The sequence below is a fragment of the Heterocephalus glaber genome, unplaced genomic scaffold (genome assembly GCF_053883595.1).
Source record: "Heterocephalus glaber isolate CG9 unplaced genomic scaffold, H.glaber_assembly_v1.0 deba00000546, whole genome shotgun sequence".
Classification (NCBI taxonomy): Eukaryota; Metazoa; Chordata; class Mammalia; order Rodentia; family Bathyergidae; genus Heterocephalus; species Heterocephalus glaber.
Window position 1 is genome coordinate 286022 of NW_028258147.1, and position 113409 is coordinate 399430.

The 113409-nt window shown below is 50.0% G+C and overlaps 2 protein-coding genes and 1 long non-coding RNA gene across 7 annotated transcripts; all 3 read left to right on the top strand.

Annotated features, from left to right (window-relative positions):
• Positions 1-7382: 7382 nt before the first annotated feature.
• On the top strand, positions 7383-20072 carry Aqp1 (aquaporin 1 (Colton blood group)). Of its 2 annotated transcripts, XM_013076532.3 has the most exons (5): positions 7383-7954; positions 16784-16948; positions 17220-17300; positions 18047-18145; positions 19439-20072. In XM_013076532.3, exons 1-5 carry the CDS (start codon positions 7571-7573, stop codon positions 19469-19471), a joined length of 762 nt encoding a protein of 253 aa, XP_012931986.1. In that variant the 5' UTR covers positions 7383-7570; the 3' UTR covers positions 19472-20072. The 2 variants fall into 2 exon arrangements, with proteins under 2 accessions (XP_012931986.1, XP_004856345.1); XM_004856288.4 differs by having other exon boundaries at positions 18047-20072.
• A 6505-nt stretch (positions 20073-26577) lies between these two features.
• On the top strand, positions 26578-42843 carry LOC147829591 (uncharacterized). The gene is made up of 3 exons (XR_015448672.1): positions 26578-26712; positions 33307-33457; positions 42520-42843. It is a non-coding gene; the product is annotated as an uncharacterized LOC147829591 (long non-coding RNA).
• Positions 42844-43700: 857 nt separating this feature from the next.
• On the top strand, positions 43701-57228 carry Ghrhr (growth hormone releasing hormone receptor). Of its 4 annotated transcripts, none has more exons than XM_021237629.2 (14): positions 43701-44055; positions 44291-44359; positions 47443-47545; positions 47688-47795; positions 48464-48561; positions 49776-49873; positions 50584-50713; positions 51785-51938; positions 52186-52246; positions 52736-52805; positions 53565-53656; positions 54191-54320; positions 54793-54856; positions 56557-57228. In XM_021237629.2, exons 1-14 carry the CDS (start codon positions 43999-44001, stop codon positions 56565-56567), a joined length of 1245 nt encoding a protein of 414 aa, XP_021093288.1. In that variant the 5' UTR covers positions 43701-43998; the 3' UTR covers positions 56568-57228. The 4 variants fall into 4 exon arrangements, with proteins under 4 accessions (XP_021093288.1, XP_021093287.1, XP_021093286.1 ...); XM_021237627.2 differs by having other exon boundaries at positions 43709-44055; positions 54815-54856; XM_021237628.2 differs by lacking the exon at positions 54793-54856 and having other exon boundaries at positions 43705-44055.
• Positions 57229-113409: the final 56181 nt, after the last annotated feature.

Below are 113409 nucleotides of genomic sequence, written 5' to 3' on the forward strand. Positions count from 1 at the left end.
CATTCCCAGAACTTCTTGCTCTTGGGCCTGGAGAAGACCCCTTACCTGGTCCAGGCTGCCACTGGTGCCATAGTTGTTCTCCTTCGTGGGCCTGCACCACTGGGTACCTGGGCTTCCCGATTTCCAGACTCAGTGGCCCCTATTCTGTCAGTCTGGCTCTCTAAAGCTCAGTGATGTCAACCCATAGTGCGGTGTGCAGGGAGAGAAGGGGAGCAAGCATTGCCAGGCTTGTGTGGCAGGTCCTTCCTGGAATGCCCTGTGCCACGCTGGGTCCCACTTTACTTGGTGTGGTGGGGGAACTTAAGAAGTTGAGACCGACTCATTGTGTACAAGGTTGAGGAGGTCACTTCAGCTGGTGGCCTCAGTTCACCTTGGTGCAGTGAGGTCTTAACGACCTGAAGACCCTGCTGTGCTAGTGTTCTAATAGCCTAGGAGTTCAAAGGTCCTCAACACAGAGGACAGGAGGCCTTAGAGGGGACAGCAAGGGTCTCTGGAAGGTGACCTCAGGGACCTGTGGACAGAGCTGTAGAATGATACCACAAAGCAGAAGGTGTACATGCTGGGGTGAGGCTGTTGGTGCTGGAGGCTGGGGACCCAGGGCCTGGCTGGGCCTGGAGGCCATAGCAGGGAGCCATGTCATCATTTTCTCATTAGGCAAGACAGTGATCTGCCTGTGTGCGATGATCTTGCTGGCCCTGTGGGCTCCAGGAATGTTGGCTTCACATGAACAGAATTCCCAGATGGACACCAAGGGAGGGGTCTCTTAGTGGGTGAGGGCGGGGTGGGCCTGGCTCCCCTGCCTGCCTTCCTCAGTGTGCCTTCTCACCTGCCCTGCCCACAGCATGGTGACCCTGAGATGAAGGGGTGAACAAGGCTGGTCTCATAGGTGGCCGAACCCTGGCACTTGTTGCCTGTTGGGCTGGCACATGGCTGCTTCCATTTGGCTTTGGCCATTCTCCTGAGCTGCCTGTACCCTGAGCCTGCTCCCCACTGGACTGGACCCTGTCCCTATTCCATACCCTGGGTGTGAGGCACTGTCTGGAGGTGAGGAAAAACTAGCACACCCATAGCAAAGTAGAGTGTCCCCAAGAAAGTGACCATAGAGCAATGTGCTCTGAGAAGTGCCACTGCTGCATTCCTCTTGCTCATGGCTCCTCCCCTCCACTGTATCCTATAAGTCCTGGTCCGAAGTAAGGAGATGAGATGAGGGAGGTCCCTGAACGGTGAGCAGCACAAGAGACAATAGAGGGATAAGGAGACAGGGGAGAAGTCCCAGGGACTAAGGAATAGGCAGCAGAGGCCACAATGTATATAGCAGAGGGCTTCTAAGCGGGAAGAAGTTAGGGGATAGCAGGAGGGCTGCATGTGTGTGCAGATATGTGAATGTATGAGTGTGCTTATGCATACCACATGAATTTGCATGTGTACACACATGATGCACACACTCATACACCAGGTGGGAATTTTATGCATGCATGAGTGTTTGCACACATGTGGTCTCATACATATGTACATGCATGTGAAATCCTGTATCCTGTGTGTGTGTGTCCACAACCCAAGCATAGTTGGGAAGAGGAAGTGATGAAGCCTCTATTGTGGCCCATGAGTCCAGTGTCTGGCCTGGAACACAAGCAGAAGGACTGAGGACCCATCCTGAAGGAGAAGAGGGTCAGGGATACCAGTGCTCCCCTGGCCGGCTGTCTGTAGTGGTGGTGGTCAGGCCTGCATTACCATTTCTGTAGGCCACTTCCGCCATTAGGTTTCTAATTTGGACTGTAGTATTAGAGGCCTCAGGACCTGCTCAGAGACAGGAGCCCGTTGGGTCCTGGCCTTTCTGTGGATACCTGTAGGGGGCAGGCTCTTGGTTCCTGGTCAGAGGGTGGACTCTTCTGAGTCCTTGTTGGTGTCTGAGGAGGGCGTGGCCTCTGGTCACAAGAGAAGGCGGGAGGAAGCTACTACCTGTGACGGCCAGAGGCAGGTGGCCTGGACTCCAGTCAGGCCCCACCCTGACCCATCCCAACCCCCCAGGGCATATTATATCTCTCTGAGCCTCAGTTTCCCCATACATAGAAAAACAGTGTCAGAGGCGAAGCTCTGGCCCCCTTCTCCCGAACTTGATGCTTTATAATGCAACAAGGCACAGACAAGAGACTTGAGGGCCCAGGACAAGAGAGAACAGGAAGAAAGCTGCAGTGGGGTGGGCCCAGGGGACGGGAGCAGCCCCGGGTGAGGAAGTGCTTCCAAACCACCACACATATAGCACTTCCTTCCAGGGCCCTGGAGCAGAACCTCCTTCCCATCCTGCCATCTCGGAGGGTGTGGTCAGGCGCCCAGCCCAAAAGCCACCAGCAGTGTTTCTGCAAGCCAGGGATGTCTGCCTTCCCGGGCCACAGAGAGTCCCACTCACAGGGCAGGGCTGAGGAAAATGTGACTCTACCCCTTTGTGGAGAATCTCCAGCCCCAGGCGGGTGGGGTGGAGCCGGGACAGCCCTGTTTCCTCAGGCGCCCTCATTCAATGAGCCCTGGATGCTTTACATTAAACCCTTGAAGACCCCAGCCAGGCTGGTGGCAACATTTTCCCACCCTGTCTCTGTGGTTTGTCATCCTCTCTGGCATCACAAGAGCAGGAGATATGGCTGGAGAGTTGGTGGTAAAAGACAATCTTGCTTTCTAGACAAAAATATCCAACTGTCCCCTACCCCAAAGTCAGTAAGCCTGGCTCCTGCTGAGAGCAGGCAAGGGAGGGTGAGGGCAGGGGTGAGAAGAGGGAGAGGAGACAGAAATGGGAAGCAGTCGCCTAGACAATTATTAAATTGTTCCATCTCTGATGAATCACTAGTGGCCTGCTAAATCCTTTTTTGATTTAAGAGAGATCCTGTGACTGTGACACGTAAATATTCAGGAGTAATCTGTCGGACAGGAGGAACTCACAGGCTTGGAGAGGTGGTGCCCATCCCCTGAGAAAAGGAGAGAGTCAGGGGCACACGCACATCCTGAGCCTTGGGAGAGGCTGGAGGCCACTTAAGCAGCAATGTCCTTGGCAGCAACAGCTTCAGCAAATGCAACCTGGGGCATCCCACGTGCCCAGTCCCATGACCAGCTCTCCCGGGTGGTTTTGAGGCCCAGCCTCAGCCTTGCGCTTATAGGGATAAGGGGTCAGGGGCTGGCTGGTGTGGCTCCAAAGGAGGACAGCTACATTGGGCGTGGCACACCGGGGCCCAGTGTGGGGCAGGGAGGGGTGGGCATGGACTTTCCTCCTCCGTGGTGAATTAAGGGCCTAAAGATGGGGGAGGGCTGAGTTCAGGGGGACCTGGGGAAGTCCTGGCTTCTTTCAGGTCCAATGGCTCTGGGCCTGAGACCCCCTGTGCTTTCCCAGGCTGGAGGAGCCTGATATCTCCTCACAAGATAGATGACCCCAGATGGTCTCAAGACCCCACTCTGGCCACGGCTCCTGGCTGAGAGCCAGGGCTTCCAGGTCCCGGATCAGAGTCTGGAGAGGAATGGAAGCAGGTGCCCCATCGAGGATGTTTTCAGAGCCGGGAGCCATTGGTGGGTCAGTTGGGATCTCTGGGAGGGGTGTTTTCTGATTTGCTCTACTCTCTCTCCAGGCTCCACCAGGACTGTGTTCTAGCTTTCCACTCTCAGTCACCGCTCTCTGCCCCAGTTCAGGAAAGCTGGAGCAATTCTAGGAAACTCGCCCAAGCTGTTGGTGAGCTGATGGCGATGGGAGGCTCCTCTCCCCAAACCCTATCCTCCTGCAAGGCCTCATGGAGGAAATGAAGTTATGGCTTTCTGTAACCCGGCCTGGGGATGAGAAATCCCTTTTGGGCCTGGAGGGAGGGCCCATTCCTTTGGGTCCCTCTGCCCTGCACTCAACAGTGGCTTGGGGCTGGTGACATCTGGGCCACACCCTGGGTGTCTTCTCTCCACACAGCCCACACTCCAGATCCTTCACTGCTATCTGTGAGCCTGGACAGAAGCTGAAGTCCTCCCACTGGATCTCTGTGGAGACAGGGCTCAGGCATCCTGGGAACAATCACCTCTGGGACAGGACGTGGGTCTCACAGGCGTGCCAGGAATGAGGCACATCTGGAAGAGCATTTGCCGAAGCTCTTGCTGCCAAGGACGTTGCTGCTTGAGTGGCCTGCAGCCTCTCCCAAGGCTCAGGAGCTGGGGGTGGAGGGCTCCCCCTTATATAGCCTGGCTATGCCACTGTCCATGGGAGGGATACAGAGCCAGCATGGGGTGAAGGGACAGCACCTGCCAAGGTGGGACACACTGGAGGAGGGGCTGAGCTGGACACAGCAGCAGATGCCTGGCTGCTGTGACTGCAAGGGTGGCTCTGGTTGCAGTTGCGCTTCCCTGTGGTCCATGTTGAGCCCAAAGCTGTCTTGGCAGGAAGGTTGGAGCTGTCCCTTACTCCTGCTCACCTGGCATCTCCTGGGGTCTGGAACCCCAGCCCTTGTGCTTTCTCCTGGCCCAAGAGAGATGTGCCAGGTGCACGTGGGTGTGGAGGCCCTCCCTTACAGGGGAACCTGGGCTCTGGACTAGATTGCCTGTCTGGCAATCCCAGCTCCACCTTTCCATGGCAAGTCACATTTACCCATGAGCCTCCCAGAGTGGTGGAGAGTGAGGTCTGCACTAGTGTTTCCAGCCATGCTTCCATCCTGATGATGCTCCTGATGCTGGCAGTCCCTTTGCCCATAGGAATGGAGCTATTGTGATGGCCATGCTGGTATGGGAGAGGGGGACCCAGGATGCAGGGGTGGCAGAAGTATCACTCCAGGATCCTGTTATCTTGATTGGTGGATGCATGATTTGCCTAGATAAAAATGCTTTGCCCAACCTGTTATTCCTGGGTCCCCCAGTTCCTAGCTGCTCCAAAGAGGGGTGGGCCTGTGCTGGTGCACCACCCCTGCCCCCCCCCCCCCATGCATGAACTCCACATGGAGACCCTGAGCAGCTGTAACAGAATGGAGGCTTCAGAAGGATGTGGAGCTGGTCTGTGTAGCTCTCGGCCATCTTTCCAGGGCCCAGAACAGTGTTTTCCAGGTAACCTGGGCTAAGCAAACATCTGTCAGATATATTAGTAAGTTCCTGGGGACTGTCAACCCCAGGCACAGTAGAACTCCAGGAATCCTCAGCTGGGTGGATCTGGACCTGGCCCTTGGACCTTGTCACAGACACCTGGGATACATACAGGTCCTGGAGGCCTAGGCGCCTGACTCCGTTCCGCTGCATGGCCATGCCAGCCCCTGATTGGAGCCAGCTCTCTCCTGCTGACTTCGAGTCCTCTTGGCTGGATCCCTTTGCCCTCAGCCTCAGATCTTAGCCCTGCACCAAATGAAGGGCAGGGACTGCAGTGGGCTCTCAGGGGCCAGGAATCGGAGGGGAGAGAAAGTGTGTCACCCCTCAGGGGACACAGTGTGAAGAAGACAAGCAGATACCTGTGACCTGAAGACCCTGGCCAGACAGCTGCTACCGCCCTGTCCCCAGGAGCCTGCCTTGGAGGGGGCACAGGGCTGTCTTCTGAAATCTCAGGGTAAAAGCATTCCAGCTCTGCAGAGAGAGAGAGGTCAGAGGTCCCAGAGAATGCCTCACCAGGGGTGAGTCAGGGCACCAGGCCAGGGCCCAGGGCCCGAGGGAGCCTCCTCCCAGGACACAAATGCTGAGCCAGGGCTGCCCAGAGTAAAGGTTATGGGGGAGGTTCCAGGAGGTAGTCCACTGGGCCTGCTCCCTCTCTCAGAGGGTTAATAACGCACTGATTACCTCCAGCTGCCCGGTAGTCTGAGTGCACAGGGCCTGCCAGCCTCCATGCCAACAGCCTCTGGCCACTCCCTGCTGCTCTTACAGGCAATAGCTGCCTGTCAGAGAACGCAGCTTCCCAGCCGGCTGCCTGCTCCTGGGAAATGTACACCACACTGCTCCCTGGGCTTTCAGGGCAGCAGCTGGGCAGAGGGTGGCCTGTGGAGGTGGAGTCATTCTCTGCAGCCTGGACCCTGGACAGGAGGAGGGATACAACTCACGTGTTGTCTCTGTCCTGCCCGCAGCACACCTATGACACAGGGAAGTGACTCTTGTCTCTCAGCCTCACTTTCTACACCGACAAATGAGATAAATTTGCTCGGGATTCGAACTGTGGTGGGCAGGAGGGAGGTGGGAGGAGATCCTCCTTCCTGATGGCAGAGAGGGACCGTCCCTGCTGAGCCTGTCTCACCTTTCAACACATTCACGTGCCACAGGCAAATGGGCTGGGCTGGCCTTTCAGATAGCACCCTGGCCCGGGAGTCCAGACTTGGGCTCTGCTTATTAATTGCAGCTGGATGTCCACAGGGCACAGGCTGGGTCTGCAGCACTGCCTCTTCTCTTCCCCCTGCTGGGCAGCCTGTCCGCCTCACCCCTTCTCTTTCCTCTCTCCCCTTACTGCTTCTTGGCTCTTCTCCCTGCCTCTGTCTCAGCATCAGTCTCTGTCTCTGCAAGGGGAATCTCTTCCTTCTTCTCCCTTCCACTTAGTTCTAATCTGTTCCCTGCAGCTATCCTTCATGCTCTTCCTTGTCCCAGAAGCTCACAGGCACAATACACCTTTCTCCTGATTAAGTGAGGGCTTAGGATACGACCTGGAGAGACCATGTCTCCCTGTCTGACCTTACTGGCCTGGGTTGCCATTCCTTCTGGCTCTTTAGTGACCTGCCAGCTCAATTGCTTGTGCGAGTGAAGTTCTGAACTTCCCCCATCTCCTCCCAAGCTGTCCTCAAATCACTGGTTCAAACTGTTCCTAAGTTCGAGGGCTCTTGGGTGGAAGCTTCCCAACATGCTGTCTCAGGTCTGCCCTTGACCACACCAAGGAGGGCAGCCTCCTGACAAAGCTCTCTGTACTCGCTGAAGCTTTTTGCCCCCATCAACCCATGCCTGGCTGGTGGGGGTGTCATCTCTAAAGTGACATGTAGCCACTGGGTTCAGGCTGGGTATGGCAGGCCCAGGCTGCCCCTCCTGGATCCCTGGAGCCACCAACCTCAGGACTAACAGTGTCACACCACAGTGGGATGAAGATTCCAGGCAGGCGAGATCTTGGTGCTCATCTCCAAGGAGGGCAGCGTCCACCCACTGGGGCCAATCCCCCACCTCCTCCCTTTGGAGTGCCTGGCTCTGCTGTCCGGGCACCCCCTGAGCTTTGCACACTGGGCAGGACACCTGGATTTCTTTGGCCCCCTGAGTGGGGCCAGCTCAGAGGAATTTCTCAAAGCCTATTAGAGCAACAGCTGCCTCCTGCCTGCCTCCTGGGCTGGGCAGGGCTGAGGGCGGAGGGAGAGAGGGAGGGAGGTGGGAGGGAGGGAGAGAGGAGGAAGGAATAAAAGTTGGCAGGCGGACAGCAGAGCTCAGTCTGCATCTATCACAGAGAGGAGGCCTGTGTGGTGTGGGCTGGGCCAGGAGCAAGGAGAGGCCTTCCTCCCTTTGTGCTCCCCCCGCCCCCCCCAGCCCTATAAAGAGGCCCAGCCCAGGCTGTGGCTCAGCCCTCGGAGGGACTCGAGCACCAGGCAGCAAGCAGTCTCAAGCCAAGCCCCCAGCTAACATGGCCAGCGAGTTCAAGAAGAAGATCTTCTGGAGGGCCGTGGTGGCCGAGTTCCTGGCCATGACCCTCTTTGTCTTCATCAGTATCGGCACTGCCCTGGGCTTCAACTACCCACTGAGGGTAAATCAGACAGCGGTGCAGGACAACGTGAAGGTGTCGCTGGCCTTCGGGCTGAGCATTGCCACATTGGCCCAGAGCGTGGGCCACATCAGCGGCGCCCACCTCAACCCAGCTGTCACACTGGGGCTGCTGCTCAGCTGTCAGATCAGCATCCTCCGGGCAGTCATGTACATCATCGCCCAGTGTGTGGGGGCCATCGTCGCCACCGCCATCCTCTCGGGCATCACCTCCAACCTGCCCCAAAACTCGCTCGGCCGCAATGACGTGAGTGGGGTGCCCCAGGCTTGGGGGGGGCTCTGGAATGGTGCAGAGAGGGCACTAGTCCCATGTTCTGCCCATTTTGTGGATGGGGACACTGAGGGAGAGAGAGGACAAGAGGTTGTTGGGGGTTTTGTGGGGTTGTGCCTGGAGCTCAGCTCTGCTGCAGCTCTGGCCTGGTTTCTGCCGGGCTCTGTGGAAATCAGAACAGGAGAAAAGTGATTGTGCCAATGTCCCCTGCAGAGCGTCTGTTGTGGGGAATGAGTTTGGAGGCACTAACTTCAGGCCAGCAGTTCCTCATGCCCAGACTGTAGTTTCTTGGCCCTGCTCAGCCCTGCCCGGGGAGCCAGCTTCCTCCTCTGCAGCCCTGCACCCTGGGAAAACTCTACCTGCTGTCCCCAGCCATGCTGCTCCAGATGTGGGGCACCTCCACAGCAGCGTCTGCAGGAGTGTGAGCAGGACTCCCTTGGAGAGATTCCTAGGCTTTCAGGCAGCCCTCCATTTTTACACACTTCCCCAAATCATCTCCCCCAGGGAGTCAGTGAAAGAGTGCCTCAATTCCTCTCCCACTGGACATCAGACAAGGGCAAGGGAGTGAAAACACTTTTACTGGGTGACGGAGAAAGGTAGGAGGCAAGGGCCGGGCCCACAGTGCCTAGACAGAGAGGGGTGTGGCATGTGTGTTTGTGTGTGTGCAGGTGTGGGTGTGCATATGCTTGCCAGCGTGGATCTCTGAGCTTGGGTAAGCTGTATGGACATTCATGCTCCTGTGTGAAGGTGTGTGTGGGTGAGTGTGTAACTGCATGTACCCATTGCTTCTGGCGTGAATAGGAAGCAGATGTTAGCAACTGGGTGGCAGCTGCTGAAAATAATTGCCCCTAGGCTGCTTAGCATGGCTAAATGGCCATTGGTGGTGGCTGCCTGCTGTCACAGACCCCAGCTATTCCAGCTCCCCAGCCAAGTGCAAACACTGAATGCCCTTGCCATGCATCAGGGTGCAAATGGCCTTAGTGGCCACATAAGGGGAGTGAGAGGCCTAAGGGGACTGGGGGTACCCTTTTTGGGAAGGAGATGGACCAAGAGCACAGAGGAGGAACAGATCTGGAGAAATGTGGCTGGGGGTCCCTGCAGGTCTGGTGGGTGTGGGGACAGCAAAAGAGCAGGGGAGGGCTTCTCAGAGATGGCAATGGGTGATTACAGTTCTCATTTTCCAGCCAGAGTCCAGTCCTGCTGCCCAGAGGCTAGGTAAGAGTCTGGAGCAGAGGGCAGTTGTCGTGGCCCCGCCACAGGTGATGAGCACTTCTTCTGTCACATTGACACCTTCCCAGCCCTCTGTTGAGTCAACTTCTACTCAGCCGAAGATTGAAGATTAGCTCTGTGACTGGAGTTTAGACTTTAGCCAGGAAAGATGTGGCTGTGAAAGACAAAAGGACAGAGCTTGGATTGGCCATGGCCCCCCAGGCCTCAGTCTCCTCAGCAGAAGCAGAGTAGGTTGACCTCAGGGAATCCTTGTGGGTAGGGCCAAGTTCACACTGGGGCTTGGCTGGGTAGAATGGAGGTGGGGAAGGCTCTCCCTGAGGGCGGGATGGAGACTCCTAGACATACTGGCTCCCTCTTTCTCTCCCAACTCAGAGGACAAGCAGGACTTATGCACCTGCTGGAAAAGGCTTTGTACTGTCTGGTGTGGGCATCCAGCACAGGAGTGGGAGGGCAGAGCTCTTCTGCACCGTCTGGGTCTGGCCATACCCTGCTTTGGTTCTCCATCCTTTCTAGCTTCCATTTTCCAGAGGCTGGTGGGGGCTCTGGCCCTGCCCTGTCTAGACAATGGACATTTGGGGTTCAGGAGCACAGGTATGGGCTTAGAAACAGGTGGCCCCTAACCCTGCCACTCAGACACTGACCTGAGACCTGGGGGCACCTGGGAGTGGCTGTGATGACTCCAGAGGGACAGTGCACAGTCCACACAGCAGGTGACACACTCTTTCCTCCATGCTCTGGGGGAGGCTCCCACAGCCCCTCAGTTCTCCCGCCCCTCCCTGGCCAAAACCTGGGTGGGACAGATCGTTGTCTTGGAGATTTCCAAAGAAATTAAGGGAAAAGTGGCAGGAAGTGGTTGAGTGAGTCAAGGGGTGTCCCCTGGGGACATAGTAGGGACAACTTTCTCCTCACTGAGTCAGGACCCAGGACACGCCCTACAGAGACCACAGGCCTTTGTCCACCCTGCACTGTCCCAGTTAGTTCTGAGAGCCAAACCCTGATTTTGGCCAAGAGTGAGAGGTTCTGCAGGGTGGCTACTCTGGCCTGCCCCTGCCCTGGCTCAGCCACTGATATCCTATGTGACTCCACAGAACTAACCTGACTGATGTGGCCCAGGTTCATCTGTGAGCAGGACACAGAGGGTGTGGCTGGCTCAGGAAGTAGAAGATGCTGGGGCCCCGGGAGTCCCAGCATTCTCTGGCTGTTTTCATTCTTCTCCTCCCTGGCCAGCTCCCTGCAGACATTGATGAGGCTGCTGGGTGCTCAGTGCAGCCCTGGGAAGTACACAGTCCCAGAACAAGATAAGCCCTGTGTGCAGCTGGCTGTGATAAGAGACAGCAGGCAGGTGTGATAAAGAGGGGTCAGGGCTGGCTTAAGAACTTTGGAACTGGAACGGTGGGAAAGCCAGGTGGGCTTCAGGGAAGAGATGCTGTATGAACTCAAATGTGGAGACCCTATAGAGGGAAGGGGCTTCTGGCCAGAGTGCTTGTGTTTGCTTAAGCAAGAAGGCAGTAGACGCTGTGGCTGAGGGTCACTGGATCTAGTCTGAAGGGGCCCTGGTCAGGCCAGTGCCTGCATCTGGAGGGCGCTCCGTCCCCAGCTCCTATGAGCTCAGCCATCCTGGGGATGCAGAGGGGGCAAATCTACTCACAATCGGGTCCTTCTTAGCCCTGCTGGTGGTGCCACAGCCAGGACACATAATTACTGTTTCCAGGGGGTTAAGAGAGGGGCTGCCTTCACTCATTCAAGGGCCTAAGTGCTTGGAAAATGCTCCCATGTGCTGCCCCAGCAGCCTGGCCTTGGTTCTAAATGCTCCCCATCCCCCAGTTTCTGGGGCCTCGGTTTTCCCAGCTAGAGGGACAGAGGTCCGTCCCTCCATGTCCCCAGTTCTCCCAAGATAGAGGCCCCTGTTGCCTCCTCCAGGGCTTAGAGGTGGACCGGGGAAAGGGAAGCCAGAGTTTCCGATGACCCTGCTCAGGCCAACCTACCTGGGGAGAGGGCGGGGGGCCGGGTGGTGGTGCCTTAGCCAGGACGTATAATTACTGTTTCCAGCCAGAACAGATGAGAGGGGAGGGCAGCAGCTTTGCGGTGGAGACTTCCCTCACCACGGAAAGTTCTGAGCTGCCTCCCCCAGTGGAGCCCTCTGAGCAGCCCAGCCAGTGCCAGTATGGCCCACCCCAGTGCTCGGCCTCCTCCCAGGAGCCCACATCTGCAGGGGCAGGATTGTGAGAGGACGTGTGGCTCCATGGGTGGCCCCAGGCCCCTTTCGCCCTGGCTTCCTGCTCTCAGCCAGGCACCCTCCAGCTATACGAAGTGGCCCAGTAACTCATCACGAGCCCACTCCATGCAGCCACCCCAGCCCGGGCCCCACCCAGCAGGTATTGCTAGCCCATCAGCCCTTCCTCAGACAGGTCACACATCCTCCCAGTTGGCTGGTGAACTTTTCCTGGTGGTAAAGGAGCCTTCATTTCTACCTGGCAGAGGCTTCCTGCAGGCCCTGGTGCCCACTCTTCAGAACCACCAAGTGGATCTGGGGTCTCCTCTATGGCAGGGCTTGGAACCACACACCTGCAGATATGGGCAGGAAAGTGTTGTCCCCGAGGGCACAGGTGTGGCCAGGGTTTCCTCAGGGTCTCTCCCTGGGGACCAGATGTGTTCCTTGCCCACAGTGGGTTAAGTGAAGGGCTGTTTTCACTCATCCAAGAAGCTGCGGATCACTCAGACCAGCACAACCAGAGGCTGAAGCCCATAACTAAAAGTAGGCAGAAAAGGCTGGAAAAGGTCTTCACTGCCATTAGCAGTTCCCCATCATGGCCTGAAAGGCAGTAGGGTTCCTGTCAGGGGCAGGTTCTGTTTGATACAAAGAATTATTACTTTCTTTTTTTTTTTGGTACCGGGGATTGAACTTGGGACCTTGCGCTTGCGAGGCAGGCGGCAAAACCACTGAGCTAAATCCCTGGCCCTGAATTATTGCTTTTTAATTGGGAAGCAGTGGCCTGTAAGTTAATGAGCTCCCTAGGGGTGTGTGCAGTGAACCTACCTGGCATGGAGGCCTTTCAGGGGCACCTAGCTGAGCAGGGGTACAGTGAGGTGGCTGGAGGTCCTGTGACATAGGATTTGTGTTGGGCTGAGGGTAGCAGTACAGTTGGATGTGGAGGGATTCTGTGCTCAGGCTTCTAGATCCTGATGGTGTCTGTCCGATGTCAGGCAAGGAGGGATGCTGGAGACTGCCTGGGCTGGAATCAGGGCCACAGTCTCCATTTTACTGGTGGGGAATCTGGCAAACAGCAGCATGGAGCCTTGTCAGGGTGCACAGTGAGTTATGGCAGGGCAGGACCATGCCCCCAACCTCCTGGCTCCCACTGCATGATTTTTCTGCTCCAAAAAGCACACTCTCTTGCTGCACAAACACGTACACATTCAGACATTTGTGTATACATGGTACACATGGTGGCACATGCATGGGACATTCTCAAGGGCCCCTCAGGCCCTGAAATCCTGGGGTAGGGCCTCTTCAACGAAGCCTTTTCTTTTTCCTGCCCTAGAGTAAGGAAAAGAAGGAGGAAGGGAGAGAGGAAGCCATTGCTTTGTGCATTGTTCCTTGTTGGGGAGATAAAATGGCTGCTGAGAGCAAATAAAAGACCCTTTGAGACCTGCTGCTTTCTCACTCAAGAGAGCTCCTTCCCTTCTCTGATCCCCTCCCCTCTCTATTCAACAGTAGCACCCATGGGGGTGTGTAACACCAGTAAAACACTCAGAAATGTCATCAAATATGCCACTGCAAACCTACAGCTATTGTCCAGGACCTTGTGACACACAGAGACCCTAGCCATACAGAGCACGGGGAAGGCTCAGTGTACCTGGCCAGCACCTGATCAGTTTGTCTAAATGTCCCATGTAGGTTTAAGAAGAGTATCTGTTCTTTGCTATTCTTTAATTTTGGGGTGCAGTATTTGTCCTGTTTCACTGAAATCGAGCTTGTTAATTTTGTGGTTCAATTCCTCTCATTTGTGTTATTAGCATTTTTTGACTGCTTCTTTTTATCAATTTCTAAGGGCAGATTGTTAAAAATCTTTCAATCAGGGAGTAGATTGATCCAATTCTTGTAATTCTATCAATTTTTACACCATTTGTTTTTGGCTATGTTGTTTAGTACATACAAGTTGAGGATTTTTGTAGTTTTTTGATAGATTTTTTTCATTTAATTATTGTGTGATAAACCTCTTAAAGTCTAACAAAAGAGAGAGAGTTATCCTGGGGCCCATCCCCAGACACACACACATATTGTCACTCAGAGAAGAGATAGATATACAAAGCCACACAGGGGCACACAAAGCCATGGACACCACCATGTACACACATGAATACTCACAGAGAGGTGATATAATGGGGCCTGCAAGGTTCCTCCAACTGCCCAGGACTGAGTCCTGGAAGCACTGGGGTGGGCAGGGCAGTCCTTGATCTTCCTTGTTCTCTGCTCCTTGAGAGCAGATGTTCAGAGCCTCAGCCATGGGCTGAGGTATGCCAGCATGCCCAGACCAAGTTGGAGGCCCTGGACCTCGGAAGCTACTCTGTTGGCCTGCTTTCAGGTGGAAGGGAGGGTTCAGATCCCATTGGCTAGAGAGGTCAGTTCTGGAGCCTGGGACATGCTGGCAGCCAAAGAGCCACCTTTGCCAACTCCCCAGTCGAAGCTGGGAATACCCAGGGCCCTTGGTAGCCAGCACACTGGTCCATGAGTGAGAGGTGGCACATACCCCAGGGCAGGGATCCAGGCTTTGCTGCCTCCTCCCTGAGCCTCAGCCTCCCCTCTGTCCTCTCATTGAGTCTGGCACAGAAAGACCTGTAGGCTTGGACAGGGAGTTGTGGGGATCCCAGGCTGGAAGGAGGTAAGGTGCCCACATGGGAGGCATGTAGGGTCCTCGCCTCCAGGAGGCAAAGAGTTCAGTGAGGGTGCGGCAGCATGGAGCAGATTTAATCACAGCCAGGGAGACTGGGAGTCTTCTTGGAGCTGGTAGATCTGACTGGGGCCTTGAGCAGTGAGCTCACATGGGTTTGGTGTTCAGATAGAGAATTTATAACTTTCTGATGCTTCAGAAGAATTGTGTGGATTATTTTCTTCTTCACACTGGCATTAGCAAAATTAATTTTACTATATTTAATTTAATCAATAAAATACAAGTCCTGAGCCATCCAAAACTATGTGGGAAAGTACAAACATATTTTTTCTTCTAGCAAGTAACCATATCTCAGATAGGCCCTATTTAAGCAATTGTTTCAAATTTAATAGATTGTATTCAGTCAAATAAGGTTTGATTATGTTTTTACCTACTCTTTCCTAGATGTCAAGTTTTAATGGACCTTTAACTGTGCCTTCTAATTCTTAATTATGTTTTTCCACATGTAAGTAATGCAAGTGGATTAAGTGGTTCAAGGAAGAGCCCACCAGAGGATGTTGATGCAAACCAAGGGGTGCTTACCAGGGTGGTAGTGGGGAAGAGGGTATTAGAAGAAGCAGGTTGCCAGCCCTGAGGTTCCTGGCTGCCAGGAAGCAGGTACCTCCTGCAGCTCCCAGGGCAGGTGGCTGCTCTTCCCCTTCCCCAGGACTCAGAACACTGGGCCTGGCATTATGACCTGCTCTGTTCCCTTTGCATGGGAAGTGATGCCTTGGGCAGGGGCTGGGACTCTCAGCCCTGGTTAAGAACCGGAGAAGATGAGCTGCATCTGGGAGAGGGTGAAGTGAGGACCAGGGTGGGGTGTGTGTGTGTGTGTGTGTGTGTGTGTGTGTGTGTGTGTGTGTGTGTGTGCTGAGCAGGAGCCACTTATAGCCATGGCTCCGGGAATCAGCAAGAAAGGGATGGTTTCAGGATTCCCGACAGCTAGCAATTAGGCTCATCCTAGAGAGCAGAGCAATGAGCAAGAGAAGAGTTGAACTTTACTGGGCCTCCCAGTGTGAATGTGGATGGGACAGCTAAGCCTGCATGGCCTCCCCTCCACCCAGCCAACCTGGCTTCTGGAGGACCCTTGCCAGCAGCTCTAGGGACCTCACTGTCTCTTGAATACCTGTGTAGGCTGGGCCCTTCCTCTCTGCCTGTCCTCATATCCTATGGAAATAATGAGAAAGAACCAGAATAAGAACCACAGTCTCTCCTTCCAGATGCCCTGAGACAGCCCCTTTGCCTTTGACCCTCTCACAATGCCCTAGAGAGTGAGCAGGGAGCATTAGATCCACTTTGCACATGGAAAAACCGAGGATTAGAAGGGTCAAGCTGTGTTCCTTGTGCCAGCAAGTAGAACAGTCAGGATCTGAACACAGAGTAGACATTGCCTGGCCTTGAGGCAGGAAGAGAACTAGGCACTGCCCAGAGGGCTGCCTGATGGGACTCAGTTCTGGGGTCCGCCAGAAAAGGCCCAGAGCTAAGACCGTAAGGCAGGGGAGGGGATGTGAGTCATTCCCTTTAAACCTGCAAGGCAGACAAAAGCTGGAAGAGAATTGTTCTTTTAAGATGGTCTTGAACAGGGCTGGGAAAACCTCTGCAGGAATGGAGGTGTGTCCCCCACCTAGGATTTTGCAGAATGTCCTGTAGCCTTAAGAGATACCCCAGCACCCTCAGGATGGGAACTGGGAAGGGAGACTCAAAGCTCTAGCTTGTTGAGACACTGCCCGGCCTGGGAGAAGGCAGCCTAGGTGGCAAAACTGGGCATCTTTGCAAGTGAACCTTTGTGACTTGGTTCAGTTGCCCTATGTGGGTGTTCTGCTCCCATCCCGTGGAGCAGGATGCAGGGTGCCCTGGAGAGTCCTCTGGGTGCAGTTGCTGGCGAGAGAGGGCTTAGCTGACCTTGTGGCAGCTCTCATTCCCTTCTTTTTCTGTGAGTCATGTTTCTAAAAGTGGCCTAGGAGCCGTGGCAGCCAGACTGTAGTGGTGAGACCTGGTGGCCAAAGAAAGGAAGGGGAGGGCCAGAGCCAGGGCAGAGGGGAGACAGAAGGAAAGACAGGGAGGCCATGGCCGAAGGAAATGGGAGAGAGACACTGGATCAGGGAAAGAGGGAGACTGCATGGGGAAGAAGAGATGGGGTGGAGGTGAGGATATGGGACCAAAGGAGAGACCACAGGGCTGGGAGAGCTAAGAGAAGAAGATGCCCCCAGCTTCGGGATGCTTAGAGGCAGCAGGGCATGGCATGGAAAGTTCCGACTCTGGGGCATGAAGCAGTGTCCCCAGCTGGGCCCTCCTATTCACTTGCTTCTTTCTATTCTCCTGTAAAAGGCCCTGACCATCTCCTCCCATGCCTGAGCCTTGCCCCTCACCTTTGGCCTTGGGAACCCCAGAGTACCTGGGCCTGGGCCCTACCTCGCCTCAGGCATCAGGGAAGAGCGGGAGATACTGGGCTGTGCTCAGCACTAGCGGGAGGGGACTGATGACCAGTGCCTGCTGTGTGCCTGGGCAGAGCCGGGCTCCCTCTGAGCACAGTGAAAGCACTGAGGGTCTGACCCTAGTGCCAGGGCCTGGGACACTTGGAGGTCTTGGGACGTAGTTTCCATCCTCCCTGCTCACCATGCCTCCTTGCTCTTCTCCCCTACAGCTGGCCCCTGGTGTGAACTCAGGCCAGGGCCTAGGCATTGAGATCATCGGCACTCTGCAGCTGGTGCTGTGTGTGCTGGCCACCACTGACCGGAGACGACGTGACCTTGGTGGCTCTGCTCCCTTAGCCATCGGCCTCTCTGTGGCCCTGGGGCACCTGCTGGCGGTGAGTGGAGGGCCTTCCCACATGGGGTGGGCCGGGGAGGGCAGGCCAGGTGGGGAAGCCCTGCATGGGCAGTGAAAGCCTCTGGATGAAGCTGCACTGCGGTGGGAATGGTCGGCCAGCTCTGGGGGCAGGTATGTTGCTGGCCACCTTCCCGGGTCAGTGCTCCTCTCTCCTGGGTCTGATTCCTCCTCGCCTGTCCCTTTCCTTCTGTCCTCTGTTTTCTCACCTGTCTCTCTCCTGTCACTTTCTTTGCACTCCTTCCCACCCCCAGATCGACTACACTGGCTGTGGTATTAACCCTGCTCGGTCCTTTGGCTCCGCGGTGATCACCCACAACTTCAGCAACCACTGGGTAAGCTGGGGCTTTGAGGTCACAGGGCAAGTTCAACACCGCCACGTGGCATCCTTCTCCCTACCGGGGCTGTGGGAAGCTGCCAGGGCAGAGAAAATCAGGAGACAGAGGCCCGAGATGAAGGGGTGGTGGGGCCACATTGGAGCAGTTAGGCCCAGCCTCTGCCTTCCTAGTTTAGACTGCCCCACCCTGCCCCACCTAGTGGCCCTGAGCCACCCTAGCAGAAGTCTCACCTCTGCCACTTTCTGATTCAGGGAGACCTTGGGCAAGCTGCTCACCCACTCTGTTGGTTCCTCAAGCTGTGTGGTGGCATAATGGTAGCTCTTCTCTGCCAGGAGGGGAAAGAATCTGAGCTAAGCACAGAGAGAGCACTCTGTGGGCTTCAGCTCTAATTATCACTGATGTGCATGTTCCAGGCCAGCCCTGTGTTAGACTGGACTGTCTCTGGGGCCCTTCCAGGGCCGGGGCAGTGGTGGGTGGGTGGGCAATGGGCATCTTCAGGAGGCTGGAACTGACATGCCTGAGCTGGCCCACACAGAGGCCAGGAGAGGCCCCTCCACACACCCTAGCCTGGCGCATCCTGGGGGAAACTGAGTCAGCAGGCTGGGATCCAGCCCTGCCTGCCTCTGTCCAGATCCAGGTGGGGGACAACTTCCAGTGGGGTGGTGGGGACTTCCCAGGGAGGAGCTGTGGGGTGCACCTCTCAGCCCCAGCCAGGTGCCCTCTGATCACATCTGTTCTCCTAGATCTTCTGGGTGGGGCCGTTCATCGGGGGAGCCCTGGCAGTGCTGATCTACGACTTCATCCTGGCCCCGAGAAGCAGTGACCTCACAGACCGCATGAAGGTGTGGACTGGCAGCCAGGTGGAGGAGTACGACCTGGATGCAGACGACATCAACTCCAGGGTGGAGATGAAGCCCAAATAGAAGGGCCTGCCCTAAGCATCCATGTGGGGGGCAGGGGCAGGGACGGGCAGAGGGAGGGGAGGGCTAAAATTCATATTGTAGACACTCTGCCAAGCTGGCCAACGTCAGTCCCCGAGGTTTGCCAAACCTGCATGGTCAGGCCTCGTTGGAGGTGTTTCTCTCACTTTCTTTCTTTCTCCATTTCCTGGGCCTCAAAGCTTCCTGGGGACCAAGATTCGCTAATTCACCCCTCCCTGTTGTCACTGAAGAAGTGAAAGAGAGGGACCCATCTGCTGTTGTCCCCTCAGAGTGTGTGGGGAGGTGTGCCAGAAAGTCTCCCCTCACCCCAAAGCTAGTTGCCAACTCGCCTGCCACAGGGGCCTGAGGTCCCACTGCATTGCTTTAGTGCCTCTGGTCAATGCCCTCCCTCCCTGCCAGGTACTGGCCCCAGGAATGCTTGAGGGAAAGAGTGGGCAGAGGGGTGCAGGTAGCAGACAAGATTAGCCCCTAAGTTTGGCTTGCTCCCAGGGCACCTCCCACCCCCAAGAGTTGCTGCATGACTTGGAGTTATCCCTGACTCAGGGCTTCGGTGACCGTCATCTGTAAAGTGGTAGGGACAGGGAGGACTGCGTAGATTCTGAACGTGTAAAGTACCACAGGTTCCAGAAGGCATGGCCAAGACCAGTGCAGCTCCACCCACTTGTCCTGGGCTTTTTCCCCAGCTGCATTCACATCTGTGTGCCTGTGCACTCTTATTCTGGAGCAGAGATAGACAGATAGCCCAGGTGGTTGAAGGTGCCTGTTCCCTGTGGGGAGTGGGGGCCTTCCCTAGACAGGGCCTGCTGTTGTAGAGTAAAGGCCATTTGGAGGGCGAAGGAAGGACCCTGATGTTCCCTCACTGAGGCTTAGTTGGTCTTCCTATCTATCACAGAATGAACTTCAACATTATTCCAGCACAGACCTAGGACACCATCGTGTGGGTGTGTTTGATAAAGGGCGCTTGGGTTATCTGAGGCCTCAAACCTGAGGACAGAAAGATTCTGATGTGAATCAGTCTATGGTGACAGGTGCCCTTTGCGGGGGTTCCAAGCTTGGTACTGATCCTGAGCAGGGAAGAACATCTCCTATACCTGCTCTTGAGGCCCTGGCTGGAGCCATCTGGGGCAGCTGAGTGAGCTGCTCAGGCTTGTTGTGTGACCCTCAGGCCATAGCCTTCTTTCCTCATTGACCTAGAGGGAAGAGGTCGGCCTTGACCTGATGAGGTAGCAGCTGGCTGATGAGCATCCCAGGTGCGGTTCAGAGCAGAGTCACCCTGGGGACTGATGTCTCCCACTCCACTCTACAAATCTGAAAGTCCGCTGGATTCCAGCAGGCCAGAGCAGCTCCACTACTGTGCCACAGCCATGAGGCCAACATACGCCGAGAGACACAACCACAAGCACGCAGAAGTTTAGAAGCAGGAGGTGAATGGGACCCCTTAGTGGTCACCAGCATATCACATCCTCACGCTCTCTTCTCCATTATGTAGCGGGAACTTCCAGCCTATTTAGCAGATAAGGAAACTGAGGCTCAAGGTCCCACAGCTAGATCAAGATTTGGCCATTCTACCAACCAAGGCCATGCCTGGCTCCTCCCCGGACCGTGAGGTGAACTCTTCTCATTCTCAGTTTCTCAGTTTGTGCCTGGGCAATGGCCAGGGGCCAAGGAGCAGGGAGGTTGTGATGGAGCAGGAGGGGCAGACCCAGCCCTGCCTGGTTCTGGCTGCTGTGTCCCAGGACCCTGCATCTGTCTGCTCAGCATTTATGTCTCTTTGGAATTGGAATTTTATTATATGTTAAGAAAATAAAGGAAAATGACTTATAATGTCCTCTAGATTCCCGTAGTTTTTTTTTTTTTCTTCTGGTGCTGCATCCTTACAAGGGTCTTCTGGATCTGTGAAGAGATTGGTCCCACTCATGAGACCTAGTGTGGGGTGGGGACACAGCCTCCCTGCTGTGCTCAAGATCCTTGGTCCCTGGGGGTGGGTACAGCTGCAGGACAGAACCCTGGATGCACACAGGATCCTGCCCCTGGGGCCTGGTGGGGTCATTTTGGAGGTCTTGGAGTAGCTGGGGAGGGGCAGAGGTCCTAATCATTTTAAGCAGCATGGATTCTGGAGGGTACAAGGGATGGAGAAGGGAAGGCCGACATCTGACAGCCGTATTAGTTCCCACTCCCTTCCTCAGAGCAGGTCCCTGGGAGTCACAGACCTGCCAGGCCTCTTCCCCACCTCCCTCAACTCACCCTCAGGATCTCACCACACTGGGCTGGGCACTGGGGCCCACAAGCTCTGCCCTAGGGAGCTCGGGCCTCTGGGGGATGGACTGGCTCTTCAGTGCTCTGTCAGCTGACACTCAGACCTGGCTTCCCCCCACCCACACAGGGTGTGGTATTTGTCCCAATCAGGGCCAGCTCTACTGAAAGAATGGGTGCTTGGTGACAGGAAACAGGCCAGGGGCCCATCATGTCTTCCACTGAGGCCTGGTGTCTGGAGGCTTCCAGAACCATCAACCCATAACAATCGCCCCGGGCCACACAGGCAGGTGTTGCCACAGAGTGGACTGAGCAGGGAAGAGCTGTGTAGGAAGGTCCTGGCACCCCAACACTACTCCTAAGAGACACACATACCCTGCTCCCTCTGTGGAGGCCCAGGCTGATGTGACACAGGAAAGGTTGGGGCAGGTAGAGCACCATGGTCACCCTAGGAGGGCTACGTCAATAGTGGCAACAGCCTTTCTTCTTCCAGTGCACACTGGGACTGGGCTGCCTCAGCCCATGCAAACTGCCCCAGCTTCAGGATGGGCTGGTATGAGTGGGAGAGGGACTGCGGGGCAGCAGGAATGGTGCAGAGGCTAGCGCAGTGCACCCCGGGCCCATCTGCCAGGTACACCCAGCCTCTCTCACACCCCTACTGGTCTTAGCTCCTTACATTGTCCCATTCTTCTAGGTGTGAAGTCTTCCGCATCCCTACTGTGGGCCCCAGCCAGTCCCACCCCGTTCCACCTCCATGCCATAACAGAGCCTTTCTTGTGGTATTGCTTCCAGAATTTATGACTACCAGAGTCCTTGAGCCCAGAGGTAGGGCCTGAGAAGAGGCCGAGCACTGGGGTTTCCGGAACACCTTCTAGATACGAGGAGCCTCTCTGTGACAGTGCATGCATTCTCTCTTAACTTTACAACTGCTTTGGAAAGTAGAGAGGTCCCCATTTACAGAAGACACCCAGGCCCCCTGAAGATGAACTGATTTCTCGAAGATGGCAGAACTGAGATTTGAACTCATTCTGCTTGACTTAAAGACTGGGATTTGCTTAGTTCTGGGCCAGCACCACAGCCAGCCTGCACTTAGCTGTGCCCCCTCCTGCAGAGTGGTGAGGGGGAGGAGGAAGGGAGAAAGGGTAGCCTGGAAGCCTGGGGCATCTGGAGAAACCCCTTTCATCCCAGGGCTGCCTGGAAGTGGTGTCAGCTTGAGTTACACTGGCATCCCCAGGCTGAGGCTGCTCCCTGGCACTAATCCTACCCCTGACTATTCCTCCCCCCAGGAGCAAAATAGCTGATACACTTGCTCACTTACCAGAGTACAGCTGAAAGGGAAAGGCAGTGCTGCACCACGAGGGCTAATGCTGCACTGAGAAACGCCTTGTAGCCAGGCTGTCCAGACTCCTCCTGCAGCCCATGAGCTCAGTGCTCCACACACCCATCTCCCTGGGATCATCCCAACCCCCCTCTGCACTGTGCTGTCCAGCCCAGCACAGAGAAGAGGTTTGGGGGCTCCTTGGGCAACTGGAGTCCTTGTCTGTTGTGTCCATCCATGTTTAACTGAGAGAGCAAATTTCCAGGACTCAACCTTTGTCTCTAGGCTGCTAAGCATTCAGGTCACTGCCCACGTGAGGTGCCCTCTCTGACCTGTTGCACCTCTTTGGCCAGGTCCCTACTGAGCCTGACCACAGGTCATTTTCTTTGGCAGGCTCTTGCCTGGCCAGATCCCTGAGGTGGACCCACAGGGGTGGCTCAGCCAGCATGGAAGGCTGCACTCCTCTGCACCTGGCTGATGAGGAAGCAGGATGTAATCTAGCAACCACTGAAGCCTAGAACATTTGTCTTTCCATTAAACTCACAAAACCAAGAAGCTATGGCTCTATAATTATATTAGAAGTCCCCCAGGACTTAGAATCTTGGAGCAGATCAGAAGATTTTCCAAAACCTTTTCCAGGGAGCATCAGTCCAAGCCCTGTGAATATTCTTATTAGCTGGAGGTTGAGTTTCCACAGCACATATATGTTTAAGCTCAAGCACTGGGTTAGTCCACACTGAGTTCTGAACATTTGGGAATCCGGGGTCCTTACAGCCTATATTTTCCCTTTTGGTATTTCTTTTCTCTTCTAACCTCAAGGGAACTCCTTTTTCCAGGTCCTGGAGTGGTGCTGAGAGGAATGGCTCTCTGAAGCCACCAGCCCAAGGGCCAGCCAAGTGGCTAAGCACAGGTGTGATGGACTCCAGTGGGATCAGTGGCTGTGACTCTGGCCCAGACCCCAGTGCTGTTGTTCTTCTCCAGGCTTGCATGGTTCCATGAGGGCCCAGATGGAAAGATATGCATGATTCAGGAAGACTCTTGCTACTGGACCCTAAGCACCCTGGTACCTTTTGAGGACTTGGTAAATGTAGGGAGAGTTGTCTCTCCTTTGGGGTTCCCAGGCTGGTCCTCAATGTCCCAGGAACAAAAGCCACCTGGAAAAGCCCTGGAGGAACCTGTCAGGCCCCTGCCTGTGGCGTGGCTGGGCCTGTGCTGGCCCACTGGGATTTTCCATCACTCCGGTAGGGCATACCTTCACTGGTCAGAAGCCTCTCAAGGAGGGGACAGTGATTAATGTTTTATGGGCGAACTGCTGGGCACGATGCCTTGTTTTCTTTAGGTTTAGAATATAATGAGGACAATGAGTGGAATTTGCTGCGGAGGGTGGGACCTGGGTGAGGCTGTTCTTGGGGCCTGATGACCCAAGGTGATGATGTTTACTGTCCTTAGTGTCAAAAGGGAGAAAGTTGCATAGGTAGGGAAGGCAGATGAAGCCCTTGCGTATAGGGCCAACTTCACCAACCTATGCACCAACCTACGGCAAGGGGTCAATGAGCTCCCCCAGACTAAGGGACTCTACTCATCCCAACAAAGCCACCTTCTCTGCATGTAGGATTTCTCTTATTTTTCTATTCTTTCCAATATATTGACCAGACAAGGAAGGAGGGCACAACAAATCCTCAGCTGTGGCGCAGCTACAGCTCCATCTGTTCTTAATATATTGAAATTGTTCTGGGTGGAAGATAGTGTTCAGTGTACATGAAAGAACTATCTATACAGCAAGCACCAAGTGTAAAGTGTGTGAATTCATGAATGCGGGTGACTTATCCCTGCATAATCTGTCTGTATTCATCCTCTGATCTGTCCTAAAACACTTCCAAGTGATTGTCACTCATTGGACAGCTCAGAGCAGTACTCAGGTCTGGACTCTGTGATCTTGGGCAGCCTCACCGAGGACCAGGCCTGCCACACAGTTAGAGGCTGGAGAAACATCCTCATCCCATAGTCACCCTATCTCTAAAAGATGTCACCACCATGTACTTGGTTTGCCTGTCACCAACCTGCCACCCATGTGGAATGTTGGCTTAAGGAGGCTGACCTGGCTGGGTTTGTTAGGGGGCACCTGGAACACACTTTTCAGTAAGCTACAAAATTGGTGACAGATGCACAACTTGGAGAAGAGTGTCACCTATTTTCCCTCCACCGTGGTGACATAAGGGAAGGGGTTGGAGGAAAAGGCTGCAAATGAGGCTAACCCACAAAAAGCACACTTGCAGGATGAAGACAGATCTCAAAATCAGACTCCCATTTGCTATAATATTGAAAATTCTAAAAGTAGGAATGTCTCCTCCTTGAACTTTGGTACTCTTTAAACTTCATTTATATTTTTCATGATGTAACTGAAATAGATAGGAATAACTTATGCCTTCAAAGAACTCAGAAATTTGAAACAAATGAAATCTACAACATCAAGAAATTCATTTAAATTATGTAAGTTTAAAGTTGCTGGCTGGAGGTGATGCCCACCATGCCACACCATGAGGGAATTAAGGTATTTTGAATATCACCTTGGCATGTGTGGGCACGTGAGCATTTGTGTGTGTGCATGGCTGCATGTGTGTGTGCCCACATGTGTTTGGCTCACTGGAGAGTGCTGTTGAGTCCGTCTTCCAGCTGCCCACACTCACTCTTAGCTGACTGTGGAACCGCTGCAGGTCTCCTGGGTCCTGTGGAGGACATGCCTGCTGGGAGGAGGTATGACCATCTCACCGCTTTCTGGCCCTTTGCTTCAACTCCAAGGAAGCTTCCTCTAGTCCAGCTGGGACTGGAAACACTGGGGGTCCCTTCCACAGACCCAGTCACAGGGTGGACCAGCATCACAGGTGGCAGCAGATGAAGCTGATGTGTCATGCTACGAGGAGCAAGTTCTCTTCTGGAAGCCACCCCTCCTCATTGCCCAGCCAGGCCTACAGCACCCATATCACCTTCTACCTTCTTGGCTAAAAGCCAGGTAGAAACTCAGGCCTCCTTCTTTGGATCTATTACACACAATACTGTTGTTCCTTGTCAATGAGATTTTTTTTCAATGAGAAACACAATAAATTCTAGATTGATAAGAATGCTGTGACCCTCTGCCTTTGTTTATCCCTGGTGCTCAGTGAACAGCCCCATGCAGCCATGCCCTGGAGGTGACACCCACGTTTAGGAAGGTGCAGTGTGGTCAGAGCTGGTTTCATAGCAGTACAGAGGCAGGTTTTGGAGGAAGGTCACAGGAGATATGGCCTGTAGTTTTGACAGGCCACCTGGCATAAAAGCCAACTGCTGGCACACACCAGGCCCCTGAGATTGGCATTCAGGACCCCCTTTCCAGCATCCTGTAGTCCACTCAGAGGGTTGAGCCTGTATAGCAGAGTGGTGGGCGCGCAGGACTTTCCTGGTCCTCTTTACTTACACCAGCCCCATTTTGCCTCCTGCCTCACTTTACCCACCTCTCCTCTTAGCTGCCTCTCTGTAGACCTGCAAATGTGGCCTTGTTCCCCACCTCGAGGGAGGATTCCTGTGCCCTGAGGTGAGATGACTCTGTTCAACTGTTCGTGAAGTTCCCGGGAGTCAGCCGTGCAACTGGGTTGGAACTCAGAGCCAGTGGCACCTTCCATCCGAGACAAACTTCAAGAATTCCGCAGCTTCCAATGACCTCCTGAGTGGGGAGAGGCAGCACATCTGCCTCCAGGAATGTGGGGCCCAGAGACACCAGGCTCAGGAATGCCTCCTGGGCTGCAGCTTCCCTTCCAGAAGATCCTGAGGGCCCCAGCCCCCTGCCCCTTCTCTTCCTTCTCCCTGTGCGTGAGTTTCCTCTGGGGAGCTCTTCGGGAGAGGAAAATCCTAGAGAGTTAGATTTGAAAAGAGCTCAGCAGCCATGGTGAATGGACCCACAGGCTCCATGGCACCCCTGACCAAGGCCCAAGCAAGTGCACTTAGGTTGGTCACCTGCCCTCTGAGGTCCCTGCCAAATGGGAACCCCAGCTGCTGGAGCTGTGAGCTGCATTTCACACATGTGGGGCGAGTTCGGAAACTGCATCACTCTCTTGAAGACACATCATTAGGGTTCCCACAGCACAGGCTCTGGCAAGTGTTGCAGGAAAAACTCACTTGATTTGAGCCAGTGTTCAAACTTGTCTGTCCGCAGAACACTCTTTTCGAAGTAATGTGAATTATTATTTCAGAGCTCTTGTTGTCTACAAAAACCTGTATTGTAAATGCTGGCCTGCATGCTATCTCTGAGAGCCTCTCAGCTTTCAGATTCCCTTGTTTAAACCCTCAAGATGACTTCATTTATCAAAACCTCTCCTGGGAGCAGGTGTGAGGGAAGAGGAAGTTTCAGAGTTCAGAATGAGGTGCTTAGGAGGTGAGGGAAAGGGAGGCAGGTAAGAATTGTGTGTGTGTGTGTGTGTGTGTGTGTGTGTGTGTGTGTGTGTGAGAGAGAGAGAGAGAGAGAGAGAGAGAGAGAGAGACAGGGCCAGGGTGGGCTGAGTATAGTCTAGGGCTGGTGGTGGGGACCTTCTAGCAGGAGTACTTGTGCCTCTTAGCTCATCACTGATTAACCCCTGCCCTGCCCTGCACTGGCCTGGCCTAGCCTGCTGGGAAGCATTCCTGGGCCAGTAGCAGGTGCCACGTGCTCTCAAGAGAAGGCTCCCAGGGACAGAACCTCCATGAATCATTGACTGTCCTCCCTAGAGTTGGTATCCATGCCAAGCCCCTGGAGCTGTGGGCAAAGCTGGTGAAGGGAGGAGGTGAGCCCCATCCTGACCTTTCCAAAACAGGTTGATCTAGGGCCTCCTGAGTGGTCTCGGCTCATGGAGGCTTCCTTACCACCTGGGTCAACACAGCCAGCAGAAGGGTAAGGAGCACTGGGCTGGGAGTCGGGCCAGAGTTCTAGACTTCCTCTGTCCCTGACTCATGACAGTACCTTGGACCAGGCCCTTCTCCCTTCTGGGCCTCAGTTTCTCCATCCAGACAGTGGAAAGTAAATTTGAGAGTCCCGAAACTCTCTCAGGTGTAGGATTTTGCCCCAAAGCTTTTTTCCTGCCAGGAAGCCATGTCCCATGTGTTGGCCTTGAGGTCTGGTCATCCATCAAGACCTCTGCTCACCCATTTCCTGTCCCTCTGGCCTAACTGGCGCTTCATGGGCTCTGGGCTTACTCAGCTCTGCTGTGGGTGACACACAGAGGGAAGGGACTTGAGCCTTTCCTTAGAGGATCCAGGATGCCAAAAAGACCTGGTGACCCCATGCCCAAAGTTAAATTGAGCACCTGCTGTCTGCCCACCTCCCAGAGGTGTAGGCTGACACTCACCCCAGTGACCTGTGGCACCCGCCACTGTCCTCCCTGTCTTGCCCGGGCTTTGGCCTCACTGGGACCCAGGGCAGCATCCCCCCACCCCCCTCGATCTCCTGTCACATAGCACAGGAGGAAGCGCTGGAGGGGCCGCCGCAGGTTCTCACTGGCAAGGCCCTCTCCCCTCTGTCTCCAGGAGTGAGACCAGTACAGTCCAAGGCAGGAGGAGCCTATGGCCACCCCCTCCCCTTGACCTGGCTGCCATTCCACACCTCAGGGCTTATTCAGGTGGAAAGAGCATCCAGGCCTCTCAGCCCCATGCTTTCGGAAACTGCCAGAGAGGCCCCTTCCAGGATTAGCACTCCCGGGCCCCTTTTGGACCCCTGTCCTCAGGCCTGCAGCTCCCACCCCCACTGGATGCTAATCCTTTGTGAGGACCTCTGGCCAGGTCCTGGGCTCAGTGAGTGAGGAGTAATTGGGACTTGTAGCAGGTGGGGCTGGGGTGTCCTGGGACTGCTGTGTTTATTTGTGGCGCTGCAGGCACCTGGATGTGATGACATTATAATGCCAGGTAAGAGGTGGAGGTGACAGTGAGCTGAGCAAAGCCCCAAACCTCGCCCCTATTACACAGCAGGGAAACCAAGGTTAGAGGAAGAGGTCTGCCTTAGCTGCCCCAGAAGGCAATCACAGAGCAGGAGCCAGAGCTCTTTCTGCTGCACCGAGCAAGCTCTGCCCTCAATACCGGCTGCCTTTGGCTGCGGCCAATTCTGATCTCCCCCTCCCTGTCTGAGCACAGTAATGCTTCCTGTACCCCAAGTCCTGGAGGCTCTAGTCACAGCGGCTGGGGGCTTCGCTGAACAGAGGAGAGAAGAGGGTGTCTGGAGTCCAAGGGGAGGCCGGGGGTGCTGCTCCCCAGGAGCCAAGTGCAGGGCTGTGGTGTGGACAGAGAAGAGGGGAGCAGGGGCCGAAGCAGCAGTTGGGGACAGGGTGGGTGCTGCTTCAGGATGGAGTCTGGGCTTCTGGGGTTGGGGATCCCTAATTGGGCCCCTAAGAGGATCTCCATTTGCAACGTCCCTGCAGCGTGTTTGGTACTTCGCAGAGGCTTCACATACACCTCTTTGCTTGACACTCACAAATGAGGTGAGAGATATTCACTCCTTCATTCATCTGAGAAATATTTATTGAGCTCCTGCAGTCAGGCGCTATTCTGGGTGCTGAATATCGAAGGAAAGACACAATATTTACATTTTATAAATGAACAAACTTTAAACCAGAGAGGTTAGGCAACCAGCCAAAAGTTACAGAGCTAAAAAGGCAAAGCCAGAATACACAGCTAGAGTAGCTGTAGTTTGGGACTGAATTCTTTTTATTTCTCTGTGTTGGGCAGAGAGGCAGTGCAGTGGAATAGAGAGAACTTCAAACTGTCCTTACTGTGTGAGTCCCAGCAATTCACTTCCCCTCTCTGGGCCTACATTTCGTCAGTTGACTTTGAGGCTCTTGGCCAACTGATCTAGAATTGTTCCTGGGGGCAACAGCAGAAATTAAAATTTTACATAAGAAATGCAATAGCATTTTTGACTATGTTCTATGCATCAGAGGCTTTAATATCCATGGGGAGCCATTGAAGGTTCCTGAGCAGGGGCAGGGACATGCATCCTTGAACTCTCCATGCCCTAGGCCCCTCCCAGTTTCCCAGGACCTCTGGTCCTAGGGCTATCAGGGGAAACAGCTGAAGCTTTGTACAAACAGTCGGGACAGGCAGGGACACAGGGACATATGGTTTATAAATAAGGGGCCCAGCTGGGGCCAAGGTGGATCAGGTGGGCAAATGGAGACTGAGCTGCAGGGAGAGGATGGGAGAAGGCTTCAGGGGCAGCCACCCCTCCTTGTACACAAGGCCCCCGTCCCCCTCAGAGGGAGCTTCTCCTCAGATCAGAACCAGCTGCCAGCACCATATGCTGAGTATCATTCTCAGCAGCTCAGAAGGAAGCTGGGCCACAGGTCTCTCAGAGGAACCCTGCATGTCTCCTCCATGCAGTCTTCCAGACCGAGTGGCTATCCTCTCAAGGGCACCAGTGCACATCACTAAGCCATCCTGGTTTGCAAATGGAAGCACAGGGCTGTGGGTGATAGGTGCCCAGGAAAGAGAGAGGGCAGATAAGCTCCCCCAGTGCCTGGGGTTCTGCTCCCTCTGCATCCCAAGTTAGCACACAACAAACTAGTCTACATCAAAAGATGCCAGTTGCAATTTTCAGTCAAGGTCTCTCATTGAGTGAGAGCATGCACCTTGGGCGGCAGACAGATGGTAATGAGGCATTGGGGCTGTGGATCTGGAGCCTGAGCCTTTGACTCCATGCAGAGAGCAGCTGGGCAACCTTAACCCCTGTTTCTCCCTCTGCAAAATAAGGCCACTTCCCCATGCTGGGCACAGGCAAGGAGCCTCAGAGCCCATACATACGTACAGCTTGGCTAAAGAAAGCTGCTCCAGGGAAAGGAAGGCAAAGTCTGCTGGGAAGTTAAAAGTTTATAAAGCAATGAGTTATCCATGTACAAACCAAAGCACCTTCTTCAGTTGGAGGAAACAAAGTGATACATTGTTCTCACCTTGTCTGGCAGGAGGCCTGCTCCCTCCCACACCAGGGTGCCCATACCTGCCTCGCCCTTCACCCCCAGACAGGTGCTCCTGCAGAGGGCCAGGCCTGCCACTGGGAGGAGGGGAACGAGGGATCTGGAACCCCCAGGTGGCGCTGGGGGAAGGGCAGCCTGAGGTGCTGAGCCGACTGGGGAAATGTGGAACTCTGTCCCTCAGTTCCGCCATTCTGATTAGCAGAAAATTCACTTTGGAACTGTGAGACTGATTTAAAAATCTTAATGACAGAGACTGTCTTGCCATTCAGAGCCCAAAGGATCTAAGCCTCATTATTAGTGGTACCCTAAGGATCCTCAGCCCTGAGCCTTATCCTGCTTCTCCCTGGCCAGAGACTAGCCCGGATCAGCCTGAACTTTGTGCTGCTGTAACAGGATAGCCAAGACTGGGTAGTTTATAAAGAACAAAGATGTGTCTCTTACAGGTTCGGTGGCTGGGAAGTGCATCATTGTGGGCCCACATCATGGCACAGGGCAAGGGAGTGGCGGTAAGAACAGAGAGAGGGTACAGGGCCGAGCACATCCACAATAACTAATGCTCTCCCATGACAACAGCATCTCTCTTCTCAGGGCAGAGCCTGCAGGTCCTAGCTGACTCTGAAAGGTCCCACTTCCCTACTTTGTGGTGCTGGGGGTTGTTTCCAAAGTATGAATTTGAGGGACACATTCAGACCATAGCAGCCCCAGATTTAGCCCTTACTTTGCCCCCAAGTCTGACTCTTAACTCTAGCCCAACAGGCATCCCAAGTAAACCCCTACTGAGCTTTGACCTGGAGAGAAACTGGGCTCTGAGTGCAGTTCCATGAAGATCTGGGTCCTGACGGAGGCCCATGTTAGAGTGGCCAATGGTAGCAGAGCCCAGAGTCCAGCAAGGCCAAGTACTGGGGCTTCTGTCTGTGGGGATCCATCCTGAGGTCTGGGTCCTCTTCCTGCTAGACCATCCCTTCTCGAGAGGGAGGGGATTGTGCAGGAATAAGACAAGGAGCTACAACTCAACCAAGGCTTGGGATTGCCGTGCTGTTGCCCTGCATTCCCTCTGCCTTGGCCCGCTGCATGTCCAAAGACCACTCGTCACCAAATTGGTGCTCCAACTCTGAGCCTCTGCCCAGCTCTCCAGCCTGCACACCCTGGGGTGGTTTGAGACAGGGCTGCTTTCAGGAGCTGCCAACAGAGAAAGGCAGCAAGTGCTCAGTGTCACCACCAAGGACATAGTACACAGCAGGCCCGGAAGTCCCAGCCTCTGTGCTGCTGGACAGACAGCTGTCTGTGAACTTGTCCATCCTCCCTGCTATCAAGAAGCCCATCTGCTTATGGGATGGGCAGGCAGACTTGACCCTGGTATCTCCAACCCTCACCCGGTGATACGAGCTATTGCCACATTTTAAATTTAATTTTAATTGCATGAGTTGTGTACAAATAAACTTTTCTTAAAAATGAGAGTATTGAAATGAAAGCCAATGCTCCATTTGACCATTACCTACATCCCATCACTCCCTGCCTTCTTATTTTTTTCCTGTTATGATTTTGATATGGAAACTTGTAGATATTGAGAAATACTTTTGTCGAAGCCTGTAATCCCAGCACTCTGGAAGAGTGAGGGAGGAGGGTTATGAGTTCCAACACAGCTTGGGCAATTTAATAAGTTAACAGTACTCTGTCTGAAAATTAAAAAAATTTAAAATATGGGTGTAGCTTGATGTAAAGGCCCTGGGCTCAATCCCTAGTGACACATGCACACACACACACACACACACACACACACACACACACACTATTTTTATGTCTCCAACCCCGTTTTTTTTCTAGTTTTTCAGATAAGGTCTCACTCAGTCACTAGGTTGCCCAGGTTGGGTTTGAACTTGACAGCCTCCTGCATCAGTCTCCCAGAGTGCTGGGGTTATAAGCATGTGACATTATCCCACAAATACAGGGTTTTTAAAATTAAAAATCTATGACTTTCTCTTACTATGAAAAATCTGTATATTTTAATCTGCTTTACTGAGAAACACTTTATGTATAATAAATACACCACTATCTGTACAGTTTGATGGATTTTAACCAATGTGCACCCTAACAGCACCATAATCTAGGTCACTGTGTAGAACATTTCTGATGTTCCTAAAACATTTCTTCTTAACCCTTCTCAGAAAATTCATAACCGTCTCCCCTGGACCATGGCTACCTCTCTTCTTTCTGTTGTTATTGTTTTACTTTTTCTAGAATTTCATGTAGAAGGAATCAGATTGCATGTGACTTCTTTCACTTTGAATAATGCTTGTGTAAGAGATGTGTTCCTTTTTACTAATAAGTAATATTCTGTGGCACACATTTACTGTAATTTGCTTATCCATTCATCAGCAGTTGATATTTGAAATATTTTCAGGTTTGGGATCAATATGAATAAAACCATAGGATCTTTTGGATGCAAATTTTCATGTGAACATGTCCGTTTCTCTTGGATAAATATTCACTTAGAAGGTTATTGAGTTGTAAAAGTGTATGTTTGACTTTATATTCAACTGTTAAACTGTTTTCTAGAGAGGCCGCACTATTTTCCATTCTATATTTTTAGATGCTCCACATCATGGCCAAGACTTGTATTGCTAGTTTTTTGTTTTTTTGAAAAAAATGTTCAGCCTTTCTTATGGGTATGCTGTGATATCTCATGGTGAAATCTGTATTTTTCTAATAGCTAATGATGTGGAATATCTTTAAATGTATTTGTTGCCATTCATAATTTTTTCATTAAGTGCCTGTTCAAGACTTGTCTGACTTTTTAAAAAACAGAACATTTTCTCATTAAATTATAGGACTACTCTAATAGCCTGGGTATGACTCCTATACGAGATACATATTTTAGAAATATATTCTCTTATTTAGTATCTTGCCTTTTCATTTTAACTACACCTCTGTTTAATTGTGTGTGTGTGTGTGTGTGTGTGTGTGTTATTGGGGAGTCACATTGAGCTATATCCCCACAACTATTTGTTTTTACTCTAAGACTAAGTTTTGCTAAATCACTAAATTGCCCAAGTTGGACTTGAGATCCAGAATGCTAGGATAACAGGTGTGTGCCACTACGTCTGAGCCTTTTCCAAACTTTTTATTTGGAAAGAACCATCAGAGGGGCATCAATCCTCTGACTGCCCAGAAAGGGGGATGGCCATGGCTAAAGAAAAAAAAAATAGAGACTTTCATAATTTCAAAGTACATGGGGGCCCAGGAGGTCAGTGCCTCAGAATGGACAAAGACAAAGACTCTCTGAGCTAGCCATTATTTATTGGGTACACGCAATAATTGGAGGGAGTATCAGGTGACTTAGGGGGCTGCGGTGATTCTATGCTGAAGAAGATCTTAGGTTGCTAAGGTTCTTACGTTGATGAGGTCAGTAAGGAGAGCTTTCTTACATTAGTAGGTGGGACAAGATAGCAGGCTAATAAAGAAGTTATCCTTCCCCCAGGTGAAACCTTTCTCTCTCCCTCTCTCTCTTTGTTTTTCTAATTACTTCTCAGTTCTCAAGGAACCAGGATGTCTTCAGCTGATGTACATTTACCCCAGAGCGTCACGAGTGTCACAGTATCACCAGACCATTGAGGCCTCAACTTGTGACCACAGGCAAAATGGAGTTCTGTTTCCGCATGCCATATCTGGCTCACAGGCAAGGTGACATTGGGCCTTAGACAGCTATAGTCATACTTCAATTATGAAATGAGTTTTCCCCAGAATTTATCTAGAATGGCTCTAAACAAAGAATTTTAGATTGAGAGAACAATTGAAAAAATAGTACAGGGAAAAGTTCCTTTAATGGTAACATCATACATAACAGTAGTACAATGATCAAAACCAAGACATTAACATTCATTCCTATGATGCTATAATTGACTTTATTCAGATTTCGTTAATGTTCCTTTTCTCTCCCAGGATCCAGGATTCTGTGCCTGGTCTCCTCTAATCTGTGATAGTCCCTTATGAGAATCCTTTGAGTTTTTTGTCTGATTCTGTCTCACCATTAGATTGAGTTTATGCTCTTTTTGGGAAAATACCACACCTCTGTCTTGCTACATCATATCCTTTGATACATATTATATCAACACAACTTAATACTAGTGATGATAACCTTGATTGCTTGGCGTGTGATGTTTTTCTCCTGTGAAAAGTTACGATTTTTTACCCCCTTGCATTTAGTGAAAATGTAGGGGAGATATTTTGAGACTGGGCAAGTATCCTGTTTTTCTTAAACGTTTGTATTAATTGGTTGGATTTCTAACAACGATTGTTATTGTCTTAATGGAAGTTGTCTATGGCCCTCATTCTGGCAACCTTCACTAATTGGAAACTTTCTGCCAGGAAGAATTGTCTCTTCTTTTCTGTTGTTTCTTTAACTTGCGTGTATTTATTTTACCCTCTAAAATATAATGGTCTCCATTTATCTGGTTGTTGGACTTGCCAGCCTTGGCCATTGGGAGCTCTTCCAGATTTGTTCCTGGGTCCTTTGTCATGCCTCAGTCTCTCCTCCTCTTGTCTTTCTGTTATCTTTTTTCCTGAGTACTCTATTTTTCTTGTACCATGAGATGCTCCAGGTTTATCCTCAGTTATTCTTGCCCCAGTCCTAGAATTAATAGCTTCTTTTATTGGAAGATGTATTTAGGTGCCAAGATCTGGATGTCAGTAGCTATGGGAGTGCCATTGTTTCTGGGTCCTATCATAGGGAAACTCAGAAATTCATGAATGCGTATTAACCCATGTACATGCACATATGTCTGTATACCTATCTATTGATCTATCAATTATCTATTTACTTATACATTAATTGACCTGTGATTCTCCCATCTATCAGTCAAAGAAAAACATGATCTTATCTAACACTCATGACTCCAGTCCAGCACCATATGTTAATTGCCCTTTGCTCTTCCCCTCCTAACTAACTTCTTTGGTTTTCATTAACTACAATACATTTCTTTGGATCTTATTATCTACAATACATTTATCTGTTTGTTCTACCCTACTATATGTGTAAAGTATATTCAGAATCGCAAACTCAACCTTGTGGAAAACAAATGCAGCAAATAGAGTAGAGCGTTTTGTATAGTTCTCTTTATCTTTAGCTTCACAGCATCTAGGAAAATTCATCTCTTACATGGTGATTATGTCAGATATTTGTAATAGTCACATGTATTTGTCACAGTCTGTATTTTATCCTAGGGACCTCTGACATCCTAGATGGCTTTTACAATATTTGTATGCTGTAATATTTACTCTTCAAGGAGTACAAGTCTGTGGATTTTGACAAGTGCACAGAATCACATTTCTAATACAGAAGGCTCCCTCATTCCAAATTCCTTATGTTACCTTCTCCTGCTCCTAACCCTAGACACTTATTTATCTGCTTTCTGTTCCCATAATTTTTCCATTCCTAGAGTTTCACATAAATGGAATAATACAGTATATAGGCTTTGGGATTTGGTTTCTTTCTTCCCCTTCTCAAAGTGGACTTAAGATTCATCCATATTGTTGCATGAATCAATAATCTGTTTCTTTTTATTGAGTCATAGTATGGTAGTGTGTGACTGTGCTACAGTTTTGTTTAACCACTCACCTGTTGAAGGACTTCTAGGTCATTTCCAGATTTGGATGGATTATAAATAAATCTACTGTAAACATTTATGTACAGGTGAACAGAGTGTTCAATTCACTGTAGTATATTTTGGGAAGGAGGTCTGATAGTATACGCTGAATTCAAAAGAACTATTTAAGTGTTTTCCAAAGTGGTGATACTATTTTACAGTCTTACTGAAATTTTCAGTCTCAGTTGCTCCACATCTTTGTAAGCACTTAGTTTTGTCAGTTTATTTTTTAAATTTAATCCATCCTAATAGGTATAGTTTGTGGTTTGTAGCTTGTGATATTAATTTGCATTTCCCTAATGATTTATAATATTGAGAATCTTTACAGATGTTATTTGCCATTTGAATATCTTCTTTGATGAACTGTTTAGTTCTTTTGTTCATTTAAAAATTGCGTGTCTTGGCGCCAGGGATTTAGCTCAGTGGTTTCGCCACCTGCTGTGTAAGCGCAAGGACCCGAGTTCAATCCCTGGTACGAAAAAAAAAAAAATTGCATGTCTTATTATTGAATTTTGGGTGTTCTTTATATACTCTTGATACAAGATCAGATATTTGATTTGTAAATATTTTTCAAATATAGACAAGTCTATGGCTTGTCTTTTTATCCTCTTCACAGAGCAAAAGGTTTTAATCTTGTTAAATTATAATTTACTCAGTTTTTCTCAGATTGTGTTTTTAGCATCATATCTAATAGGTTCTTCCCAAACTCAAAATATGAAGATTTCACCTCATGTTTTCTTCCAGGATTTGTTGTTCTATGTTTACATTTAGGTCCATGATCCACTTTGAGTTAAATTTGTTGCAGTTGTAAAGCATATGTAAAGGGATGACTTTTTTCTTCTGCATTTGAACGTTCAATTTTTCCAGCAGTATTTGTTGAAAGGATTATCCTTTCTCTGTTTAATTGTCTGTGCATTTTTATATAAAATATATATGTTGATTATGTGTATCTGAGTTTTTTTGGGTTCTCTGTTTTGTTCCACCACCCATATGGTTCTACCTTTTTGCCAGTACCATACCATCAAGATTATTGTAGCTTTATCACAGGTCTTAAAAGTAAATAGTGTGAATCTTTCAACTTCCTTTCATGATTGTGTTGGCCCTATTATTTCCGATGTTTGTTTATCCATATAAATATTAGAATCAGCTTCTTTATATGTATGAAAACAGCTAATATTATGCTGATTCTGTAGATCAAGTTGAGGACCACTGGGTTCTTGATATTGCCATCCATGAACCCAACATAGATCTTTATTTTTTCAGGTTTTTATTTCCTTTATTGGTGTTTTGTAGTTTTCAGTGTATATATCATGGATATTTTGGATGTCATATTTATATCTAAGCATTGCATTTTATGAAGCTATTATAGATGGTACTTAAAACATTTTTAGTTTCTAATTGTTAATTGCGAATATATGGAAATGTAATTGATTTTGCTTATTAACTTGGATCCTGCAACATTGCTAAATCCACCTATTAGTTCTAAAAGATTTTCTATAGCTTTCTTTGAATTTTCGACATAGATTATATTGTGTAGCAAAACCACACAAATGTGGACTATTTATGTGAGTCACAATTTACTTCTTCCACTGAAATCTGTGTGCATTTTATTTGTTCTTCCTGACTTTCCACTTGCTAAATACAAACAGTGAAACACTCTCTTGGGGGAAGGTATAAATCCTTCATCAGTTAGCATGACAGCAGTGAGTGTTTAAGATGTTCTTTACCAATGAAAGGAAATTCCTTTTTATTGCTAGTTTGCTGAGAATTTTTATCACGAAAGATGTCAAATTTTGTCAAAAGCTCTAGAGACATTAGTATTGTTCTTTTTTTAGTTTGTTAATATGATGAATTATATTTCTTAGAGTTTTGAGTTCTAAACCAGCCTTACATTCCTGGGATGAACTCCACTATACTTCTTATTTATTTTTGGATTCTAGTTACTCATTGTGTTGAAGATTTTCTTTTGTTCTTGTGTTTGTGTTTTAGGTATATATTTTTGAGAGACACTGGCCTACAATTTTCTTCTTTCAAAATGTCATTTTATTTTTTTTAGTTTTAGAGCAATGATAGCTTCATAGGCCGAATTAGGAAGCATTCCTTCTTCCATTTTCTTAAAGAGATTGTAAAAAAAATCATATCATTTCTCCTTTAAATGATTGGGAGAATTTAACAATGAAACCATCTGATGTAGTATACAGTACCTATTTGGAAGTTTGTTTTTAGTCTAATTTCTTAATTATATTTATGATTCTTTAGGTTGTTGATTTTTATTTTAATAAGTTCTATTAATGTCTTTAAAATAATTAGTTTATTTTTTATAAGTTGTTGAATTTATGGGCATAAATTATTCATAATGTTCCTCTATGTATGTTCAATGTTTTTAGGACTTATAGTGACATCCTCTCTTTCATGCCTCATATTGGTAACTTGTGCTCTGCTTTTCCCTAAAGAACCTTGCCAGATATTTATTAATTTTGTTGCTGCGTATTTATAATTAATAATTAATTAAATTAAAATCAGGCTTTGATTTAATTAACATTCTCTATTATTTCTGTTTCCTATTTTTAAATTTCTGCTCTTTTAAAAATTTTCTTTCATCTTCTTTTTTCTGGTTTCTTTTGGTGGAAATTTAGATCATTAGTTTTGATACTTCTTCCTATTTAAATAAACATTTAATGCTACAAGTTTCCCTCTAAGCATTACTTTAGCGGCATTCCACAGATGTTGATACATTGTAGTTTTATCAACCAGTTCAAAATACCTACTAATTTCCCTTGAGATTTCCTAAGAACTATTTAGAAGTAAATACTACAATTTCTAGATATTTGGGTATTTTTTGGATGATGTTTTGTTAACAATTTTTGGCTTAATTTTGTTATGGTCAGAGAACGTACTTTATATGACTTCCATTCTTATTCATGTAAATTTATCAAGGCATTTTTAGACAGTGTCTTGCTATGGTGCAAGGCTGGCCTCAAATTCACGATCCTCCCACCTCAGCTTCCTAAGTAGCTTGGATTACAGGCGTGCACCACTGTACCTGACTCTGAAGGTTTGCTTTATAGTCTAGAAAATGGTTTACATTGGTGAGTGTTCTGTGAGCACTGGAAAACAAGATGTATTTGGCTGTTGTTTGATGGAACATTTAATGTAACTTTTATCAAACTGATTGACAGTGTTGTACAAGTTATCTATAGCCTTACTTATTTTTAAATAAACTTGTAACTTTAATACTGATAATGTTTTTTAAATTTTTAAATTTTTTGGTACCAGGGATTGAACTCGGGACCTTGTGTTTGCAAAGCAAGAGCCAGAACCACTGAGCTAAATCCCCAGCTCCAAATTTGTAACTTTAAAATAGCTTTAGATTTACAGAAAAATTTCAAAGACAGTACAATTTCTCATATACCCAGTTTCTATTTTTAGCATTTTATGTTAGTATGGTGACATTTGTCACAATTAATGAAAAAGCACTGATATTTTATTATTAACAAGGCCTATAATTTATTCAGATTTACTTAGTTTTTCTATAATATCCCTTTTCTGTTCTAGGATCCTATCCAGGGCCGTACATTACACTTAGTCATCATGTATCCTTAGTCTCCTCTTGCTTGGAACAATTTCTCTGATTTTCCTTGTTTTTGATGACTGCTTTGAGAAGTACTGGTTTGGTATTTTGTACAACACCACTCTAGTGTATGTTTGCTTCCTTCCCAGATTCATATGTTGAAATCTGAACCCCAAATGTGGTGTTTGGAAGTGGGACCATTGGGAGAATAGGTCATTGACAGTGGAGCTCACCTCAGTGGAATTAATGGCCTTATAAATAAGGAATTCAGAGTTGTTCCTTTCCACGATGTGAGGATTCAATGAGAAGGTGGCTGTTTCTGAACCAGGATGCAGGCCTTCTCCATACATGGGATCTGCAGACATCTTGATCTTGACTATTTCAGGCTCCAGAACTGTGAGAAATAAATGTTGGTTGTTAAGGCCGCTCAATCTGTGGTCTTTTTGTTGTAGCACCTGAGCAGCCTAAGGCATTTGTCTGATGTTTTTCTCATGTTTAGACTCAGTCTATGGGCCTTGAAAAAAAATGACCACAGAGATAAAGCATTATTCTTATCACACTATATCAAGAGTATGTGCGATCGATACAATGTATCATTCTCGGTGTTAGCCTTGGTCACCTGGCTGATGGAGTACTTGTCAAGTTTCTCCACTGGAAAGTTATTACTTGGCTTCCTGGAAATCCTGTACTCTTTGAAAGGAAGTTGGGAAGGGCTGCGGATTCTTAAGTTATTTTTCTTTTGATTTGAAAAGATTCCTTTAATATTTTCTGTGATGCAGCTTTCCTGGAAATGAATTTTCTGATTTTTGATTTCTCTTTGAAAGTCTTAATTTTTTCCCCATATTTGAAAGAGATTTTCTTTTTTGTTTGTTTTTCTTTTTTTTTTTGGTACCAGGGATCGAACTTGGGTTCTTGCACTTGCGCAGCAGGCGGCAAAACCACTGAGCTAAATCCCCGGCCCTTGAAAGAGATTTTCACTAATACAGAGTTATAGTTCGAAAAATTTTTCTTTCAGTATTTTAAAGATATTTCTTCACTTTCTTCTGACTTTCATATTTTCTGATGAGACTCTGTTGTCATTCTTACCTGTTTTGTGTCTTTCCCCCTTTCTTTGAGAAAAGATTTTCTCTCTGTAGTACATGAGATTTCTCTCTAGTATTGGTTTTCAGTAATTTAATTATTTTGTGTCTTGGAGGTTTTTCTTTTGTATGTTCATTCTTTTTGCTGCTCATTGAGCTTCTTGGGTCTACAGACATACTTTTAATCAATTAGGAAAAATTTCAGCCATTTTTTTCCTTTTAATATTTTTCTGTGCCCCCTTCTTTCTGTGTATAACTCTAATTACAAGTATGGTAAACCATTTGATATGATCTCTCAATTAACTTACACTCTATCCTTTTCTTAAAGTAGCCCCCTCCCATGTTTCCCATCTTTTTCCTCCCTTCATGTTTTATTCTGGATTGTTTATGTTAAAATACTTTCAAGTTCATTGTTCTTTCTGTTCTGTAGCATTTATGTTGTTAGTCACAACAGTGTATTTTTTTCATTTTTTCACTCCTGGGTATTGAACCCAGGGAACACAAAACTGCATTTTTAGCTTCTCTTCTTCTTTTCCTCTTCATCTTCTTTCTTCTCCTCCCCCTCCCCATCCCCTCTTTCCTCTTCCTCCTCCTCCTCTTCCTCTTCTTCTTCTTCCTCTTCTTCTTTTTATTATTATTATGTTTTGAGACAGTCTCACTAAGTTGCCTAGGCTGGCCTTGAATTTGAGATTCTTCTGCCTTAGCTTTCTGAGTAGCTGGGATTACAGGCATGTATCCCACCACACCTGATTGAATTTGGGATTTTCTATAGCTTCCTTCTCTACTCATGATGACCATATTTTACTTTACCTTATACACATGGAGAATGTTTGCAATAACTGCTTTCACATTTTAATCTGCTAGATCCATCAGCTTTGCTACATCTGAGTATGTTTCTGTAGGCTGATTTATTTCTTTGGTTATGGGTTACATTTTCTTATTTCTTTGCATGCTTGATAATTTTTTTTTGAACATTAGATATTATGAGTTCTACATTTTAGTTTCTGGATTTTGTTTAATTTAAATGGTGCTGGATTTTTTTTTTCTGGTGGAGTTAGGTGGTTGATCATTTTTAGGGTTTGCCCTTATGTATGCTAGAATGAATCCAGAGCTGCCTTACCCTTATTCTAGGAATAATTTCATCAGACTACTAAGATATTGCTATTATAGATCCATGCCTTGTGAGTTGTCACTTGGGTGGTCAGAGTACAAACTACTCTCAGCCCCATGAGTTTTTATAATTTTCTGCCTGGTCCATTCCAGTTGCTCTTTCTACAGGCTTGTTTCTTCTCACACATTTTCAGATAGGTGTTCAGACAAAGATTGCAGGCTGGGGTGTTGGGGAGACCTGTGTCCAAGCCTGTGGAGCTCTGTCTCTGTGGATCACCTTCTTTCTGCTACTCTGCTTCACAAATTCACCCAGCCAGGCCTTCTCAATTCCAGTCTCCATCTCCTTCATTCACCACAACTACTAGCTTAGGCTGGGTTCCTCAGCTATGATCTGGAAATTGCCTCCAGACAGGAAACTGATACCTAGAGTTTAAATTGTTTTCTAATATCTAAAAATTCAATATTTTGTACATTTTGCTTGGATTTCTTGTTGTTAAGGTAGAAAGATAAATCAGTCCCTATTACCCATATTGGCTTGAAGCAGAAGTTCTTCAAAATATATTTATGAAACATTACTTGTATTTTCTGTGCTGGGGATAAAACCCAGAGCCTTGAACATGCTAGGCAAGTACTCTATCATTGAGCTACACCCAGCCTCCATAGCTAATTACCTTTAAACTGCTCTCTAATACTCCATTGTATAAAGAGGTCACATTTTGTTTAGTCATTCCCCTTATTGTTCGATGATTAAATTGCTTCCTGGTTTATATTATGTGTTATAAACAATACTGCTCTTAGGAGGGAACTATCTAGAAATAGAACTTTTGATTTGTAGGATATGTTTATTTATAGATTCAATAGGTAATGCCAAATTATTCTTCAAACTAAGTCAGTAATTTTTACTCCCATCTGCACTGTATGAAAGTTCCCACTTACATTTTCTTCACAATATTGTATTAATATGGTAAGTGAAAAGGATAGCTTTTTATTATTTTCATTTTTATGAATATTAGTAATGTTAAGGATCTCATTTGTTTATTAGTCCATATATTTTATTTCTTTTCTGAATTGCCACTTTATATATATTCTTTGCTCACTTTTCTCTTAGATTATTGTTCTCTTTGTTATTGATTTATAGATATTTTGAATACATTTTTATACTACTTATTTGTTAGTATTGGTTTCAAATATTTCTTTCAGTTTGTAGCTTGCTTTTGATTTTCATCTATAGTGTCCTTTCTTGAGAAAACTTTTTATATGTTAGTGTGGTCATATTTATTGATATTGATATTTCTCTAATAGTTTTCATTTTATCATATAAAAATTCCCTTTTATTCTAAGGCCATGGAATACATTTCTATTACACCTTCTCGGCATTCTGGTGTCCCAGCCCATGAGTCCTCAGCCTGCTGAGAGAGGAGCTCTGCTTGCCCTGGGGAAATGTGCTGAGCTCTGTGTGGAGTGCCACTTGTCCTGCAAATGGCTACACTCATAAAAACTTGGACACGAGGACAGGTGGGGGCTGAAGCCTTGGAGTGTTTCATATTTTCTTTTCAAAATATTTTTCAACATTCTGTTGACAATGAATACAAGTGGAAAAATAAAGCTCCGTTGATGTCAAATGATTTCTAAATCCAGATGTGGCGGGGGCGAGAAGGCTTCCACATTCATGACACACTGTAAACACATCTGGTGTCCCTAGCACACAGCCCAACACCCTCTGGGAGTGGAGAGCTGCACAGTCATTAGAACCCATCCACTCCGGGAACATCCGGGGCCCTCTAACATGCAATCTGCTTTCAAATTCCAAACTGCCAGGAAGCTCCAGCCTAGATTAGAACATCGTCTTTAGCTTGGCCACGGAGCTTTTGCATTTTATGGTCATGAACTATAACAAAAATGACCAGACAATGCATGTTCAAAATAATGTGAGTGGCTGTGTGAGTTCTCTCATTTTTGTGGCTGAAGAAGATAGCTGTCTTGCCCTGTTCCAGGTGGCCTAGCTCCAGGAATCCTTCCGTGTGCCTTCCAATCAGCCTCCTTTCCCCCTCCCGACATGAGGAATCTGGGGGGACTTTGATATGCTCTATGTGAACTCAGGAGTCTTGCTATGTGCAGATAGCACATTCAGGCTGGTGTCCTTGCTAGGCAAAGAAGCTGGGTCCTGCCAATGCAGCACAGTCCTGGTCAGCCTATGCCAGCGCTTAGTAATCACAGCTCATTCCAACTTTCCAGTCCTCACTGACACCTGTCCCATCTTTGCTGGGGTCCCCAAGCTCTGATCTCACCTTGCCAGCCTTGTGGATCAGGCTGGGAGCACCAACCAACATGGGGGCTTCCTGGAGGTGGGCCAGGGTGTTCTTCCCATTTTCTGAGCTCCTGTCATTCTGAGGCAGGTGGGGGCAGGACTCTCCAGTGCAGGCCACCAAAGAGCTGGCTCAGGGAACCACATGGTAAAGAATATTGACCTGCTGGAGCATGAAGTCCTGCAGTTGTTACCTCCCTGGGCTCTGGGTCCTTGCTGTCAGGAGACACTCTGTACTTAGAGGCAGAGTGAAAGGGGCTGGGGGTGGAGGCTTAGCCCCTCTGTGCTGAGGACATGGAGTCCCACCCCAGGGCCAGGCTGAGTTGGGCAGTGTGCTGCCATCCTGGTGAATATTTAGTGGTGTGTCCCTTTTGCTTGCTCCTGCCTATGCAAACAGCCACCTGGGGAGGAAAGGCAGACCAGACAGTGTGCTCACAGCAGCAGGGGACAGGGTGGAGAGAAGCAAGCCAAGCCTCACTGATTCTGGCCGAGGGAGCCCCTGCTCAGCCACAACCATGGACAGCTGGATGTGGGGTGTCTGTGTCCTCTGCTTGTGGAGCCCACCAGGAGCCGTGAGTAGCCAGCTCAGACCCTCCAGCCTCTTCCACAGATCCAGGTCTGGGAGGCACAGGGCATTCAGGGGTCCAGCTGGAGACCCCACTGTCCTCCCCCAGCATGAGAGTCATGAAGTGGGTGGCCAGCTATGGCTTGCAGGATTCCCTTGCCCTCCTCCAGCAATTCTGCTCTGATTGTTAAGGTGTTCTTCCTGGAGCTAAGCTGATCTTACCTTCCTGGTGCTTCCCCCAGGACCTGGCTGTACCCTTTGGGGCCCATGAAGACCCTGTGGGGCCTGAGACAGTGCCTCGCAATGGGGAGGTATGGTCAGGCCCTCTCCTTCCCACTCATGTGCTCTTTCTCTAAGCCATGCAGCCCAACCATTGCCACAAGCTCCCTGCTAAAGGTCTCAGGGCCTTCCTACCCCCTCTGACTCTTCTACCACCATCAATTTGGCTGTTTCCTTTGAAAATGTTTCCAGAGCCTGAGTAGGTCTGAGTAGTTAGTGGATACCAGCTGCTCCCGCTGTGCATTTAGAGGAACCACTCTTCCTCCCATGATGCCCTGGGTGGGAGAAGCTTGAGGCCTGGAACACTGCAGCAGGTGTACAAGACAGAGGCACAGCCTGTGTGCTGCAGGCTCCCAGCAGCTTTTCCAGGTCACTGCAGGTGACAACAGGGACTAGGAAGGGAGTCATAAGACGGGGAGGGCATGTTGATGGAGATCTCCTTCTACCCCCACTGCTCTGCCCTGGGGAAAGTACCCCTCCCAGCACCCTGGGTGCATAGGCTTTAAGCCAGAGTCCTGGAGCCATGAAACTGTGTGATCAGGGGCAAATTCCTTCCCTTTCCTGAGTCTCCCTTGTCTCTTGAACAAAAAGAGGAAATCCGATCTGTTTACCAGGCTGTATAGTAAATGGGGTCTGATTTTTCAGGACTGGGTACAGGGTGCAACGCAGGTATCTTCCACTGCCCACCCCCTTCCTCTCCTCTGTGTGTACCTTACAGCAAAAGCTCCATGTTCCGCAGAGGGCCTCAGGTCAGTGGGGCCACCCAGCAGTGGGTGCTGGTGCCAACACCAGAGCTAGAACAAATCATCTCCCATTGTGGGCTCTAGCCCCACAGAGCCCTTAGATGTGCAGCATCACAGGCAGGAAGGTCAGGCATCCACGGTGATGGGTCCCTCCTCCGGAGGAGGTAGAGATTGACATGAGCATGGGGGTGACTCAGCAGGAGCATTTGGATGTCTGGCCATCCCTCCAGCCTCATCTCTTTGTCCCTCCTTACACCGTCCACCTGACAGCTGCCTCTGGGACCAAACATCCCAGGGCTCTCAAGCCTCCCTGAATTTTCCCCTCTTTTAGGAAGTGCAGGGATCCTGCGCCTGTCATTTAGGTGGAGGCTCCTCACTGGGGCGCCAGTTCCTTTGGGCTTAGTGATTCCCCCAGACAGTCCCTGAGAACACATCCAGGAAGAGATGGGGCTCCCAGACAATAGAGTGAAGGACAGAGGCCACAGCTTTCCAAACCCACAGGGTGACAATCAGGCTGATTGTATAAGAAAGTCACTCTCACCTATTCAGTGCTCTGTTCAGTTTTCATTTTCCTGTAGGCTGGGGGAGTAGGAGGAAGAGGTGTTAGAAGTCCTATCTTTGACTCCCAGCTTCTTAGAGAATTTGCTGAAATGCCAAGTCCTCAGTCCTCTACAGGACTCTGTGTATCTCTGGTGCCATTCCTGTTGGTCTTCAGTTGGTTTATGAGGCACACCTTCAGAAATATTGCCAGAGAGACAACTTGCTGTCCAGTTTCCAGATATCATTCCCTGTGGTCCCTGGGTAGCACCAGATTCTGGGAAGCCCCTAAAGCTATAATCCTTCATGATTGCTAAGCCACACATGGAGACGGTTATCCTTTTATTCATCCATCCATCATTCTACCCACACACCCTTCTGATACAGCACCTCACTCATGTACTATCCATCCATCCACCTGTCCATCCATCCATCCATCTCCATCCATCTCGCCATCCACCCACCCATTCACCCACCTATCCATCCATCCACCCATCCATCCATCCACCCACACACTCACCCACCCATCTACCCACCCACACATCTATCCACTCATCCATCCACCCATCCATCCATCCACCCACACATTCACTCACCCATCTACCTATTCACACATCTATCCACCCATTCATCCATCCATCCACCCATCCATCCACCTATCCATCCATCCATCTACCCATCCATCCATCCATCCATCCATCCACCCTCCCATTCACCCACCCATTTACCTACCCACACATCTATCCACCCATCCATCCACCTGTCCATCCATCCATTTGCACATCAAATTCACTTGCTCCTTCACCTCAGTCATGTATTCACTCATCCATGCACTCCCTCACTTACTAACCTACGCATATACTCCCGCATCTTTGCCTGCAGGCCCCTGAAAGTCTGGGATGGTTTTCAGGGGGCTAGCATCAAGGGATTGGCAGGGCTGTGTTCCTTATGGAGTCTGTAAGAGAGAATTCACTTCCTTGCCTTTTCCTCGGCTTGCAGTGTCATTACATCTCAACCTCTTTCCCTTCCTCCCCCTACTTCCATCATCAAATCTAATTCTCTGACTCTGACCTCTCACCTCCTTCTTATAAGGCCCTTGTGATAACATTGAGTCACAGCAAGATTCTTCGCTTATATCAGCAGCGTCCTTTTTTTTCTTTTTGGTACCGAGGATCGAACTCAGGACCTTCTGCTTGCAAGACAGGCGTTGGCACCACTGAGCTAAATCCCCGGCCCTTGCAGTGTCCTTTTGACTTTGTGAATATGCAAGGTCACATATGCACAGGCTTCAGGGATTAGCTCACAGAATCTCTGGGGCCATTATCTTGTCTGCCAAGGTAGTTAAACAGAATTGCCTCCAGGGTGAGGAGTGCAGGATGGGAGAGTAATGCAGGGTAGGGGAAAGGCACTGCGGGCGCTGAGCTGTTGTGAGACGCTCAGGAGAATTTGTGTAATGTGCTTCAGAAAGTAATTCCATGAGATGAAAAGGAAAAGCATCTGCTCAAACCTCTGCCTGCCTTTCCTTTTCTTCTTTCTTCCTTCTATCCTTCCTTTCTTCTTTATCTCCTTCCTTCCTTTTTTCCTTCTTTCCTTCCTTCTCTCCTCCTCCTTCCTTCCTTTCTTCCTCCCTCCATTCCTCCCTTACTCCCTTTTTTCCTTCCTTCCACACATCTGAAGGACCTTGAGACAGACCTGTAAGTACTGTGAAGCAGGCCTGTGCTTAGGACCGGGGCACAGAAATGAATCAGGCTCTGTCTCTGTCTTCAGGCCCCGTGGGCAGAGAGCCCAGAGGGAGCACTCAGCTGGCTTGGCTCATCCTGCTCACCCTCCTGCAGGTGCAGGGACATGTGCACCCAGAATGTGACCTCCTCACCCGGCTTCGAGAGGACGAGAGTTCATGTCTGCAGGCGGCAGAGGGGCTGCCCAACACCTCCCTAAGTAAGAGACCTGAGAGGGTGTGCTGGCATCCCCGACTCGCTCTCTCCTCCAGACTCACCTCTCGGATTATGGGGCCAGCCACCAGCCGGCCCCTTGGTCCCCTGGGCAGGGCTACCCCTGTGTCTCCCATCTTTCCATCCAGGCTGCCCTAGGACCTGGGATGGGCTGCTGTGCTGGCCAGCGACAGCCTCTGGAGAGTGGGTCACCCTGCCCTGCCCAGATTTCTTCTCTCATTTCAGCTCAGAGCCAGGTGAGAGGTCCTGGTTGTGCGCATGGTGGGGAGGCGAGGCAGCTTCACCTGGGGTAGTGGCACAACCTAGAGAGCACATCACTGACTTTGGAGGCAGGCAGACCTGGATTTGAATGCCAGCCTCCCCTCTGCTGGTGTGACCCTGACCCCTGCCCGCTCCTGGACAAGAAGAAGACACTAATCTGACATGGGGAGGATCAGAGAGCAGAGCACAAACATAGTGGATGTGTGGTTGGCACCAGCCAGCCATTCTGCAGCTGGTAGAAGGAGGCCCGGCTGCAAGGGTGGAGGAGGACTGGGTTTGGCTGGGTTCTCAAATGCACCTGCTGCGGCCTACCTACCTGGCCTGGGTATCTGGGGGCAGTGCCCCTCCAGGGCAGAGAGGGGCTGCCTTTTTTCCTGGTGCCTTTAGGATGCTGAAGATCAACTCACCATTTCTCTGCCCTTCAAGGAATGGTTCTCTCTGTTAACAGGGGGCACTTGGAGGCTGGAGAGGGAAGGCCCCAGAGTGTGGCTCAGAGGGCTAGATCAGGACTGGGCCCTCAGAGCGCCTCACTCTTTCTTCCACCAAGGACTGCCTGTGCAAACCCTGCTATGGTCCAGGACTCCTTCTACCCCTCCTGAGAGAGGGGAGGAACCATGGTGACCAGATTCTTGCTTTCCCCCAGGGGCTGTGAAGCGGGATTGTACCATCACAGGGTGGTCAGATCCCTTCCCACCTTACCCCGAGGCCTGCCCTGTGCCCTTGGAGTTGCTGGCTGAGGAGGTAAAAGGCTTTGGGCATCTTGGAGAAGGGGTTGCCATGGACATTTGTATGAGTGATGGATGGACTGCACAACTGGGAGTGGGGATGGGCTGCTATTTCCATTCTAGCCATGGAGTTGGAATTACAGCAGTAGCCAGGTATGGTGGCACATATCTGTAACACTCTGGGAGGCTGAGGCAGGAGAATCATAAATTCAAGCTCAAACTGGGCAATTTAGTGACTGAGTGAGACTGTCTCAAAAAAATTTTAGAAAAGACTGTGGATATAGGTCAGTGTGAAAGTCTGGGTTCCAAGCCCAGACTGTGAGGGTGGGTGGCAGTCATCCAACAGAGGGCGCTAAAGTGCCTGGTGCCATGAGGTCATTTGCTAACTGCTCCAGGGTGACACATGGGCCACCTTGTTGGAGAGAGAAGGGAGGCAGAAGGTGGATGGGAGATGTGCTGGCTCCCACCTCCTTGGTGAACCCCTTCATGCCTAGACCTCTAGGGCAGGGAGCCAAAGGGTTCCACAGAAAACCCAGGCTGCAGGCTGCACTGGGCAAGATCCTTCCCTTCCCTGGTCCTCAGCCTATGGGGAAGTGACCACAGCCATGATGTGGGCAAGGGAGTGACTCAGGCCCACGGAGATCACAGGGACCCTGACTCCAGCCAGCACCTCCTGTTCTGCACGAGGAGCAGGGCCTTGGGCAGGCACGTGCACACTCACAGCCCTGTTTCTTCTTCCCCTTAACCCTGAGAGGTCCAGCAGGAGTGTGGCCATTCTTTTATGAGGAGACTGAAGCTGAGGGGGCAGGAGAGTGAGGACAGGGGCCAGGTGGTGGCCAGGATTGAACCCCAAATTCAGGCCCAGACAGAGCTTTTCCCTGCCCGCTAGCGGCTATCCCCAGTGTCTTGGCCATCCCGTTTGTGCGGGACGTTTTGTTCCCAAGCTGGCAAGTGAGCTGGATGTCAGTAAGCACGACTAGTTTATTCTTGGGCTCTGTCACTCCCCAGGGATGAGCAGCAGCAATGCCCTTCGTCTCCATCCGTCAGGCCCCAGCAGAGCAGGTGGAGACAGGTCTCGAGCAAAAGCTTCCCTCACACGGTGCTTCCAGTGCTGCCCACAGACACCTCTGCCCTGGGGAGAGGCTGGGTGGGCTGCAAAGTCTGTTCCTGCTTGATTGACAAGTCTCCCTTCCCCCAGTGCTGACACTTTCTTCTGTCTACTCTCCCCAGAAATCTTACTTCTCCACTGTGAAGATCATCTACACCATGGGCCATAGCATCTCTGTTGTAGCCCTCTTTGTGGCCATTGCCATCCTGGTTGCTCTCAGGTTTGCCATCCTCACCAACTGTTCAGCAACCTTCATTGGCTCCCCATCGCCCGGAGGACCAAGTGTGACTCTGCCAGGATAGTTAAGAGGTTCCCGGGTCTAGGCATCATGCCCATGTCTGCCCTTTCCCCCAACATGTAGACCATCTCTTCACACACGAAAAACTCATCCTACAGCCATGTCTTTGCTTACCTAGAGCTCACACTGTTTTCTTGGAAGGCTTTTCCCTCACTTACGTTTATCTCCCCAAAGTGAAAGCCCAGCCCTTCTTGATTATTCTAATCCTCAGACCACTGTTTGCTTTAACGGTTCTACAGTCTTCAAAGTCTGAGCACACATCTGGCAGGTGAAGGCCTCTGCTTGCAGTGGGGATGTCTTTCTGATAACCCAGGGCCTGTTTCAGCCCCAGAGCCCCAGAAGGGGAACTCCTGTGGCAAGGATGAGTGGTTTCCTCTGCTCCTGACTCTTTGCCAGAGCCCAGGACAACAGCTAGTCAGCCGAGCAGCAAGGCTAAAATGTCAAGGCCAGCTCAATCAAGATCAATTTAGTTGGGCTTGATTCCATTTGATTTGGCTTGATCTGATTCATTTTCATTCAATTCCACTTACCTCCTGCTCAGTTTAGCCCAGCCAAGCCAGGCCCCTCTTGAGGGCACCGGAAGCCCCTCTCCCTGCTGGCCAGCTGTCCCTCATCTCTCCCCACCCTTCCAGGAGGCTCCACTGTCCTCGGAACTATATCCATACCCAGCTGTTCGCCACCTTCATCCTCAAGGCAGGAGCCGTGTTCCTGAAGGACGCTACCCTCTTCCACAACGACACAGAGCACTGCAGCTTCTCCACCGTAAAGGCCGTGGTGGGGGAGGGGTAGTGGAGGAGAGAAGGCCAGATGACAGGCTTAGGTGTGCCTGTGCCATCCTGTGGGGCCCTGGGCTCCCTCACATGCATAGATTTGGGGACTTCTTGGTGGAGGAAGCTGAGGGCTTGGGGAGACCTGAAGGGCTTCAGAGAGAAAGTGGCTGTAGAGCTAGGTCGGTGTCAGCGATGTGCAGGCCAGAAGGAAGGACTTGAGATTAGAGTTAAGACACTCAAAGACAGAAGAGCCTGGAGCGTGGCCACCAGATAGAAAGTCATGAAGGCAGAGGTGAAGCAGGGAGAGTAGGGATGGGGCAGTGTGGAGGCTGAGCACCTACTCCGCTGTTTGCAATTGAGCCCAAAGTAGGCTTGTAGTGAACCAATCAGTGAATGAACAAATGCACAGATGACCTGAATTAATTAATGAAAGCATTAATAATTGAGTATATTGAGCACATATATGTGCCAGGAAGCATGCTAAGTGCTTTACACATATGATCTCCTTTAGTCTTACAGGACAAAAGCATGCCTTTAGGCCAGTTTTGTAAATATGGGGCAGCAGGCAAGGTGAGGGGCTGGGTCAGACCCTGGGCTTTCAGGTCTCAAGGCCATGCTGCTGCTCACAGTGCAGGTGAGCAAATGTGTACATGCACAATGAGTCCTGTTCTGGGTGTCTGCAGCTCTGAGCTGTGGGAGGATCCATGGTCTGTCATTATAGCTCCAAAAGGATGGGTGAAAGGGCAGATGAGTGGTAGCAGTGCTTATGCAGAGTTTCCACAGTGATGGAGCCATGATATAGGCACCAGGAACTTTTATTTTCACAGGTAGAACGCTAAAATATGAGGAGGTTTGCATGCCTAATAGGTGATAGGCTTGAACCCAGGCTATCGAGATCCCATATCTGTGTTCTTACCCACTGCATTCTACTGCCCTATCTGGTCTGGGGAAGGCCCCTGGAGTTGGCTGGAGGTGGAGGGAGCCTAGAGGTCCAGGGTCTCAGTGGGGTAGGGGAAGGCTTGGTTGGGGGCTGTAACGAAGCATCCAGGTCTCTGGCCCCCAGGTCCTGTGCAAGGTCTCTGTGGCTGCCTCCCATTTTGCCACCATGACCAACTTCAGCTGGCTGCTGGCAGAAGCTGTCTACCTGAGCTGCCTCCTGGCCTCCACATCTCCCAGCTCCAGGACAGCCTTCTGGTGGCTGGTTCTTGCTGGCTGGGGTGAGCACTGAGGGCTAGGAAGGCCTGCGGAGCTCACAGGGAGGGCCTTCATGTCACTAGTGGTGGCCCTGAGGCCCAGAGAGGGGAGGGGATGGGCTACAACCCTACTGTCTTGGTAAGTGTTGCCTAAGGACTTGCTAGTCCTGCCTTTGCAGTCCCGGTGTGGCCGGCAATAGCAGTGGGAGGTAGGGAGTTGATCTCAGAGCCATAGGAACAGACGCTTTACTCAAATTTTTTCTGTGCCCAGGGCTCCCCGTGCTATGCACAGGCACCTGGGTGGGCTGCAAGCTGGCCTTCGAGGATGTCGCGTGAGTCCTAGCAGCTGCCTTACCACCATACCTGGTGGACAGGGGCTAGATCAGATGGCCAGGCACCATGACTTTTCTCCAGCCTGGAAAGAGAGGAGGAACTTCCAGCTCTGGTGAGGTGGAGGAGGGGGCTGCCTGCAGATAGCTCAGCAGGGGCAGGCACAGGTCGGGGAGGGGAGGGGGGGTTGTCAGGGCTGCCAGGATGGGGAGGGGATGGGAAGCCCTCAGTGGTCCTCTGGAATACAGGATGTGCGAGGCCAGCAAGGAAACAGACAGATTTTAGAGAAGAGAAGTTGAGCCCAGCATAGATTAGGGTTTCCCATTGGAAGGTGGCCTATGTGGGTGAGACAGAAGATAAAGCTAGAGGGAGGTGAAATGAGATGTAAGGTGTGAAGGTCACAGAGGAGAGGAGCCTGGGCGCAGAGAGGGAAGGGGTTGGTTATTGCAGAAAGGGAGGCTGGCCTCAGCCGTGGACTGTCCTCTCCCCAGGTGCTGGGACCTAGACGACAGCTCCCCCTACTGGTGGATCATCAAAGGGCCCATCGTCCTCTCTGTTGGGGTCAGTGCCTGAGGCCAGCGTCCTTTGCTTTATTCAGCCAGCCTCCCTCAGTCTGTAGAAGGGCCTCACACAACAGGAAACAGGATCCAGGCTGGGAGTCAGGAAACCCGGGCTCACCTGGTCTGCTGATTCTCCAGGCGGCCCTCTTCCAGCCTTAGGACCCTGTTGGTCAACCCCGGTGAGCTCCACTCACACTTGGGCCTTCTGGCTCAGTTCCCGTTGACGGATGCACTGTTGAGTGAAAAGCTGGGGTGGGGAGTTGAGGAATCCTGCACCTACCTGGTTCCCACTCAGAACATGAGGCCATGAGCATGGCCTTGTATGGCTCCGTGTACATGGGGATTTTTGTCAACATAGCAATTGTTCAGTGATAGGCATGACATGTGAAAGAGAAGACTGGTGTCTGGAGGCAGGTGGAGAGGCCTGACCCTCTCACTTTTGTTCCCAGGGTGAAGAAGGAGGGTTCCCTGAGCCCTCCTCTGCCCTCCAAGGTCCCCATGGGGGACTTCCAAGTCTCAGGCTATGTTATTCTAGAGCAATGATGGTGAACTTTTTAGAGCTTTAGTGATACAAACAGCTTTCTGTGGCACACATGCCATAGATTCACTGTTTTAGAGCAACCATCAGTGCATCCATCCGCCAGCACATTCCCATGGCTCAAGGATTTGGGATTTCTAGTTCCCCAAAAGTGGCTGGGGCCACCTAGGGCAAGCCCTGGCCCTGGCCCTTGCTCTCCATCGTTCCACACCTCATTTCTAGGTGAACTTTGGTCTTTTTCTCAATATCATCCGTATCCTGCTGAGGAAACTGGAGCCCGCACAAGGCAGCCAGCACCCGCACTCTCAGTACTGGTACTGTGTGTGTGTGTGTGTGTGTGTGTGTGTGTGTGTGTGTGTGTGTGTTGAAGGACTAGGGGAAGAGATATAGAGGAAATGATTCAATGTGCTTCTGTCGCACACCAGGCAGGCATTTATGACCCCAACCCCATCCTCTTCCCTATGTCCTTAGAGAGGCTAGATGTGACCCTGACCCCCAGGAGACGACAGTGTGGGAAAGGCAGGGACTCCAAAACATCAGTGACCAAGCCACACAGGCTAGGAGCTGCACCAGTTTCAACAGGGATCTGGAAATGGAGGTCCCTTGTAGATCAGGGACAGAGGTATTCAGGGAGAGCTTCCAGGAGAAAGTGGCCTTTGAACTACTAGACTTTCAAAAATGCACAGTATTTGGAACAAACTAGGACAAAATTTGATGGTCCATAGCAAGGAAGGCCAGGGAAATGTGGAAGGATGGAGTGTTCTGGGGTGGCTGATGCTCAGGGTAGATGTGTGGAGGTGCTGGACAGTGTAACTGATGGTGCCTGTGGGGATTTTCCTTCCCTTCAGGCGTCTGTCGAAGTCAACGCTTCTCCTTATCCCACTGTTTGGAATTCACTACATTATCTTTAACTTTCTGCCTGATGATGCTGGCCTGGGCATTCGGCTCCCCCTGGAGCTGGGGCTGGGATCTTTCCAGGTGAGGGCCACACAGGTGATTTTTCCCTGCAGGTACTTAGGTGGGAGGTCTTGGCTAACTTCACAATTGGGTGAGGACTATTAATATTTATCCATCTCTTCAACTATCTGTCTGTCCATCTTCCATCCATCCTGCTATCTCTCTATTCATTCAACTATCCTACACAGCCATCCAGTTATCCATCCACTCATCCATCAATCCATCCATCCATCCTTTACTGAGCACCTATTATGTACTGAATAATGCACTCATTGATAGAAGATGTAGAAACAAAGAAAGAGAGACAAGGCTAGCAGTATAGGCCTGGGTGGCTTACTATGATGATTACATAAGACAATATATCTGGCATAGTGATTAATGTATCTGAATTTTCTTTTCACAAAGACCTGGCCTAAGCCACAGTCTGGGGGTGGATGGGAAGGCAGTAAAAAGCCTGTGCACACCTTGAGGGCAGGTCAAACTATTCTGATAGAGTTTTTCCTGTGGTCCCACAGGGCTTCATCGTTGCCATCCTCTACTGCTTCCTCAACCAAGAGGTGTGTGACTCTCTCTGCTTTCCCTAACTCATGGAGCTCCCCCTGCCACCAGTCCTAAGGCCCCCTCTCTCATCTCAGGTTGGCTCTCGTCATCCTCCATTCTTTCAATCTTTAGTGGGTATCATTCCTGAGCTCCTGGATCAAGCAAAACCCGAATGCTTTCTGTAGACATCTTTTATCCATCCCTCCTCTGTTCTGAGCCAAGTTCTACTGTCTACTTGTCAAGAGGTGGGAGGAGATCTTTCAGGGCTCAAGGGAGAGTTGGGGAGGGAGTATGCCTGCTGGGGAAGGTACAGGGAGAGCAAACAGAGATGGAGGAACCAAGACAATCAGAGGTAGGCATACAGGGAGCTAGGAAACAGAGTCCGATTCAGAGGCAGTGAGGAAGACCCAAAGCACAGCACTGGAAACTGAAAGATCCTAGAAGAAAGAGACAAAAAGACTAGACCAAGCAGAATTGGAGGTAGAATGAATGCACAGAGTAGAAGCACTGTGGCACGTGTGGAATGGTGGAAGATGCAGGTGGATGGAAAGGGAAGGCCATGCAGAGGACCCCATGGATTTTCCCAGTGTGACATCTTGCTCTGGGCAGAGAAGTGGGGGAATGGAGCTCAGAGACAAGATGAGGAGGCCCTCACAGTGCATACAAGCAGGGTCATGGCTCCCCCTGGTGGCCATAGACTTGTCAAGGGCTCTGCCTTCTATGGAGACCCAGTGACACTTGCCCTAAACCTTGACTGGGAAGTGTTGCTCCCTGCCTCACCTGCCCTCTCTGTCCCTGACCGCTCGCTCCCTTGCTCCCTTCCTCCTGACTCTCTGCACTCCCAGACCAGCCTCTCTGAGCCCTGTGCAGCCTTCTCTGGCTCTGGGATGCAGACACAGAACTGCAGTGCCTGGGCGTTGCAGGTCATGGGCCTGGGAATTTCCAAGAGCAAGCCAAGGTGAGGCTAATGGGTCTGGGAAAGGAGTTTCTATAGGACATTTAAGTGAATCACCTCAGGGAGCAGTGTTGGAGACCAGATGGTTACATATCTCTGATGACAAGGAGTTTACTATTCCCACTAGTGCTTCCTGTTCGGGGGCAGCTGTAGGAAGATCATCTTCATGTGAACAGAATCTGTCTCCCTTTTATCTTTACTTAAAGCCCCAGCTCAGCTCTGTCAGGTGGGTGCAGCCCCCTGACTCCCTCTGTCCCCGACAACCCTGCAGAGATGTGAAGATACAACCTCCCCCTCCTTCTTCCCCAGGCAGTTTTGCTTTCTGGTTTCTTGACTGTAGTCCCTCAGACAGAAGTTTGGTCTTCCCTTTCTTCATTCATGTCCTCTGGACAGATTCCCCATGGGTACACCTCAGCTCACAGAATTGAGCCCCCAAGGAGGGGGAGGTCGGAGTCATTCAGGGGGACAGAGTAGAGGTTTGCCCAGGAACTCAAGAAAGTACCCATAAATGAGATTAACTGGGTTCAGACAAAAGAGTACTGAAAGGAAGGAAAATGAAAGAAAGACAATGGCAAAATGTTCTCAGAGGAAGGAGGAAGTAGTGTCCTCTGTAGACAATGCTGAGCAGTCAGTGCCTGTGACAACCATGGCATTTCTTGTCTGCTGTTTTCCTACACAGCCCCTCCCTGCCCCTCAGCCTCATGAGGTTGAGTAGTGAATGGCAATGGGATCTTCCTAACATCCTCTTCCTTGTCTCTGGAGGTGAGGACTGAGATCTCACGCAAGTGGCACAGCCGTGACCCTGAACTTCTGCCAGCACGAAGGACCTGTACGAAGTGGACTGTACCTTCTCATGTAGGGACCAAGGTGATGACATCCGTGTCCTAGGCCACTCCACACAACTGGAGCTTGCACCTGGGCTTGGAAAGCTGCATGGTGCCCACCGCCGTCTGGAGAAGAGAGTCTAGGAGCCCTCACACCATGCTGCTACCCAGCTCTGGGCAGGGGCGGTGCTGCCACCCTGACTTTGCAGCTGGCTTATGTCTGCGTATGCCATCTTCTGACTCCCTTGGTTACTCTGTGTCTCTTACTGAGGTCCTCTTCTTTGGGTCCAGGGCTATAGCCCAATGCCTGGAGGAGTCAATAAACTTGTACATGAATGACACGTTTGAGTGAGTGAATGCTCTTCTGAAGGGATGGATCTGCATTTTTTGTTTGGACTTCCAGTTGATAGAGTTGCATCTATCACCTTGGTTCATGCTGTATTATCATCACTAGTCTCTGTCAGGACCCTCATGCTCATTTATTTTTAAAATGTATTTTCTTTGGTCCCCACCTCCACTCCCATTCCCCTCCTCCCACAGGCACACAAGCCAATGGGTTTAATGTGAATCCTTGTGTTTTTTGCCTTTGATAAAAGCGAAGTGTTTCATATGTCTGTTTTGAATGTATATAAATGCTATCCGTCATATGCCTCATCCTGCTACTAACATTTCCTCCTTAGCATTGTGCTTTTAAGAGATCCCTCTTCCCATGTTGCTGTGTATACATCTGGTCCACTGTTTTGACTGCATATGCGCCACATGGTGCCATTCCCCATGGGTTACCTGTCCCCTCCCTCTAGGTAGACATCCATCTGTGTGTCCCTTATGGGCCAGTGGAACAAGTCTTCCTCCAGCACTTACCCTGGAGCATCAGTCATACCTCTCATGACGTGATAAGTTCAAGCACTGCCAGAAAGCAGCTGCAAATCAGCACTCCCACCAGCAGCTCTCAGGTTCCCCAGTGCCCACAGCCCCCAGCATTTGGTATTTTTCCAGATTGTTAATGTTTGCAAGCCAGTGGCATGCGTACAGTGGCAGCACATTGCTGTTCTCATTTGTATTTCCCTGATGTTGGACAAGTGTGAACATCTCTTAGGGTGCCTGCTAGCCTTGTGGGTATGTTCTTCTAGGAATTACTTGAGTCTCTTTCCCTGTCTTCCTCTGGGTAGAGATTTCTCAACTCTAGGCCTTTCCTTCTTTTATGTCCTCCCCGCTGTGTGCCTCCTGTGTCCCAGCCTGTTGCCTGCTGCCCCCAGCCTGGTGCGACACAGCAGCACCACCCATCCCACTTCCCTTTGACAAGAGAGAAGAGAAAGAAAGCCAGGCGCTGTCTGGGGGCACCAGTTCACTGACTGATGGGGTGGAAGGATCTCAGTACAGAGAACAAGCCCACGGGCACCAGGTCAGAATGAAATCTGCCCTTTGCTTGGTCTACCCACAGCAGGTGTGTCTTGCTCCATTCTTCCTGCCTGCAGGAAGCCTTCCCGAGCTACACCAACCTTGCTTAACATTCCTCCTTCCCCCTGCTACCCTGAGAATCTAAATCCACGCCCATGCCCATTTGGGCTGATAGCTAGGTGCCATTTGCTTTGCCCTGGACCGTGTTTGAGCTCTCCTGTCCCAGAGATCTTTTTCTGCATAAAGGATCTGCTTATCTTCCATGGCCTGCCTAGATCATATTTCCTTTCTTATGCGCTATGAGCACAAGAGCCAGGCTGCTGGTGCACGTGTGTGTATGTGTGGGTGTGTGTGGTAGAGGCGGAGGCACATCCTCCTCCCTCACACTCACGAAGGTTCCTGTGAAGGGAGATACAGTTATGTGAAACCCAAGGTCACACTGTTACTCGTGATGCCCAGCTGCCTAACTCCTGCCTGGTCAGACAAATGTCAGAGTCAAAATGTGGGCTTGAAAACCCATCGTGCATTCCTTCCTTTATCTTGGCCATAAAAGTAATTCACATTCCTCGCAGGCATTTGAAGGATATAGGAAGAATTTAAAAAGAAAAGAAAAATCAACCGTAATCATACTACCCTGCAACATTCATCATTGATATTTCTTTTTGTTTCCTAAAAGGGATTTTCTCCGCATTTTTGAAACATCTTGAAGTCGTAATCTATTTGTAAGTTTGCATCTTGTTTTTAATGCTTAAAAATAATGCATGACCTACATATGGCCAAAAAGCATGTAAAAGGATGTTCAACACCATTCATCCTTAGGAAAATACAGATCAAAACCAGAATGAAATGCTGCTTAACACCTCCGGTGCAAATGGAACAAATGGAAAAATAACAAGTACTGCTGAGAATGTGAAGAAATTGGAACGCTCATGAATTGTTGTGGAAACCTAAAATGGTCCGCTGCAGTGGTAAAATGCTTGGCAGGTCCTCAAAAAGCCAAACGTTGATTTACTCAGAAAATGCACTTTTTGGGATCTAACCAAGAGGATGGGAAGCATATATTTACACAAAAACATGCATACAAATGTTCATGACGTCATTACTCACAATAGTCAAGTTGTGGAAACAACCCAAATACTCATCAACTGAGGGCCAGATGAAAGAAAATGGATAAAGAAAATGTGGTATGTCCATATGACAGAATGGGAATTCCATAATAAAAAGGAATGGAATACTAAAACCTACAGTGACATGTACAAACTGGAAGATACTGTACTAAGTGAAAGAAACAATCACAAACACCACATCATGTATGATTCCATTTTATTACTATGAAATGTCTGGGATAGACAAACTGCTAATGGGTACAGGATTTCTTTCTGAAGTGATAAAATATTCTAAAATTAGACAGTAGTGATGGCTACAAACTGTGAATTTTCAAGAAGAGACAGAATTGTACACTGAGGGAGAGTGAATTTTATGGTATGTGCGATATCTCAATAAAGCTGATATTTTAAAAAAGTAAATGGACACTGTGTGGCACACGTGTAGAAAGTTTTCTGCCCCAGAATGTGTAAAGTTTGTATAATATTTTTTCCTTTACCAGTACTAATTTAACAAACCCTCTATTGGTGAAATTTGATCCCTATTTTTAAGTAGATAGCTGTGATAATAAACTTCCTTGCATATAATTCTTCATGTACACTCCAAAAAACTTTAGCATAAACTACCAGAATTTCAGAATAAATTCCCCTACACCTGGGCTTTTTGAGCCAATGCGATGCACATGATGTGCATCGGCTCTCAGAAAAGTTGCTCTCGTGTATTCTTGAAAAAAATGTCAATATTGTTATCATCGTTAAACTCATCTTTTCTACTCTGAGTTTTAACGGTTGGTAGAAGTGTTAACATAATGGTGTTAGTGGTTAGTGTTAGTTAATGTTAGGGATTAATTAAAGATTAGTGTTAATTAGCAATTAGTGTTAGCATTTAGAGGTGTTAATGGTAGTGGCTAGCTAGTTAGCAATAGTAGCTAATGTTAGCTAGTAGTCGTGGCTTGTCAGTGGTTAGCGTGAGTTAATATTAACTAGCAGCTGGTTAGTGTTGGCAGTTACTTTTGGTGCCAATAGTGGCAGAAGAGCTTGCTTTGTGAATATCCATCCCTTGTTTAGTGGTCCACCCATGGCTGCAAGTCTCCTTCTTGTTCCTTCCGATTTCACTCAAGAGCTTCAAATTTCCACCACTTCTCTAGTCTCTTCCCAGATGAGAATGCCTGAACTGGGAGTCTGTCCAAGATGCCTGTTTCCGGCACGTCCCCCGTCTGGCAAACTCTTCCTCCTTGAGCGCCTCAGTTTCCACAGCTGTAGAGGGAAGGATTGGTCAGAATTGGATGGCAGGCAGTGGGGCAGGTGAAGAACAAAGCTCGTGTCAGCCACCAGGTGGCAGATGAACTGCAGCCCAGTTCTCTGGCCAGGCTGACCTGCACCCTGGGTGAGGCCCTGACACTGGAGGTGGGGAGAAGAGTCCTGGGTCCCAGGCTGAGGAGCTGGTGGAAGAAGGCATCTGGTCAGTAGGGGCCTAGATGTGGGGGAGAAACAGGACAGCCCAGATCCCCTTCAGACCCCAGCATTGCAGAGCCAGGAGCGGTGAGCAAACTGAGAGCTGAGGAGACAGTGCAAGACTGAGACACAGGGGCTTCTCTGGGATGCTGGATCCTTGTAAGGAGAACAGTTTCCCACCCCTACTTCAGCATCCTCTTCCCAGAAGCCTCCCTCAGGTGCTAAAGGATTCCAACTTCCCTCCAGCGGAGCTGGGCTCCTCACTCCGGGGAGGTGAGGTGAGATAAAAGTAAGGGGCTGCTTTCTGTGCTGGGAGCCTACAGGAGTGGGGATGATCCCAGGGTGCAACCTAAGCCTGGGTGAGAGTAGGAACAGGTGTCCCAGGGATGTAGGAGCTGAGGACAGGGCATGGTGGTGGCAGGAGCAGCAGGAAAGGCTTCCGGGATGAGGATTCGAGGGCTGGGGTATAGGCCTTGGAACACAATGGACCAAGCTGCCCAAGAGCCTCTCCCCACCAGCTGGACAGGAAGCAAGAACGTGGCTGCCCTCAGCTGGGGGTGACACTCAAAGGGAGGGTATGGGAGGCTGGTGGGCATCCGCCTGAGGCTTCACGCTCCCCGGGACTCTCATGGCTTCGCCTCTGGTAGAGCTCTGGGTCTGCCGGCCCATCTGTTCCTTCACTGGGTAAGTAACTGCTAAATTTTGCTTAGATGACAGGTGTCTTGCTAGAGTCTGGGGACACAGCTGCAGACTACTCTGGAATGTAGTCCTTCTCTAGGGGCTTAGGGTGTGACTAGAGTGTGAAGGTAAATTTCAATCTGACTGGGCCACAGGTATTTATCATTAGTTCTAGATGTGTCTGTGTAGGTGGAAGAGATTAGCGAGTGAATGGGTAGAAGAGTAAAGCAGAGGCCCCTCTTTAATGAGGGCGAGCACCGTCCCATTTGTCAAGGGCCTGAATAGAACAAAAGGCTGGAAGAAGGCTGGACTCTGGCTTCCTCTACCCACCCTTGAGCTGCAGCTTTGGGTTTCGGCATTCCTGATTCTCAAGCCTCTGAATACACTACTCAGGCCTTTGCCTTTCCAGCTTGCAGCTCACAGTTGGCTGCCCAGCCTCCCGCGTGAGCCAGTAGCATATCATAAACCTCTTTTTAGGGCTGGGGATGTAGTTCAGTGGTAGAATACTTTCCTAACATGCATGAGATCCTGAGTTAAAAAAACACAACAAAATAAAATAAATGAATAAGTATAAAAATTGTGATATATTTATGTATATAACTGTGGCTCGGCTCCCTCCAGGAGGCCAGAGCTCAGGCCAGAGGCAGTGCAACTGGGAGCAGTACACGGCCCACTCCAGGGAGTCATGTGGCCAAAGCCCGACTCTCACTTTTCACTACACACCCAGCTGCTCACTTCAGCAATAGTGCGGACCGGATGCCAGAAAGGCCACATGGTTGTCCTGAAAAGCCAAACTCCTCCACTGCCACATTTCCCAAAATCTCAGATCCACCTGGCAACGGCTTCTTCGTTCTGCTCTTCTCCAACCCAAATCCCACAGAACTGCCATCCATGGACAAAGCCTTGGTGGTGACCCTGCCTATTGCCTGCAGGGAAGGCTAGGACTGTGAGTTCTGACCTCCACTCTAGGCAAGGTTGGAATTGTGTGGAAAGCTCCTCAGATGTAGGGGGGACATTTAGAACTTGCTGGCCAGTCACAAACTTGACAGATGTTTCACTCATCTTCCATGAGCTGGAGACAGAGCTGTTCAGAGAGTGAACGTACCACTGAGACAAGTGCATCAGAATGGCCTTAGGTGCACAGAAGAGAAGTTGAGTATTGAGAGAAGAAGAATCGGAAGGACCAAACCTAGTCTGGGAGTGCAAAAAGAGAAGAGAAAAATCTTCCTAGAGGAAGGGATAGCTAAGCTGATATTAGAGCCATGAGTATGAGTTGGCCAGGTGAAGCCTGGGTAGAGGAAAGGGCATGTTCAAAGGAAGGAGCGTGGCATCTGGGGGAACTGAAAATAAACTATGGTGGATGGATCTGTGAGAAAAGGGGAGGATCACCTGAGACCACGGGGGCCTCTGAATACACACTCAGGCTTTTGCCTACTCCAGCCTGCAGGCGGCGCTTAGCTTCCCAGCCTCCCACATGCATGCTGCACCTGTGTCATACAGGGCCAGGAAAGCTATACTGAGCAAGTTTGATCCCAAGAGTGGTTGGAAGTGTGTGATATAATGAACTTACAGTTTTCAAATAATACCTCTGGATGGCATGTGAAGACTGAACTATAGCCAGGGATTTAGCTCAGTGGTGCCACCACCTGCCTTGCAAGCACAAGGTCCTAAGTTCGATTCCCAGTACACCCCCCCCCCGCCAAAAAAAAGACTGAACTATAGGCAGAGATGGCAACTGGAAACAGAAATCAAAAATAGGCTAGGACTAGGGTGATGGTTGTTGAAAAGATAAGGACAGATTTGAAAGATGCAACAGAGATGCTGAATTAATAGATAAGGTAAAAAAAGTTTCTAGGAGGCTCTCTGGAATGAAAAGGTGGGAAAAGAGCAGGTTTTAGGGGACAGAACACCAGTTGGTTTCGGTACTTTCAGTTTGGGATGCACAAGTGGTACTCAGTTGAGGTGTCCAATGGGATGCAGGTGATATGTCCAGTGGGATGCAGGTGATATAACAAACTGGACACAAAGGAGATGTTCAGTGGGATACAGATGAAATGTCCAGTGTGGCAGGGGAGACATCCAAGGGGATGCCAATGAGCAGCTGGAGCTAAGAAAATTGGGTTGGGAATGGACTTCTGGATTGTTGAAATATGGATGGTGTTCAATACCAGGGGCACAGGTGAGACCACCCAGGTGAGGAGCAATGCATGCAAGAGTTCAACCTGAGCCAGGAAGGATTCAAATATTTCCAAATCCAACTGAGGAGCAAGAGCCCTCATGGAGGCTGAGAAGGAGCAGCCAGAGAGGTGGGAGGAAACCAGATGACTGTGGATCTTGGGGGCCAGACACAGAGCATGACAAGGAGAAGCTAGCAAATGTCTGTGTGCAGCTAAGCAGCCTTTTAAGAAGAGGCTCCAGACGCATCCCCGGGGTTTGGTGCCATGGCTGGCAGCAAGAGCAGATTTGGCAGAGGATAGATATGGGAGCCAGACGGGAAGGTGGTGAGAAGTGAATGGACCACAGGAAAGTGGGATGGGACATGGGACAGTCTCTACCTGAGGCTTCTCTGGAAGGGGATCGGAGGTCCAGGTGGTGAGTGGCCTTGTTTGGTTTTGAGAGGATGGATGGATAAATGCTGCTAAGCTGCAGTCTGCAGCCACTGAACTCGGGGCTGTGGGCAGTAAGGAGAGGTTGCCCAGGACCTGGGTTGGGGCATAAGTTCTCTGCCCAGAAGGTGCTGGCTGATGTGGGTGGGGTGGGGTCTCGTGGTAGGCAGTAGAGGGAGACCAGCCATTGGCTCCCATCTTCACCTCTGAGACAAGGCTCCTGGCTCCTCAGGGTTAGGGAGGGGAGGGTAGTGGGGTCCTGAGGAGCATGAAGAGGACTGGAAATGCTAGTGGCAGCAGGTGGCAGAACAAATAGGCAAGACATACAGGGCAGTCACCAGGTAGTGCTGATGGCTCAGTTCTGCCCAGAATGCAAATGTAGAATAATGTGGCTTCCTGGGGGAGGGGAAACCTACGGAGAGGGGGAGTTGGCTTATTTTGGATGGATGAGACCCAAAGACAGGGTGCAGGGATTTTATCTTTGCAAAGGAGCACTTGTGTGGTACTCATGAGATCCAAGTCAGAGGGTCTTGATGGGGTAGGACGAGGATCAGGCAGTGCTTAGAGGGAGCTGGGAAGAGAGGGGGTGTGGTGAGCAGGGAGCTTCACTCTAGGCCTGGGCTCCTGATGGGGGTGGGCAACGTGCCTCCAGGGCATCAGGGGGATCCTGAGAGGGAAGGATGGGACTGGAAGGCCAGTCAGTGATGGAGCATTGCTTGGGCATCGCAGCCACCCAGGATGAGGGCTGGGGAAGAGAGGCAAGGAGGACCTGGAGCCAGCATCTCCTGTGCGTTGGGGAAGCCAGCAGGTGCTTGGGCAGGGGTAGGGGTGCTGTGGAGTGAAGAGCACAGGGCCAGGGGTAGGGAGGATCGAGGGCAGGCATCAGGGACCATGGACAGACAGGGCCCTAACCTCCTGCTTCTGGACCCTCATGTGTTCATCCAGTCCAGCACAATGGCTTCATCCTCCAACTTTTGGGGCCAGTAGAGGCCCAGGCCCTGGAACCCTTAGGAAGAGGGCTGCCTTCAGGTAGATCCAGACTTTGGACCCTGACAGTTTGTCTGGCTCACTCATGGGGGCTGCCTCCTCTCATGAACTTTGCTCTTCTGGCTGGCTTTTAAGCTCTCTTGTCCTCCATCTTTCCCCTCAGGAGGCCCCAGCCTCCAGCTGTGGGCGATGGAACAGCCTGTTAGGCAACTGTCTGGTCTCTCTGATACCAAACAGCTGGGTCCCAGGGCAGCCAGAGGTGGCTGGAGCTTTCCACTTGCATGAGGATGGCTAGCCTCCCCCGTCTGTTAAAATTCCCTTCTGGAGTTCCTCTGCATACCCCACCCTCACACTTTCTTTTTCCTGCCCTCCCTTTCCCTTGGGTGCATTGTAACCCCCTGATGAATCCCCTCCCAGACCCCTTCATGGGGGTAATATGTGGATTGCCGTCACCCAAGTTCACAGGCTCTGCTGGAGCTCTGGCTCCCCTGCATGCATCCCTAGGAGCAGGTTGGGGCCAGCAAGTCTCCCTCCCTGAGAAGCATTGCATAAGCAGCCCGCAGCCCCACACACATTCCCATGGTTACGAGGCTGGGAAAGGCTGGCCGCTGTGGCATCGCCACAGCGCCAGTGTGGCCCAGGCTCTGCTGGGTGTGGCCCTGGCACAGAAGAGCTCTGAATCTTTCTGGACAGATGGCTGCCTTCTAGATATCCAGTGCCCGTGGAGTCCTATGACAGGAGAAAAACAGCCTGGGAGCCTCTGGGAGACCTGAAGGGCCCTGCCATTGCTTCTCACCAGGGCCTGCTCAGCCTCTCAGCCCAGAGGATTGCACTGTGCAGAGGCTGTGGCAGCAAACCCCTCATACACCTCTGACTCAACACAGACTAGACTCAGATTTCCTAGCTTTGACAACATCCAGCCTTGCAATTGTGACAAGATCCAGCCTTGCAATTGCTCACAACTAAGTCCTTGGCAGTCCTTGCTCTGTCACTCAATCCTAACCCTAACCGCATACATCCTGCCAGTCCTCTCTCAGGCCCTGCAGGAGCAGAGACCCAGACTCGGGTCCCCTGGGTCTTCCGGTGTCCCTCACACTTCCAACCAGGGTGGAGACCCACAGACCCAGCCCTATCATTGCAGGTGTAGATGCAGAGGACAAAGACGCAAGTGACTCAGGCTGTCAGGGATGTGGAGGTCAAATGTCAGAGAGCAGCTGGAGGTCAGAGTGGCAGTGAGGTCCTCTTGGGACAGGCAGAGGGGTGTGGGTTTGAGAAAAGAAAGGTCAGGGAGGAAGTGAACTAAGGGAAGGGCTCATTGTCCTCCGTGAGGAACTAGGTGTTTCAGCAATGTAATATCCATGTGTGGGAATGTTTCTCCAGGTTTGCTTTGAGTTGCTAGAGCACAAGAGGTGACCTGCAGGACAGGAAGCGGTGGTTAGCAGAATTCAGAGCAATCCTGTGTCAGAAAGCCAGCTGTGTAGGACTTGCAGTAACCTCAGCTGGTGATCTCCCACAGAGTGACCCTAAGACATGGTTCCATCCAAACCTCAGGCCTACCCTGGCCCCTCCTCTGCTCCGCAGGTGTCCCCCAGGGCCCTAGCCAGCTCCTCCCACCAGGTTTTCAGCTCTGTGACTGCCACCCCAGGTGACACCTCTCACGGCTCCCTCAGCAGAACTCATGTTCCAGCCCTCTTGGCCCTCACAGGGCATTGCTCATGCAGCAGGAACAAAGCAGATCTTGTCACTCTCTGCTGTCCAATCTCACCAGGAAAACAAACTACCCAAATTCCTTTTGCACCCTACAAGGGCCCTGGGCCAGCCCATCTCTCCCATCTCATCTTTCACCTTCTTCCTCTGTGCTGACTTCTGGTTACCCTCTTCTTGCTGTCTCCTGATCCTCTGAGCTCTTGCTGATTTCAGCCCAACTGCTACCTTCCATGTTCATGCCCAGCTACCCCCATAGTTACCACCTTCCATCTTACCCAGACTCAGGGCCAATGTCACCTTCCCAGAGAGGTGTGTCCTGACTGCCTAGGAACATCATTCACTGTCACTATCATGTTCCCTTGCCTTAATTTCTTCATGGCACTTAGTAATAATTATAGTCAAGTCTCATTATTTGTGGTAGGTTTGTTCTACAGTCACCATGAATACTGAATTAGCAAATATGGAGCTATTGCTCTTAGTGGAAATTTAGGATGAGGTTCCTATGAGCCTGTGTTACAACATTTTTGTCAACTGATCAGTACACAACCCTGTTATAAAAATCCTGTTTAACATATATTGTTGGTTTGTTAATATTAAACTCATGTCTGCGGGCATAATGACTAATGTCTGAGCAAAGATTATCCACACGTCTGTGTTCTCTGTAAGGCCCATCACAGATATTTTGCACTCAGGGACACTGACAGCACTTCATTCTGCATTTGGTGGCTATTTGAAATAGCGATGTCACCAAAAAAAGCACAAAAATATGGTGCTAAATAGATCACTTGTTTACGGTACGTAAACAAGGACTGGGATACTTGTTTACAGTATGGAAAGTGGAACAAGAAGGCAGAGGATCCTCTTGTTTGACCTCATCCCAGGATGTGTGTGTTATGCTTCTGCAAATATTTGATGACTGCAAAATTCTGTGAATATTTAGTTTGGGTTTAGAGAGCAGGTGAATTCACAAATATGAGACCTGTGACTGAGGATTGACTATATGTTATTGACATATTTTCATGTTTATAGTTGATCTTCTCACTGTCTTAGTTACTTCCATGTTAACAGGCTTTGAACAGGATCATGGTCAAGATCTGCAGTTGATATGTCTTAGCCTGCGCTGTGTTGCTGTAACAAAATACCTAAGGCCGAGTAATTTGTAAAGAAAAGAGGTTTAATTAGCTCACAGTTCTAGGGGTCCAAGAGCATGTCACTAGCATCTTCTACACTCGGATGAGGCCTCTTGACTACAGCACAACATGGCAGATGGCATCACAGTTGGGAGCACCTGTGAGAGGGAGAGATCCTAGGGCAAGTCAGGAAGCAAGAGCAGGAGCTAGAAGAGCAAAATTTGATAATAACCCATTCTTGAGAGAACTAACCCAATTTGGGAGACCAGCATTAATTTCTCCCAAGGGCAGTCATGACCCAATAATCTCCACTAGGTCCCACCTCAGTAAAATTCTACCACCTCAACAGTGCCACCCTGGGGGCCCCACTTCCATCACACAAGACTTTGGGGACCATACTCACATCAGATCCAAACCAGAGCAATGGCCAATAAATATTGGCCAATTGACTCACTTCACGCACACACACACACACACACTGCTTAGGAGCTCTCAAGAGAGAAAAGACAAACAATTCATTTTCTTAGGCCAATTTTGGGTGCCACAGATGAGGCAGAGAAGGAAGATTGTGGCAGAAGTGTGGGGTTGGTGAGAGCCCTTGTCTTCCTATCCCTGGCCCCTCTCCTTACTGACAGAGCTGTCAACTGCCACAGGGACGGGGTCTGTACATGTGTGAGTGTGGAGAGCTCCCCCAAGTAGGAATCAGAATTGGCCCAGGCAGCACCATACAGCCTGGCGGAGGACGTGGGGTCCTGGTGCATGTGTGTGTGAATGTGACAGAGCGTGCATTCCCGAATGTGCAGGCACATGTGTGTGCATGTGCTGGACCTGGCCTGTGGAGGCCTTCTAGCTTCCTAGCAGCTGGAGTGCTTGCTGTACTGACAGGGCCTGTAATCATGGGAAATTACCAAGCCCAGAACTAGAATTAAGGCTGCTGCCACCGCAAGACCTGTTTACAGAGCCAAGCACCCAGAAGAGGCCTTGAGAGGAGGCTCTGCCAGGAGCTGGGACTTCTAGGGAGGACAGGGATGGGATTTGGGCCAAGGGGCTGCAGAGAGAGAGAGGCAACCTTCTCCTGGTTGGGAAGCATCTGCTATGTGCCAAAGGCTGTACTGGCTAATTTGCCCCTCCCCATGCCCTTCGAGGCACCATGTCCCTCTGGCACCTGTGAGAGGACATCCCCCAGAGGCTCTGTGATGTGGCTTCTGAGCAGCAGAGGTATATGACACCAGGTCAGGAAGACTGGCCAGGGCAGGTTCTTTGGACCCTATGTGGCTAAGTGGGGATGGGTAATGCATGATCATTATTCCTCTGCTTTTCAGCATTTGGAATTTGGTGTAAAGAACAGCAGAAAGAAGCCCCTGAGTACATAAACAGTCCCTCCCTCACTCCAGCCTGTCCTGTTTTGGGGGATACAAGCCTATGGGAATCTACACATCTCCCCAGGGAAGACACTGAACCCTACATCAATGGAACCCTGTCCCTGAACACAGCCCCTCCTGACATTATGAACTCAGGCACTTCTGTGTTCAGATGGGGACTTGAGAGGGAGATATAACATTGTACCCAAGGTGGGGACTAGCATTCCCAGCTGAGGACATTTCCAACACCTGCTGGCCCTACAAGGAGCTATCTGTGATGCTAATAACTGATCTCCCTCCTCCTGAGCAAGCCAGTGCACTGTTAATGAGCAATGGTGGGATCTGCTGAGGGACTCCAGGCTGCAATCTGGCTGAGGGCCATCCTGCTCCCACCCCACCAATCCCCTGGCTCACTAGTATGGAGACTGTGGAGAGAAACTTGACCCCAAGGCTCCATATGGCATTTGTTGGCCACAACACTACTGGCATGCAGCCAGTAAGTGGCTGCCTCTGACTGAGCACTAAAAATGATCAGAGCGCCAGGCAGTGTTCTCCTCACACACACAGACACACACTGACACATACAGGCACACACGCATATGCATATGCTCCGTAAAGAACTCTTTGAGGACTTCGCATGATCGCCTTATAGGTGAGGAAAGGGAGCACACAGAGGCTGAATGACTTGCACATGGCTGAGAGCTGAGAGGCAGTGTGCCTGGGATGTAGGACTCTAGTAAGGCAGGTTCTGTGCTAACCATTGGACTCTATGCTTCCTTTTGAGTTCCCACATCCCTCTGTCCTTTGCAGGCCAAATTCACGTTATTCCCCCCTCCAATTGTTCCTCTACAGCTACCCACCCTCATATCCCCAGTGATGGGTGTGCTGGGCAGAGGCCCTTTTTGAGAGTCTGAAGTGTTCCCTTAGGGAGATGTAGAGGGGAGCAGCCTTGCTGGACATCTGCCTCCTGGGTCTGCTTGCCAGCCCTGTTGGCCGCCCTTTGGAGAAGACAGTTCTCATGCTCTGGACCTAGTCCCCCACCCACACCACTGGAATCAGACTCAGATGAGCAGGGTTCCAGACTCAGGGCTGGCCCTTCATATCAGCTCATTACTCTTTTTTTTTTTTTTTGGTACCGGGGATCAAACTCGGATACTTGCACTTGCGAGGCAGGTGGCAGAACCACTGAGCTAAATCCCCAGCCCAAAACCTCCACCAGGGTCATTACTCTTTTTTTGTGTTGAGTTATGACCGAACACATTAAAATTCACTAAAACATACTATTTTTAATGAATTAGGATAGAAAGTAGACCACGAAAGTAAATATTACTTCATGAAACATGTGTGTCACTTTTACATACATAAATGCATTTAATATGTTGGCCTTCTGCGGTCCTATTTTGGTTCAGTGTCAGCTTTCAGGCACCCCAGAGTTTCCCATCAAGCTGAGCCTAGAAGTTCTTCTGCTACCTTCATCGCCCAAGGTGGAGCCATGTCCAGATCTGGGCACACTCTGTGACAGTGGCTAAGGGAAGGGGCAATGATGAGAGAGCCCACGTGTAATGGGCACTCAGTGAATGCCAGACTTGGTACTAAGTGCTTTAATTCAGTGTCTTGTAAGGCTCATGAAGTCAGTAGCATATTCTGTCTGTTCTCTAAATGAGGAAACTGGGTGCTTAAAATCCTTCAGCTTCCATCCACACCCTAACTGGGTCACACCTGGATCTGGGGGACTCCCTTCTCCACCTGTCTGTGGCTCTGCCTCTGAGCCCTGGTAACCCACAAGGCTGTCCAAGGACAGGATGATCCAAAGGACACCCTCCATCCTGCAGAGTGACATGCACATGTTGGTTTTCATATTTTGTTCTTCTCAAAGATGCAGGACAGAGATTAGTAAGCCCATTTTACAGGTTTAGCATGTTCATCTTTGTTCATCTTTCTTCTATGCCACTCTCTTTGTTTTCCTTTACTTTCAGTCACCAAGGGCTGGGGCCTCTTTCTCCCTTCCTGCTCCCATCTCAGAGGAGCCCAGACCCAGCCTTGGTTAATTAGGACTTAGGGAGAGGGGCGTGCCCATGGTTACACAGAGAATCGGGGTTGAGACGGGGCTGAGTCCAGGCCTCCTGCCTCCCACTCTGAGGCCCTCTTTCTGAGCCTCTGAATCAAGCCTGGGTTCCTCCAGTGGATGCCATGGCCCCTGACCCTACTAAGCCTCTATGGCTCCTCCAGCACCCCTGGGGCCACTGCAGGCAGGGCAGGGGCCTGTGGGGCTGCCTGGAGGCGTGGGAGTCAGGGTAAAGCTTGTTCTCACTGCAACCTCTGCACGCTCTGCTGGGGCTGTGCTGTCCCTTGCTTCCCCTCCTCCTCCGAGGGAGGACAGTCTACTCCAGCTGTGCTGGGGAGGACATCACCTGCCCTCTTGGGACAAACTCTCCATCTCCAGGGCTGGGTGTGGGTGCTGAGGTGACAGTGGGTGTGGTGCCTCTCCCTGCCATCACACCGGTGAGGAATCTGAGGATGGCAGCAGCAAGGGCCCCACTCAGGTTCAGGGGACAGAGGCCGAGGTCTGTGTCACCATCAGCCCTAAGGCCACCTGCCCTCTCAGGGGCCCTGGTGTGCTCCCTTCGGGCACCATCTGGACTCCCCATGGCTAGCTAATCTCAAATGTCTCCAAGGACAGGATACTCACTACTATTCTGACTCTGTCTGAATTTCTCTCCATTTCTGTCCTCCTTACTCCTGGACCCCAGTCTTTGGAGGCCTTAGAGCCTCCCTGCTTTTCCATCTGGCACCCCTAAGGACCCTCAGAGGCTATGTTCCAGAGGGGACACTGCCCATCATCCCCACTCCTCCACCCTACACAGCACACCAGGAGCCCGAGAGAAAGCTTGCTCTTTCATTTATTCCAAATTTTTTATTGCATTCCTGTTGTTCTACGTACCAGGAACTCTTCCAGGTACTGGGGTACACCAAGGAAAATGAATAAAAATATCAGATTAAAAAAAGACTTGATCAGTTTCTGACTTACTGCAGACCCCTCAATACCCATTCTGGAGCCTCCTGTAGCTGTGAGACCCATGGCCAGAAAGGAAGATGGTCAAGACAATAAAAGAAAGAGACAGAGCAAAAGAATTCCAAGCAGAAGTGGGACAAGGCACAGGGGAAACTTCATAACCCCCAGCTCTGTGGTTAGCTACAGCTCTTTTCTACCAGGAAATCACAGGGCTGCCCTTTGGCCCCCCTGCAGGATTTGGAGGCAGAGGAGCCCTTGGGAACAGCTGAACATCTGTGAGCTGGCCTCTCCTGCTGAGGAGGATGGGGCCGGGGCTCCTCTGAGTGGGAGCAGGACACACAGATTCCACGGAAGGCCTCCCAGGCCTCTTCCCACTCCACCATCCCAAACACTGCTTCCAAGCCCTTCCCAGCTGTACTGCCAGACCCTTCTCTGCTGGCCTCCTCCTGCTGCTGGCCCCTCAGCCCCTGTCCACCTCTTTGCAAGCCCAGTTGAGAGGTCAGCTCTCCATAGGAGCCCATGAAGTTCAGGGAGGGAATGAAAGGGATGGGGATTGTGGCTGGGCAAGGAGAGGGCTTCCTGCTCTCTCAGAGCTGAGAGGGAATCAAGGCTTTTGGAGGCAATGAAAGGTCCAGGTAGGGGTGGGATGGCACAGTGGGCAACTCATACTACGGATTTACAGTGAAATGAATGCAAACTTGCCCCTACTCCTGCTACGAGGGTAGCAGCTTGATGATGGGAAGTGTCATAGGCTTGATAGGGTCTCTCCTGAATTCATACACTGAAGTTCAATGTCTCAGAATGTGGTCATTTGACTATGGGACATTTTATTCTTTTATTTGTTTATTTATTTATTTTTTTGTGGTGCTAGAGATGGTGAAAAGCTAGTTAAGTGCTTCATCACTGAACTGCTTCCCTGGCTCAACACCGGACTTTGAAGGTAAAATGAGGCCACTGGAGAGGGCTCTACTCCAATATGACTGGTGTCCTTAGAAGAAGAGCTGATTAGGACATAGGTAAACAAGAAGGAAAACCCTGTGGAAAAAAAGAGAAGATGCATGTTGAGAAGCCAAGGAGAGAGGCCTCAGGACAAATAACGGTACCAATGGCCTGTTCTCAGACTCTGAGCCTCCCCTCTCCCGAGGAGATAGGCTTCGGGTGTGTAAGCACCTGTTTGGGGCATTTGTGGTGGCAGCTGGCTCTGACCTATGCACCATGCAGGGGTGTAGCTCTGTGACCCTGGCCCCACACTCGGTCTCAGGCAGGGTGCTTACTGTCACACTGAGACCCTGCTGTCCATGTACTCTGCCCAGCAAGAGACACATGCTAGGATCAGAGTCCTGCTTTATGATTTTTTTACACAGATTAAGGTCAAAATGGACCCTCTTGTAGCTGTGAGACCCAAAGTCAGAAGAGAAGTTGATATTCCCCATATCAACTTGATGGGATAGTTTTTGAAGAAAATCAGTGCATTGTATTTCCTTTACAGAATGCAGGATTGGGAGGCTAGGCCGGTAGGAGAGCAAGTTTGAACCCAGCCTGGGTAATTTCATGACTTAGTAAGACCTTGTCTCAAAATAAAAAAGGGCTGGGGGTTTAGCTCAAGTTCAAAGGCTCTGGGTTCAATCTCTAGTATTGAAACCAACCAACCAACCAACCAACCAACCAACCAACCAACCAAACAAACAAAAAACCCCCAGAAAAAAAGCCAACACAGCTTTGCCAGGACAGAAAGACCAAGTGGAGATAGAGCGCCTGTCATCTTCCACCGACATCCAAGGCGTGAGTGTGCCTTCTCCCCACCCAGTGAGCCGAGAGACCACAAAGGCAGGATTTTGTCAACACCTAACGTGTACCTGGGCAGTGTGGTTTACCAAACTCTGGGATGTAGTAGTTTGCTAAAACTTCTCAATCTGGGGGGAAGGGTTGAGTGTCCATGGACTAATTTTTAAAATAGCCAAGCCTTTTCTCTTTCAGACACTGGAGCAGGCTGAACGTTCTAAGCATGTCACATGCACTATCTTAATTAACCCTCACAAAAGCCTCTGAGCCAGGCACTGTTAGCTCCCCCATTGTACAGATGAGAAAACTGAGGCACAAAGAGACTGTGTGACTTGGCAAAGTTTACTCAGTTTCCAGGAAGGATGAGTAATAAAGTGAAGTGTAGTGAGACTTGGGGAGAAGACCTCTGGGGAGAGTTTAGGGAGCATGGGCCATTTCCCAGAGCCTTGCACCTCTCCTTTGGGGCCGGGGAACAGTCCAGCCCAAGGGAGCCAAGCCTATAAGAGTAGTTGCTCTGAAGACTAACTACCAAGCCAGGGAGGACCACAGGGAACACTGGCACACAGTTTTCTCGGATACTTTGACACAACTCACAAAGCACAGGTTAAGCATTTGAGGGAGATCAAGGTCTCTTCGAACAGGAGTCTGTTGCTGAGAGCTCCATTCTTTCTTCTACTTATTTTTTTAAAAACCCCAACCACAGTGCCTCCTCCTTAGTTTCCTGTTCTGGTTCTCATGTTTGCAGTCCTACTTTGTGGAGTGTAGAAACCACTGGCTGGGTGTCCTGGGGGCTGGGTCACCTTCTCCTCTTTCTTTCCATGCAGTGTCGGGCAGCCCTTCTGTGCGACCTGCAGACAGTTATGGCCACACAAGTGACTTCGGCCCATGGACTGTGAGGAGTGCTGGTGTCCTTTATGAGCAGGAGCATGAGCAGTCAGTAGGTGCTGCACCGCATGTTTTCTTCCTTCAGCCCAGGTACTGGAAGGGGTCCAGATATTGGCTGAGTCACCCATGTCGGCCTGGAGCAGAGCCCCAGCGAACCCAGGGCGCTCATGTAGCATGACTGAGAACAAAAATTCTGTGGTTTTAAACTGCTGAGATTTGGGGGCCCCTTGCTACTGCATCCTAACCCCTCTTCTCCTAAGTGACTTACTCTGGCAGTGGCATGAGCCCAGTGTGCTCTCTCTATCTCCCCATCTCCGGTTCTGCATCTCGGGTCAGCCAAGTGTGGGTCACGAATACTCAGAAAATCACCATGTCAGAACAGAACACACTTGTTTTGCTTGTCATTATTGCAAATCATGCGGTGTAGTAATCTACATTATATGCGATAATGTAAGAAATATAGGGATGACTTAAAGTATACAAGATGTGCACAGGTTCTATGCAGATACCACGGCATTTTATGCAAGAAACTCAAGCATCTGAGGACTGTGGTATCCAAGGAGGTACTACAACCCATCCTCTGTGGTTACTGAAGGGTAAGTGCACCCTTATTCTTGTCTTTTAGATGTATTTAGATGTTCCTCTAGTATTGTAGTATGGCCTCACCCAGACTTCGCTGTATAATTTTTTTTGGATCCTTGCCTTTGCTGTAGGATACCAGGAACCAGCTCTCATTCAAGATAGGGAGTCTCTGGTAATGTGCAATTCCAAGGGGATACTCTTGTGTACCTACAAAGCAGACCAGTAAGCATGGCTGTCTGGAGACCCCCCAAAAATGTCCTTCCTGTCCCCTTGTCAAGGTCGACTGTTTGCACTGGATCATGAACATCACTGAACCTTCATGCTGACCATGTCAAGAATGCTGGGACCTGATCCCTCTCACCTGGGCCCAGGGACTGTGCCATGTTGTGTCGGCCACAGGCAACCTTGAGGGATGAGCTAACACCTCCTACCAGGTAAAGAGCAGGTTGCTTTCCATGGGCTGTAAAAATAGTAATTTTCCCGAGCTTAACATTACTCTTCTGTAACACAACCCATTTAGAGGTCCACCCATTGCGGGTACTTTGCATTGCCTTTTTAGCGCTCAGTGGCATGGGTGGACCAAAGTAACCCTGTGCGTCTACTGTTTTTTCTGTGAGTAATAAACTCTTTTGTCGCTGACTGAGGAGTCTTTTATCTTTTACCAGCATTCATGAAACAATAACAGGTCAGCTTGTAAACAGGGTAAAAAAAAAAATCTCAAACCCTGAACTGTCCCTGACACCCAATTCCAATGCAGTGCAGAATTGGGCATGAGGTGATCTAACAGTGAGTAAGCTTTTCACTCATTGATCTTTGGATTAGGAAGTCCCAAGCCAGTTTCACTCCACACCTACTTCTTAGGTGGTCATTTTATTCCCTGATCCTCTATTTCACCCTCAGTAATGGGGGTAACAATTTGAGATCCCTGGTTTACCTTCAGGGCTGTGAGATTTAGCAGCCGATTCCTGTTTTCTCTTGAGATAGTGCCAGCAAACTTGGACACTTCCCGGGGCCACTTAGGCAAGAGGAAGCAAGAACTGGCTGTCAGTGAGAAGGAAGAAGGTGATCAGATGAAATGCACTTGGCCGTGGAGTCTTCCCTTCTGGAGGGCTACAGAAACAGGACAGGGCTTGCAAGTTCTCTAGGGAAGGACTGACCTGGATGGTTACTGGGGCTCTGGTGGGAGACATGACATCTGACAGGAAGGATTTGCTCTAATTTCTAGCCAAGGATCTGGGATTGCTATGTCAAGGCAATAGCGGTGGCCTAGCAAAGGTAGTCAGGAGCCAAAAAATGTGATATGCATACACTGCCTCTCCCTAGGCAGTGCTGGAATTTGTCTCCAAACACCTAGCAAAGCTAGGGTGCATTCACGTATTTCACATGTAATATATCTAAGGGCTGCAACTCAGTACAAAATTGAAAATAAAATAAGGAAGGGACCATTTGTTGGTGTCTTCCACAACTGTGCCCTCAATAACTATCACCTGAAAACTTACGTGCTCTTGCATCCCTCTGAGAAGGAGGCTGGCTCAGGACGCCTGACTCGTGTATGCCTCCAGGTTGGACTGGAAGGGGAGAGAGAGAAGAGGCAGCAGTGAGCTGCAGCAGCCCTGGTGAAAGGTGATGAGGTCTGAACTAGGGATGAATGAAAGGGACACTGCTGAGGTTTAATTCTTAGTGGGAGATACAGTGGCAGACAAACTGGAGGGCTCCAGGGTAGCATCCATGGGACCCTTGTGTTGGCTCCTCCTCCACACCAGGGCAAGGTCTCCCTCTTCCACAGAGGATTCTGGGAAAGTTCCCCATCCCATCCTTTGGTGCTCAGGGACTAGGGTTGGGCCATTCTCAGGTCCCTCCCCACCCCCCAAGGAAGGGCCTGTCACCAGGAGAAGAATAACCCTCCCATGTCTGAGTCCTCATTTCACTTGCAGCTCGGCACTAATCCAATTGCTGGCTCTAACCTAATTCTCCATTGTTGCTAGAGTCCTTTGCCTGCCGATATTAAAACTCTTTTCATTTAATTGTGCAGAAGATAGATCCTCCTCAGCCATCAGGTGGTAAATATAGAATAGCTGATGTGTAGCTCTAATTTGTTCTCTGGCAGGCCTCCTGCAGCTCTGAATAATTAGGGACCTAGACACTCTGGAATGAAGGAGAGAGGAAGTAGAAACAGAGAGGTAGGGCAGGGGGTGGGGACCTTGCCTTGTCAGGAGGTCACAGGTTAAAGGGAGTTGGGCCTGCAGTCCTGACCCGGAAAGCTCATCCATTTCTACATGGCCAGTCATTTCTGTCCTGAACCTCTCAAGTCACCTGGTGACTGAAGCCCTGAAATGCTGCATGAGAATCAAGTGCTCCTGAACCAAGTGTGAGCAAGAGGTTCGGTCCTACCATGAAGACCATTTGGGGTCATGTGATCTCCCAGAGTTAGACCACCAGGAAGGGGTGGTTCAGGTAAGGCCCTCACTCTTTCAAGGGAGAACTGTTGGATCTCTGTGAAAGTCACCAAGGAGCCCAACAGAATCATAGCTTTTCCATACACCAAGACCCTTTGGGATGACAACTACAATCCCCTTGTTTGGTGACCACAGGGTTTCCTAGCAAGGCAATGAAGGAGTTGGTGACAGAGGCCTGGCAATCTGATTTCTAGGCCAGGTGGGAATGGTATGTGGAACATGGTGGCCCTGTGTGTTCCCATAGTGGGGTAGGGTCAGCAGCATCTCAGCAGGGATGCTGAGGAGTCCTCAGGGTCTTTCTCCACTCACCCATTATGAGCAGGGTCCTAGAGACCTTATAACTGCCCACAGAGGAAGAAGAAGGCATCCTTGGAGAAGACTCTGTTCTCAGGCCTGGCCGAGGCCTGGTTGCAGTTTCCCAGCTCAATTTCCGGGACCTTCACCCCCTTGCTCTGGAAACTAGGCCACCTACTCTTTCTCCTTCAAGTATGCTGCAGCTACTTCCTGGCTACCACTGCTCAGCTCCCTGCACCTCTGAGGTCCTCCTGCAAGACTCTTGGTGGAGCTGACCTTCCTAGCTGGTTTTGACCCCGTTAGAGGCTCTATGGCCCCTCAGCTCCTGATCCCTCCCTATGTCCGCACCCCTCACTGGCTGCTGGGGCCGTTCCTCTTCTAAGACAGGGAACCTCAGACACCCTCTTCCTTCTTCTTCTGCCTCAGAGTAAGTCCTAGGTGCAGCATTTCCTGAGCCCTCCTCTCTCCTGATTGCTGAGGATTATAGGGGCTTCACCCCCTCCCAGCCTTGCATGCTAGGCCCCTGGGGACCAGTCTGTGTGCTGTGACTCTACCTGTAAAACCTGCAAGACCTGCTCCCTTGTCCTTCCCTGAAGTTGGGTTCTGCCTTCTCTATCTGCTGAGCCAGGGTTCTTGGGGCAAGTGGAGGGGATCCTGAGTGCCTGAGCAGCTTTGCACCCCTCAGTGTGACTGCTATGGCTTGTGTCTAGATGTCCTCCCAAAGCCTCATGCACTTATAGGTGGGGCTTGTTCAGAGGTGCCTGGATCTAGAGTGTGTGATCCTGGGATTCATTCATGCTAGGCTCAAGGGCACTAGGGTTAAGGGTGTGAGTGTTACCCAGCCTGAGTAGCCTGGATAAGATATAAGGGATAGAAAGAGCTGTGGTCGTCCCTTGCTTGCTCATCCCTGTCTGCTTGCAGTGGACGATTTCTCCTCTGCGATCCCCTCTGCCATGTGCCACCCTGCCTGAGGCCAGCCAACTATGAGTTGAAACCTCTCTGATCTGTGAGCTAAATAAACCTCTCCTCCTATAACTTTGGGTGTTGGGTATTTTGTCTCAGCAGTGAGAAAAGTAACTAAGACAGTGACCAAGGTGGTTTCTGAGACAGTGTCCTGGAATAGCCCTGTTGTCTCTTTCTTCAGCACTTGACCCAAGCCTGCCGATCTGCAGGGCACTCTCTTCTGTGGCTTCTCCATTTTCAGAACAAACACAGCAGGGCATGGGACTGTTAGAAATACCAGCCCAGATGGCTGCAGTCACAGGCCCCTGTATGTCAGGGCCAGACTGCCCAGCAGAGCTGCCCAGTCCTCTCTGCTCATATGAGAAACTGAGCCCCTGAGACAGAGTAGAAGGATATACTTACCCAGGCTCATGGCTTAATCCATCCTAGGATCCTGGCTCTAATCTGGACTCCAGATATATCTTCTCCTGTAGTCAGAATGACAGTCAGCATACAAGGGTGAGGGTCAGAATGAGAGGGTGCCAATACCAGCTCTGGCCTCTGCCAGCTGTGTGACCTTTGGCAAGTCGTTGAACCTCTCTGAGCAATACTTTGCTCATCTGACAAATGAGGATAACAGTGGTATCTACCTCACGTGGTGGCATGAAAAGCCACTGAGATAACCCTCCCAAAGTCCCAGCACAGCATCTGGCAAGTGGCAAGTGATAATTAGCTATCACAAAAATTCAGCTCCACCGAGTCGCAAACTTTCCCTCAAACCAGTGTGAACCATAATGAGTGTTAGCTATTCAAGCAATGAGCAGGCATTTAATTTACTCCCTCAGAAAATTGAAGGGTTGTGTGTCAAGGGACTATTTGGATGGCTTTTCCAGAAAAAGAAGGTTGCACAGATGTTTTTCCCTCTGTAGATGTTTCCCAGTGCAGGGCAAGGGTGACAGTCATTCTGCCCCTCCTGAGACTGTTCCTGAGAAGCAGATGGAGCCACCAAAGTCTGGCTGCTGCCCCGGGAAGTCCCCAGAAGCCCAGCTACCCTGACCTCCACCTGCCTGCCCTCTGGCTGCACTGTGGATGGAGCATTGTGGGAACCTGCTCCGCATCCCAGGAGGCTTTGGGGCGATGCCTGCACCCCAGACTCTGGTCTGGGCAGGGTGCCACGCAGAGTCACTAATGGTCCAGGGCCAGTGGTAGAGGATCCTTGTTCACCTAGAGTGAAAAATATAAGGGGAACCCCAAACCCACAGTACAGCCCTCTCCTTTATCCGTGGGGATTGTCCCAAGACCCCAGTATGTGCTTGAACCTCTACATATACTATGTTTTCCTATACATACATATCTATGATAAAGCTTAATTTATATATCAGGCACAATGTGAGATTAACAACTAAAAATAAAAACAGAACAATTACAACAATGTGCTGTAATAAAAGTTATGCAAATGTAGTCTTTCTCTCTTCTCTCTCTCCCTCTCATCTCTTACAGTACTGTGCTCCCCCTTCTTGGCATGACAAGTGATGATAAAACACTGACATGATAAGACAGAGGGAAATGGCATGGGTATAGTGGCAGGCTATTTTGTAGGGGATACATGGACAGGTCTTAGCAATACAGTGAAGCTGATCTGATAATCTAGCCACCCACCAAGTGACTGGCAGGCCCAGGTAGTGTATGCAGGGTGGACATATTGGACCAATAGACTATTCATGTTGTGCGTGTGTGTGTGTGTGTGTGTGTGTGTGTGTGGTTGAGCAAGACTTGGATGGCACAGATCTCATCATATCACCCAGAATAGCATGCAATATAAAATGCATGACTTGCTTATTTCTGGAATTTTCCATTTCGTATTTTTGGACCATGGTTGAGTGGTTGAGCATGGGTAACTGAAACTGTGGAAAGCGAATGAGGGATACTACTTTAATCAAGACAAATAGTATTTTGTCATTTTTAAAAAAATGAAATTCAATTTTAAAAATCCATGATAAACAAAATGCCAATCTTCTAAATGAAGGCAGTCTCTGCTTCTGCATCTGCATGGCCCCGAAGGGAAGTGCGCCGCTCCGTACCTGCAAAGCCGCCTCTGTGAAGGGGATCCAGGCAGAGGAATGTTTGGGGAAAGCCCAAAGTAATGCTGCTGAGCAGAGGGTGGGTCCTGTTCTGAAATAAGTAACAAATGAAGGGCTGAGGTTGAGGGGAGAAGGGCTGGGGGTCCCCGGGAGTCCCTTAAGGGACTGCAGCAGTGAAGAGCTATATGCAAAGGGACAGGGAGCCCCCATCTGCCCAGGGAACCAGTGTTCTGCTTTTCCTTCTTCAGCCCTTTGGTGCTTTCTCTGTGGGCTCACGTGGAGACACCAGGGACTCCTAGGATGGTTGGCCAACACAGTAAATTACCTTAATCTGTCCTCCACTTCAGTGCTTCCCATTCCAGACTTCCAGGCCCAGCCCACATCTGCTCTTTCTTCTTCACAGTCCCTCCACCCCAGGGATCTTTCCCACCATTCACTCTATAACCATACTTCTGAGAACCTACCATGTGCTGAGCCCCATTATGAAAACACAAGCCTTGAATTAAAAACATGCAACATTTAGCTGCATGTGGTGGTACACATCTGTAATCTCAGTACTCTGGGAGGCTGAGGCGGGAGGGTCACAAGATGGAGGAGAATTCAAAATAGTACCCAAATGTAATTAAAGGTGATTATATTAGAAGGTTCAAAATGAAAAGCAGTAATCTCTGGCCCACTTTCTTCAGGCCCAGTCTACCGTCATGGCTCCAGTCATTGTAACTCTTCTGGTTGTTTCCTCTAGTGCTTAGCTCCATTTTCTCAATGGATGTGTATGTGGGAACCCTGCAATTTGGGCATCAGCACTTGCCTTCTCACCATGGTACATAAAACCTAAGTCTCCCAACTCCCTGCTGCTTCCTCTATCCTTCAACTTTCCAATTTTTGTTGTTGTTGAACAAAAGCAACTGTTAAGCTCAATAGTACATTGTTTACTTTTATTTAGTTATTTTTTAAGGGGCTGATGATTGAACCCAGGGCCCTAGACATGCTAAGCAAATGCTCTACCACTGAGCTACACCCCTGGCTTCTCTATTGCACTTTATGATGGCATTCTTACTTATACAATTCTTTTTCTAGTTAATTACCACCTTTTGTATTTGTCTGATGCCTTGTTTCTATTAATACTTTTTTTCTAAGTGCTCAATGTTTCTGCCATTCACCTATCCAGACAGTCTCCATTCAATCAAATATAACCATTTTATTTTTTCCTCTTTTCTCTTCTTTTTATCTAGACTTGTGGCTTGTTGGGGCTGGCACTCAATGTCCTCTGGGGACACTCACCTACACTCTGAGACATATCTTCATGGCTCTTCTACGTCTATTTCCTCACTTCCTACCATGAGTTCTTCTCAAACTGTCCAACAAAATCCCCAACTGATTTCAATTCTGCCAACCCCTGCAATAATCTGTCAGTTCTAGTTCTTTTCTTTTTTGGAGATAACCCCTTTATCGCCTCTTGTTCCCACTTGGAAGGACTGTCCTCTCAGTCTCCTCCCTGCCAGTTGTTCTAGAACTCCCTGTCCACACCTCCCTGAGGATTTCCCTCTCCTCTCTATTGGCTGGCTCCACTGTGTCCTGGAGACAGGGATTTCTGTCTCTTTGGCCAGCTTCCTTGTTTTGGTGCAGCACATTCTCCAGAAACTGCCTGAGAACCACACATAGGAGATAAATTTTGCGAATCCTTACATGTCAGAGTAGGCCTTTATTTTAGCCTTCATATGCTCTTGTCTTATTTATGTGATGGATAGTTTGGTTAGATATGAAATTTCAGGTTGCAAACAAGTTTCTGTCAAAGATTTTTAAAATATTGTTCAGTTCTCTTTAAGTTTCCTGTGTTGCTGTTCAAAACTTGCATGTCATTCTAAGTTGTATCCGTTGTGCATGGTCAGCTCTCCTTCTGTTTCTAATTTTTTCTGTCTCTGATGTTTTGCATTTCATGATAGTGTGCCTTGGCATAGATCCTGTATGATTTGTTCCATGATTCATAGTGTTTTCAAAGTGTGGACTTAAGTCCTTGAATTCTAGAAAATCTCCTGCCGTCCTTTGAAAAATCACTCCCCTCCATTCTCTCTGCTCTCACTTTCTGGAACTCCTGTTTGGAAGATGTTGAACTTTACCATTTGACACTCCCATTGCATATCTTTTCTCTCTCCTTCCTTAACTCGTTTTGTTCTGTTTTTTTTAAAAGATGTTTTCAATTTAATCTTTCAGCCTTTCATGAAGTTTTTAGTTTAAGCTATAATATTTTTTCTTTTTACTTCTCAAGAACTTTTGCTTATTCTGGGTGCTCCTTTTAAAAATAGCATTCTATTCTCTTTTCCCCTTGTGCATCCAAAATGCTTTATTAATTTCCTATGAATTTTAGCTGCACTTTTCCCCACCACTTATCTCTGTTTCCTCTAACTCCTTCCTGTTTGATGCCTCCACCCTTCCCTCTCCCTTCTCGTTCTCTCATGTGGGAGGCATTTCTGTTGTGTCTGGGACCCTTGGCAGAGTCCATATTTAGGGCACAGGCAGCGGTCGTCTTATGAGGGAGTCTGTGCATGGACAGACAGACCTTGTCCCACAGGTGGCCAGGTGGCAAGCTCAACTCTACTATCTCAAACTCTTTTCTCTTGGACTGGTTAAGTTTTTCCAGAGGGGCTCTTCTCTAAATTCCTTCTACGGGTGTTTAGCACCTGCAAGTGGAGTGGCAGCTGGAGGCTGATATTCCATTTTCCTGTGTGGAATCCTTGCTTTCAGCACAGTGCTTCACCCTCTACCCCCCAAAAGTCCCAGAGCTGAGAGCTCAGGGTTAATTTTTCCTGAGAGTCAACTTCCCATGCTCGGTTAGGTGGGAAGGGAATCTGGGGGTCAGGGGCGCTTCCTCTGTATTCTGCCTCCCTCTTCCTCCCAGAAGGACTGGACATTCTTTACCCTGAGCCTTTGGACATCAAAGAAGAATCCAGGTTGCTTCCTGCTGCCTCTCCCAGCCCCAGGCACTTCCTTTGCTGTTGTTCCCCCTTGTCCCTTGTCTTTGCCTTTTCTTTCATCATCTTAGTGGGGGCTTTACAGGGGTGGTTGAAGGGAATATAAGTGAGAGTGGTCATTCTACAGGGGAAGTCTTTTGACAGGGCTGCATGGACCAGCTGGCACCGCTCCTTGCTGTGCCTGGTTCTTCTTTCCACCCTGGCCCTCCCCTCAGAGCCCAGACCCCTACATTCAGTGTACTCTGGACATGCTCCTGGTGTGGGCCACAGGTCCATCTGGCCCAACAGACCTCAAGCTGAGGTCTCCTCCTTGCAAAGCTGCTCTTCCTCCAGAGTCCTGCAGGACCAGGCTTTGTGCACCTGAGAGGACAGGCAGCTACCCCACGCCCTGAGTCCTGCTTCCCCTGGAATCCAGCCTTCCTCCCCTCCCCACCCTGGCCAGTTTAGTCCAGGAGTTGTGTCTCCTCTCCACAGCAGCCCTTTCTTGGTCTGGCTCAGAGAGGCCTCATTCCATCAGGTCATGTGGCTCATCTCCAGGCCACAGGAACCTCTCCATCTGTTCCTCACTGCCATTGCCTAGGAGCCTGAGCATTTGACCCCACAGCCCCATCCCTCTCTTGTTTTCCCTGGCCTTGAAGTAAGGCCTGTCTCTTCTCCCTGCTCCTCTCCATCTCTTATCTTCTGCTTTCTTGCTTCTCCTTTGTTCGGCCTCTCCGCTGTCACATTTCAGCTGCAGTGTCACTCCCTTCAGGAAGCCTTCCTTACCTCTCCTCCACCCTACCTCTCCATGCCTGAGGAGATGCTGTCTTTGTCTTGCTGCAAGCCCTCACCTGGTCATCTGTCCTGCAGGAAGCTGTGCAGGTGCTGTGTGAGGGCGTGTGCACCCTCCTGCCTACCTTGTAGCCCAACCCCAGTACTGATGTCAAGTAGGTGCTGGATTGTTGAATGCATAAATTAATGTTATGATTAATGTATGATCAAGTACAAATGATAAACTTCATATGTAAAGATGTAAGTTAGAGATTACAGTGAGAACTCGTTTAATGTTAACCTAAATACATGTTAAATTAGTGTATCAATTTGTAAATGAGTGAAGTCTGCCCTGGTTAAGCAGGCCTCTCTCAGCCTTCTGTGTGAAGGCTGATCTGATCTCAGGAGATTTCAGGGGCTTGTGATTACTGACAACCTGTAGGTCACTCTGTTCCTGCCTCGGTGGCATCTGGGTCTGTCTGTCACCAAAGACCCTAGGAAGAAAGGAGAGTCTGGGCTGAGCCACGACATGTCCTCTTCTACTTTTGGTGAGCTGATGGCTGCCCTCCCTGGGTCCTTCTCTGTTCTCCTATCTTCCCATCGCAGCTCCGACTGAGACTCAGGAGAGAGGGAGCAGCAGATTCAGACTGGGCAGTGGAGTGACATGTCACCATGCGCGTGGCAGCTCCTCTACCTCCACCTGGGCCAGAGTGAGAAGCTCAGTGATGTGGAGCCGCCCCTGTGAGGATCTGAGTGCTTAGCAGCCCCTCAGCCTTTTCCCTACCATACCTCTGGCATTGTTCTCAGTCACCTTCCCCTATCCAGCCACCTCCGAAATCACGGTCACCTCCGATACTTGCCCAGTGCACCCCTTCTTGCCATGTCCACCACCCCTGGCTGCAGGAGGGTGGAGTTCAGTGTGGCTGGTCTGATATCTCATCTGGCTATGTTTTATTTGTAACCGATGCTTGGTGGGCATGAGACAGAAGCAGAGAATGTTGAAGAGCAGAGACCTTAGAAACAGCCTCTCTGCTCCATGCCTCAGTTTTTTCATCTATAAAATATGCCTGAAAACAATGCTATCTCACTGCATTGTCTTCTACATTAAAGTGAAAACCAATGAGGTGCTTAGAATTGTAGTTGGTGTATATGAACCTTACAGAAGCCATAAGGTCCCGGGGAGGATCTGCTGGGTGGAATTGTGTCAGGTGCTAGAGGTGGGCTGTCCTCTCCATTTGGATCACTGCATCCTCTAATCTGGCCTCCCTGCCTCCCTGTCTCCCTCCAAAACCCTCTGCAGAGCACTCTGTTCTGTAAGATCATCCAGGCTTAGAGGAGTCTTAACCTCTCATGCTTGGGGCCTGCCTACTTCTCTGCCTCCTGTAATCACTTGCACACATGTATGCACACAGAACACAGAGATATGCACAAATGCACACTTAGATGCACACAAGCACATGCATAGATTACACATGCATGCACACAGAATACATGAGTATACCCACATGCACACACATGAATATAAACATATGCACACATGCACAGGTGTGTGCACACACATCCCTTCCCATGGCTTCCTGTGCCCCAGGCAGCTTCCCCCTCTAGGTTTCTGTTCCCCAGGCTCTCGATGCCAGCAAGCTGCTGCTCTGGCTCTCTGCCCCATGAGGTATTCTTCCTGGCCTTGGCTCTGTTGTCACCTTTCCTGGAAGCCTTTCCTGGTCAGCTACCTCCAATGCAGGGATCAGTGAGCCTGTCACATGCCCCACCTTGTTACTCTCCTGCAGAGTTTCCTAAGGAGGTGGGAAGACCTCCACCGAAGCACCGGGTACATGGCATTGCAATGGTTGCTTTATCTGTGTGTTTCCCCTTCAGACAGCCAGCAACTGAAGCCCTACTTGGGTTTTAGGGATAGATATCAGCCCCGCAGGGCACAGTGACTTCTGTCCCACATAGGCAGCAGGGGCCTTGGACGAGTGAGGTTCACAGGCAGAGGCAATTTTTCTAGGCAGCTTTTAATGGTGGGGGAACAGGGAGTAGGAAGTGGAGTGGGAGGATCCAAAACACCAGAGAGAGGATTGCCTGTTTGAAATCACATAGCCTGGGCCAGGCAGAGCTAAGAAGTTTGGACTCCTACTGAACCTATGTCTCAGGATTAAAGCTGGTCTGCTGGGATCCGATGTACACCCTAACCCTCACCTCAGGTCCTGCCTGCTGGCCCTGAAAAGACACAGACTGGATGGCTACATAGGGAACTCCCAGGATAGCTGTGGGCTGAATGAGTGTGCAGGGAAACTGTGCAGCCTCAGGGAGGAAAGTGCAGTCTCCTCAAAATATCGTCACCCCTCTTACTTTCTACCTCTGGTCCAGTGCAGATCCCCAAATTTCCAGTGCTGCTCTTCTTTTGGGGGGAATGCAGGCCAAAATGAAGAACATGGAATATGTCCTTCCTTGCTGTGGTCCAGATGCTCAGCCTTTGTCCCCTTCCCTCCTAGCCTAGGGTGAGTTTTCATTGTTGTTTTGCTTTCACAGTGTTTTTGGCATCCAGGGTGAACTCTGGTTGTCATGGTAACTCCAGCTGAGGGAGGGAAGGAGAGGGCCTGAGGGTGGAATGTATTGCATTGTCAGCTGGTTCTCCAGGTGGAGATCAGCAGAGGGCTAAGACTGGGATTCCAGAGCAAGTCCCTTAGCCAGGAAGGCCCCTTGGTGCCCACTTCTCCCCTTCCCAGGCCTACCCCATGCTGGCTTCTGCACCCTGTGAGAGTTCATCCTCTGGGGTAAGGCATGGGAAGCCATGTAAGGTTCTGGGTCTAGAGAAGGGGAGGTCACAGCCCTGAAAGGAACATCAGTGCACTGGAGACCCATACAGTACCCTTACCTTGTCCTGTTAGTGGGGCAGGAAATCCTCTTAGTGCCAGAGAACCCAGAACTTCATCTTTAGCAGCCCCAGGCCAGGCAGTCCCTCCAGAGCACAGGGGCTGGCACTGACTGGTAAAACATTCTGCAGTGCTTTGCTGTTCAAGGGAAGAGTCTCCCCTGACAATTTTTTTTATATATATAAACACATGTCCTTCATCTTCTAGATCAATTTTCAAATTTGGATAGTGATACAAGGACAGAGAAAGTTTTCTACGAAAATCACAGTGTAAGCCCAGTGATCAATGGCAGCTGTTATTGGGGATGGGAGGGATAGAGACTGGGAAGGACTGTGGCCAAGAAGCAGGCCTGTGTTCTGGATGAAGGGCACTACCCATGACTGTCACCATGTGGCCATGCTGGCTCAGTGCCGCTAAGAAGCCAGAGTCTGGATTATGTGAATTCCCTGAGTTTTTACCCTCTTCCTCACTGTGGTCCATGGTCCCATTTCCTGTGCCCACCTAGAACCAGGGCTTCTAAATAATGCAGATGAGGGAACATTTGTCATCATTCTGAAAGATTAAGATGGCCCAAGCCTTTACAATGGCCTCATCTGTCTCATCCTGCTGCACATGGGCTCATGGAGGACAGATATATGCCCAGCCAAAGACTCTGGACTAGTGGCAGAGCTGCAGTGAGAGGCACCCTGGGTAGATAAACAGAAGGATGACCCAAGAATGCATCTGTTCCTGAGAGAGCAGGAAAATTGCCTTGTCCCATCAAGGCCAGAGAGGACCATGAGGATGTACGGATGCTAACAATTTTAGCTTATATTTATAAGGATAAGTACCAGAAAAAGAAGGGGTTGGGTCCATTGAGATGCAGTGTTATTTTTTTACATCTCATAGCCCTTTTCCATATTACTGGGGACGTTTGCCTGCTGTCATAATGAAAAGCTGGGCAAGTCTTATGTCTATGCTATTCACACCTAGGCCACAGACAATGCTAACTAAAGCATCAAGATGGATTTAACAGCACATCTTTACCCCTTCCCTGACTCAGGTCTGGAGCCTGCTGTGGGTAGGGGAAGGTGGCTGGCTTCTTTGCCCTCCTCGGTCTTCGTCCCTTCTTAGCCACCCTCCAGCTCAGCTCCAGGCTGCTAGCGGTTCTTGACCTCTCCTGGGTGAGGGTGGAGGGCTGATCAGGGAAGAGGAGTCTTGCTGGAAGTGGCTTTTTATCCTCTGGGCTGGCAGCTGAGTAAGGCTGGCTCCTTCTCTACAGTGCCCAGGGGCATCTCTATTCTGGGCCCTGAAGAAGGAGATGCCATCCATCAAGGGCAGACCTGCCCAGTGACAGCCCACTCAGCTATAGAGGTTGGCATTGCCTGAGGAACTTGATTTGTGTCAGATGTCTTATGCCCTGGCCGCTTACTTGTGGTGTGACCTTAAAACCAGTGAGGCCTCTCTTGGTCCTAGTTTTCTCATCTTTAAAATAAACATATAGAGGTTGATATCATGCATACAGTTGCTTCCTCCTGGCAAAGAACAGGTGGGTCCTCTCAGGGGCAGAAGTAGGCAGGAGAAAGCCAGAACATCTCGATTCCTGCCCTTACCCACATGTCCTCCCCTGAACTGACACCACCAGCAAGAGGAGCAGCTGGACACCACCAGGTGGGGATGCATGGGGACATGAGGAAGGGGCATGGCCAATGCTAACTGGCCATCTTCATCTTTGTCCTTCATCTTTTTCCTGCTGACCCTACCCTGTCATGCTGATGGGGAGCTGGGCATGGGTGAGGGGAGGACCCCAGGGAGCCAAGTCAGCGCCTGCAAGTGGAGTGCAGGACGAGGACCCCATGATCAGAGAGCTGGAAAGGTGGTCTCCGTTCTTTCTCATCAGTGCTCCTGACACCGTGGAGGCAGGGTAGAGATTGGGTAGGGGGCAGGTACATCACAAAGAGTCACTGCTCCTGCTTCAAGCCTCAGTATCAGTGTCACAAAGGGTGAGAAGTCACACTGGCAGGTGAGATGGGTCAGGTGAGAGTTCCCAGGAAATTCTCCAGCTCTGTATGATTTCCAGAGGGCAGGCCCACCCACAGGCACCCGCTGGCCTCTGCAGGAAAGTGCCACTATGCCCATCTCCTTTATTGTCCACCTGTGTACTGTTCACCCTGGACCCCGGCCCAAAGCCTGGCACCAAGCAGGCCATCCACTTCTGTTTGCTGGGCGAAAGGAAGGCTGCTCGCATGGAGGGGTGGGTAGAGAGAGCAAAGGTTGGATGCACGTGTGGGTCCAGGCCAGGCCTCAGCTCCTTGGCCTCTATGTAGGAGATGAGGAGGAGGTGTTGCTCACGATAAAAATCTGCCTGCCTCTGTGGTGCTCCAGCCTCCAGCCACTCACTCACTCAATCTGTATCCTGCCCTGGCCTGGAACAGGATGCTGCTTTGGCAGGAGAGGGTTGGGCAGGTCTGCTGAGACTTAGAGAGACAAATGGAGAACAGGAGAGAGTCAGAGGCAGGTCCAGGTAGAAGAGGTGGGGATGGAGACAGAAAGACAAAAGAAACCAGTGAGGGAGAAAGAGAATAGCAGAGACAGGGAGGGATTCTCCTCTCTCCAGCCCTCTTCCCTTGGCCGGACAAAACCTTAGTATCTGCCTGTGTGTACCTCACCTGGGAACCACTTCCTGTTTACAGATCCACACAACATTCCGCAAACTGGGGGAGACTGTGAGCTCCTCAGGCTGTGGGTGCCTGCTGGGGCTCAGCCCCAGGTGTGGGGCAAGGTTGAGCAGAGCCACCAGGTTTGTTCCTTTTGTCCCCAGTGTCTGATCCTTGGGGAGGAGGGCTGGGTAGTCTGTGAGGGAGCCTAGCCCAATGTGTATGGGCTCCGATGCCTGCCTGCTGCTCACTAAGCCACTCTGTGGCAATTAGTTTCAGTGCTCTCCACCTCAGGGGGGTGATCCTGGCTTGGGCAGCCTGCCAAGTGTGATCCTGCATGAGAACAGCAACAGTTTCCAGGGACTGGCCTCCTCCTTGGCTTTTAAAAATAGTTCCAAACTGAGAATGGTGGCACATGCCTGTAATCCCAGGACTGTGTGAGCCTGAGGCAAGCGGAATACAAGTTCAAGTCCACCCTGGGCAACTAAGTGAGATCCTGTCTTAAAAGATAAAGGGCCGGGGATGTTCTAAGTTCAAAGGCCCTGAGTTCAATCCTTGATATTGTAAAAAAAAACCCTATTTTTACTTTTGCTCCAATCCTCTGAGGGAGGGTTTAACATCCCTTGTACAGATGAGGAAACCGCAGCTGGCAGAAGCTAGGTGGTTTGCCCAGGGCCACATGGAGGATCTAACCTGCTAGAGAAGCTGGGACTCTGTGCTGGAAGAGGCTTTTTTCAATCTGAGCTCTGGGAAGATGGAGGAGAATAGGTGGTGGTGGACATGTGAGCACAGGGGGAGGACAGAAGCCAAGCTCAGTTCCCGTTCAACAGCCCTCATTATCTGCCCTTCTTATTGCTCCTTGCTGATTCTGAACAGCAGGTACCAAGTTTTAATGCCACAATCACCTGTCTACCCAAGGAGAAAATTGGTCTAAAATGGCCTGGTGCTTTCATCCCACAGTTTGGAGGGGGTGACACACAGCACATGGTGGGGCGAGTGAGGAGGGAGAGAACGGCTCCTGAATCAAAGGAGGCCAACCCAGAGAGCTCAGAGACAGCCACTTTCCCTGCCAGGCCAATGCCTGGGGAGGGCTATAGGCCAGGGGTCTGCTGGGCCCCAGGCCTCCTCCTGAAGATGCAGCCTCCTGAACCCTTTGCTCAGTGAGATGTGGTAGAAAACACACCTAGGGGTCCTAGAGGTTTTTGTCTGAGAAAAACAGAAGTGGTTTTTCAGTCCAGGTAAAACCAATGGCATGAATTAGTCATTCCAGACTACTCTGGGTCCCTAAAGCCCCAGAGAGGACTTCCTTGTGTGCATGGGATGGGAAGCTGACTGCCCAACAGCTCTGTCTTCTCCCAGCACCTCTGTCCTGGGTCTTGCCTCTGCCTTCCTCGCCCTTTCTCCTCTTCCTCCCAACTTCAGAATGGAAGAGCTAGACTACCATAGGCCTGAGCATGTCCCGGTGTCTGTACTCCCTCCTGGGCACCAGGACTCTCTAATCGTGGGAGTGCAGGCATACACATGGATTGAACCTAAATTTTAGGCTGCGGTTCAGACTTGCTGTTGCATAGATAACCTATGAGTGGACTTGGGGGTTTGATTTAGTGGAAGCAAATTGGCTCGCAGAGGTGCAGGCCAGGGGAGTGTGACAGCTTTGAGCCAACATCTAACCACAGTGGTCAAAGGCCAGCACCCACTGCCATGGCTGTGATTAAGGGAATTGCTCAGTATACCGGTGGTGGTGGGGGGTGCTGACCGCACAACACTTGGGGCTCTGGACAGTGGCTGAGTCATCCTCACAGCCAGTGGGCCTGGAGCAGGGAATGTAAATCACCTGCCTCTACCCTGCCAGCCAGTCAGAATATCCCTGTCCTGTGAGGCACATGAGGGTGTGAAGGTGCCGTTTGAATGTACACATTTCTTGTCCATCAGGTCCCTTGCACTACCTGCCTGTGTCTGATGAGATCTCCTGCAGGATCCAGTTTTTGCTTGCACTTGAGGGCCTGTAGACCTGGTTTGAGAAGGGCTAAAGGAGAACCCTGAACACCAAGGTGCCCTGGACCAACACATATGTCTTGAGCCTTGGAGGAAGAGGTGAGCTCCTATCTGGAGAGAAAAGGGACTTGGATTTCTGTTTTAGCAGCTTTCACCAGATGAGTGCCCCTGAACTGTAGCCCCCTCCCCAAGGGGCACTCAGATCCCATGCCTGGACTAAAGCATCACATCGTCCTGAGATTCTGAGGTCTGCCAGGGTATGTACCCAGACCTGAGGCTTGCTGAGGCACCATGAAGAGTGGCACAAAGCTTTGAACATGATAAAGCTTTCAGAGAAGTCTTGTCCAGTGCAGCTTTTAAATAAATGTTTTTTAGCAGCAGGGCTAAAAATCTTACCCAGAAACTCAATGGCTAACACAGAGAAAGTAGAGTCAGTCAGTTGCAGTGGAGGTGGTGGGCCCAGGGCCCAGACTTACCCTCTCCTCCTTGCCCACCCCATCATCACTGGGATGTCCTTGATTGACCCCTAGATCTCTGGGCAACATGGTGAGAAACACTGTTTTGACAGCAATCTCTTTGCAATGCTCATTTAGTTTGCCCATTTTACAGATGGGTACACTAAGACTTAAAAAGGCAGAGTGGTTTACACAAGGTCATTTATGGCAGAGCCAGGGACACAAAACCAGGTTCCTGCAGCCCAGCCTGGATTCCCCCAGCTGCCTGATATAACTCCATCTTCCTGCCTGCTGATTCGATTCCAACAGCTCTGTTTGAAAGAATAATTTTATTGACCTCATTATGCATTTCAGTATTCTAAACCACCTTCCATCTGCTTTGGAAGCAGGCAGAGGAAACATCATAAACGCATACATAAAATCATTATGCTCCCTTTTGTTCAACTCTGGTCTCTGCTCCCTGGTGGGAGGAAATGAAAGAGGATGAATCTGCCCCGCCCTGGTCTTGACAAGGTCGCAGGGTGAGGGGTTGGGAGCCGAGAGGGGTAGAACCTGTGCCCTCCTTAAAATCTGCAGGCAGGATGGGGACGACAGCTGGCATGCCCTCATGTGCCATGTGAGGGTGGGGGCATTCTGGCGAGCTGCAGGGTAGAGATGCAGTAAGACTGTTCTCCCAGTCTTAGTGCTATTATGGTGATAGGCTGTCATGTAATAGCTGTGATCTTCAGCAAGTTTGGTTACTTCTTTGGGCCTCAGTTTCCTCATCTACAGTATAATGATAAAACTCTAACCTCAAAAAGTTGTGAAATTTATCATGCGTCAATTCATGCCAAACGCAGCATTCCCCTGGCCGATGGTAAATGTTCCAGGATGGTTATTGAATGATGAAGACAGTGGCAGGGTTACAACACCCTCAGGTGCAGGGTCTGTCTTGGAGAGCCATGGGGCCCAGTGGCAGCCCTCCTGGCCTGGGCCTGGACCCAGGAACCCTGGTTGAATGGCTTGACTTGCTGCAGAGGACAGAGGCCTGACACAGAATATAAGAGACTTGAACTCAAATCCTTGCTCTGCCACTCAAGGTGTTAAGCAGGTCTGTATCTTGTCTGAGCATTGATTTTTGCATCTGAAAGTGGTGTAGCATTGCACCTTGTTGCTATCAAGGTCAGACTAGGCAATTTTTAAAAATGCTTATCCCTTAGCTGGCCCAGTGGAGGTATCTGAGGAATGTCAGTTTCCCTCCCTAAGAGGACAGCAGGGCCCTGGGTACAGTATCATGATGAGGATCCTCCTCTGAGTTTGGAGAGAATTTGGAGGCAGCAGCATCTGCAGCTAGTGGAGTTAGAGAGGCCAGGCTCAAAGAGAGGAAATTTTGATTTTCATTTGCTCATCTCTTTCCTGGATATGTGCTGTATCTGGTCACTGGGTCCTGGGGCAGACAGACATGGTCTCCAATAGTTCCTGCCCATAATAGCTCCCAGGCTGGAGAGAGCAGGGGAAAATATCCCCTCAAATAGAAACCATGCCAGGTGGGCGTACAAAGGCTCAGTGGGAGGTTTTGAGCCCTTTAAACTGGGGAGGACTGGAGTTTATTGTTTTTTTGACTGGAGTTTGAAATAAAACTAAAGTAGAAGAAATACAGGCATGCCAGATAGATTGAAGGGCATCCTGGGTAGAGGGAACCTGTGGACAATCCAGGACAGGAAGCTAGGAGTGATGTGAAAGTCAAAGTAGTAATTTTTTCTTCCTAAAGGTCAAAGTTGTAAATGCTGCATCCTGACTGCTTTTCTGGATTGCCCCATTCAACCAGGAACTGCCTCCTTCCTGGAGCAGCCATAAGTCTTCTGTCTAGAGTCATGTCCAGCAGCAATCAGAATGACCAATAACCTAATTTTGAAATAAGAGGCCAGAGTTTTGTGCTGCCTAGGGGGACATTGCCTGAAAACTCACAGTAGGTCAGGGGAGGTTCAAAGCTGCCAGCCAGGAACCTGAGAAGGTGTGGCTGGGACCCAGAAGGCTCTGGGAGCAGGTGATGCTGGAGGAAGAGAAAGCTCCTCTCAGAAACTTGAGGTGTCTCACTCCATCAGAGTCCCATGGCAGATCTGAGCTGGCTGAATTCTGCAGATGAATTCTCACTAAGGAGACAGGCCTCTTCTCAGGCACGCGCTGACATGTTTTGTTTTCCCCAGATGGGGATAATCAGCCTGTTTGCTAGCTGGGCTGACAGCTCAGGCAGCAGACAAGGCTGGGAGTGGAAAGGCAGCTCCCAGCTCTCTAGGGAGCAGATGCTGCCTGTGTGACCACCTCCAGCAGGTGGGGATTTCCCTCTGCACCATGGAGCAGGGTTGTGGCACCTCAAACTCCTGAGTGTCAGAGCTGAGGAGCATCAAGCACCTTATCAGGATTCCTGCCTTGAGCTGAGCTCCGTATTTCCAGACCTTCCCCCACTCTCTGGGAAGACTTCACAGTCACTTTTCCCTTACTGAGGGCCCCACCTCACCAGTTCTCCAGCCGTGAGCATCCCATCCCTCAACAATAGCCCTTAAGCCCTAGAGACTGTGTAGAACTCTTCGCTGCCTTGGGTACTGGCGGAAGGGGCAGAGTCCTGGCCAGCCTTGATCTCTCTGAGGGCAGGTTTCTCTCTGAGGCCAGGCCCCAGGGTGTGGGCTCTTGGCACTAGTAAGAAATGGGCTAGAAGTTAGCATCCTGCCCCAGTAGGGCTTCAATATGACTATTTCACAATCTCCTTCAATTCATCTCCACCATGAAGATAGTGATTCCCTCCCATGGGTGAGTCTAGAGGTCTGGGACAGGTCTGGTACCTGCAGTTCGGTGTTTTCTGCTCTCCTTTCCTCTCCTCCAGCTTCAAGGAGGGGAGAACAGCCAGAGACAGCCTTTCTGAGGGCTCAGTCCCTTGGTCCAACACATACTTTGAGCCTACTCATGTGGAATGGAGGAGTGACTGGCCCATTTCTAGGTCCCAGTCAACTCATTGTTCTCTGGTCATCTCAGCACCCCGTGTCCTGTCATTTCAACACCCCTTTGCTGGGTCCGCAGTTGGGCCCCATGCAGAGCAGTTTCCATGTCTCCATATGTGCTCAGTCATTCCCTGGACATCCAGAGCTGCATCTTCCTTGGCTTTGGGGCCACACAATTCTGGCTGCTCCTGAAAGGAAGGTTTGTTTAATAGAGGCCTTTCCAGGGAGAAATACAGTTCTCCAGAGAGACCCAGGTGGGGTGCGAAAGACCAGGCCATGGACCTGTGTGCCCCACTGGCTGTGCATTCCTGGATGCAGCTCCGTGAGGCCATAGGAGCCTGGGACCAGACCAGGGTTCTCAGCTCTGTCCTTAGCTTCTGCCACCACCCTCGATGTATCGAGGAATCAGGCTGTCCACCCGCTGCACCTTGGCTTCCACATCTGCCCAGTGGGTGTCTGTAAGATCCCAGCAGTATGTATGAGGTTGTAGTCCCCAAGAAAGGCACCTCTGGGACCCCAGGACATCTGGCCCTCGGTAGTCATGTGCAGCAGCTTTTTTCCTCTGCTGTCTCCCGGGCAACACAGAGCTGCCTGCCAAGCCTGCTGCCGGGGCCTGGCACCAGAGCAGATCTTTAGTGCCACACAGAGATGGCTGATGGCAGGAGCCAGGGTGAGGCCCAGCCTCTCCAGCTGTCACAGAGAGCAAATCAGACAAAGGCTGAGTTGGCAGGGGTGGGGTGCTAGGTCCAGGGGTCCTGGGAAAGTAGCTAGGGGGCCCCGGGCCTGCACCCCTCCCACCTCATCCTCCCCACACTTCCCTCACAGTGACCTCTGCTTTCCAGAACACTCCTTTGGAGCTTCACAGCCCTGGACCTCAGTTTCTCCATCTATTAAAGGGGCGAGCCATATCTCTAGCACTCTAGACTAAGGATCTGATAAAGGCACCTAGCCTGGATGTCAGAAGCCTGTGGAATGCATAGCCTTCAGGTCTTTGGAAGATGTATACCTCAAGAGCATTTATTAGCAAAGGTCACCAGGTCTGTTTGCTCCCAGGTCCAGAAGCACTGGCTGTCCTCACTCCCTACTGTTGGTGAGAATTCTTCTTTAGGCCAGCTTTGTTCCTATAGTCTCTCCCAGGACTGGCAAGCTCTGAGGGTTGAGCAATTCTGTCTTAGATTGCAGCCACTCCTGCTTTAAGGCCACCACTCCCTCCCTGTGCTGAGAGGTGCAGAAGCTGGAGCAGCTCTGGGGAGGTGGAACCAGGGGATGGGAGTGCAGAGAAGAGAGAGTCTTGGAAGCTGATGCTTGGGTGATGAATAGCTGGGCAGATGAGGGCAGAGCATGGAGGTGCTGTTTAACTCCATCAGATTCCAGTTCCAAGGCAAAAATCCAGGGACTCCTTACCCAGGATGGGTCTCGTGGGTGCCCACCCAGGCTTGTGGCACCAGTGAGGATCCCTGCCCTAGTGGGGAGCTCCTTTGGGACAGAGCAGCTGGCACCATCAGGCAGCCAGATCAGCATGGATGTTGTCAGGTTCCATCATCCCTTTGTGCAAATCAGGAAAAGACGCCCTCTCTTGGTAGACACAGCCCTGTGGTGTGTGGATTTCAGTCACCAACACCTCTGCAGGGTGTCATTGAATGTGAATTGCCATCCATAGCAGCCTGCCAAGCAGAAATTGGAAAGGCAATGACTCTTGACCAAGTACTGGAAAATCCAATGGAGATTCCTGGTAGAGTTGCATGAGAAGGTTTTTTTGACCTTGAGCCTGAGACCTGGAGGCTAGAATAGAAAGGGCTTCAGTTTCTCCAACAAATACTAATTGAAAGCACCTGGCCTGTGCTTGGCACACTTCTGAATGCTAGGAAGAGAGTGAACCAAGACAAACAAGTTCCCATGGTACTGTGGCTTGCATTTTAAAGAGAAGAGACAGAGGGAAAAGACTAGAAAAAGACTAGCAGAAGGTATGCAGAGATTTACAACCCAGAGGAGTGGCTGGTGAGTGAGGAGCAGTGTTAGATTTGGAGAAGGGGGAGCTGTCTGGCAAGACCCACAGAGCTTTAAGCTGAAACCTGAGTAATAAGGAAGCATCAGCAAGCTGGGCATGCTGTGCGTGCCTGATATTCCCAACAGGAAGATTACAAGTTTGAGCCCAGCCTGGGCAACTTAGCGAGATCCCGCTTCAATATAAAAAATAATTTATAAATGAGTGGGGATGTAGTTCAGTGCAAAGGCTTTGGGTTCAATCTCCAGTTTTCTAGTACTACAGAGTGGGAGCGAGAGCGAGTGAGCAAGAGAGAGAGAGAGATCAGGAAAGGAGAAGCATGGGGAGTCGATGAACCTTCTTGGCAAGGCCCAAGAGAATGAACCTGGCCTGTCCAGGAACTGAGCGAGGAGGCTGCTTGGGCGAAGAGAGGGGAGTGGATGCCAGAGGCCAGGTCCAGGCACCTGTCAGCCACAGCGAGGAGTCTGGGCTTTACCGTTGGAGTGGATTGACACACCAGAGCCTTTCGAACAATGATTTCTAACCAAAGATAACCCGGCCACTGGAAATGGAGAGACCAGGGATGAAGCTAAGCTCTCACAGTGCACTGGCTGGCCTACAGCAGCATATGTGGCTCCAAGTGTCAGAGTGCTGGGATTGAGAAACCCTGCTCTAAATGTGCATGTCCCCAGGGCAGGCCTGTGTTCTTTTTTTAATAACCCAGGGTCATGTGCTCCCTTCTCTAGCTCTTTCTATATATATATGTTGAAAGAATTTGAACCCTGAGTGTGTGTGTGTGTGTGTGTGTGTGTATGTTCAAATTCTTTCTCCACTTCTTGAACAAAATGTCAGTGATACAGAGGTTGAGAAACTGGTCCCAACATGGATTGGGAGCATCTTGAGGATTAGGACCTGTGCTGGCAGATGTAGTCCTCCCTGGCCATACTCAGCCTTTGAAGATAAGACATGAAATGAGGCTGGTCCACATGGAGATGTGCTGTGAGTGTGAAATACACACCAGCTTTCAAGCTTGGCATAATAAAAAGAATGCAAAATATCTCATTCATATTTTACATTGATGACATTTTGAAATGATAATATTTTGAATCTAGTAGGTTAAATAAAATATCATTAAAATTAATTTCACTTTTTTCTTTTGTAAAAAAATATAGCTACTAAAAATTTGAAATTGCATATATGCTTTCATTTGTGGGTCCCATTATGTCTCTATTGGACAGTACTTAGTTAGAAAGTGATAAGCTTGATTATACAGGTTCCAAGCAATATTCTGTTTTTATGTATTAATCTTCTCAAGAACCTCATAAGGGATATATTTTATTATTCCCACTTTATATATGAGAAGGCTTTGGCCCAGAGAGGTTAATTAACTTGCTCAAGGCCACACAGGCAGTAAATGTAGTGCTGGCTCCAGGGTCTGTGTGCTTAATCACCTCCCTTGAGGATGCAGACTTAGCAGTGATGGAAATGGCGGAGATGAAGAGAAGAGATGATTCAGAATCTGCAGGGACTGCATAGGAGTCATCAATGGCGTGGGCATGGGGAAGTGGAAGGGAAGGCATGGAATCCAGAATGTACATACAAGTTTTGGTGTGAACAGCCAAGTTAGAGGGGTGCCATTCCCTCAGATGGGGAAGCTGGGGAGGTACAGCCTTGGGAGAGGGGCTCAGGAATTCTGTCCTGGTCTTGCTGCATGTGAGATGACTCTGGACACCCAATGGGGAAGGCCGAGAAGGTATCTAGAATTGCAAAGGCACTGGGGTGAAGCTAGACATTTGGGGCCAGCAGTACCCAATGGAATTTAAAGTCAGGGAGGGCAATGCAGTCTTTCAGAGTGAGTGCAGATGTTGCAGAGAAAGGCTGGGAAGGTTGAGCCCTAGCACACCAAGGTTTAGAGGGTTTGCTGTGGAAGGAATTGGTATGGGGACGGGGAAAGCAGTGACACCAAGGATAGCTCTGCAGGAGAAGAAGTCGTCGGTAGGAAGGCCTGTGGTAGTTTCCAGGCTCACTGGGTGCCTGTGGGCCTCTGGGAAGCTGGAGCAAGGCAGCAAGAAAGCATGTGGCCCAAGGAGGCGTCTGGGGGGCCAGCACCACTCCTGGGCTTGAGCTCGCAGGTTGGCCAGCTTCAGGTTGAGTCCCCACTGTTAGGTATCCCTGCTTCCTGAAAAGAGAGGGAGGGGTCCTGTGAATGGCGCCAGTCAAAATAAAAGGAAGGTCCTGAAGAATAAGCAGGATGACTCAGGCAGCTCATTCATTCAGCAGCCCGGAAGTCTTTCCTTACATCTCAATGTAGTGCCTGACTCCTTCAAAGCTCTGCCTTGTGGCTAAGCCAAGCAGACCCCCTCCTTCACACCCTTCTCACTGTTGAAGAATATCTTTCCTCTTCCTTACTCTTCCTTAAACCTATCAACCCCTCTTCCCCAGACCCCTCCTACTTTCTTACCCATGGGAGAAGTTTCTCCTGATAACAGCCCTGGGTAAGTTCAGCTCTGGGATGTGACAGAGTTTGGGGCTCAGGGCATGTGGATAGAGACGGGTAGAAACTCTCATCTGAGCTTCTTGTGTCCTACTTCTGGCTGTCCTGCTTGTGATTGCCCTCTGGCCTTAACTCCCTAATTGTCTCTCTCAGATAATTTGCAGGGTATGTGTTTAGGAATCCATCTTCAAGAGCAGTTGCTTCTGGCTTGGCACGGGTGCTTGCTTCCTGCCACCTGGCTCCTGTTGCACCCCAGCCTCACTTCTGCTCCTCATCTTCCCCTTCTTGGTTGTTAGGGGCACCCTGAATTGGCTGAGGCCTCAGTTTGCCCCCCCCCCCCGCCCCCCCGTGTCAGAGCTGCCCTCCAGCTCACCAGGCTCTGTATGTTCCATATTGCTAATCTTGCCATCAGCAGCTTCACTTCAACCACTCTGCCCGAAGAACCAAGTGCTTTGTCGATGAAAAAGCCCTTTGGGGGCAAACACAGGAAATTAAAGAAGCCTCATACAGTGAGAAAATCCATTCTTTTTCATGGATTTCTGCAATCTGATTGCTTCAGCTTCTGCTGAGTGTCTGAGATCTTCTGGTCATCATTCACACCCATGAGGGCTGGCCACTGGGCAGATGTTAAGGACGATCTCTGTCTGCCGTTCTGCCAGCCACAGTCCATGCCTCTGAGGCTAGGAGGCTGGCCACCAGCTTCCCTCGGCAGGCTCATTGCCTGAGGCTAACACCTAAACTAAATCTGTAAATGGCCAGTTGAGAAGGAGTGTGTTTTGCCTGAGAAGAAGCACAAAAGTCAACCAAGCTTTGGGATTCTGAGTGTAATATGCTAAGGGGATGGCTTTCCACAGGGACAAGAGGGAACCTCCATTGGATATTCTAGTCCAAGCAAGTTAGCTCTGCTCTCCCTGACTAAGGCTCTTCTACAAAATGAGGGCACCAAATAAGATGTTGTTTAAGGTGTCTTGCAGGTTTAATTTATTCAACATTGGTGGAGCTCCATCAATGTGCTATAACTTTCAGAGCCTCAACTAATGGTGCCCAGGGCCCCAAGTCAAATAGCTGGAAGCTGCCTCTGTCTTATCTCCAGGGCCAATCACTGCTCAGAGACCAGGCTGTAGCCCAGCAAACCAGCGCACTGGCCCAGGTATCTGCAAGTCTTGCCCTGCCAAGGGACTCAGGCTGGCATCTTCTGTGCTTGAGAGTGCTAAGACCCATCAAAAGCACATCAGTGGACAGCCAGACTGTGAATACAGAGATGGAGGCTTGGCTACCAAATGTCAGGCTAAGTGCTGGGGGAGGAAGGCTGGTGACTCATTGAGGGAGGTGCAGGACTGCAGGGAGACAGAACAGCCTCAATTTGGGACCTCAGCTGAGGGAGAGAGAGCAGGTGCTGGGTAGAGGGTACACGGAGGACCTGTCAGTATGTTCTAAAAGAGAGACAGAGGTTACAGCCAGCCCTGTAAGAACCTTCAACTCAGGGTGTGGAGTGGTGCCACAGTTTAGTTATAAAGACAGCAAATCTCATAAGGAAAGATGGGCCATCCTGGTCCTAGGGAGGTAAACATAGTAGAAGATTGGGGTGAGGGACTAGAGAACCAGTGAACATCAGAGTAAGAACCCAGAGTCCTGCCAGGTGTTTAGTTCTCGGCTGTCCAGGGTTCCATCCATTTATCCATGTTCCTATCCACCTATCCTAGTCCATCTGCACTTGCTCTAATTCCCGAGTAATTTATAAGTAATGGAAGTGTATTTATCATAGTTTGGAGGCTGAGAAATTCAAGATGAAGTCACCAGAAGACTCCATGTCTGGTAAAATCTTGCTCTCTGCTTCCAAGATGGCACCTTGATGCTGCTTCCTCAAGGGAGAGAAGGAATGAGTCTATCTCACAACATAAAACCTCTTTTCTATGCTCATTCATCCCACTCATGAAAACTTCACTCTCATAATTTAATCACCTCCTAAATGTCCCATGTTTTAATGCTATCACATTGGTGACTAAATTTCAACATAGGAATTTTGGGGGACACAGTCAGACCACTGGAGAAACATATTCCAGTGTGTACCCCTCCTTCCCACGGTTCTCTTTGGACCTTCCTTTGTGTCACATGGCTCTTCTAAGCCCTGTGTTTGACCTTTCACATGCCATGCCGGGAGCCCAGGTAGAGAATGGACTTCTCATCCTTGTACATGGTCACCCCAGCTCTGATTCACAGTCCTCCCCCTGAAGCCTACTGTACTGCTAGAAATCTCACTATCACAAAGCAATCCTCAAGTTCATACCTGCGCTGTACTGAAGGTTTACTTGGAGAAGAAGAACGAATACATATTGAACACCTACTCTAGGTAAGACCTTTATTACTTATTTTTCTGGTATTGGGAATTGAACTTAGGGCCTTCACACTGAACTACAGAGTCTCCCTAAGCCACTAAGTCTCCCTATTTGGAAACAGGGTCTCCCTTAGTTACTAAGTTGCCCAGCCTACCCTTGAACTCAAAATCCTCCTGCCTCAGCCTTTCAGAGGGATTACAGGCATGTATCACCATATCTGGCTTACATTAGGCCTTTTGCATGTTTATTCACATCCCTCTGAATTTGTGTAACTATTTACAGCAAAGGGAGCTGATATTTACTATTGAGTGCTGCTACATTCTAGGCAGTGACTAATTTGTAGATGAAGAAAGAGCCTCACAAAGGATTTGCCCAGTGGCATACAGGGACTGGGGATGTTAGCATTCAAACAGGTTTGCCAGTCCTGCAGAACTTTCTAAGGCCTCCCATCCCTAGCAACCAATCCCCTTATACCCTGTGGCCTCCTTTTGACCTAAGTGCTGTAGGTTTTTTCCTTTCTAGGCTTCTGTGTCTGTCTGCTGTGTTCTTCTGTGAGCTCCCCAAGAGCAGCAGGGACTTTATAGGTCCCTTTGTCCCTCTGCAGCTCTCCTTTATTCTTCCTGCCACCATGACTGGAAGAACAGCAGAGGTACAGTCAATCAAAAATGCTTCCTATATGCTTATTATTTCATTAATGACCATTTTGATGCTCACAAAAACCCCCTGCTGTCACGGTAGATTTGAACATACCTGTTCCATTTTACAGATAAACAAGTTGAGGTCTGGAAAAACAAAACAATGTGGGCTGTTAGAAAGTAAGTGGTAGAGAGCCTCAACTATGCACTTGTGTGCTGTTGGTACAGGCTGGCCTGGCACTTACACAGAGGGAAGCTGGCTGCAGCCAGAGCCGCATGCACTTGCCTTGGGCAGGTCTCCTTCCTGGGGGAGCTGCTGGAGCCCACTTCCTCAAAGCCCAGGGCAGAGTTGGCTGCGGAGGCCAGGGAGGTTTCTGAGTGGCAAGCAGTTGACTCTGGGAGGAAGGGAGGTAAATCCTTGTGGTCACCCAAAGCCTGATCCAGCTGGGACTACCTTGCTCCCTGTCTATTTGGACATCCCTGTGTCTACCCCTGCTGTGTTCTTTATGGAGACCACAAAGGGGCTGGCTGGGTGGTTGCTAAGTGTCATGCACTCTTTCTCATCCCCCAGCTGGGCCCAGGAAGTGCGACACGGCCTGAGATCAATTCTGTTCTCACTCTATATCCTGGGCTCTCGCATCCTCTCCTGCAGTTTCAATTACCATCCACACCTATGGTTCTCATCCTTTGCTACATCTCAGAATCACCTGGGCGACCTTTGGAGCATACCAATACCATGCCCCTTTCCAAGTCCAAGGAGGCAGAATCTCTGGGGCTGGACCAGGTAGCATCATTTATAAAATACCGTGGTGTAGTAAGGTGGAGAACCACTGATTCATCCTCTGACACATTTTTCCAACTCTATCTCTCTATCAAGCTCCCCACATCTCCTCTTGTGTTCCCTTAGGTTGCCACAAACCCAACTTGCCCAAGTCAAGTTCATAATCTGGTTAAAACCTGTTTCTCCCTCCAGAGCTCCTGTCTCAGTGAACATGACCACCTTCGATTGTGGAGTAGCCTGGTGTTTGCCACACAGCCCTGCCTCTCTTTTCCATATTCGTTGTGTCTAATCTCTGTGAAGATTCGCTTCAGCAGCAGTGACAGAGGGATCTGAAATTGCAGTGTTCAAACAGAACCTCACTCCTCACATTCCACAGACTTAAATTTAGTCACTTGCTCATAGGTAGCTGCAAGGGACTCCAGGACAGTCTTGCTTCCTGTGAAATACCTCCTGTCCACTGCAAGGAGTCCCTGGCTGGTTCCCTGCATCCACCTCATTTTCTCTTTGCATCCTGAGGCGATATATTTAAAATGCAAATGGGAGTTTTCCACTGCTCTGAGGATAAAGTCCCCAGCCTTAGAGGGCCTCTGAGGCCCTCACCATCTCACCTGGCCCTCTAACTCCAGTCCAGCCCCTCTCCCTGGCCTTCTGTGCCCCAGCTACACCATCTGAGTGCAATGCATGCAGTGTATGGTGCCCCCACTCTATTCAAGGCCTTTGTGGCTGCAGTATCCCAACCGTCAACATGTCCTCCAAGCTGCTCTCAGCCTTCTCCCTTGTTCCTCAGAGCTAAGATTAATTATTTTTCTGAGACACCTCCCCTAGCCCCTGGAAGATCAGGTGCCCTCATACTCAGGCTTATGACCCTCCATTCTGCATTTCGGTATCCCAGGTCGTACTATAATATTTGTGAGATCCTTGCTTAAATGTTGCATGCTCCATATGACTAGAAGCTCCAGAGCTCTTGGCAACCCCAGTGCCTGGCAATGTGGCTACTCACAGGAGATCCTCACTAAAGACTAGCTATCCTGGTGAATCATGGGGGCTGTAAAGAGTTTAAAGAAGAACTACTGAGTCCCTGGCTCACTAAGGAGATGAATGTGGTGCTATTCATGGAGATGGGGTTTGGGACAGGATCCCATGTCCAGTGTTGGTAATGCTGGCCTGGATCTGGACTGCTAGGGGAAGATTCTGCCTGAAACAGCTGACACCAGGTTCTCCATCTGGTCCAAGGTTATCACAGATAAAACTGTGAAAAAGGTAGCTCTCTAGGGTGCCGGGCATCGTGTCCAACTTCAGAGAAGAACATTTTCCTGCCTGTCTTCCTGGAGTGCCCCCTAACAGGCCTCCTCAGAGATCTTGAGTTTCTGAGTCCTCACCTTCTCCCTTATTACTCAGAATTGGGTGGTAGGGTCCTGCTAGCAAACCAGGGTTGAGGCCACTGCCTTTACAAGTTGTCCACGGATGATACTGCAAAATAGTTCTCAAGGGGGTAGAGGGTCAGCCATAGAGGATATGCAGGAGAGTGCATTTAATGTCATAGTGACTGGTGACTGGGCAAGACAGCTAGCATTTAGAACCAGAGACTACACTGAGGATGCTGTGTTGTTTATATCACCAGTGACAGCCTGACCACAAAGGGTCCTCACCAACATGTATAGTGCTCCCCTCCTGAGAAGCCAATGTGGGGTGATGTAATAAGTGCCTGGTAGAGCAGCACTGTGACCCAGAATAGAATGAAGGTCTCTTCACCAACAATCTAGAGCTTCCTTCACAGCACATTCTCACTTCTCCCCCCCCTCCCTCAATGAGTTGCAGTGAAGATTTGGATGAGGTACTAGTCCAGGCAGATTTTTCAGGCCTTATACCCAAAGTTTCTTACAAAGCCCCACCATTTTACCCCCAAGTTGATCCATTTCCTGGAGGAATTCCTTTACCCTCCATCCTCCTGCTGCCACCTTCCTCTTAGCTTTTAGTTCCCTGGGTCTCAAGGCACAGCCACACTCCTTCTCCAGGTTAGGGACTTCAGAGCAAGATAGGAAACCTGAATCCAAAGCCCTCTGTGGCCTGAGCCTGCAGTCAGGGAGGAGAGGGCAGCGCCAGGGTCTGGTGCCCTGCCAGCTCTGGCAGCTGGATGAGCAGCTATAATGGGATTAGGGCTGGCTGTGCCCACCTCCCTGCATGCTGCACCCAAACCCTCCCTCCGTCTTCTCTCCCTCCCTGCTTCCCTTGGCCTCCTGATTAGGATGCAGCCCTGGCTCTACCTATCCCAGCCAGGCCTGGCTCATTGTCCTCTCCTCCCCTGGCTCGGTTAGTGCCTAGCAACCCTCACAGGGGAGCCCTTTCCCACCGCTGTCCTGCCCCTCACCATGCCCTGGGCTCTGATCACACACAATCATGGCTCGCCTTTGTAGTCATTGCAAAAAAAAAAAAAAAAAAAAGCCAGTGAAAGGGAGCCAGCTGGCCTCACCAGATTCTCCCTGACAATCCCATTCCAAGAGTCTCTTCTGAAATTCCAGGCTTCCTTTCTAAGATTCCTAGGTCCCACCAGCAAGTCTCATTAGAAGATCTCAGGCTTTTATTCTAGAATTCTCCAAGTCCTGAAGTTCATTCTAGGAATCCATGAATTCTAGGTTTCCAGGATTTTATGACATGAGTCTCAGGCCAGTGGATTGTATTCTAAGTATTTGGTAATTGGATTATAGAAGAGCTTTTGTATCAGAAATGGAGTTTGTGGCTGTGGAATAGGGTGACAAGAGAAAGATAATAGGGAGGAAGACATTGCATTTTTATTCTTTTTAAGTTGCAGTTTCTGAAGAGTGTGATGAGGGATGGTGAGATCCATTTGCTGGCCCAACAAACATTTTCCAGCCACCCTCAGTGCTGGAGTTCGAGCAATGAGCAAAGACCCTGTCCTCAAGCAACATTCGGGGGAGAAAGACACTATGACATTTCAGAGAGCAAAAAGAGCTGTGAAGAAGAACAAGCAATAAATAACCATTATTTTTCTTCCACTGTGCTAGGAACTGCTCCAAATATAAATGTAAATATTCATAAAAGGTAGATGCTTTTATTTAGCCCCACTGTGTAGATGGGGAAACTGATGCATAGAAGGCTAAATAACTATCCAAATGGCAGAGCTGAGATTTGAATCCAGCAATCTGGTTCCCAAATTGTTGCATAAGCACTGTGATCTATTGCAGGATGAGGGAGTGGGGCGTGAGGGGAGCACTTTCTCACAGGAGAGGGCAGGCACATGTGAACAGAGACGTGAAGAAGGTGAGGGGGTGATGCATGTGGGTATCTGCAGAAGGGCATCAGGGTAGCCAGGTCCCTCAGGGAGTGGGCCAGGCTCTTCTTCCACTAACAAGCACCAATGTCTGTGCTGTGGGGCTGGAGGGAGGTGTTCTATGGGGATCTGGTGGGAGGGGAAGACTCTAGATGCTTGTGGCTATGGTCATGCAAAGACCCCTCTGGCTGCTCCAGCCACATCTGTCTGTGTCCTGTTCTCCCTAGGTCTCCCTCATTCTGCAGAATTGTCCGCAGTATGCCAAGAAAGTGTTAAAACTGAACTGGCAATCGCCTGGTGACAGGACTAACCAGGCTGGTTAATTGTAAGCAATTAGAAACACCATCGGTAGCTCATCCTGGTGGAAAACAGTGAGGACTGAAATGTTTTGGAAGCTGGGCGGAGGCGCTGGAGGGAGGAAGGGAGCTGAGCATTCTTGATCTCCCTGCACACCTGGCTTCCTGATTCTGCTCTCAGTCTGTTCTGCCTGCAGACAGAGACAACTAGGCATGGAAGAAGGAGGGCCAAGGGCTTTGAGGTTGAGCTGAATAGGTTGGCAGCATCTGTAGCATCTTTGGACAAATTACTTTACCTCCCTGAGACTTGGTTCTGCACTTGTAAGTCTAGTAGAATCATAATCCCTAATCATATAGCTTGAGGACAAGGCCAGGAGACAAACTAGCAAGATACCTGAGCATGAGGCCTGGCATAGAGTAAGTGCTGAATAAATGGTCGCGTGCATCATTATTTCAACCTTGTGGCTTTGGATGACTTGAAATAGTTATTTCCCCTCTCTAGGCCTCAGTTTCCCCATGGTGTTATAGTACAGACAGGGCTTGATGACTCACTTATTCAATCAATACAGATTTCCTGAGCACATACTTTCTGTCAAGCACTGGAGATGCAACAAGATTAGCATAGGCTGTGCCCTCAGGGAATCCCCATCATGGGCTGTCTGGGCTCATGGAAGATGGCAGTTGTAGTAAGGTTCCCAAGGTTCTTGCACCCTGGCATAAAAGCCCAAGCAGCCCCTCCTATTTAATATGTGCAGGGCTTATAAATGGGACGGAAGTTTGCTTTCTTGATTAGGCCAGTTATGTGGCAAAGGCAAAGGGATTTTATGGATGTCTTTAAAATCCCTAATTTTAAGTTTATCCTTAGAGAGATTATTATCCTGAGAGGCCCTGAGCTAATCAGGTGAGCCCTTAGAAAGAGGGTCTAGAAATCAGGGAAGGCTGCTGAATAATCCCTTCCTGTGGCCTTGATCATGTGGGGAGAGGGCCTTCTGGGAGTTCAACACGGGTGACCTCTAGAAGCTCAGGACTCAGTCCTACAACCACGAGGAGTTGGATTCTGCCACCAACCTTGGGAGAGGACTCCGGGCCTCAGATGAGAACACATGCCTGATTGACACTTTCACTGCAGCCTCCTAAGACTGTGAGCAGAATGCCCTGCCCAGTCTCCTGACCCCTGGAAACTGTGGATGAAAAAGGTGAGCTGTTTTAAGCTACTAAATTGGTAGTAGCTTTTTGTACAACAACAGAAAACAAGTACTATACAAAGCTTGCCCTTGAATTAATTAATTAATTAATTAATTGGTACCAGGGATCAAACTTGGGTCCTTGCGCTTGCGCAGCAGACTGTGAAACCACTGAGCTAAATCCACGGCCCTTGGCCTTGAATTTATGCAAGGCCCAGGGCAGCTCTGTCCTGCCAGTTTAAGCCAATTTCCTCATCCCTGCTCAGGGCCTAGAGCCTGGGTGCCTCCATGACTCCGCTGCAGATTATTCTCCTATCAGGCATGGCAAAGGATTGTTTCATCAGCCACCAACCTGCTCCCAACGTTGGTCATCAAAGAACACTTTATTTGCCCTACTTTTAATATAATTATTAGCATCATCTGCAGGACACCGAGTCAGGGCTCAGCCTGTCATAGGCCCCATACTATCTTGAGCTACTTTTCTGGGAATGGCTGTATCCATGCCTCATACAGGCTGCCTCCTCCCTCACAAATTATCTGTAATTTCCACAGCTCTGTGTTTGCTGAGGCCCTGTGGTTAAAGCCAGGGCTGTGTGGGGCTGAGGTGCACTGTCATTTTCAAAGGAGTCAAGCCAGGCTCCAGGAAGCTGCAGGAGCAGCAAGTGGGATCTGGCTTTGACTGTGTCACCTGGTAGAGGGCAGGGAGTGTGCAAAACAGCTCTTAAACATACACCTTGTGGCCTGTTGTGGCGTAGCTGAGAGGGGTCATTTCTACAGCAGATGAATCCTAGGCACCAACTCCCGGTTGTGCAGAAGATGGAGAAGGGATGGGGGTTAGGGATAGAAAAGAAAATCCTGTGGAGAGAGAGAGGAGGTGGAGGTGCGAATGGAAATATTGCATTCTCCTTCAGCCAGGGGCCCCACTGCACATTCAGCTCCCATGAGTAAACAGCTAATCCCTAGGGAGGGACCACAGAAGGTGAATGGGAAGTGTCACTCACTATTTTACAAGAATCCCCAGACAGTGATGAAGTGATGCCTCTGCAGACAGGCTTGCTGCCTGACTGAGCTTCTGCAGGACAGAAAACATCTCTATTCTGCCAGAGATGATGTACTTTCAGATCTGTGCATGGCACCTGTGTGCGTGTGTGTGTGTGTGCGTGTGTGTATAGGTGTGTATGGGTGCATGCTTGAGTCTCTGTGAATGCACTTCTGATCATGCATATTGCATGAGACTGCATACATGTGGAGAGGATACTCAAGGTGGCAATAGATACACACATTTGGGCATATGAATGAGCGTATACCTGAATATTTAAGTGCAAAGGGGAAGGAGACATGGGGGGCATTTTCCTCTGCACTCTGGGCTTCAAGGAATCATTCCTTTCACCCCCCGCCCCAGCCCTAATACCCTCAGAGTTTCCAAATCCCAGAAGTTTGCCTGCCCTTCTAGCAGTTACAGCTCAGGAGGGAGAGCACAGGGCTAAGGTCTCTAAGAGCTGGTGTGGCCCCTGCTCTGCCAGAATTATTTTGTAACTGAATGCATCATTTCCAGTCTCTGAACCTCATTTTCTTCATCTGTGAAATGGGGTGCTCCCTGACCAGGTCTGCACCTAGAACTGAGGGTTTCAAATCCCTTCCTGCCTGGTCCCATCCATCCCTCCTCCCAACCATCCTCCCCTTGCCCATTCTTATCCATTGCCAAGTAAGGGATAGAGAATGTGCAGGCCTAGGTTTTGAGGAGCAGGAGTGGCCAGTGTCTGCAAAGATGGCTCTCCTTTCCTCCTCTACTGCAGGTGTCTTCAGAGACAGTGTCAGGGGTTTCTAAGGCTCCTGGTAGTCTGAAGGCCATGAGTCTAGGTAGAGCTCTAACCTTCATTCTCTTGGTTTCTCAGAGGGTCTCAAGGCCCTGAGGACCAGGATCCACCTGGTCACTGCTCTGAACATACAAGCACATCTCCTTTGGAGGCTCCCATGCAAAGCACAGGGCAGAGAGCCGGCCACAGCAGTTCATAAGCTCAGGCTGCATACTAGAACCCCCTGGGGAGCTTTACAAAATACTTTAGCTCAGGCTTCTCCACGACCAACTGTCCAATTATCTCTGTGGTAAGACTGGGCAAGGGCAGTTTTTAAAGCTCCCCAGGGCATTCCACAGCACCAAGAGGATTGAGAAGTGCTGGCCCTGGCATGGTGAGTATTCTGGGTATGTCAGCTGCGTGCTACCTGTGTCTTCCTATGTGCTGGTCCTGCCTGTGCAGCCCCAGGGCTGGGCTGGGCTAGGGGCGGAGAATCAGGAGGCAACTGCTGCTCAGGAGATATGAATGCTGGGTAGAGTGGCCTGGCATCCATCTCCCTCAGCCACATCTCAGAAAATTGAATTAAAACCCATATTTTTCAGCTGCTGCCCGCCTGGCTGGCTGGCTTGTGGAGGGTGTGTGTGGGGGGGACAAGTCTGTGAGCACCTTGGGGTAGGAAAAGCAGGTGAGGAGAACTCCAGGCCTCCTCCCAGGGGAGGGATACAATCACTGGGTGGGGGGTGGGGCTCTGGAAAAAGACCATTCCCAGGGGTGTCCCTTGGACCCCATTCTTTCCAAGTCCTGGCAGGTAGGATGGGAATGGTGGGTTGGCCAGTTTGGAGGTCAAAGTTAGAACTTAAGATGAAGTTGAGTTTTTGGGTGAATGTATGCGGAGGGGAGAAAAGAGGGACACTGTGACCCTGTCCTTGGGAAAATCCAATCTAGGGAACAGAACTGGCATAATTCCTGCTCGTGGAATGCCAAGATTGTCTGCATAGACCAGAGCCAAATGCTTGACAAAGAGAGCAGCATAGCACCCAAAGGGCCTGCCAGGCTCCCAGAATGATAGAGCAGCTCAAAAGGGAGAACAGCACTCAGCTGGGCACCAGGATGTCGGGTACAGTGCCTGCCCTGGTACAAAAGCCACCTGTGAGTCCTCTCACTACATCCCCCTCACTAGACCCTCGGGGCTCAGGCACTCCATTCATGAAGCAGGAGCTGGACAGCTTTCCTGGGTTCCAGTACTGATGTGTCTTCCCATGCCTTGCGCAGGCTGATGCTACCAGGTGAGGCTGGGTTAGCATTTCAAGCTACAAGGTTACTAGGCTATTCAGCACCTTTGAGAGAATTTGAGAGGTGTCTTCCAGGTGGATCAACTAAAGCAACATCCCTTTAGGGTGGACTCAGGACATGAGTGGCTTGATGGACAATGAATTCGGATCTTCATGGGCCCCTTGCAGATCCCTTTGGGCAGAGCACAAATTGTATTGGAGCCCTGAATGATGTCCAGCAATGGTCAGCTAGGGCCCCATCTTCTGGCTTTAGGGAGTCAAGCAAAGGGAGAACAGGTAAAGGGAATGAGTGTGATTGAAGGATATCTGGGCTTCTCCCTTCATGCCTGGCCTTCCAGACAATGAGGAAGGTGCTACCAAGGCATGCACCACCCCTGTGTGCTCACACCCCATGCCAAGATGTGCATCTGGGAGCACAGAACAGAGAGCAAGGAGTCTGGAACTCGGAGCAGGACTTGGAGAACAAGAAGTATGGAACAGGGAGCAAACAGGAACTGGATGCAGAACTCCAGCAGTCCAGGGAGGCTGACCATCCACATTTCTGGGGGAAGCTGGCCCTCTGAGGTGACCCCATCACCACTCTTGCACACACTCCCTGGCTGGAATCCCATGCTGTGCTCCCTGCCTCCCTCCTGATCCAGAGACTCCTGGCAGCCTTGCTTGCCTTTGCCCAGTTCACAGTTTACAGAGCACTTTCACACACAGCATCTCATTTGATCTTCCCAGCATCCTGGCTGGAGGCCAATGAAGGAAGCCAACTCCCAGAAGCTAGGGCAACAAGCTAAGAAGGGGTGCAATGGACCCCACAGAGTGCCCCCGGCTGTCTGGCTCCAGTGCATCACCTGACCATCTTCTCTCCGGAGGGCTCTTAATCTTTCTTGATATAGAGACGGCTGACCTTGCTCCTACAGGAAGCTTTCTTGGACTGAAAGGAGCTGGGCCCATGCAGGCCAACAGTATGGCACGGCAGTAGGTACAGCACTTATTGGGCAGTAAGGTTAAAGTCTGGACTTGCTGCCTGGCCTAGGGAGCTCCATACATCTCTGGGACCTCAGATTGTTGTTCCCAAGTTTCCAAATCAACTTTTCTCCCCCTCCTCCTCAGTTATACTGGAGTCCCCAGGGAAAAGCTCAGATCTCTTTCTCCTTCCTCTCTCTTCCTCCATTGGGACTCCTCACTAGGAGGCCACCCCAGGGGGGCCAGAAACTCGCTTGAATGGGCAAGGACAGAGCTGGCTGCAGATCCAAGGACAGAGGGGGTGCAGGGGCTGTCCCTACACTGTTACCTGGGGAAGTAACCAGAAGCTGGGAGCAGAGACAGGTACTGGTGGGGTGGGTGGGCTGAGGGTTTAAGTGCCTGCCCAGGAGTGGGTGATCAACTGCTTTCAGCTAGGCTTTGACACCATCATAACTGGTGATGAGATCTTGACCTGTTTAGTTTCTGCCATTAAGCCTCAATCTACCTATTTGTCCTTTGAGGTTGAGCCAGGCCACAAAAAGAGAAGCTTTATCGATTCATTCCACATCAATGAATAAATGAAACTAGTAAAACCCTATTATGAAGTGTGTGTACCTTTCTTATTTAATGCTGT

Excerpts from the sequence above, each read along its gene's own strand:
- Aqp1 (XM_004856288.4), top strand. The coding sequence starts at position 7,571 with ATGGCCAGCGAGTTCAAGAAGAAGATCTTCTGGAGGGCCGTGGTGGCC. Across the intron at positions 7,955-16,783 it reads ACTCGCTCGGCCGCAATGAC|CTGGCCCCTGGTGTGAACTC; the intron begins GTGAGTGGGGTG and ends TCTCCCCTACAG. Across the intron at positions 17,301-18,046 it reads ACAACTTCAGCAACCACTGG|ATCTTCTGGGTGGGGCCGTT; the intron begins GTAAGCTGGGGC and ends CTGTTCTCCTAG.
- Ghrhr (XM_021237627.2), top strand. The coding sequence starts at position 43,999 with ATGGACAGCTGGATGTGGGGTGTCTGTGTCCTCTGCTTGTGGAGCCCA. Across the intron at positions 49,874-50,583 it reads GCCATCCTGGTTGCTCTCAG|GAGGCTCCACTGTCCTCGGA; the intron begins GTTTGCCATCCT and ends CCACCCTTCCAG. Across the intron at positions 51,939-52,185 it reads GCTGGTTCTTGCTGGCTGGG|GGCTCCCCGTGCTATGCACA; the intron begins GTGAGCACTGAG and ends TTCTGTGCCCAG.